At 46.5% G+C, this 143,125-nt stretch overlaps 3 protein-coding genes across 4 annotated transcripts in view; 2 read left to right on the forward strand and 1 right to left on the reverse strand.

Moving 5' to 3' along the window:
• The window catches only part of EXOC4 (exocyst complex component 4), a 323,699-nt gene extending 277,193 nt beyond the window's left edge, over positions 1-46,506 (forward strand). Inside the window, exons 14-18 of the mRNA XM_081331755.1 lie at positions 5,245-5,414; positions 16,735-16,873; positions 20,903-21,081; positions 23,634-23,793; positions 44,235-46,506. Coding sequence (XP_081187881.1) covers positions 5,245-5,414; positions 16,735-16,873; positions 20,903-21,081; positions 23,634-23,793; positions 44,235-44,472 — 886 coding nt within the window. The 3' untranslated portion in view covers positions 44,473-46,506. The remainder of the gene's footprint in view (positions 1-5,244; positions 5,415-16,734; positions 16,874-20,902; positions 21,082-23,633; positions 23,794-44,234) is intronic.
• A 6,168-nt stretch (positions 46,507-52,674) lies between these two features.
• On the forward strand, positions 52,675-94,311 carry LRGUK (leucine rich repeats and guanylate kinase domain containing). The gene is made up of 20 exons (XM_081331756.1): positions 52,675-52,714; positions 57,367-57,471; positions 59,377-59,458; positions 60,041-60,141; positions 62,148-62,229; positions 64,964-65,088; positions 66,076-66,219; positions 67,037-67,117; positions 71,209-71,295; positions 73,141-73,247; positions 75,909-76,028; positions 78,638-78,734; positions 79,929-80,042; positions 80,919-81,120; positions 81,834-81,950; positions 83,470-83,627; positions 86,726-86,814; positions 89,713-89,835; positions 90,336-90,478; positions 92,980-94,311. The coding sequence occupies exons 1-20, from the start codon at positions 52,706-52,708 to the stop codon at positions 93,168-93,170; spliced, it is 2,277 nt and encodes a 758-aa protein (XP_081187882.1). The 5' UTR covers positions 52,675-52,705; the 3' UTR covers positions 93,171-94,311.
• Positions 94,312-96,289: 1,978 nt separating this feature from the next.
• SLC35B4 (solute carrier family 35 member B4) lies at positions 96,290-116,766 on the reverse strand. Of its 2 annotated transcripts, XM_081331770.1 has the most exons (10): positions 116,631-116,766; positions 113,103-113,216; positions 111,004-111,106; positions 109,848-109,897; positions 107,570-107,651; positions 103,304-103,367; positions 102,043-102,152; positions 101,610-101,685; positions 100,941-101,016; positions 96,290-98,982 (listed from the first exon to the last, which is right to left on the reverse strand). In XM_081331770.1, the coding sequence occupies exons 1-10, from the start codon at positions 116,705-116,707 to the stop codon at positions 98,730-98,732; spliced, it is 1,005 nt and encodes a 334-aa protein (XP_081187896.1). In that variant the 5' UTR covers positions 116,708-116,766; the 3' UTR covers positions 96,290-98,729. The 2 variants fall into 2 exon arrangements, with proteins under 2 accessions (XP_081187896.1, XP_081187895.1); XM_081331769.1 differs by lacking the exons at positions 107,570-107,651; positions 109,848-109,897; positions 111,004-111,106; positions 113,103-113,216; positions 116,631-116,766 and having other exon boundaries at positions 103,304-104,527.
• Between the last annotated feature and the right edge of the window lie 26,359 nt (positions 116,767-143,125).

The raw sequence follows: 143,125 nt of genomic DNA on the forward strand, positions 1-143,125 counted from the left end.
CGATGTAGAGCTGGCCACGCCCACCCAGTAGGCCATACGCACTCTAGCCACGCCCACCCAGTAGGCCACGCCCACCCAGGCCATACCCACCCGGCCCCCTGAGGGCAACCGCAGCCATCAATGAAATTGAGTTTGACACCCCTGCTCTAGCTTATAGGAATAAAGGAGGGAATGAAGGGGTTTTACTCCCCTACTCGTTGCTGACCATAAGGGTGGCGCTCATCTCCGTTTCAAGGATGCAATCCCAACAAAAAAGCCAATCATCCCCTGCCCCGCTACTGGTAACAATCAAACCCACCTCTTGATGGGCTCTGTATCATTCTGGGGTCCCCAGGCCCACTGGCAGAAGCCGGTCTTCAGGATCTTTCGGATGAGTGTCAAAGTGGGGAACCAATCTTATCTCTGCAGGGATGATGTTCCTCAGAGAAAGAGCCACCACGGAGAAGGCCCTTCTTCTTGGTCCCACCAGATGGACCTCCTCAAGAGAGGGGACCCATGACATCCTCTGCCTCCTTGCTCCAGTGGGTTGGGTAGATCTACCTGGGAAATGACAGTCCTTAAAATAACAGGGAAGGAGCCACCACGGAGAAGGTCCTTCTTCTTGGTCCCACCAGATAGACCTCCTTAAGAGAGAGGATCCATAACACCTTATTTCCAATCTTATCTCTGCGGGGATGATGTTCCTCAGAGAAGGAGCCACCACGGAGAAGGACCTTCTTCTTGGTCCAACCAGATGGACCTCCTCAAGAGAGGGGACCCATGACATCCTCTGCCTCCTTGCTCTAATGGGTTGGGTAGATCAACCTGGGAAATGACAGTCCTTCAAATAACAGGGAAGGAGCCACCACGGAGAAGGTCCTTCCTTCTTCTCGGTCCCACCTGATGGACCTCCTTAAGAGAGGGGGAAACCTTAGCGTCCTCTCATACTGTATTGTGGTTTGGTATGCTGGTCTGACAGCCGCGGATAGGAAAGTATTATACAGTGTGGTGAGCACAGCACAAGACATCGTGGGCTGTCCCCTGACACCCCTGGATGACCTCGCCAGGGCCCGCTGCCTTGGAAGAGTGAGGAAAATTCTCAGGGAGGACTCACACCCTGGTTGGTACCTCTTTACTCTCCTACCATCGGGTAGTAGATACAGGAGTATAGCCAGCCGTACCAACAGGCTGAAGAACAGCTTTTATCCATGGGCTGTCAGGCTCTTGAACGGGAAATAATTTTATAATTTTAAGTATGACTGACTTGTGAGGCCGGTGCGTCATGCAATTAGCTCACATGGTGTAATAAGATGGAGGGTTTGTTGTCACTGTGAGTTGTGGTGGGGGGGCAACGAAGGGAGGCTCAGCCAATCTCAATGTATACCTGGTTGTACTTTGACAATAAAGGTTCATTCATTCACCCCATGTCTCCACACTCTGGTGGACCACACATAGATATGACTGGGAAAAGGTGGTCCTTCAAATAACCTGGACCCAGAGCAGGTAGGGCTTTGAAGGCGACAGCCAGCCCTTCGAATTGGGCCCAGAAACAAAAATCAGCAGCCAATGCAGCTCCTGCAGGAGAGGTGACCCATGCGCAAAACCGTGCGGTATGCTCGCTGCCCGGAAGCGGGGCTGACCTGTTTGTTGGAACATTCTCTTTGCGTGTTGGACGCTTGCTTAATCAGGGGCGTCACTTTAGCAGACGGCTCAATTTGGACCATCTGACCGCTTGATCAATTTTCTTCGCTTTCATGGTCCAGCTGCTGACCCCTTCCTCCCCTCGGGGTACCTGGAAGAGCTTCTTTGCGGCTACTACGAGCTGTTTTAGAAATCCTTGGTGATGGACGAGAAGCTGGTTATTACCGCTTACCGGAATCCATTAGGAAAATTACGTTAAGGGATTCCTACCCTGTCCGTATCATCTGGAGCCAACCTGGTGTGTGCGGTTGAAATTGATCAGACTTTCCTTTCTCTTCCCCCCCCCCCGGTAGAAGAACACATGGCTTGTTTTCAAAACACGACTATCCTAGGATCCAATCGGTCACCGGGGCCAAAGGTTTATTGATTCGTCCAAACTTTCGGGCTCGTCCTGAGAACTTCTCCCCCTCCAGAATGTGTGCACCCTGTATTTATATGGTGTGTGGTGGTATGTAGCTTTTTAAATTATTATTAATTAGGGTGTGGCTGGCTGGCTATTGAGTCGTTGATGGTTGTCTCCTTGTGCAACTGCACCCTTGGCTCCAGATGAGCAGGTGGTAAATCAGCATCCCAGCTGACTGACAAGGGGCCCATTTCCCAGGCTTTAATCATTTCGCTTGGCTATTTTTGGCCCTGCTCAGCCAACAATTGTAGTAGCTGGGAAATTGAATGCATCTCCTTGTTCATTCCAATGTGAGCTACCAATGAGTTCGGGTCTCTTTGTCTAACTGCTCGCTCACGTTCTCACAAGCTGCTGATTAGCTTCCTCCCTGTCTGCTCCAGCTATTGTAGTCCAAGGTTGGGTCACGTGACGAGAATTCAGACACTTGGCAACTGGCTCGTATTTATGACGCTCGCAGTGTCCCCAAGTGACGTGTTCCCCTTTTGCCACCTTCTGACAAGCAAAGTCAACGGGGCAAGCCAGGTTCACTTCACAACGGTGTTACTAACTTAACAACTGGGATAGAATAGAGCTGCAAGGGACCTTGGAGGTCTTCTAGTCCAGCCCCCTGGTCAAGCAGGAGAACCTATACCATCTCATACAGGTGAATGTCTAGTCTTTTCTTAAAAATCTCCAGTGATGGAGCGCCCATGATTTCTGGGGGTAAGCTGTTACACTGGTTGATTGTCCTCACTGTCAGGAAGTTTCTCCTTAGTTCCAGGTTGCTTCTCTCTTTGATCGGTTTCCATCCATTGTTTCTCATCCTTCCCTCTGGTGCTCTGGTGAACAACGTGACCCCCTTCTCTTTGGGGCAGCCCCTCAAATACTGGAAGACTGCTATCATGTCGCCCCTGTTTCTTCTTTTCTTTAGACTAGCCAAACCCAAGTCCCGCAGCCGTTCTTTGTAGGTTTTAGTCTCCAGGCCTTGGATCATCTTAGTTTTAGAATAGAATAAAGCTGGAAGGGACCTTGGAGGTCTTCTAGTCCAACCCCCTGCTCAGGCAGGAGACCCAATATCATCTCAGACTGTCTAGTCTCTTCTTAAAAACCTCCAGTGATGGAGTGCCCACCATTTCTGGTGGCAAGCTGTTCCACTGGTTAATTGTCCTCACTGTTAGGAAGTTTCTCCTTAATTCCAGGTTGCTTCTCTCTTTGGTCAGTTTCCAACCCTTGTTTCTCGTCCTGCTCTCTGGAGCTTTGGAGAATAACGTGAAACCCCCCCCCTTCCTTGTGGCAGCCCCTCAGATACTGGAACGCTGCTATCGCGTCTCCCTTATTTCTTCTTTTCTTTAGACTAGCCAACCCCAAGTCCCGCAGCCGTTCTTCGTCTGTTTTAGCACGGTGGCAAAGAAAGGTCGCAAAGCGGGGCAAAAACTCACTTAACCTGTGTCTCACCTAGCCACGGAAATTTGGGGCTCGTAAGTCGAGGTCTACCTGTGTAGGCCTGCCAAACACGGACTGACGGACTGGGGCGGCTAAACCCGGAGCCGACGGGAACGTCCCCACCATGTCAGGAAGGCTTCTGCTTATTTCCCCGGTGTAAAGACTCATATACGATTGGAAATCATTACGGGGGGAAGTCAGCTCAACTAACGCAATTGTGTGCCACTGAAGTCATTGGAAAGGAGACGTGATTGAGCGAATGGGTGATTGGGTTAGGCTTATTGTGGAAATGGTAGGTTTAACGATATAAGCCTTGGTGGAGCAGTGGGCTAATGCCTCCTTAAGTAACACCAGCTGCCTGCAATTAGTGCAGGTTCTCATCCCACCAGGCTCAAGGCTGACTCAGCCTTCCGTCCTTCCCAGGTAGGTAAAAGGAGGACCCAGATTGTTGGGGGCAATTAAGCTGACTTTGTAATAATGCCGCTTGGGGTGTGTGTGAAAGCCCTAACAAGCAGGCATATACATAGAATGAAGGCTACTGCTAAGCTTGTAAGCCGCCCTGAGTCTTCGGAGAAGGGCGGGATATAAATGGAATTAAAATAAATAAAATAAAATAAATAAAAATAATCTGCCAATCCCAGGACCGATGACCCGGGTGTAGTTGAGGGTGGGCTCCGACGGAGGCCCATCTGAACTCAGCTTCCAGCAAAGTTCAGCGAGAAAATTTCTTTGATTCTTCACGGCCTTTTTCTCGGCTTGGCTCTCCGCAAAACTCTGGGGAATCTAGCTTGCAAAGGCATCAGGCTAGAAAACAGGAGACGGTGAGTTCTAGTCTCGCCTTAGGCCTGAAAGCTGGCTGAGTGAGAATCGCCCGGAGATGGTGAGTTCTAGTCCCACCTGAGGCACAAAGCCGGCTACAAGACTTGGAGCCAGTCGCTAGGAAACGAGGAGTTCTAGTTCCATCTTAAGCGTGGAAACTGACGGGGTGACTTTGAGCCAGTCACCAGGAGATTGGGAGTTCTAGTCCTGCTTTAGGCGTGAAAGCCAGCTGGGTGACTTTGGACCAGTCACCAGGAGATTGGGATTCTAGTCCTGCCTTAGGTGTGAAATCCAGCTGGGTGACTTTGGACCAATCACCAGGGGACAGTGAGTTCTAGTTCCACCTTAGCCATTAAAGCTGGCTACTAACTCTGGGCCAAATCCCTGGGAGATGGTGAGTTCTAGTCCCATCTTAGGCATTAAAGCTGGCTGGTGACTCTAGGCCAAATCCCCAGGAGACGGTGAGTTCTAGTCCCATTTTAGGCATTAAAGCTGGCTGGTGACTCTAGGCCAAATCCCCAGGAGACGGTGAGTTCTAGTCCCATCTTAGGCATTAAAGCTGGCTGGTGACTCTAGGCCAAATCCCCAGGAGACAGCGAGTTCTAGTCCCACCTTAGGCATTAAAGCCGGCTGGCAACTCTGGGCCAAATTCCCGGGAGACGGTGAGTTCTAGTCCCACCTTAGGCATTAAAACCGACCGGATGACTTTGGGCCTGTCCTTCTCCCTCAGCCCAATCTACCTCACAGGGTTGTTGTTGTGCGGAAAGTAGGAGGAGGTCAAAGTATTAGGTATCTCCGCCACTTTGAGTTAGTTATAAAAAATAATTAGTGAGTGTGTCTCTGTGCGTGCGTGTGCATGAAATAAATAAATAATGCTACTCTCCATGGCCAACACAACCCTTGCTCTCTCTTCCTTCTAGGACTGCCTTTGGCAAGGAGTCCGAAGTCCTGATCGGGAACCTGGGCGATAAGCTGATTCCCCAGCAAGAGATCCTCCGGGACGTCAGCGACCTGAAGGCCTTGGCCAACATGCATGAGAGTCTGGAATGGCTGTCGGGACGAGTGAAGAACACCATCGCCAGCCTTCCAAGTAAGTGACACCCGGGAAGACGGAAACACGCCAGTGGAGATCTCAAGAACGCAGGTCGTCCTCGATGTAACGGCCACAATTGAGCCCCAGATTTCTGTTGCTAAGCGAGATGGTGGTAAAGGAACAGATGGAAACCAATCAGTGAGAGAAGCCACCTGGAATTAAGGAGAAACCTCCCGACAGTGAGGACAATTAACCAGCGGAACGGCTTGCCACCAGAAGTTGTGGGTGCTCCATCGCTGGAGGCTCTCAAGAAGAGGCAGGACAAACGTTTGTCTGGAATGGTAGAGGGTCTCCTGCTTGAGCAGGGGGTTCGACTAGAAGACCTCCAAGGTCCCTTCCGACTCGGTTATTCTGTTATCAAGTACAGGTTGTCCTCAACATACGACCACAAAGGAGCCCAAGATTTCTGTTGCTAAGCGAGACAGTTGTTAAGTGAATTTTCCCTCATTTTATGACCTTTCTGGCCGCAGTTGTTAAATGAATCACTGCAGTCGTTAAGTTGGTAACGTGGTTGTTAAGTGAATCTGGCTTCCCCACTGATTTCCCCAGGATTGTTCTTGTGGGGAAAATAGGAGGAGGAAGGTGGGATGGATGGTTAGAAAGAGAAAGAGATAAAGAGAGAGAGAGAGAGACAGAGACAGAGAGAGAGAGATAAATGTAGATAAATAGATAAATGATAGATAAATAGTCATAGAGATAGATAGATAGATAGATAGATAGATAGATAGATAGATAGATAGATAGACAGACAGACAGACAGACAGACAGACAGACAGACAGACAGACAGACAGACAGATGTATGTAGATAGATGTGGATACATAAATAAATAAATAGACAATAGGATAGATAGATAGATAGATAGATAGATAGACAGACAGACAGACAGACAGACAGACAGACAGACAGACAGACAGACAGACAGATGTATGTAGATAGATGTGGATAGATAAATAAATAAATAGACAATAGGATAGATAGATAGATAGATAGATAGATAGATAGATAGATAGATAGATAGATAGATAGATAGATAGATAGAGATAGATAGATAGATAGATAGATAGATAGATAGATAGATAGATGATAGATAGATAGATAGATAGATGATAGATAGATAGATAGATAGATAGATAGATAGATAGATAGATAGATAGATAGATAGATAGATAGATAGATAGATGACAGATGTATGTGGATAGATAGATAGATAGATAGATAGATAGATAGATAGATAGATAGATAGATAGATAGATGATAGATAGATAGATAGATAGATAGATAGATGATAGATAGATAGATAGATAGATAGATAGATAGATAGATAGATAGATGACAGATGTATGTGGATAGATAGATAGATAGATAGATAGATAGATAGATAGATAGATAGATAGATAGATGATAGATAGATAGATAGATAGATAGATAGATAGATAGATAGATAGATGATAGATAGATAGATAGATAGATAGATAGATAGATAGATAGATGACAGATGTATGTGGATAGATAGATAGATAGATAGATAGATAGATGATAGATAGATAGATAGATAGATAGATAGATAGATAGATAGATAGATAGATAGATAGATGATAGATAGATAGATAGATAGATAGATAGATAGATAGATGACAGATGTATGTGGATAGATAGATAGATAGATAGATAGATAGATAGATAGATAGATAGATAGATAGATAGATAGATAGATAGATAGATAGATAGATAACAGATGTATGTGGATGGATAGATAGATAGATAGATAGATAGATAGATAGATAGATAGATAGATAGATAGATAGATAGATAGATAGATAGATAGATAGATAGATAGATAGATGACAGATGTATGTGGATGGATAGATAGATAGATAGATGATAGATAGATAGATAGATAGATAGATAGATAGATAGATAGATAGATAGATAGATAGATAGATAGATGATAGATAGATAGATAGATAGATAGATAGATAGATAGATAGATAGATAGATAGATAGACAGACAGACAGACAGACAGAAAGACAGATGTATGTAGATAGATGTGGATACATAAATAAATAAATAGACAATAGGATTGATAGATAGATAGATAGATAGATAGATAGATAGATAGATAGATAGATAGATAGATAGATAGATAGATAGACAGATAGATAGACAGACAGACAGACAGACAGACAGACAGATGTATGTAGATAGATGTGGATAGATAAATAAATAAATAGACAATAGGAGAGATAGATAGATAGATAGATAGATAGATAGATAGATAGATAGATAGATAGATAGATGATAGATAGATAGATAGATAGATGATAGATAGAGATAGATAGATAGATAGATAGATAGATAGATAGATAGATAGATAGATGATAGATAGATAGATAGATAGATAGATAGATGACAGATGTATGTGGATAGATAGATAGATAGATAGATAGATAGATAGATAGATAGATAGATAGATAGATGATAGATAGATAGATAGATAGATAGATAGATAGATAGATGATAGATAGATAGATAGATGATAGATAGATAGATAGATAGATGACAGATGTATGTGGATAGATAGATAGATAGATAGATAGATAGATAGATAGATAGATGATAGATAGATAGATAGATAGATAGATAGATAGATAGATAGATAGATAGATAGATGATAGATAGATGACAGATGTATGTGGATAGATAGATAGATAGATAGATAGATAGATAGATAGATAGATAGATAGATAGATAGATAGATAGATAGATAGATAGATAGATAGATAGATAGATGACAGATGTATGTGGATGGATAGATAGATAGATAGATGATAGATAGATAGATAGATAGATAGATAGATAGATAGATAGATAGATAGATAGATAGATAGATAGATGATAGATGACAGATGTATGTGGATAGATAGATAGATAGATAGATAGATAGATAGATAGATAGATAGATGACAGATGTATGTGGATAGATAGATAGATAGATAGATGATAGATAGATAGATAGATAGATAGATAGATAGATAGATAGATAGATAGATAGATAGATAGATAGATAGATAGATGACAGATGTATGTGGATAGATAGATAGATAGATAGATAGATAGATAGATAGATGATAGATAGATAGATAGATAGATAGATAGATAGATAGATAGATAGATGACAGATGTATGTGGATGGATAGATAGATAGATAGATGATAGATAGATAGATAGATAGATAGATAGATAGATAGATAGATGATAGATAGATAGATAGATAGATAGATAGATAGATAGATAGATAGATAGATAGATAGATAGATGACAGATGTATGTGGATAGATAGATAGATAGATAGATAGATAGATAGATAGATAGATAGATAGATAGATAGATAGATAGATAGATAGATAGATAGATAGATAGATGACAGATGTATGTGGATGGATAGATAGATAGATAGATGATAGATAGATAGATAGATAGATAGATAGATAGATAGATAGATAGATAGATAGATAGATAGATAGATGATAGATAGATAGATAGATAGATAGATAGATAGATAGATAGATAGATAGATGACAGATGTATGTGGATAGATAGATAGATAGATAGATAGATAGATAGATAGATAGACAGACAGACAGACAGACAGAAAGACAGATGTATGTAGATAGATGTGGATACATAAATAAATAAATAGACAATAGGATAGATAGATAGATAGATAGACAGACAGACAGACAGACAGACAGACAGACAGACAGACAGACAGACAGACAGACAGATGTATGTAGATAGATGTGGATAGATAAATAAATAAATAGACAATAGGATAGATAGATAGATAGATAGATAGATAGATAGATAGATAGATAGATAGATAGATAGATGATAGATAGAGATAGATAGATAGATAGATAGATAGATAGATAGATGATAGATAGATAGATAGATAGATAGATAGATAGATAGATAGATAGATAGATAGATAGATAGATGATAGATAGATAGATAGATAGATAGATAGATGACAGATGTATGTGGATAGATAGATAGATAGATAGATAGATAGATAGATAGATAGATAGATAGATAGATGATAGATAGATAGATAGATAGATAGATAGATGATAGATAGATAGATGATAGATAGATAGATAGATAGATAGATAGATAGATAGATAGATGACAGATGTATGTGGATAGATAGATAGATAGATAGATAGATAGATAGATAGATGATAGATAGATAGATAGATAGATAGATAGATAGATAGATAGATAGATAGATAGATAGATAGATGATAGATAGATGACAGATGTATGTGGATAGATAGATAGATAGATAGATAGATAGATAGATAGATAGATAGATAGATAGATAGATAGATAGATGACAGATGTATGTGGATGGATAGATAGATAGATAGATGATAGATAGATAGATAGATAGATAGATAGATAGATAGATAGATAGATAGATGATAGATAGATAGATAGATAGATAGATAGATAGATAGATAGATAGATGACAGATGTATGTGGATAGATAGATAGATAGATAGATAGATAGATAGATAGATAGATAGATAGATAGATAGATAGATAGATAGATAGATAGATAGATGACAGATGTATGTGGATGGATGGATAGATAGATAGATAGATAGATAGATAGATAGATAGATAGATAGATAGATAGATAGATAGATAGATAGATAGATAGATAGATAGATGACAGATGTATGTGGATGGATAGATAGATAGATAGATAGATAGATAGATAGATAGATAGATAGATAGATAGATAGATAGATAGATAGATAGATAGATAGATAGATAGATAGATAGATAGATAGTTAGATAGATAGATAGATGACAGATGTATGTGGATAGATAGATAGATAGATAGATAGATAGATAGATAGATAGATAGATAGATAGATAGATAGATAGATAGATAGATAGATAGATAGATAGATAGATAGATAGATAGATGACAGATGTATGTGGATGGATAGATAGATAGATAGATAGATAGATAGATAGATAGATAGATAGATAGATAGATAGATAGATAGATAGATAGATAGATAGATAGATAGATGACAGATGTATGTGGATGGATAGATAGATAGATAGATAGATAGATAGATAGATAGATAGATAGATAGATAGATAGATAGATAGATAGATAGATAGATAGATAGATAGATAGATAGATAGATAGATGACAGATGTATGTGGATAGATAGATAGATAGATAGATAGATAGATAGATAGATAGATAGATAGATAGATAGATAGATAGATGACAGATGTATGTGGATGGATAGATAGATAGATAGATAGATAGATAGATAGATAGATAGATAGATAGATAGATAGATAGATAGATAGATAGATAGATAGATAGATAGATGACAGATGTATGTGGATGGATAGATAGATAGATGATAGATAGATAGATAGATAGATAGATAGATAGATAGATAGATAGATAGATAGATAGATAGATAGATGACAGATGTATGTGGATAGATAGATAGATAGATAGATAGATAGATAGATAGATAGATAGATAGATAGATAGATAGATAGATAGATAGATAGATAGATAGATAGAATAAACGGACAGACAGATGTTTCCCTAGGACCTCAGCGCTTTGAGACCCCAAGGACTGGCCTTGAATTATAGATGCAAGCTAACTTAGTTAGGATGAAGGCAGCGTCTGCAGAAACAAAGAACCCGGCTTCCTTTATCGGCCCCCAAGGTTTAAATCCTGAGTTTCCTTCTGCTGCCCTCCCTCGGCTGGCACCTGGCCTTCAGCTCTAAAATGCCCCTCGGAGGTCCCAGGAGGGCTAAAATGCGGCAGGTGTCAGTAAAGGTGAAGGCAGAGGACTCCGCAGCAGGAAGGCCGCCGCGGAAAGGTCCAGAAGGCGGAATGGAAAGGGGGAGGCTGGGACCTAATGTAACACCTGCTCAGAGCTTAATGACGGCCTCCGGGCCCCGTGGGAAGTCCACGGCTTAAGTGAGGGGCAGGCCTCTGCTTTTCTACCAAATATTCCAGCCTGTGATTATTTTAAGAGATCAGCAACAGCTTCATTTCTTTTACCCTTTTTTTTCCACAGCTTCTGAGAGAGTTTTCCGAGCATTGAAATAAAAAGTTTTGGATCCCGCAGGCCAGCAGTATTCAACGGTTTCAAATGTTACCCGGGGGGTGGGGGTGGGGGGTGGGGGGAGTAAATTTTGCACACATACAGGGAGTCCTTCTCTTAACAACAGTTCATTGAGTGACCGAAAGAAGTGACTTATGCAGCGATTCGCTTAACAACTGCGGAAGGACAGGGGAGGAAAGGCGGCAAAACTCACTTAACAACCGTCTTGCTTAGCGGCAGAAATTTTGAGCTGAATTGTGATGGTAAGTCAAGCATTATCTACAGTTAGCAACAGAATAGCAGAGTTGGAAAAGACTTTGGAGGTTATCTAGTCCAACCCCCTGCTCGGGCAGGAAACCCTATACCATTTCAGACAAATGGCTGTCCAGTCTCTTCTTAAAAACTTCCACTGTTGGAGCATTCACAGCTTCTGGAGGCAGGTTGTTCCACGGGTTAGTTGTTCTAACTGTCAGGAAGTTTCTCCTTAGTTCTAGGTTGCTTCTCTCCTTGATGAGTTTCCATCCGTTGCTTCTTGTCCTGCTTTCAGGTGCTTTGGAGAATAGCTTGACTGCCTCTTCTTTGGGGCAGCCCCTTAGAGGTGTGGATTTCTTCCCTTTTCAGAAGCAGAGATGCAAAAACTTTTCTCTTTTACCCCAGGTTGGTTAGAGACTATTGACATGCTTTGGAGAAGAGGTTGACACTCTGTCTGTCATCTATCTATCTATCTATCTATCTATCTATCTATCTATCTATCTATCTATCTATCTATCTATCTATCTATCTATCACTATCTTCTATCTCTCTCTTCTATCTACCTTCTATCTCTATCTCTCTCTCTTCTACCTTTCTTCTATCTATCTCTCTACCTTCTACCTTTCTTCTATCTATCTATCTATCTATCTATCTATCTATCTATCTGCCTATCTATCTATCTATCTATCTATCTATCTATCTATCTATCATCTGCCTATCTATCTGCCTATCTATCTGCCTATCTATCTATCTATCTATCTATCTATCTATCTATCATCTATCTATCTATCTATCTATCTATCTATCTATCTATCTATCTATCTATCTATCTATCTATCTATCTATCTATCTATCTATCTATCTATCTATCAGTCCATCTACCTACCTACCTACCAACTTCTCCCTCCCTCCCTCCATATATCCATCTGTTCATCCATCTTGAGAATTGGTTTCTAGTTAAGGTTATTATCTGCATGTAATTTTTTTTTGGGGGGGTGCTATTGAGATTTTTTTGATTCTAAAAAGGCACCCCTGATTTGACGGTATAGGGAGACCAAACGAAAACGATAGCTGGCTTGATTGAGCCAGCCAAAAATCTCTTGGTTGTGTTACATGTGAATGCACGCTGTTGCAGTGGAAGGTGAAGGGCATCTGATTTCCTGCTACAGTAAGTGGATGAGGCAGGTTCTGCCTTGGGGAGGTGGGGAGGGGAAGCCACAGCTGCTGTTTTATCAAGCAATTAAAGGTGACAATTGTTGGCACAGCTGGGAACTCCGAGGGAGCGCCAAGCAGTGTGGTGCGTGAAGGATTCTCGGTGATCAAAGAGTAGCCATCCTTCAGTCCATCATGTTTCTGGATTATTGCATCCAGTTTTGGTCACCAGAATACAAATAGCATCACCACCAGATGGATTCGTAGCTGGCTGAGAGGCCGTACTCAGCGTGTGGTCCTCAATGGAACCGCATCTACATGGAAGGAAGTGTGTAGTGGGGTGCCCCAGGGCTCTGTTCTGGGCCCAGTGCTCTTCAACATCTTCATTAATGATTTGGATGAGGGGATAGATGGGGAACTCATCAAATTTGCAGATGACACCAAGCTGGCAGGAATAGCCAATACTCCAGAAGACAGGCTTAAGATACAGGAGGATCTGGACAGACTCGAACACTGGGCGCTATCTAACAAAATGAAATTCAATGGTGAAAAAAGTAAGGTTCTACATTTAGGCAGGAAAAATCAAATGCACAGGTATAGTATAGGTGGTACCTTGCTCAATAGTAGTAACTGTGAGAGGGATCTCGGAGTCCTAGTGGACAATCACTTAAATATGAGCCAGCCGTGTGCTGCAGCTGCCAAAAAAGCCAACACAGTGCTAGGCTGCATCAACAGAGGGATAGAATCAAGATCACGTGAAGTACTAATACCACTTTACAATGCCTTGGTAAGGCCACACCTGGAATACTGCATCCAGTTTTGGTCACCACGATGCAAGAAAGATGTCGAGACTCTAGAAAGGGTACAGAGAAGAGCAACAAAGATGATTGGGGGACTGGAGGCTAAAACATATAGGGAACGGTTGCTGGAATTGGGTATGTGTAGTTTAACGAAGAGAAGGGTGAGGGGTGACATGACAGCAGTCTTCCAATATCTCAGGGGCTGCCCCAAAGAAGAGGGAGTCAAGCTATTCTCCAAAGCGCCTGAAAGCAGGACCTAGAACTAAGGAGAAACTTCCTGACAGTGAGAACAATTAACCAGTGGAACAACCTGCCTCCAGAAGTGGTGAATGCTCCAACACTGGAAGTTTTTAAGAAGAGACTGGACAGCCATTTGTCTGAAATGGTATAGGGTTTCCTGCCTTAGCAGCGGCTTGGACTAGATGACCTCCAAGGTCCCTTCCAACTTATTATTATTATTATTATTATTAAGATGCTGAGACTCTGGAAAGAGTGCAGAGAAGAGCAACCAAGATGATCAGGGGACTGTAGGATAAAACATACAAGGAATGGTTGCTGGAATTGGGCATGTCTAGTTTAATGGAGAGAAGGATGAGGGGGGACATGACACCAGTGTTGCAATATCTCAGGGGCTGCCCCAAAGCGCCTGAAGGCAGGACAAGAAGCAACAGATGGAAACTAATCAAGGAGAGATCCAATCTAGAATTAAGGAGAAATTTCCTAACTAGAACTCACCGTCTCCTGGTGATTGGCTCAGAGTCACCCAGGCAGCTTTCGGGGGCAAAGCGGGACTAGATCCCATCATCTCCTGGGGATTGGCCCAAAATTCCATGCTGGTTCATACCTAAGCCGAGACTAGAACTCACTGTCTCCTGGCGATTGGTCCAAAGTCACCCATCCAGCTTTCATGCCTAAAGCAGGACTAGAACTCACTGTCTCCTGGTGATTGGCCCAAAGTCGCTTTGATGTCTTTAAGGCAGGACTAGAACTCACCGTCTCCTGGTGATTGGTCCAGAGTCACCCAGCCAGCCTTCATGTCTAAAGCAGGACTAGAACTCACTGTCTCCTGGTGATTGGCCCAAAGTCACTTTGATCTCTAAGGTGGGACTAGAACTCACTGTCTCCTGGCGATTGGCCCAAAGTCACCCAGCCAGCTTTCATGCCTAAAGCAGGACTAGAACTCACTGTCTCCTGGTGATTGGCCCAAAGTTGCTTTGATGTCTAGCGCAGGACTAGAACTCACCGTCTCCTGGTGATTGGCCCAAAGTCACCCAGGCAGCTTTCATGTCTAAGGTGAGACTAGAACTCACCGTCTCCTGGTGATTGGCCCAAAGTCACCCAGGCAGGAGTGATAAGGAGCAAACACAGATAGCTTGTGCACCTGTGAATTAGGCCAGGCGCAATCCCCTTGAATTTCTCAGTTGACCTTGGGAACAGCAATGACAAAGTCATATTTAAAGCTTTGCTGGGCCTTCACTGATCTCGTTCTCCTTTATCTTAAATTTTAGGAGGCTGCCGTTCAGCTCAGCCTGTTAGGTTGGGTTAACAATGAAATAAAATCCATAAATTGAATGGCAAACACAGCTCAGCAGGTAGTTAAAAGCAGCGGAAGAAAGGCAGAGAGGACCAAACGTTGCAAAGAAAGAATGTCAATAGTTTCTAAACAGCCTGGGGTAAAAGAAAAAAAAAGAAGCTTTTGCATCGATGGTCCTGAAAAGGGAAGAAATCTGTGGGAAAACTTAATTGCGGTTACGGAGTGTTTGGGCGGACGTCAAAATGGATGCCACGCTGGGTTTGTGTGAACCCATGCAGAGAGGGTCAGGCCTTAGAGCCCACACCTCCAAGAGGCTGCCCCAAAGAAGGGGGGTGTCAAGAGAGGGCCTCCTTAGGGTGCCGTCGGTCAAAGAGTGTCGACTGGCGGCCCCCAGGGGTAGGGCGTTCTCTGTGGGCGCACCAGACCTTTGGAACCGTTTACCGGTGGAGCTCCGGACGGCTCCCGACCTTCGCTCCTTCCGACGTGACCTAAAAACATATTTATTTGAACAAGCTGGCCTGGTCTGATGGGTTTAGGGGTATTTTAACGCTTTGTATTAATTTATTGAATTGGGCTGTTGTATTTAATATTTCTTTTAATTTTTATATATTGTATCTTATTGTATTGCCCTGTACACTGCCCTGAGTCCTTCGGGAGAAGGGCAGTATAAAAATTAAATTAAATAAATTAAATAAATAAATAAACCCAATCTCCAAAGCACCGACCAAGGAGAGAAGCAACCTGGAACTAAGGAGAAACTTCCTGACTGTGAGAACCATTAACCTGCGGAACAACCTGCCTCCTGAGTGATCACTAAGCGAGTGGTTTAGTGGTTTGGTTCGAGGACCACCTGTAGTATAATCTATATATATATATCCCAGAATAGTCCACTATCTGTTTATTAAAAAAGGGCTTAGCTTCCTCCTTTAGCACCCTTTCAGTTTGCTTCAGATATTGTTTCTTGAAGTGGAGACCCAGAGAGTGGGAGACACCGATGATGTTCCCTAGTTGGGTCATGAAATGTCTGCAAGAAAACAAGCAGAAACCATCTGAGAGCAGCAAGGACCCCACAATCCTCCTCCTCTTCCTCCTCCTCCCCCCCAACCCCCCTCCCTTCTAGCACTGATGATGTTACCTAGCCAGGCAACGAAATGTCTGCAAGGAAACCACCAAGCTCAGAGAGCACCAAGGACCCCACAGTCCTCCTCCTCCTCCTCCTCCTCCTCCTCCCCCACAACCCCCCTCCCTTCTAGTGTTGATGATGTTACCTTGTTGGGTCATGAAACATCTGCAAGAAAGCAACCAAGCCCAGAGAGCACCAAGGACCCCACAGTGGAGGTCATCTGAAGTAGCCGAGAAATCTGGCAGGGTTGTAAACAGAAGCAGCCCACTGATTGCGCTTTCTCTTGGACCGCAGCTTCTCCTGCCACAGATGCTCACAGCAAGACCGATCTCCCACCAGTGTCGGAACAGATCCTGCAGACCCTCACAGATCTGGCTCGATCTTTCCAGGAGATGGCAGACTCCTGTTTGCTGGTTTTACACCTGGAGGTCAGGTAAGACATGCAATCTGTCAATCTGTCTATCGATGTATCTATATCTATCTATCCATCCATCTATATCTATCTATCTATCCATCCATCCATCTATATCTCTATCTATCCATCCATCCATCCATCCATCTATATCTATCTATCCATCCATCCATCCATCTATATCTATCTATCTATCTATCTATCCATCAATCTTTATCTATCTATCCATCTATCTATCTATCCATCCATCTATCTGTATCCATATCTATCTATCCATCCATATCTCTCTCTCTCCATCTATATCTGTCTGTCTGTCTGTCTATCTATCTATCTATCTATCTATCTATCTATCTATCTATCTATCTATCTATCTATCTATCTATCCCAACCCAAGTGGCAAACATACTTAATCCTCTTTCCTCAGAGCAACAACCCTATACGGTAAATTGGCCTGAGGGAGAGGGATTAGCCCAAAGTCACCCAGCTGGTTTTCAGGTCTAAGGTGGGACTAGAACTCACCATCTCCTGTTGATTGGCCCCAAATCATCCAGCTTTTATGCTTAAGGCTGGACTAGAACTCACCGTCTCCTGGTGATTGGCCCAAAGTCACCCAGCCCGCTTTCATGCCTAAGGCGGGCCTAGAACTCACTGCCTCCTGGTGATTGGCCCAAAGTCAGCCAGTCGGTTTTCATGCCTAAGGCGGGACTAGAACTCAGAGTCTCCAGGTTTCTTGCTTTGCGCTGGGTGGCTATCTCTGAATCTAGGCATTTCTGAACCACAACCCACCCCCCCCACACCAAGTTCTGCAGAATCCTGAAAGAAGAAAGAGCCTTGCAATTTATAAAGCAGCATATAGTGCAATTAGGCAGAAAATTAGCATGTAAAAACATTTCATATACATTATTTTTGTTCCCCCTGTCAGGTAAGGTCTGCGTAATTATCCCCCTAGTGCAGAGAGACTAGGGACGGGCTCTGAGAGTAAGAGCTAGAGATTTTCCAAGCAGAGAGATTGCAGATGTGTGAGGTTTTAATCACTCCTCATCTTGATTGAACATTGCAAATTGCAATTAAAAACGCAGACACCCGTTACGTTTGCCCAGAAGTCTTAAGTCTCAGGCTGAACGAAAGTCTTAGCCCGCTTTTCAACTTTGCGTCTTGCACGAAACCAGCTTTTTAGACAGCTGATGGGTCAGTCAGTATATTATATGAACCTAGAACAGGGGTCTTCAAACTTGGCAACTTTAAGCCTTGCGGACTTGAGCTCAGCCCTGGCTGGCTGGCTGAGGAATTCTGGGAGTTGGAAGCCCACGAGCCTTAAAGTGGCCACGTTTGAAGAGCCCTGTGTGGGTGCCGTGAATTTATTTATTTACACCGTTTAGCAGCTTCATGGACCCCAGACCAGTGTGGGCAACTCAACATGGGCAACTTTAAGATGTGAGGACCAAAGATTTCCCTACTACCCCAATATCCTAATGGCGAATTTGTCAAGGCCAATGGTGTTCAAGTCGTGCTCCAGTTGTTTAGGGATTGGAGCACCACAACAACAACAACAACAACAATAATAATAATAATAATAATAATAATAATAATAATAATAATTATTATTATTATTATTATTATTATTATTATTATTATTATTATTATTATTATTATTATTATTATTATTATTATTATTATTATGGCTTTTTTTGTCATAGAACGCTCAGAACAGAGTTCCAGCACCTTTTTTGGATGGAAACCTGTAGGGTAGGCAAGGCGGGTTGTATGACATGTGTGAGTTCTGGCACCTTTTTCTTTTACAAAAAAAGCACTGATAATAATAATAATAATAATAATAATAATAATAATAATAATAATAATAATAATAATAATAATAATAATAATAATAATAATAATAATAATAGTAATAGTAATAGTAGTAGTAGTAGTAGTAGTAGTAGTAGTTATTGTTGCTATTATTATTATCATCATCATCATCTTTGAGACTTCTGGACTTCAACTCCCAGAATGCCCCAGCCAGCAGGAGGAGCAGGAAGAGGAGGAGGACTATGGGATTCTTGGTGCTCTCTGAGCTTGGTTGTTTGCTTGTATAGACGTTTCATAACCTAACTAACTAGGGAATATCATTAGCATTAGAAGGGAGTGAAATTTGCTTTTTTTTAATATGCTGGTGGCTTGCCCTATCAACATTGGTGGGAGTGTTTGCGGTGGTCCCTTCATTAGGCTGTTGATTACTGTTAGTTAATTTGTGTTGGTAATTCCTTGATTGGGGTATTGTTTACTCTTTTTTTATTGTTGGTGCAGTGTTAATCTTGGTGTTAATCTCTTATCTGGGTGTTGATTGCTGGTGAGGAGGTGGTCTTTTTGTTACCTTTTGGGCTTTTTGATTGTCCCTTTTGAATGGTGTGTAGACCTTGTATGTCTCTGTGTGCCCGCTGATGGCTGATTGGTCCAAATGCCAGAATTGCAGGAATTTTCTGCCATTTTTGGACTTGGCCTGGTCTAGGATGCTCACCATTTGCCCATTGGGGTCTAGGACAACTCACCGCAGCCAACTCGCTACTATGGGATAACTCGCCGTGGATCCATTCCACACTGTATTAACCGTTTCGTTCAGTTACTTTTATTATTGGTGACCGTGATTTCGTCAAAGTGATTGTAACTCTGGTATTTCTGGATTGACTTTCTTTATTTTATTACAATTAGTCACGGTTCCATTGAAATTAACCTTTGTGCTTGTTGAATTGTCCTGCGGTAAGTTTTCCCACGGAGAGATGGCCGTGACAAGTTGGCCACGACGAGTTAGCCGTGGCTTATTCTATCCCAGTTGAGCCTCTGGTCCAAGCGTGGCGCTCTTTGCATGCCGTGCAAAGCTCCCTTAGCTTTGTGGTCCCGACGGTGCTTTTTCAGGAGGCAACTGGACTTTCTTGTTTTTCTTTGAAGACGTTTCGCTTCTCATCCAAGAAGCTTCTTCAGGTTCTGACTGAATGGTGGGGAATGGGAGGATTTATACTCCTTGCAGACAGCTGGTCATTTGCTTTCTTTTAGAGAGTCATTGAGGCCACTTGGAGATTTACCTGTGTCCTCAGGGTCACCCAAGCGGTGCAAATGGGGGCGGAGCCTTCTTGGCTGCTGGATTTTTTCTGCCCTGGGTCCCTTCCCTGTTGAAGACAGGCCCAGGCTGTTGGGGATGAGTCTGGTTGTCTGAAGCGCAAACAGTTCCTGGAATCTGCAACGTTTTCTGGAAGTCCGTTCACACTCCCGCAACTTTTTGAAGGGTGTTCACCCCAAAATGCATCGCTAAATTTCTACGGAGTTTCTCCGTCCTCCGGGTCATGGTTGTCCCAAAGGTGCTTTTTTTCAAGAGGCAACTGGACTTTTCTTGTTTTCCTTTCTTTTTTTTTTCTGGACAAGAAAGTCCAGTCGCCTCCTGAAAAATGCCCCTTTGGGAAAACAGTGACCCGGATGACGGAGAATCTCCCTAGATCAGGGGTAGGCAACCTGGGCTCTTTTATGACTGGTGGACTTCAACTCCCAGAATTCCTGAGCCAGCCTAGCTCAGCTTGGAAACCTCTCCCTTTCCCCTCAGCGTGGCTGATTCAGGAATTCTGGGAGTTGAAGTCCACCAGTCATAAAGCGGCCTTGGCCTAGACCAGGGATAGGCAACCTTGGCTCTTTTATGACTCGTGGACTTCAACTCCCAGAATTCCTGAGCCAGCATGGGGGAACTATGGCCCCCTCATGACTTGTGGACTTCAACTCCCAGAATTCCTGAGCCAGCTTGGCTGAGCATGGAAACCTCTCCCTTTCCCCTCAGCATGGCTGGCTCAGGAATTCTGGGAGTTGAAGTCCACCAGTCATCAAAGAGCCCAGGTTGCCTACCCCTGGCCTAGACACTCAGCTTTGTGGATTTCCCACCTCACTTTGGCCTGAAGGGGGTGGGGGTGGGGGAACCCAGGAAAGCTGAGTCCCCTCTTACTTAGCCTTGGAGCTCTTGTAATCCTGGCTTCCCTGGACAAGCCCAGTTTGACGAGCCTTCTCCCTCAACAGGGTCCATTGCTTCCACTACCTGATCCCTTTGGCTAAGCAAGGCAACTACGCCATTGTGGCCAATGTGGAGAGCATGGACTACGACCCCCTGGTGGTGCGGCTCAACAAGGACATCAGCGCCGTGGAAGAAGCCATGAATGCTAGCTTGCAGCAGCACAAGTTCCAGTACATCTTCGAAGGTGGGTGGCTTGCCGGGGAGCTGAGGTGGGCAAAGTCGCCAGCCTTGCTGGCTTTCTTTTCCTAGAAACCTCATTATATTCTATACACACACACACACACACACACACACACACACACTAAAGTTTTTATAGGGTTAGGGTTAAGGTTGGGGTTGGGGTTGGGTTTTTCCAAAGAACATTTTCACTATTTAGCAAACAGCATAGTGTCTGGGTACATGTTTTTAACTAACAATAATAGATAGTAGTTAATTATTATAAACAATATGTTAATTAATCACTCAATAGCCTTCTTCTTGCTAATATATATTCAGAATTACATATCACGTTCCTTTCTCTCCGACTCGCTTTTCTAGCCATTGCTGGAAATTATCCCATCTTCTAAAGTACACGGAGTCTTCTTTCTCTTTAATCTTCAAAGTCAGTCTATCCGTTTCTGCACACTCTAGAATTTTCTTAATCAATACTTACTCAGTTGGTAAGTTTTCATTTTGCCAATGTTGGGCAAATACAATTCTTGCTGCCTCACTATTAAACATTTACTCAGCTGCAAAACATTGGCTACAAATTGCTTATATTTGTTCTGAAAGAATTGAACCAGGGATGGAAGTTAAAGATTGGCCTATTTTTTTATTTGTGTGTGTGTGTGTGTGTGTGTGTGTGTGTGCGTGCCAGTGAAGAAAAATCAGATTCAGCAAGTCCCCGACTTAGGACTACAGTTGGCACCAGAATTTCCATTGCTAAGGGAGGCCGTGCCCTCGGATGAGCCCTGCCCCATTTTACGACCTCTTTCCCACAGTCATTAATCGAGTCGGTGTGCTTGATAAGTGAATCGCACGGATTTTAATGGAAGCTGGCTTCCTCAACTGCCTTCGCTCGTCGGAAGCCAATGGCGATCGCTTGAACCCGCAATCAATATAAATACCTCTGGTGGCCAAGGCCTCCAATACAGGAAGTCCTCGGCTTACAACGGTTCATTTAACGACCGTTCAAAATTACAACATGACTGGAGGGGGGAAATGACATCACTGTTTTTTACACTTACGACCGTCGCAGCAACCCCCAGGGTCACGTGATCAAAATTCGGACACTTGGGCCACCGACTCGTGTTTATGACGGTTGCGGTGTCCCCGGGGGTGGCGGTCATGTGATTCCCTTTTGCGACCTTCTGACAAGCAACGGGGAGGCGAGATTCCCTTCGCAACCAGGTGGCTAACTTCACGGCTGTAGTGATTCACTTAACAACCGTGGCGAGAAAGGTCGTAAGATGGGGCGAATCTCGCTTCGCAACAGAAATTTTGGGCAATTCTGGCTGTAAGTGGAGGACTCCCTGTGGGGATCATGTAACCTTGGGTATGCTGCGACGGTCACAAGTGCGAGGAGTGGGCCCTAAGTCCCTTTTCCCACTGGCAGCGGAGCTTCGAACGGTTGCTAACCACACGGTTGTAAGTAGAGATGGAAAAAAAACTTGGAAAAAAATGGCAAAAATACAGGGATGTTTTTCCCCTCTGTTTTTGTCCAAACGGCTTTGGAAGAAAACGGAAAAATAGCCCTGTTTTTTTTTCTCCCAATTTTTCTGGGTTTTTTTTTCTTCCTGGCCTTCCCATCTAGGGTACAGGGTGTCCTGCCTCAGCAAGGGTTTGGACTAGAAGACCTCCAAGGTCCCTTCCAACTCTATTAAATAATAATGATAACAATGATGACAATAATGATAATTTTAAAAACCCTGTTTTTTCTGCCAATTTTTCTGGTGTTTTTTTTTCCATCTAGGGTTGTTGTTGTTGGTTGCAAAGTCCTGTCCGACCCATCGCGACCCCATGGACAACGTTCCTCCAGGCCTTCCTGCCCTCTACCATCTTCCATCTAGGGTATAATAATAGTGATAGTAATAATAGGAATAAAGTGCGAATAGTCAAGGCTGTGGTCTTCCCAGTTGCAATGTATGGCTGTGAAAGTTTGGCCGAGCGCCAAAGAATGGAGGCCTTTGAACTCTGGTGCTGGAGAAGACTCCTGCGAGTCCCTCGGACTGCGAGGCGATCAAACCGGTCAGTCCTAGAGGAGATCCACCCTGACTGCCCTTTAGAAGGCCAGATCCTGAAGCAGAAACTCAAATCCTTTGGCCACCTAACAAGAAGGAAGGACTCGCTGGAGAAGAGCCTAATGCTGGGAAAGGTGGAGGGCAAGAGAAGACGACAGAATGAGGTGGCTGGATGGAGTCACCGAAGCAGGAGGTGTGAGCTTAAATGGATTCCAGAAGATGGTGGAGGACAGGAAGGCCTGGAGGAACGTTGTCCATGGGGTCACGATGGGTCGGACACGACTTCGCAACTAACAAGTACTACTACTACTACTACTAGTAGTAGTAGTAGTAGTAGTAGTAGTAGTAATAAATAAAAACATCATCATCATCTTTAGTTTCAAGTCAAGGACTACCTGTCTGATAATTTAGGAGTTTTGTAGAATTGTAAAATTTCTTCCTCCTGACCAGTCAACTACTTGTGACCCACAATTTCTCTCTCTCTCTTTCTCTCTCTCTCTCTCTCTCTCTCCTCCAGGTTTGGGCCATTTAATTTCCTGCATTCTCATCAATGGGGCTCAGTACTTCAAGCGGATCAGCGAGTCGGGCATTAAGAAGATGTGCCGAAACATCTTCATCCTTCAGCAGAACCTCACCAACATCACCATGTCCCGAGAGGCCGATCTGGACTTTGCAAGGTGGGAGGAAGGAGACCGTGTTTTTGGGGGGGAGGAGCCTCTGGGGCAGACATCTAGTCCTCGCGATCTCGATTGAATACCCCCCTCCCCGCAGAATTTCCATGCCTAAGCGAGGGGGTTGAGTTTCGCCCCCTTTGACGACCGTGCTGGCCGCAGTTGTTCAGCGAATCACAGCAGATGTTAGCTGAATCGTGTGGTCGTTCAGCAAATCTGGCTTCCCCCCATTGACTTTGCTTGTCGGGAACCGGCTGGGAAGCTTACAGGTGGTGATCACGTGACCCTGGGGCAGTAAAACTGTCGTAAATACATGCCAGTTGCCAAGTGCCCAGATTTCCCAGGGAGGATTAGAACTCACTGTCTCCTGGTGATTGGCCCATAGTCACCCAGCCAGCTTTAATGCCTAAAGGGGAACTAGAACTCACCTTCTCCTGGTGATTGGCCCAAAGTCACCCAGCCAGCTTTCATGGCTAAGGTGGAACTAGAATTCACCTCCTGGTGATTGGCCCAAAGTCACCCAGCTGGCTTTCATGCCTAAGGGGGAACTAGAACTTGCTTTCACCTGGTGATTGGCCCAACATCACTCAGCCAGCTTTCATGCCCAAAGTGAGACTAGAACTCAGTGTCTCCTGGTGATTGGCCCATAGTCACCCAGCCGGCTTTCATGCCTAAGGGGGAACTAGAACTCGCTTTCACCTGGTGATTGGCCCAAAGTCACCCAGCCGGCCTTCATGCGCAAGGCTGGACTAGAACTCACCTCCTCCTGGTTTTCAACCTGGTGCCTTAACCAGAGCCCAAACTACTTCTTAATCCTGATATCCCATCTCTGCTCCTGCTGTGACGCTTCTAGCCCTTTCACAACACCTTAGCCGTTTGCTCCATCTCCGCAGGCCCGGCAAGCGAAGCAACGGCTTGCATGCACCGGGGCGCTCTTTGCTCCCACCCATTCAGGTTGAGGGGACCTCCTCTTTCCCTAACCCGCAAACTGGGGGTTACTTAATGCTGCAAATCCTGCCTCCTGCGTTCCTGTGTGTTTTGTGCGTTTGTATGTGTGCGTGTGGGTCAAAACTCGGCTTAGGTGATTTATGCCGACCTAATTCCGGAATCCTTTGGCACAGGCCAAGGATTGGCTGCAGGGTTAATGGAAGCCAGCATTCGGATTTGCATCGATTCTGCAAACAGATACGCCATGGACCGGCTGATTGTCTCTTTAATCTTGACATTAGTTATTTCAGGCATGGACAGCTGAGAAAATGAAATATTCATAAGGATATCTGAAGAGGGGGTGTGCGGGTGGGGGTTGTCAGGGATCTGGACTTTGCAAAAAAAAAAAAAGCTGTGTTGTAACACACACACCCTGTGCACCGAGAAATGGATAGCCCCATAATCCCCCCCTCTCTCCCTTCTTCCTTCCCCCCCTCCCCAAATTACATGGGGGGGGGGAAACAACAGAGCCCACTCATAACTCCAATTATTGGGAGCCTCATACGGGGAACCATCTTGTCACGCTAACGCCGACAATGTGGGGAAATTGCACAGCCGCAAAACAGCCCAGGGACCTTCATTATGTCCTTGGGATAGAGCAGGGTTAGGCAACCTCGGCTCTTTTATGACTCGTGGACTTCAACTCCCAGAATTCCTGAGCCAGCGTGGGGGAACTATGGCCCCTTCATGACTTGTGGACTTCAACTCCCAGAATCCTGAGCTGGCATGGGGGAACTATGGCCCCTTCATGACTCGTGGACTTCAACTCCCAGAATTCCTCAGTCAGCATGGGGGAACTATGGCCCCCTCATGACTCGTGGACTTCAACTCCCAGAATCCTGAGCCGGCATGGGGGAAATATGGCCCCCTCATGACTCGTGGACTTCAACTCCCAGAATCCTGAGCCGGCATGGGGGAACTATGGCCCCCTCATGACTCGTGGACTTCAACACCCAGAATTCCTCAGTCAGCATGGGGGAACTATGGCCCCTTCATGACTTGTGGACTTCAACTCCCAGAATCCTGAGCCGGCATGGGGGAACTATGGCCCCCCCATGACTCGTGGACTTCAACTCCCAGATTTCCTCAGTCAGCATGGGGGAAGTATGGCCCCCTCATGACTCGTGGACTTCAACTCCCAGAATTCCTGAGCCAGCGTGGGGGAACAATGGCCCTCTCATGACTCGTGGACTTCAACTCCCAGAATTCCTGAGCCAGCATGGGGGAACTATGGCTCCCTCATGACTTGTGGACTTCAACTCCCAGAATTCCTGAGCCAGCATGGCTCAGCTTGGAAACCTCTCCCTTTCCCCTCAGCATGGCTGGCTCAGGAATTCTGGGAGTTGAAGTCCACAAGTCATAAAAGAGCCAAGGTGGCCTACCCCTGGGATAGAGCATCCTGAAATTCAATGTTTTCTTTTCAAAATGATTTCTCTCTCCCCCCGCCCCACTTCTTCTCTTCCTCCCCCCCTCCTTGGAATGTTAACTGAATTAGGCCAGGTTTTTTGGCAGGCAACCACAGGCTGGGCATGTGTGGTTGGCAACTGGCACGCCAATCACAGCTTGGAAACAGAAGGAGAGGTTGGCGTCGCTTGAAGCTCCAAGACCAAGTTTAGTCATTCACTTATTAAATTTATATGCCGCCCAATCTCTCCGATAAAGCGACCGCGGGCGGCTTACAGGTCATATAGAAAGAGAAATAGGAAAACGGTTAACGTTTGTAAACCGTGCCAATTTTTTTTTAAAAAAACCAAATTTAAAAGCCAAGTTGGGGCACCAGTTGCGCCCACTTTTAAGTTGGCATGTCCGCTTCCTAATAATCCTTGCCTTTTGAGATCTTCTGCAAAATCGTCCAAATGTGGGGTTTTTTTAAAAAAAATCTTTAAAAAAAACTAAACAATTGAAACTTTATTTTAATACAAAGTTTGCGGAGGGGGGGGGACGGGACCTCAAACCCTTTAAAAAAAAATACACCCACACAGATGACTACCAAAACAAATGCAAAGCAAAGTATAAAGAAAAGTTAAAAAAAATATTTTTTGGTTTTATTTTATTATTGCTTTATGTAAACTTCCAAATGTGGCCTTTAAATTCCCCCCCCCCTTTTTTTATTTTAAACTTTATTTTGGGGCGGGGAGACTTAAACTTTTTTTTAAAAAAAGCAAAGTGACAATGAAAAAAGATAGAAATGGATCCATGGACAGGCAGAGTTCTCTCTCTCTCTCTCTCTCTCTCTCTCTCTCTCTCTCTCTCTCTCTCTCTCTCTCTCTCTCTCTCTCTCTCACACACACACACACACACACACACACACACTTCCTCTTTTTTCTTTCTCTTTCTCCCTTTTGCTTTCTTTTTCTTTTTCTCTTTTTCTTTTCCTTTCTTTTCTTTCTTGTTCCTGTTTCTTTTGCCTTCTCTCCTTCTCGTTCTACTTTTTCTTCTCCTTTCTTCTCCTTTCTCTCTCTTTGTCTTTTCCCTTCTCTTTTTCCTCTCTCTCTCTGTCTCTGTCTGTCTCTGTCTGTCTGTCTGTCTGTCTGTCTCTCTCTCTCTCTCTCTCTCTCTCTCTCTCTCTGCAGTACCACAATACAACAGTGGCGGTTTGGCAATGCACGGCTGCCATCTAGTGGCCACCGCAGGCAAGTGCCAGGAACTTCTTAATTTCACTTTTTTCTCCACGGAACTGACGACAGTGAATGAAGTTGCATATTTCAGTTAGCTCAACGTGCACGGCTGTGTGCGCACACGCGTGCAGCTCAACTTGCGCATGTCGAGCTGCACGTGCACGGCTCCCCTGTCCCCCCCACCCCACCCTACCCATATTGGGTTGCAAAAGTTGAGGACCTCAATATTCAGACTAATTTAGGAAGGAAGGCACAACCGTTGAAATGTGCTAAGCCCATTGGAGGCTGAAGGCCCGACAAGCTTAAGCCTCGTTTTAATGAGGTCAGCTTGAATTCTGCTTTATGTTCCCGACGAAAAGAAAGAAAGAAAACTGGTATTATTTTTTGCCATTAAGAACATGGCTCCCTAAATATCCTCCTATGTAATTTCCCTTGTTTGTGGTCTTCCTTCCTGTTTCTATGGTGCTCTGATCTTAGCACAGTGTTAATTAGCATGAAGCCTACATGGGGATGGGGGGGACCCAAAGAGCTCCAATTGTGATGGATTAAGCCTGAACACACACACACCCCTCTTTGTTTTCCTGGACTCTTTCCTCACTGGGACTGTTCCCTTTGGGAGATCAAAGGCGGGGGCGGGGGGGGGAAGCTTCTGTCACTCGGTTTTAGGCAGTGGCAGAATTGTCAGATGGAATCCACGTATGATGGGTTGTCCAACAGACCTTGGTTAAGAGAGGAAGTAGTATTATCCCAGAAGAGATTCCTGAGTCCGGGAAAAGCTTGGGAAGGTGGGTCCTAAGAAGGAGACTCTTGTCTTAACTTCAGTAGGTATGAGTTGATCTAGATCATTGTTAACAGGCGTAAATTGATTCAAATAATTGACACTTGCTTAACTACGCTAGATATAGGTTGATCTCAGTAACTGATAATTGCTTAACTTGATCTACTTAATAGATAATTGCTTCACTATGCTAGATGTAAATTATGTTCTGTTCCAGCCTACGACCGGCCCTGTTTGAATGTCAGGGACAACCCCTTTTTATAGTCAACAGGCTGGAAACACCCAACCAAATTTATTTACAAAGAAATCAAAAGTTCAAACAAGAGTTAAACAGGAATAACAGACCAGGACTCTAGCAGAAGACCTTCAAATAGTTGCCTTCAGCAACCAGCACCTCCCACACCTTCCCCTTTTATCAGCAGTCCCAAGGCGTGGCTTCTCATTGCCTTCTCCTCCTCTCACCGAGTTGCCTCATTACCTTTCTCTGTTCTGCTCTGCTGGATTGCCTCCTGCTCCTAGCATCCCTGAATAGATCCAGCTGTGAATCATCTACGTCCAATACCTCGTGCTCACACGGCTGAGTCTGATGAGGAACATGATGGGAGGGGCCAGGCTGAGAGTCCTGCAGTGCATCAGAGCCTCCCTCTGACACCAAAGGCTCTCCAAACCCCTCCTCCTCCTCCTCTTCAGAATCATCAGACTCAGCTGCCGGTATCACAGGCTGACACTGAATCACAACAAATTGATCTAGATCAGCGTAGATCCCTTTTTGGCATCAGGGACCGGTTTCTTGGAAGACAATTTTCCCACTGACTGGGGGGCAGGGGGGAGAGAAGAAGCATGCAACCTAGACTCAGGGCGTACGCAGTTTTGCTTGCCTGCCATTCATTTTCAGCTGTGTGGCCCAGTTCCTAACAAGCCACGGACCATTACGAGTCCACAGCCAGGTGGTTGGGAACCCCTGATCTAGATGACTGATAATTGCTTAACTATGCTAGGTATAAGTTGATCTAGATCATAGATCATTGCTCAACCATGCCAGGTATAAGTTGATCTAGAGATCATTGATCATTGATCAACCACGCCAGGTATAAGTTGATCTAGATCGTAGATCATTGCTCAACCACGCCAGGTATAAGTTGATCTAGAGATCATTGATCATTGCTCAACCACGCCAGGTATAAGTTGATCTAGATTATAGATCATTGCTCAACTATGCCTGATATGTTGATCTAGATCATAGATCATTGCTCAACTATGCCAAGTATAAGTTGATCTAGATCACTGATAATTCCATAACTGCTAGATCTAAGTTGATCTAGATCATAGATAATTGCTCAATTATGCTAGGTATGTTGATCTAGATCACTGATAACTGCTTAACCACACTAGGTATAAGATGGATAATTCGTTTGGGAGAGTTTCAGGATTTCATTGCACTCCCTTACTAACAATACAGATGTTTCCAGAAGTCCAAGTGCTTCTTGTTGCCAGAGCTTGCCAGCTGTGCAGGCTTGATGCCAGAGAATCCAGTTCCATTCAAAAGCTGGGAAGAGAAGCTTTGGGACAAACCGCAGCATCTGTCCTCGTCAGTCAACATCTGGTTGTGTGACATGACTCGGGGTCTACTACACCTTCAGTTCTGGCCAGGGGGACAATTCTTCGGTGGAATAAACAATTCTACAGATTTTGAGTTTTGGTTCTTGGAGCTTAGGGAGATCCCTACCATAGTAGAAATTAAATCCTCGCCTCCTCCAGCATCCAGTCAAAACTGAAGAAGCTTCTTGGATGAGACGCGAAACGTCTTCAAGGAAAAACGAAGAAAGTCCAGTTGCCTCCTGAACAAGCACCTTTGGGACAACCATGACCTGGATGAAGGAGAATCTCCATAGTAACCTTAAAAAATCCTTAAAAACCTGAACGCAACACCATCCACAGCGCAGTCTGGTTTAGGGATTCCCGCTTGAGCAAAGGGGTTGGACTAGATGGCCTCCAAGGTCCCTCCCAACTCTGTTATTCTGTTATTCATCTTCAGCCATCGCTGTTTTGCTCAGCTTAGCTCTTTTTCTTTAAATTTCTTTTGTCGTTCCCCTTTGAGACCATCCAGTCAAGTACTACCTCTGTCCCCCAAATACATGTTCTAATAGAGGAGAATAGATTTAGGAGCATTAAAACCATCTTGCCTTTTATTTCACCCATCACTTCCGATCTGAAAGTTAACGCTTGATTATTGGATTTGTTCTGATTTGATTTATGGCCTGCCTTTCTTCTGAAAGCGAACAATGGCACTTCGCTGGGCTAAGCCAGGTCTAACGAGGTCTTCTCCGTGGCTGGAGGTGCTTCTCTCCATCCCATAATAACCCCTGCCTCGTATACGTGCCATGCCCACTTTGAACATTGCAAGGGAGAATTTCAACGGTTTCAAACGATTCAACAAAAGACACCATCAAAGCTGACAGCGGAGAGAGCGTGGAACAATTCAAAGAAATGATGTAAAATCAGAAGAGGTTGAGGGACCTGGTCCATAGAATCAGCAAGAGTCAAACATGACTGCATTTACGAGGGCAGTTCGGAAACAAACCCCCGTTTGATTATCAGTGACAGACACTCGCACAGAACTTTATCATACACATTAGAAAACTACAATACCACATTACTTTTTGACATAATGTTAATACCACTTTGCCACACTTGGAATGCGGCATCCAGTTTTGGTCACCGCGATGTAAAAAAAGACGCTGAGACTCTGGAAAGAGTGCAGAGAAGAGCAACAAATATGATCAGGGGACTGGAGGCTAAAACACACAAGGAACGGTTGCTGGAATTGGGCATGTCTAGTTTAATGGAGAGAAGGACCAGGGGTGACATGATAGCAGTCTTCCAGTATCTCAGAGGCTGCCCCAAAGAAGAGGGAGTCAAGCTGTTCTCCAAAGCTCCCGAAGGCAGGACAAGAAGCAACGGATGGAAACTAACCAAGGAGAGAAGCAACCTGGAACTAAGGAGAAACTTCCTGACAGTTAGAACAATTAACCAGTGGAACTACCTGCCTCCAGAAACGGTGAATGTTCCAACACTGGAAGTTTTTAAGAAGAGACTGGACAGCCCTTTGTCTGAAATGGTATAGGGTTTCCTGCCTGAGCAGGGGGTTGGACTAGATGACCCCCAAGGTACCTTCCAACATCATTATCATTATTATTGTTGTTGTTAATTGGTTAATTGTCCTCACTGTCAGGAAATTCCTCCTTAGTTCCAGGTTGCTTCTCTCCTTGATGAGTTTCCATCCGTTGCTTCTTGTCCTGCCTTCAGGTGCTCTGGAGACTAGCTTGACTCCCTCTTCTTTGGGGCAGCCCCTGAGATACTGGAAGACTGCTGTCATGTCCCCCCTCGTCCTTCTCTAGACATCCCCAATTCCAGCAACCGTTCCTTATATACTTTAGCCTCCAATCCGAATTTCCGAATTGCTCCAATTCATCATCGTCGTCATTACTACTGCCCAGCACAGAAGACAAAATTTTTGGACAGTGTGAGACCACTAACCATTTGTGGTGTGGAATCAACTCAAAACCCTGAACTAACGCCATCATTAGCTGGCAGTCAACGGCTCTTGGATGACCTTCCACAGGCAGTCCATGACTTAACGGCCACAATTGAATCTGGTTTCCCTTCCTGAATGCTGGCTTCTTTTGAGGGCCCTCCTTTCGTGAACATTTGCCTACCCTTATAGCTCTTGCAGACTTCATGGTGAGGGGTGAGGCAACCTCGTTTGGCAGCTGAGACAATGGCTTTCCCAAGGACTTCTAGGGCTGCTTAGAAGTCACTAATGAAGCAACCAGGGATTTGAAGTCAGCAACGCAGGCTTGTCCAAGAACCCATCCTAGCTTGTCACACACTCCCGGATTAGGTACTTCAGACCCTTGGCAAACGACAGACAGGCTGGCAAGTTGTGTTACGGCCAAGCCAAAAAACCGAAGGACGCTCGTGAAGAACGTGCCAACCAAATGGAAAAATATGGAAGAGGTTTTTGGACCCAGCCAGTTGAGTTTGAGCCAGAACTGGCACAAGCCTGTGTAGAACGAACAAAAATCTCTCTCATTAGCTTCGGCGAAATCTGAGCGTACAAAACACATCTTCTGGTGTGTCCCCTCTGCCAAATAGAGTTTATAAATTGGGCACCTTATCCTTCATTTCCATAAATCTTGGTCCGTGCACAGTTCCATGAAGCTTTCTGTTTGATGCTCCCAGTAGCAGGTGGTCATCCCTGGTTTTGGGTGGAGCAACAAATGTAATAATAATAATAATAATAATAATAATAATAATAATAATAATAATAATAATAATAATAATAATAATAATAATAATAATAATAATAATAAGAAGAAGAAGAAGAAGAAGAAGAAGAAGAAGAAGAAGAAGAAGAAGAAGAAGAAGAAGAAGAAGAAGAAGAAGAAGAAGAAGAAGAAGAAGAAGAAGAAGATGGAAGGTCATCTAGTCCAATCCCCTGCTCGGGCAGGAAACCTTATACCATTTCAGACAAACGGCTGTCCAGTCTCTTCTTAAAAACTTCCACTGTTGGAGCATTCACAGCTTCTGGAGGCAAGGAGTTCCACTGGTTAATTTAGTTCTCAATGTCTGGAAGTTTCTCCTTAGTTCCAGGTTGCTTCTCTCCTTGGTTAGTTTCCATCCGTTGCTTCTTCTCCTGCCTTCGGGCGCTTTGGAGAATAGCTTGACTCCCTCCTCTTTGGGGCAGCCCCTGAGATACTGGAAGGCGGCTATCATGTCCCCCCTCGTCCTTTTCATTAAACTAGACATGCCCAATTCCAGCAACCGTTCCTTATAGGTTTTAGCCTCCAGTCCCCCAATCCTCTTTGTTGCTCTTCTCTGTTGCTCTTCTTGTCCGGCTGGACCAAGAAGGAGAAGAAAGTCCTTGGGACTTTGGGTCGTAGCTCCTCCAACTGGAATTGAAATTGGAGCGCCACCATCTTAACAGACTAGAGATCACAAGTGAGAGAGTATATCTGTGCACGCACAAATCTGCTGTTGTGTGCAACTACACCCCCGTCTCCAGCTACACAGGTTTCCACATCCCGAACGTGGGTTAAACGAACGGTTGTAAGCCAAGGTGCAAGTGCTAAATCTTGACCCCGGGGGGAAAAATATCCTCCCTTCGAAACCTCCTGTTAGAAAAAGCAGCGTTGTTGTTTTTTTTTTAAAAATCATTTCCGGGTGCTGTGGAGGGCAGACTCTTTTCATTCGTGCCTCGGGATTAGCATATCTGCCAGATGGAGGCTGTGGAAGAAGCCTTGTGAGTGGCATCTGCGTGTGCTGCCTGATGGAAGCGCCCCGAAATTTCACACATTAGACGTGTGGTCTCAACGTGTGCACCCTCCCTTTCTCCTTTGCTCAGATGCTGCAAACCTGCAAACTAAGAATAGATAATGGCTGCTAACAGAGACGGTGCGTCTTGAGCGTTGGTACTGAGGGCAGGAAAAGTGCAGACAGAAAGAGAGAGAGAGAGAGAGAGACGGAGACGGTGGGTCGGTGGTGTTCTGTCCCAGCCTAGGTGAGTCCTTGTTCTGCTCAAAACGCGGAAACAGGCAGGAACCGCAAGAAAAAACCAACCCCGTTTATTCTCACAGACCCGAGTCAATGTGCCAAGGCAAACAAACACAGTCCTCAACACGAACGGTGGTCTGCGTCAACCAGCACCTCCCACACCTTCCCTTTTCTAATGCAGCCCAGGCGTGGCTTCCTAATGCCTTCTCCTTTGCCTTTGGAGCCGCCCCATTGCGTTCCTCTGTCCTGCTCGCTTCTCTTGCCGGTGCTTTCGTGCATCCTGGATATTTCCCAACTGTGCTTCGTCGCTGTCTGACTCGGGCTCCCAGCACAGCTGTGTCTCAGCCTGAGCGCGAGTAGAGGGGCCAGGCTCCTTGTCCGAGTGTGAGTCTTGGAGCTCCTCAGAGCCTTCCTCTGACTCTGATGTCACTCCGGGCCCCTCCTCTTCCTCCTCCTCTGATTCCTCAGACTCAGCTGCCGGATCCACAGGCTGGCGAGGAATCACAACAGGTGGGCTGTGCAGTGAGACCCTTCCACACAACAACCAGCACTAGATCTGCATCGTTCTGCCTTGGAGGTCCCTAACCCCTGGTGTGTGGACCGGCCACCAGGCCACACAAAGAAGCGAAACCCTGCCCCCTCCACGGAAAAACCTCTATCCAGTCCGTGGTGCCCAAAAAGCTGGCGGCCGCTGCTCCACCTGATAGACCGGGGTTTTTACACTGCGACAGCATGGGTTTAAATCTCATTACTTTGGAGTTTCCTGCAAATTGTGGCTAAGCTGGCGTTTGTCAAATAAAATCCATTTAGCTGGCTTGCCCCCTGTTTCGCATTTCAACCATCGACCCTCTTCCTCCCTTCCAATCCCGTCTACCGAGAATGGGATTAGCCATCAAACGGAGCCCGGGGGTCAGCTCTTGCAAGCACGTGGCAAGTCTTCGGGCTTCGAGCGGGACCTCAGATTTGGCTGCCTTTCTGCCGCTTTGAGGCTGTAGGTGTCAGGCTTCCCAGCTGGCACATCTTAGAAGTTGTAGTCCCTTCAGCGCTGAGTAGGGGATCATTCATCTCATGCGTCAGGAAGGCAGTCGCTACCATGTACGACACATAGGCAGAAGTATAGCTGAGCACATCCGTAAACACCAACTAGCAGTCAGAAGATGTGAATTGAAGAATACATGGACAAACCCAATCATGGTTTCAACTGGGAAATGGTGAGCATCCTAGACCAAGCCTAGGCCAAGCTCAAAAGACTAGAGAATTCCCGGGAACCTGGCACTCGAACACTTCAGCCATCAACAGGCACAAAGAGATCAACGACGTCTACATACCGTTCAAAGGAGACGATCAAAAAGCTAAGAAGGAAACAAAAAGACCCAAACAGCTGCTCACCAGCCATCAATACCAGGCTAGATTAGAGGTTGACGCTATTGATATTATTCCAATATTTGAAGGATAGTCACAGAGAAGGGAGTCAAGCAATTCTCCAAAGCGCCCGAAGGCAGGACAAGAAGCAACGGATGGAAACTCATCAAGGAGAGAAGCAACCTGGAACTAAGGAGAAACTTCCTGACAGTTAGAACAATTAACCAGTGGAACAACCTGCCTCCAGAAGCTGTGAATTCCCCAACACTGGAAGTTTTTAAGAAGAGTCTGGACAGCCATTTGTCTGGGATGGTATAGGGTTTCCTGCCTGAGCAGGGGGGTTGGACTAGATGACCTCCAAGGTCCCTTCCAATTCTGTTATTCTATTACTAGTCTGGCAACCAAGCCGTAATCACCAGTCCAATCAAGGACATATCAACTCAGACAAATGAACAGTAAACAACAAGAAACCAGCAAGAACACTCCCGCCAACAATGATAGGGCAAACCTCTGGTATATAAAGAGAGAACAAACCCCTTCTAACACTGATGATGTTACCTTGCTGGGTTATGAAACGTCTGCAAGAAAACCACCAAGCTCAGAAAGCACCAAGGATCCCACGGTCCTCCTCCTCTTCCTCCTCTTCCTCCTCCTCCTCCTCCTCCTCCTCTTCCTCCTCCTCCTCCTCCTCCTCCTTGTCCCTTCTAATACTAATGATGTTACCCAGTTGGGTCATGCAACATCTGCAAGAAAACCACCAAGCCCAAATAGCACCAAGGATCCCACGGTCCTTCTCTTTCTCCTCCTCCTCCTGCTCCTCCTGCTCCTCCCTTCTAATACTGATGATGTTACCCAATTGTGTCATGCAACGTTTGCAAGAAAACCACCAAGCTCAGAGAGCACCAAGGATCCCATGGTCCTTCTCTTTCTCTTTCTCTTTCTCCTCCTCCTCCTCTTCCTCCTCCTGCTCCTCCTCCCTTCTAATACTGATGATGTTACTCAATTAGGTCATGCAATGTCTGCAAGAAAACCACCAGAGAGCACCAAGGATCCCACAGTCCTCCTCCTCCTCCTCCTCCTCCTCCTCCTCCTCCTCCGCAGCTCCCCTTCCCTTCTAGCACTTTCACGACCCAGCCCAGAGAGCACCAAGGACCCCACAGTTCAACCCTAGGGCTACAAATATTCTCTTCTGGTCACAAAGAGAGTCTTGCACACAGTTAGTGACTGCAAGTGTTCTGTGCTTAACAGATTATTGCAGCTGTAGTCATTTCTCTCTCTTGTTTTTTTTTTGACGGCGGTGCCAGCATCAGGCCCTTGAGTGCAACTGCAAAACGATTCCCATTCTCTGCGGAGGCCTGAGTCGCTCCTTCCCAGCGGGAAGCTAAAATTGTGTTCTGTTTTCTGCTGACTGGCGGGCAAAAGTGCTGACTTCACCTTACGTTCTCCATCTCTTCCCCTCTTTCGCAGGGAGCGAAATCACTTAATATTCTTCGTAAGCCGGCGTCCGACTTTGACCATTTCTGCCTTTAAAAAGTACAAATTCCCTTCTCCCTCCCCCCCGCCACCCCCCCCGTTTCCCTCCCTCTGATTCCGGAGAAGTCTCGAGCGTTTAATAAGGGGGTGTTTAAATAGGGTGGATTAGCAGTTTTCCCCCCCCCCGATATGTCAACAAGATCGCCCCTCCCCTTCGCCTTCTCCCCCACCCCTTCCCCGCCACCCCCTGCAGCGATTTGCACATGCAAAATCAATTTTGAACCCAAAGCCCCAAATTGAATTTAGGTTTTTGTGTGGGGAAATTGCACTTATCGGCGTGAACCATTAAATTTGCTGTTTAATAATGTACTTTCCAGCACACTTGGTTAGGATTTCATTGCCCTTTTTATCTGTATAAATTTAATTAGGCCTGATACCATCGGTATATTATAGAACTAATTAAAGATTTAGATAAGTGCAGAAGGGGTTTGTTCCTTTAATGTCCTATAATAAAGCTCCACTCGGGGCGGTGTGTGTCTGTGTGTGTGTGTGAAATAAAGAGGTTTTCTTGCTGAATATTCTACGGAGGGAGCCGAAGGGGACCCCCGTTTTAAAAGTGCAGGAGACGCCACTGTCTTTTTTCTAATTAACCTGCGCCCGGCCTCATTAGCCAGTTGTGCTTTCGGTAGGCAAAATGGTAGATAATCTTAAGAGTTTCTTTTCCTAAGACAGACGGAGGAGGAGGAGGAACGCTCTCTCGGGATGCGACAATTTGCTGATAATAAAATTTCCTTCGTCATGCAGGCTCTCCAACTAAAGAGGAACTTGAATGCGCCAAGATTTTGTGGACTGTTGAGTTTGGCTTGGTTGTCATCAGTGGGACACAGGCAGACATAGACCCCTGGGGCTGAAGGGGACTTTGGAGATCTTCTAGTCCAGCCCCTAGCCAAAGCAGGAATCCTTATACCAGTATTAGTACCGCTTTATAAAGCCCTAGCGAGGCCACACCTGGAATACTGCAGCCAATTTGGGTCACCACATCACGAAAAAGATGTTGAGAGTTTGGGGGAAAAAATTCACAGAAGAGCAACTAAGATGATCCAAGGCCTGGAGACTAAAACATATGAAAAAAGGGTTGCAGGACTTGGGTTTGGCCAGTCTAAAGAAAAGAAATAGGGGAGATGCGATAGCAGTCTTCCAGTATCTGAGGGGCTGCCACAAAGAAGAGGAGGGGGTCACGTTATTCACCAAAGCACCAGAGGGAAGGTTGAGAAACAATGGTTGGAAACTGACCAAAGAGAGAAGCAACCTGGAATTAAGGAGAAACAGTGAGGACAATTAACCAGTGGAACAGCTTCCCTCCAGAAATCGTGGGCTTTCCATCACAGGAGGTTTTTCAGAAGAGGCTAGAACCATTTCAGACAAATGGTTGTCCAATCTCTTCTTGAAATCGTCCAGTGATGGAGCACCCACAACCTCTGGAGGCAGGTTGTTCCACTGATTAATTGTTTTCACTGTCAGGAAGTTCCTCCTTAGTTCTAGGTTGCTTCTCTCCTTGACTAGTTTCCATCCGTTGCTTCTTGTCCTGCCTTCAGCTCCTTTTGGAAAATAAGTCGACCGCCTCTTCTTTGTGGCAGCCCCTCAAATATTGGAATATGCTCTCAAGTCTTCCCCTAAGCCTTCTCTTCATTAGGCTAAACTTAACCTAGTTCCATAATTGTTTATTGTATGGTTTTCAATCTTTGCAAGTTTAAGAAGACTGGATTTCAATTCCCAGAATTAGCTGGGGAATTCTGGGAGTTGAGGTCCAGACGTCTTAAAGTTGCGAAGGTTGAGAAACGAGTCAAGTTCTTAGTTGAGTAGTATTCAAACTTCTCTAGAAGGCATCAAATCCAAGAAGAGATGGACCATATGAGGCCCTAAAAATGGGATTCTTGCTCTCTGACCTGGAAGTTAACTCTCTAGCCCTGCTCATGCTGGCTGGGGAATTCTGGGAGTTGAAGTCCAGGCTTCTTAAAGTGGCCAAGGTTGAGAAACGAGTCAAGTTCTAAGTCGCGTGGTATTCAAACTTCTCTAGAAGGCATCAAATCCAAAAAGAGATGGACCATATGAGGCCTTAAAAATGGGATTCTTGCTCTCTGACCTGAAAGTTCTCTCTAGCCCTGTCCTTGGAGAAGCTTTATGACAGGGTCTTCAAACCCGGCCCTTTGATGACTCGTGGACTTCAACTCCCAGAATTCCTCAGCCAGGGTGCCTGGCTGAGGAATTCTGGGAGTTGAAGTCCACGAGTCATCAAAGGGCCGGGTTTGAAGACCTCTGCTTTATGAGGTGACATCGCCACCTGAATGTTGAGTTTCCTCATTTTACACAACGCAGATCCAAAATCTTGAACTAGAACCTTATTTTGTTTAACGCAGACATGAGTGATTTTTTTTTTGTATTCCTCTCCCTTCTTCTCAGGAAAGGCTTTGTGGGGGAGAAGTGATCAGGCAGGGCCTCCCAGAAACCCCCCTGAGATATTAAAATAATAATAATAATCTCATTTGGCGAGGCGGTCGCAGTGAAACAATCTCCCTTGAGTGCCGTCAGGCCTTCTGTCCATTTAAATGCTAATTTTCACCTCTAACCCAAGACAAAACCAAGCCTGCCAAGGTGATTTTCTCGACTTAATCATGATCAGCCTTCTTCCCCGAGGAAGGGGGGAAAAATAGATTTGATAATTTACACAGTTTCTTAATCTCCAAACCGTACAGGATTCATCAATAATAAGTCATTCACCACCTCTGGCTTTGGTTTCTCTCGATTTATTACCTCAGTTTTTCTCTGTATCCGTCTCTCTGGTCTCCTCTTCCTGCAGTTAAATCTTGACTTCTGAGTTCGTTTTCGATTCTTTCTTTCTTTTCCTTTTTTTTAAAATAGAAAAACCACCCGTTTTCCAAGAAATCTAATTTAGCATTGAGAAAAAGAAAGAAAGAAAACCTTTTCAGTAAGATTGCAGTGTGTGTCTGACAGCCAGCCAGGAAATTATCCTACTTTTTTTTTAAAAAAAAGGGGAAAAAAAAGATTTGGAAGCGCTTAGCTGTGTTATCTTTGGCACGCGTTCCGTCTATGATTATTCCATTAAAATCTGCTGCTCAAATCGTACGTTTTCTCTACCCTGATCTTCCAAGATCCTCTCCTCAAAAAAAAACAAAACACAAAACAGTAATTGTGCTTTACTTTCGAGGCGGATTCAAGACGCCCGTGAGCATCACAACATAATTGTTCATTTGTTTTCTCTGAAAAATATAATTTCCTGGATTTCCTCTCGGCTGAATCGTTGCTGATTCTTTTAACTCCGGCACACGCTGCCGTATGGACAGGTTTCAGAGTTGTTAATTTCTTTAATAAGCTTATATAGCTACCCCATCTAGCAGAAGGAATTCTGGGGTGGTGAAGAAGAATCAAAACTATAAGGCTCCAGGGTAAGCGGATGTTGGAGTCTCAAGAATTTTTATGATCCAATGGATTGGTAACTGTGGGTCAGGCACCTGGGTGGGTTTTGGTTTTTGTCTTAAATGTTTGTGTGTTTGTAGCTCAGTGTTGAGGGTTGGGGTCCTCGGTGCTCTCTGCGCTTGGTGGCTTCCTTGCAGACATTTTATGACCCAACTAGGTAACATCATCAGTGCTAGAAGGGAGGGGGGGGTTGTGGAGAGGAGGAGAAGGAAGGGAGGGAAGGAGAACAATTACAACTGTGGGGTCCTTGGTGCTCTCTGAACTTGGTGGGTTTCTTGCAGACGTTTCGTGACCCAATTAGGTAACATCATCAGTGCTAGAAGGGTGTGTGTGGAGAGGAGGAGGAGAACAACTGTGGGATCCTTGGTGCTCTCTGAGCTGGGTGGTTTTCTTGCAGACGTTTTATTACCCAACTAGGTAACATCATCAGTGCTAAAAGGGGGTGTGTGGAGAGGAGGAGGAGGAGGGGAACTGTGGGGTCCTTGGTGCTCTCTGAGCCTGGTGGTTTTCTTGCAGACGTTTTATGACCCAACTAGGTAATGTCAGCAGTGCTAGAAGGGAGGGGGGGGGTTGTGGAGGAGGGGGTGGAGGAGAAAGAGGGAGGGAAGGAGAACAATTACAACTGTGCGGTCCTTGGTGCTCTCTGAACTTGGTGGGTTTCTTGCAGACGTTTCATGACCCAACTAGGTAACATCATCAGTGCTAAAAGGGGGTGTGTGGAGAGGAGGAGGAGGAGGAGAACAACTGTGGGGTCCTTGGTGCTCTCTGAGCTGGGTGGTTTTCTTGCAGACATTTCATGACCCAACTGGGTAACATCATCAGTGCTAGAAGGGAGGGGGGTTTGTGGAGAGGAGGAGGGGGAGGAGGAGAGGGAGGAAGGACAATTACAATTGTGGGGTCCTTGGTGTTCTCTGGGCTTGGTTGCTTTCTTGCAGACGTTTCATGACCCAACTAGGGAACATCATCAGTGCTAGAAGGAGGTGGTGTTCGCTCTGTCAGTCCTTGATGATCCCTTGATTAGTCTACTCTTTACAATTTGATTCTTTGTCTGAATCAATAGTTCCTTGATTAGGGTATTGTTTTACTTGACTGCTGCTCTGGTGTTAACCTTGCTGTTGATTTCTGCTCATCTGGGTGTTGGTTGCTGGTGAGGAGGTCTTTTGGTCTTTCTGTTTCCTGTTTGGCTTTTTGATTGTCTTGTTTTGAAGGCTGGGTAGATGTCATTTCTCTCTCTGTGCTTGTTGATGGCTGATGTGTCTGAGGCTTCCAGGAATTCTCTGGTGTTTTTGGACTCAGCTTCCCAGCTGAAACTACGATGAAGTCTGTCCATGTGTTGTGTCGTTAAGGAATTGTCATCAAGGCTTCTGACTGCTGCTTGGTGTTCAAGGCTGCGCTCCGCTACTCTTCCGCCTGTTCGTCCTACATGGCGGCTGTTTGTTGGTTTCCTGTTACAAGCTTCCCAAAGTTGGCACCTGCTACCCAGTTACGTGACCACCATTTGCCAACTTTTCCCCCAAAAGACCAGGGTTTACTTCCAGTTTACGGCCACAATCAGCCCATAGCAAACAATGGGTTCGCTAAACAGCAGCTGTTTTCGCTTTACAACTGCTGCATTCAGTTTACAACCACTGGGGGAGGGGAAAAAAAAGACATAAAATCGGGTCAGTCACGTGAGGGTGACCTGCTTTGCAGCTATCACAACATGCAGTCTTAATTGCGAGGCGCAATTTACAGTCGTAAGTCGAGGACTATATTGGGGCTCGTCTGAACCATAGCGCCCCCTGGTGGTCAGTACCAGTAGCTACTGTGACCCAGTCAGTTTCACTGAAGCACAAACAGCAGGAAAAGGGGCCCGGCTTGCTAAAACGTGTCCTCGGCATCGAATCAAGGTGGCATTTCCTACCAAAATGTTTTTGCTGTCCTCTTTCCCCAAAACTACGACGGAATATTTCTGACTGCCGGAGGGAGGCAAAACCTAGGAAAGACAGTGGGCTTACATGGAGGATTTCACTCCCTCCTCCACATTTCATTATTTGATAACATCAGGAGAAAGGGGCCGCATCGAATTGCTTAGGCAAAAGAAAACAGGAAGGCCTCTTGATCAATATTTATTAGTACATTTCCCCCGACAAGGGAGGCAAACACACCCAGCCGAGCACTTCATCCAACAAATAATTTCCCAAATGTTTGCCCCGCTGGCCAAAGGCAAGAACAGGCCAAGCTGTGGGAGTTTTCAATTGCAACCGGCTCAAAAGGAACGCTGCTTCCTCCCTTTGATAATGGTGGCGGTTTTATTTTAATTAAAAATAATCTGATCTTCCCAGGACTGACAGATACTGTAAGTCCGGAAGGGAGGGAGCTGGGTTTCTGGGCCAGCAACTTGACCCAGAGCGGGGATAGCCCATCTTTTTTGATCTCAGGGCTCTTTCAGCCAAGGACAATCTGTAGACTTCAGAAACTGGCTACAGGGAGTGAGCAGAAAAGGAGATGTTTTGGACAGAAGGCTGCTCTTTGTCCTTCCCATCCCATCCCAGTGTATCCCAACCCATCCCAACCCATTCCCTCTCATCCCAACCCAAACCATCCCATCCCAATGCATCCCATCCCAACCCAACTCATCCCATTGCATCCAATCCCAATCACTCATGCCAACCCATCCCAATGCATCCCAACCCAACTCATCCCAATGGATCCAATCCCAAACAAAGTCATCCCAACCCATCCCATCCCATCCCGATCCAACCCAACTCATCCCAACCCAGCCCAGTGCATCCAATCTCAAACAAACCCATCCCAACCCATACCAATGTATCCAATCCAACCCATTCCCTCTCATCCCAACCCAAACCATCCCATCCCAATGCATCCCATCCCAACCCAACTCATCCCAATGCATCCAATCCCAATCACTCATGCCAACCCATCCCAATGCATCCCAACCCAACTCATCCCAATGGATCCAATCCCAAACAAAGTCATCCCAACCCATCCCATCCCATCCCGATCCAACCCAACTCATCCCAACCCAGCCCAATGCATCCAATCTCAAACAAACCCATCCCAACCCATCCCAATGTATCCAATCCAACCCATTCTCTCTCATCCCAACCCAACCCATCTCATCCCAATGTATCCTATCCCAATCCAACCCAACTCATCCCAACTCATCCCAGTGCATCCAATCCCAACCCAACTCATCCCAACCCAACCCATCCCAATGCATCCCATCCGATTCCAGCCCAACTCGTCCCGAACCAACTAAACTCATCCCAACCCAACCCATCCCAATGCATTCCATCCCATTCCAACCCAACTCATCCCAATGCATCCAATCCCAACCAAACGCATCCCACCCAACCCAACTAAACTCATCCCAACCCAACCCATCCCAATGCATCCCATCCCATTCCAACCCAACTCATCCCAATGCATCCAATCCCAACCAAACGCATCCCACCCAACCCAACTAAACTCATCCCAACCCAACCCATCCCAATGCATCCCATCCCATTCTAACCCAACTCATCCCAATGCATCCAATCCCAACCAAACTCATCCCAACCCATCCCAATGCATCCCATCCCATCCCAATCCAACCCATCCCATCCCATCCCATCCCAATGCATCCAATCCTAACCAAACTCATCCCAACCCAACCCATCTAATCCCAATGAATCCCATCCCAACCCCACTCATCCCAATGCATCCAATCCCAACCCAACTAAACTCATCCCAACCCAATCCATCCCATGCCATCCCGTTCCAACCCAACTCATCCCAACCCAACCTATCCCATTCCGCATTCCATCCCATCCCATGCCAACCCACCCTAAACCGTCCCAACCCATCCCATCCCAACCAAATTCCTCCCATCCCATCTGAATGCATCCCAACCCATCCCATCCCATCGCATCCCAAACCCTTTCCTGTAGGAGACTTCCCTGTGGTTTTTTGCCCACCTTTCTTTTTTCCTCCTCTTCACAAACCAAGGCCTCCTCTTAAACCTTCTCGGCTGAAGACCTCCTGGTCAAGGCACGGGACACCCAAAGAGTCACCTCCTTTTGTCATATCGCCTCACGGAAAACCTGAAGGGGTGGGAAAAAGTAAAACAAAACCCCGAAAAGACCTTAGCAAGGATTAGTGAGGTGATGATGACGCAAATTCTGGGTTTTGTCTTTCAGGCAGTACTACGAGATGCTCTACAACACGGCGGACGAGCTGCTGAACCTGGTGGTGGACCAAGGCGTGAAGTACACGGAGCTGGAGTACATCCATGCCCTGAGCTTGCTCCACCGCAGCCAGACCGGCGTGGGGGACCAGACCACGCAAAACATGAGGTTGCAACGCCTCAAGGAGATCATCTGTGAGCAGGCCGCCATTAAACAAGCCACCAAGGACAAGAAGATCACCACCGTGTAGTTTTAGCTCGCTAGTAACCCGAAGCCACCATGATTCTTCACAGCCGATAGGAGCAGAGAAGGGAAATGTCTTTGTAGCAGGGGTCTTCCAACTTGGCCCTTTGATGACTTGTGGACTTCAACTCCCAGAATTCCTCAGCCAGCGGGCACGCTGGCTGAGGAATTCTGGGAGCTGAAGTCCACAAGTCATCAAAAGGCCAAGTTGGAAGACCCCTGATCTATGGGATAAAGTTCTGGGCTTTTCAGTTAACTTCTTTGCTGGGGTGGTGGGTGGGCACGGCGAATTGATTTTTTTCTCTCTCTCTTCCTCTCCCAGAGTTTGCATCCTTTCTGGCTAACTTTAGATCGTAGTTAGAACTTTTTAGTCGTATCCGTTTTGCTTTGGTTTTTTTGCATTACGCCCGTTGGAAGAGGCTGGGTTGGTTTGCGCATCTTCCCATCGGCGTGGTCTCAGGACCTGCCTCGCCAGGATGGATTACCAGTGGCAGCAGCAGAAGCCGAGACGATGGGCTGGCATCCTTTAAACCCGTGGCATATAAACTGGGTTGGGTTGCAGTCGATGGGGAATTATTTCTCTTGAGCTCTTAGGGGTGGGGAAGGGTGGGGAAGCTTGCGGGTTTGATCCAGAGGGATCTGAACTGGGGGAAAGCGGAGGAACCATTTCTAACTCCAGATTCAGGTCTCTAAAAAGGGGGAGAGGAACCAGCGTCATGCCAACAGACCGGCTTCTGGCTGGCCCAGCGCTCTTCCCAAACACAGCTACAGCGATGTTAAGATTGTTAAGCAGTTGACTTTTCTTTCAGTATTTATCGCAACGATCTTCAGGCGCGACTGGGCTCCAGTTAACCACGGGATGTCATTGAGGATTTTTTTCCCCCTCCATCCCTCCCAGATCTTGCGTCCCTTATGGCTAACTTTAGATCGTAGTTAGAACTTTAGTGGCATCGTTTGGCTTTCTTTTTGCATCGCACCCATTGGAAGAGGAAGAGGCTTGCCTTGCCTTGGGCATGTCTTCCCATCGGCGTGGTCTTGGGACCCGCCTTGGCAGGATTAGGGTTAGGGTGGATTGCCAGTGGCACTGGCGGAAGCCGAGATAATATTCTGGCATCCTTAAATCTGTGTCATCTCAACTGGGATTGCTTCTCTTGAGCTCGGAAGGGTGGGGAAGCTCGTCTGTTTGATCCAGAGGGATCCGAACTGGGGAAAAGCCACCACGGCGACCTCTGTCCAAAACCACGAGGTGGCCAATGACACTGGAAGGAATCTAGATCAGGGCTCTTCCAACCTGGTCCTTTGATGACTTGTGGACTTCAACTCCCAGAATTCCTCAGCCAGCGTGCACGCTGGCTGAGGAATTCTGGGAGCTGGAGTCCACAAGTCATCAAAAGGCCAGATTTGAGCGACCCCTTGACTTGTGGACTTCAACTCCCAGAATTCCTCAGCCAGGCACGCTGGCTGAGGAATTCTGGGAGCTGAAGTCCACAAGTCATCAAAAGGCCAGGTTTGAGCGACCCCTTGACTTGTGGACTTCAACTCCCAGAATTCCTCAGCCAGGCACGCTGGCTGAGGAATTCTGGGAGTTGAAGTCCACAAGTCATCAAAGGGCCAAGTTGGAAGACCTCCCCTAATCTAGATGGACGTCGGGGAGAAATTCCCGGGTTTTCATTTTGCTGGATCCCATCGCGGCTAGTTCAGATCTGATCACGGTCCTTTCTGCCTACTTGGGGGAGGGGGGGGCGGGAATTGGGATTAAGCAAGAAGAGCCTGATTTTGAGAATTCAGTGGGGTTTCCCCCCCCCCTTGCTTTATTATAAAGATTTTCGAGGATCTGAAGGGAGAGGCAACTTTTGATTGTGGGAGAGTCCACGTTCTTTGTCTGCCTCACGGCTCCCTCGAATGGACGAAGCCAAAAAACTCTTTCTCCGGTCCGATCTGATCCCAGGTCTTCCATCCTACCCCACCCCCACCCCCACCCCACCCCACGCCTCACTTTTCCTCTCGGCTCCACTGGAATATTAAAAAGATCATTCTGGAAATCTCCTCCGTGGCCTTGTGGGTTCCTTCGGCGCACCAAAGGACTGGGTACAGGGCGTCCCCCGACTTAACCGCCAGGGTCGAGGCCGAACGCTTGCGAGACGTCCGTCCAATCGGCTTTTGCCCCCTTTTACGACTTTCCTGGCCGCCGTCGTTAAGGGAGCCGCACGGTCGTTGAGCGGATCTGGCTTCCCCTCATTGCTCGTCAGAAGGTCGCCCAAGGGGGAAAATCACAGGACCTCTCGGGATGCTGCGACCGTCGTAAATAGGAGTCAGTGGCCAAGCGTCCGGATTGTGGTCATGTGACCCTGGGGATGCCGCAGTGTTAAGTGTGAAAAAACGGCCCTGGGTCACTTTTTTTCTGTGCTGTTTCATCTCTTTCCCTGCCTGCCTGCCTTCCTTCCTTTCTTTCTCCCTCCCTCCCTCTCTTCCGACTTTAATCCCTTCCTCCTTCCTTCCTTCCTTCCCTCCCTTGTTTCCTCTCTTTCCTTCCTCCCTCTCTTCCTCCCTTCCCTGTTTTATCTTTCTCTTTCCTTTCCTCCCTCCCTCCCTCCTCCTCTTCTGACTGTCCTCCCTCCCCTTTCATCTCTTTCTCTTTTCCTCCCTCCCTCCCCTTCCTTCCATCCTTTCTCCCCTCCCCTCCGTTTCATCTCTCTTTCCTTTCTTCCTTCTTCCCTCCCCTTTCTCCATTCCTCCCTTCCTCCCCTCCCCTCTTTCATCTCTTTCTCTCTTTCCTTCCTCCCTCCCCTTCCTTCCATCCTTTTTCCCTTCCCCTCCGTTTCATCTTTCCTTTCCTTCCTTCTTCCCTCCCCTTTCTCCATTCCTCCCTCCCTTCCTCCCCTCCCCTCTTTCATCTTTCCTTTCTCCCTCCCTCCCTCCCTCCCATTCCTTCCCTTCCCTTCGTTTCATCTTTCTCTCTTTCCTTTCCTTTCCTTTCCTTTCCTTTCCTTTCCTTTCCTTCCTTCCTTCTTCCCTCCCTCCCTCCCTTTCTTCCTCTGAATGTTCATTTCACGGCTATGGGGACGCTGCAATGGTAGTAACTATGAAAAACGATCGTGTCACTTTTTCCGGTGCCGTTGTAACTTCGAACGGACACTAAACCAAGCGTTGTCATTTGAGGACTTACCTGTGGAATCACGGAGTGGGGTTTGCCTGTTTATAAGCAGCCGGAATCAGAAAAAGACCCCTTTAAGCTCTCAAAAAGCAGAATCGGAAGCTCAGCCAAGGGATGATTTCCTGGGGGGTGGCTCCAGATGTGGCTCCAGATGTACCTGCTGTTCCCATTTCTTGTCATCTTCCCCCCCCCACTTTCCCAGGTAAACCCTGCCCATCCCACTTGCTCCACCTGAGAGAGGAAGCCCCCAGGAGAAGCAGCCATTCAGAGCGATAGGCATCAAAATACAGAAGATAAACCCCCTTTTAGAAGTTTATTTATTTATTTATTTATTAATGGGATTTATATCCCGCCCTATCTCCTGAAGGACTCAGGGCGGCTAACAACAAAACATATAATAAGTACAGAAATTAAGATAAAAATAAAATTAAAATCATCTGTGCAATAAATTAAAAATTAAAAATAAATTAAAAATTGTAAAAATATAATTAAAATGCCTGTCAGTCCAGGTCAGCCAGGTGGAAAAGGGAGTGTTTTCAAAACTTCCCAAAAACTGAGCGGGAAAAAAAAATACACCGGATGTGCTGCAGGGATAGAATCCAAATCACGTGAAGTATTAATACCACTTTACAAGGCCTTGGGAAGGCCACGCTTGGAATACGGCATCCATTTTTGTATTCTGTCTTTTTAACATGTATTGCCCTGAGTTCACCGCCCTGAGTCCTTCGGGAGGTATACAAATAAAATTAATATAATATAATATAATATAATATAATATAATATAATATAATATAATATAATATAATATAATATAATATAATAATATAATAGTTTTGGACGCCAGGATGTGAGGCGGGGGGGGGGGAAACAACTAGATTCATGTCAGCAAGTCACTAATTAGCCTTGTCTCAGTGTCCTGTAGAAATCCAGCTATTGTGGCTTCTAAATCCTGGTTTATAGCATAACAGGAATGTTAAGAAGCAAAGAACATAATCCAAAAACCCCAAACTGAAGGATTTCGCAAAGCTTCGTGGCTCGGTTGCGTTTGCAGCAGCAAACGTGTTAATTCGGACATCAGGGTTTGGGGGGTTTTTTTGTTGTTGTTTTTTTGCCTTTTCTTTTAAGCATTCGATTATCGAGGCAAGGTCAAATGGAAATTTTCTGTAGCCTGATTTGCACCAAAAAAAGAAAGGGAGGAAATATTGGTAGCTCGGGTTGAAATGACGAGTCCTTGGTACTCTCTGAGTTTGGTTGTTTCCTTGCAGACGTTTCATGACCCAGTTATTTATTTATTTGTTTGTTGTTTGTTTGTTTCGATTTATATACCGCCCTTTTCCCGAAGGACTCAGGGCGGTTTACAGGGCAAATTAAAACAGTGCAATGTACAAATTAGGGACGCGGTGGCTCAGTGGGTTAGGACGCTGAGCTTGTCGATCAGAAGGTCGGCAGTTTGGCGGGTCGAATCCCGAGTGCCGCGTAACAGAGTGAGCGCCTGTTACTCGTCCCAGCTTCTGCCAACCTAGCAGTTCGAAAGCACGTAAAAATGCAAGTAGAAAAATAGGGACCGCTACGGTGGGAAGGTAACAGCGTTCCGTGCGCCTCTGGCGTCCAGTCATGCCGGCCACGTGACCACGGAGACGTCCTCGGACAAGCGCCGGCTCTTCGGCTTTGAAACGGAGATGAGCACCGGCCCCTGGAGTCGGAAACGACTAGCACGCATGTGCGGGGGAACCTTTACCTTTACCTTTAATGTACAAATTAAAATAAAATTAAATTAATAGCCCCCAAACAGTTTAAAATTTAAAAACCATTAAAACCCCTCAGTCCAGGCCGGCTAAGTCAAATAGCCAAGTTTTTAGGTCCCGGCGAAACGAGCGAAGGGTCGGGGGCGATCCGGAGTTCCACAGGCAGCTGATTCCATAGGGCAGGCGCGCCCGCAGAGAACGCCCTCCCCCTGGGGATCGCCCACCGGCACGCCCTGACCGGTGGGACCCTGAGGAGGCCCTCCCTGTGGGAGCGCACAGGACGATGGGAAGTGGGTGCTGGCAGCAGGTGCTCCCTAAGATAATCCGGACCCATGCCATGTAGGGCTTTATAGGTCATCACCAGCACCTTAGGTAACATCATCAGTGTTAGAAGGGAGTGGAAAGGAGGAGGAGGAGAAGGAATGGGGAGGAAGGAAGGAAGGAGGGAAGAGGAGGAGAAGAAATGTGGGGTCCTTGGCGCTCTCTGAGCTTGGTCGTTTCCTTGCAGATGTTTCATGACCCAACTAGGTTACATCATCAGTGTTAGATGGGGGTTGAGTTTGTGGAGAGGAGGAGGAGGAGAAAGATGGCAATTTCCTTGGTGCTCTCTGATTATTTAGTTGCAGATGTTTCATGACCCAACTAGGGAACATTATCAGTGCTAGAAGGGAGGGGGGGTTTGTGGAGGAGGAGGAGGAGGGAGGACTATGGGGCCCTCGGAGCTCTCTCAGCTAGGTGGTTTCCTTGCAGACGTTTCGTGACCCAACTAGGTAACATCATCAGTGCCGGAAGGAAGGGGGGGGACTTTGCTCTCTGTTTTTTATATACAACCTTGTCTAGCAGTGATGACGTTACTTAGTTGGGTCATGAAAACGTCTGCAAGGAAACCATCAAGCCCAGACCCCTTACTCGCACCCCTAACAAAGTCTGCTCCATCTTCAGCACGGCATCTTGCAGAGCGATCCGAACGGTTAGCGAGACAGAGGTGCCCAACAGCCAGGATTTCTACTCTTGCCGCAGCTAAGCAGATGGAAGAACATTTTTTTTTCCTTTTCGTCCCACTCCTAAAGTTTTTAATAACCTCTTCTCTTGGCTGAACCTTTGCAAATCCCAATGGAAGAGCCGGGTGTTTTCCAGATGGTGGGAAATAAACTCTGGAGCACTTCAGGGCTTTGAACTCATTAACCTAAGCAGGCAGGCTGCCAGGTTTTCCTCCCCCCAAAATTCAAGGAAGCTCCTTGGGAGACCAAGCTCGCTCTTTCCCTTACAGATATCCATGAGGACAGCAGCTCAAGTTTTTGACGGATGTTTTGCCAGCCTAACTGTTAATTTGATTAGGGGTGGCCTTTCCCGGGCACAGAAGCCAGCGTATCCAGATGGAAAACTCAGCAGGATATTTTTTTAAAAAATGGGACAATTTAGGAAAGGCGTTTACTTCTGCAGCCAAGCTGAATAAGCAGGCCGGTTGGGGAGGCAAACGCAACCGAATCAATTTGATTTTAGAAGAATCTTGCGGGACAGCTACGCGGGCGTGGAGCAGCAAATAACTCCCCACATTTCTTTTTAAAAAAAAAGAATCGTAAATTAACAAACATTGTTAGGAGGAAAGATGCTTGTTTAGTATATTGTTCTCTTTTTACACCCAGTTACTTTAGCCCACCCTACCCCGATCCAGCATCAAGACGGACTGCAAATCCGTGGTTTCCGGAAATTTAACCAATTGCTCGAGCTTTCCTAATACTGAAGCTGTTACCTAGCTAGGTCATGAAACGTCTTCAGGAAAGCAATGAAACCCAGGGAGCAACAAGGACGTCCACAGTTCAACCCTGAGCTAGGAATATTCTGAAAGATGATACTTTTCCTCGACTTATGGTCACAATTTAGCCTCCAAGGTTGGGGACCCAGGTTGGGGACTCCCAGGTTGGGGACCCCTGATGTAAACCATCATAAATATATGCCAAGTGCCAGAGATGCTGGCTGAGGAATTCTGGGAGTTGAAGTCCACGAGTCATAAAAGGGCCAAGTTTGAAGACCCCCTGACCTATAGAATAGAATGGCAGAGCTGGAAGGGACCTTGGAGGTCTTAGTCCAACCCCCGCTTAGGCAGGAAACCCTGTGCCTTTTGAGACAAAGGGTTGTCCAAGGTTACCTATATTACAGCCTGAATCCATACCATGCATTCCTGCTATTTCTCAGGACGTCTCTTAATCTAACGTGGCCTACCTCCCAAGGTTGGCCACACAGAGCGCGATTGGTAAACAGCAGCCTTTACATGCGGGGCAGGGAAATCAATCAGAGTAGAGTTGGAAGGGACCTCAGAGGTCTTCTAGTCCAGCCCCCTGCTCAAGCAGGAGACCCTAGACCATTTCAGACAAGGCCGCCCAGAGATCTTCCATCAGGATGTCTCTGCTCCAGGTGATGGCTCATATCAGCGTACTTGTTTTTTCAACCGGGCCTTTTTAAGAGACGGGGACTTCAACTCCCAGAATTCCCCAGCAAGCACTTGGCTCAGTGTCCTGTAGAAAAGCTGGATGGGGAATTCTGGGAGTTGAAGTCCACCTCCCTCTTAAGGTGCCCCAGGTTGGGGGGGGGTGGGGGTGGAAAACCAGTACCAAATAGGGAAAACCGAAGCTGCCTAAAGCAAAGGTCTTCAAACTTGGCCCTTTGATGACTTGTGGACTTCAACTCCCAGAATTCCTCAGCCAGGCACGCTGGGAGTTGAAGTCTACAAGTCCTCAAAGGGCCAAACTTGAAGACCCCCCCCTGGTCATCGAGGAGTTGAAACGGGCAAGAAAAGCCATTTAAAAACAGCAGCAAAGGCTGCAGCCGGGCCGGACTACGCTTCCCGTCGCGCCCCGCGCGCGGCGACGTAACCTGCCTGCTTTGCGCGCGTTGGAGGAGGCGGCGGCCACGTCACGCCGCGCCGGCAGGCCCCGCCCATTGGCTCCCTCGGCGTCGCCGGGCAACGGGCCGTCAACAAGATGGCGGCGCTCCTCCCTTCAAGCGGCGCCTGAAGCGCAACGTTGCCCGCCCGAGGCGCGGAGATGCCGCGGACGCCTCGGTCGCCGCGCTCGCGGTCTCCGTCGCCGCTGTCGTCGCAGCCCAGCGTGCAGTCGCAGAGCAGCCAGTCGTGGCGCGACACCAGCCGCGCCTCCCTGGAGGACCGCATGGCGCTGACGCGGTCCTGGGTGGCGGCGCCCTCCGTCACCTTCTCGCTCGTCCGCGCCCAGCCGGACCGGCGTCTCCCGCGGGGGACGGAGGAGGAGCAGCCGCAGGAGGAGGAGGAGGAAGAGGAGGAGGAGGAGGAGGAGTCCAGCGAGTCGGAGCCCGAGCTGGAGCCCATGGAGGAGGTGCGGGCGCGGGGTCCCCCCTGGAGGGCGCTGCTATTAGGGGACTTACGGGAGGGGATGGTTTTGTGTGTGTGAGGGGGTGGTGGTGGTGGAAATAGGGGAAGCAGGGGGCTCTTGCTAAGGGATTTGTAGTGTATGGGGAGGGCTCCCCTATACGGAGCATTACGGTAGCGGGGAGGGGGCTCGCACGAGACTTAACGGAGGTGGGGCTGGGGGCTTTGGGGAAGGCGTGTCTACGCGGGGCATTACGGTACCCTGGGTGGGGCTCCTATTAGGCAACATACGGGAGGGCTGGTGGAGAAGGAGCCCGTGAGACCGGGCCTTAAGGAAATGGGAGGAGGGGGCTCTTGAGGAGGCTGGCGGGAGGGGCTTTGGGAAAGGCGCCCCTCCCTAAAGGCGGCATGGCGGGAATTGGGGAGGGGGCTCCCATTAGGAGATTTACGGGAGAGAGCTGGCTGAGAAGGAGCCCCTATACTGGAAATTGGGGAGGGGGGCCTCTTAGGAGATATACGGGAGGAGCTGCGGTGGGGAAGGGGGAAGGGACCATGGGAAAGGCGTGCCGGGCATTATGGGGAAGGGGGCTTATTAGGCGATTTACGGGAGGGGCTCGGAGGCTTAGGGGGAGGCGTGTCTGCACGAGGCATTACGGTGTCGGGGAGGGGGCTGCTATTAGGAGATTTACGAGAAGGAGACCCCCCTACACGGGTCATTACGGTAATTGGGAGGGGGCTCTTGAGGAGGCTTGCGGGGGGGGGAGCTTTTGGAAAGGTGCTTCTATCTACATGAAGCATTAAGAGAATTGGGGGGGCTCTTATTAGGAGATTTACGGGAGGGGCTTTTGGAAGGGCACCTCTATGCGGGACATTACGGGAGTTAGGGAGGGGGCTCCCATTAGGAGATTTACGGGAGAGAGCTGGTGGAAAAGGAGCCCCTATACTGGAAATTGGGGAGGGGGGCCTCTTAGGAGATATACGGGAGGAGCTGCGGTGGGGAAGGGGGAAAGGACCATGGGAAAGGCGTGCCGGGCATTATGGGGAAGGGGGCTTATTAGGCGATTTACGGGAGGGGCTCGGAGGCTTAGGGGGAGGCGTGTCTGCACGAGGCATTACGGTGTCGGGGAGGGGGCTGCTATTAGGAGATTTACGAGAAGGAGACCCCCCTACACGGGTCATTACGGTAATTGGGAGGGGGCTCTTGAGGAGGCTTGCGGGGGGGGGAGCTTTTGGAAAGGTGCTTCTATCTACATGAAGCATTAAGAGAATTGGGGGGGGCTCTTATTAGGAGATTTACGGGAGGGGCTTTTGGAAGGGCACCTCTATGCGGGACATTACGGGAGTTGGGGAGGGGGCTCCCATTAAGAGACTTACGGGAGAGAGCTGGTGGAAAAGGAGCCCCTATACTGGAAATTGGGGAGGGGGGCCTCTTAGGAGATATACGGGAGGAGCTGCGGTGGGGAAGGGGGAAAGGACCATGGGAAAGGCGTGCCGGGCATTATGGGGAAGGGGGCTTATTAGGCGATTTACGGGAGGGGCTCGGAGGCTTAGGGGGAGGCGTGTCTGCACGAGGCATTACGGTGTCAAGGAGGGGGCTGCTATTAGGAGATTTACGAGAAGGAGCCCCCCTACACAGGACATTACGGTAATTGGGAGGGGCTCTTGAGGAAGCTTGGGGGGGCTTTTGGAAAGGTGCTTCTTTCTACATGAAGCATTAAGAGAATTGGGGGGGCTCTTATTAGGAGATTTACGGGAGGGGCTTTTGGAAGGGCACCTCTATGCGGGACATTACGGGAGTTGGGGAGGGGGCTCCCATTAGGAGATTTACGGGAGAGAGCTGGTTGAGAAGGAGCCCCTATACTGGAAATTGGGGAGGGGGGGCTCTTAGGAGATATACGGGAGGAGCTGCGGTGGGGAAGGGGGAAGGGACCATGGGAAAGGCGTGCCGGGCATTATGGGGAAGGGGGCTTATTAGGCGATTTACGGGAGGGGCTCGGAGGCTTAGGGGGAGGCGTGTCTGCACGAGGCATTACAGTGTCGGGGAGGGGGCTGCTATTAGGAGATTTACGAGAAGGAGATCCCCCCTACACGCGGCATTACGGTAATTGGGAGGGGGCTCTTGAGGCTTGCGGGGGGGGGGAGAGCTTTTGGAAAGGTGCTTCTATCTACATGAAGCATTAAGAGAATTGGGGGTGCTCTTATTAGGAGATTTACGGGAGGGGCTTTTGGAAGGGCACCTCTATGCGGGACATTACGGGAGTTGGGGAGGGGGCTCCCATTAGGAGAGATCCAGGGGAGGCTGAGGGGGAATTGGGTGGGCTCGCCTAAACGGGGCCTTACGACATTGGGGAGGGGGCTCTTAGGAGATTTACGGAGACTATGGGAAAGAGGTGCCTGCAGCGGACATTACAGGAAAGCGGGTTTATTAGGAGATTTACGGGAGGGGCTCGGAGAGTTAGGGAAGGTGTGTCTGCACAAGGCATTACAGCAGGGGTCTTCAAACTTGGCCCTTTTATGAGTTGTGGACTTCAACTCCCAGAATTCCTCAGCCAGCATGCCTGGCTGAGGAATTCTGGGTGTTGAAGTCCACAACTCATAAAAGGGCCAAGTTTGAAGACCCCTACATTACAGTATCAGGTAGGGGGCTCCTATTAGGAGATTTACGGTAGGGCAGTCAAGAAGGGACCCTTACAAGAAGCATTATGGAAATTGGGGTGGGGGCTTTTATTAGGAGATTTATGGGAGGGCCTTGGCTTTGCAGAAGGCTCGCCTATAAGGGCATTACGGTATTGGGGAGGGGGTTATTAGACTTACCAGAGAGGCTGGGGGCGCCCATGGGGTCATGATGGTATTGGGGAGGGGGCTCCCACTAGGAGATTTACGGGAGGGCAGTCCAGAAGGGACCCTTACAAGAAGCATTGTGGAAATTGGGCATTTTTCAATGGCCTTGTAACTTTGAACAGTCACTAAATGAACTGCCGTTAGTCGAGGACTAGCTGTGTATCCTTGATATACCCAGGAAGAGTTAGTTCAAAAACATAACAAAATAATTTTTAAAAAACAGCCTTTCCTGTCAAATTGCAGTAGCCCTAGGCTAGAAAAAGTAAAGATTTCTTCCTTGCTCTGATCCTTACCACACACTTAAGCCAGCCTGCTCTAGCAAAGTCTAAATTTTTCAATTTTCCACCATCCTTAATAATAATAATAGGAAGAAGAAGAGGGGGAGGGGGAGGAGGAGGAGGAGGAGGAAGAAGAGGAGAAGAAGAAAGAAGAAGAAGAAGAAAAAAGTAGTAGTAGTAGTAATAGTGCCAGTGCCTTAGGTGCAATCCCACATCATGTCACTTTGGGTCTATGGGTGACGTGCACAGAGTCACATGACTGTGAGATGGGCAGCATATAAATTTAATTAATAATAGTAATAGTAATAGACGCCTTGGGTGCAATCCCAAAACAGCAGGAGCACCACTTGGACACCATTGGCATTGACAAATTCGCCATCAGTCAATTACAAAAGGCGGCCTTACTAGGAACTTGCTTCCATCCTGTGACGAGATCTGTAATACCATCCAACATCCACATCTGCCTATCCCAGATCCTTGGTAAGGATTCGATAGGTAGACAAAAATGCCAAAATAATAATAATAATAATAATAATAATAATAATAATAATAATAATAATAATAATAATAATAATAATAATAATAATAATAATAATAATATAATCTGTAATAGCATCAAACATCCACATCTGCCTATCCCAGATCCTTGGTAAGGACTCGATAGGTAGACAATGCCATAATAATAATAATAATAATAATAATAATAATAATAATAATAATAATAATAATAATAATAATAATAATAATAATAATAATAATAATAAAAATATCTGTAATAGAATCAAACATCCACATATGCCTACCCCAGGTCCTTGGTAAGGACTCGTTAGGTAGACAAAAATGCCAAATTCAGTCTGAACATCTGGCTGACTGTGTGATGATTAATAATAATAATAATAATAATAATAATAATAATAATAATAATAATAATAATAATAATAATAATACCCAAGAGAAAAGACTGCTGTCTACCGGGTATGCCTCACCAAGCTGCAATCTTGCATTTGAATTATTCCAGCTCTTTGTCAGGACCCACCTCAATCCCCATCTTAGGAAATAAGAACTCTTGGATGCAAGTTTAGTCCAAAAAGGAAAATGTTTACTAGGATGGAATCGATTGTGGCAATACAAGACTGGATCTAACAGAGTTACATTTCAATCCTATATAAAGCATTCCCATTTCAGCCCCCCCTCCCCTCATCCATTTGGTCAGGCTCCCATCATTTACTTAGGTGTCAGGCCCTTCCGTGGGAAAGGGAACTCTCCTTGTGTTTATTGTTATTGCTTCTTCCTTTTCAGTTGTAAATGGAGATGCGATCCAGATCTCTCTCTCCCCCTCTCTCCCCCAGATCAAACGCTTCCCTGGTGTTTGAAGATAGCCTGTTTCAATCTAAGTAACCATCCTCTCCCCCCCCCTCGGAGAGATGGCATAATCCCCAGAATAAGCACAATATTCTACCTATACATTTATGAAATGTGATATAAATGGATTCTGACACTCTTCCTCTGTTTCCCTTTGTCTCTCGCATGCGCGCAGGAGGTGTTTGACGGCGTGTTGAGGGAAAATGAAGTTGCCGAAGCCCTCCACACCTTGGGGCGGTCCGCCTCTGGCACAGAGCGCGTCTACCTTCACCTGTCGCTTTCGGTGAGTTTAGGAAGACTTTGTCCCCAACATTCCCACCTCTCCCAGTCCTGTGAAAAGAAGGATATCTGACAGTGCCCTTTGGATGGAGTTCTTCATCGTATGTTGGCTATTTAAGTCCCCAAGTGCCTCAACTCCAATCTTCTTGCACACCGTTAATCTTGGAGAACGTGGACTTCAACTCCCAGAATTCCCCAGCCAGCATGAACGGGGCTAGAGGGTTCACTTTCAGGTCAGAGAGCAAGACTCAGGTTTTAGGACTTCGTGGTCCAACTCTGGTTGGACTTGATGCCTTCTAGAGAAGTTTGAATATAACTCAACGTAGAACTTGACTCGTTTCTCAACCTTGGCAACATTAAGACGTCTGGACTTCAAGTCCCAGAATTCCCTAGCCAGACATGTTTAATTACTTTGAGATTCCAAGGACCCCTCAGTCCTCCTTCTCCTCCTCCTCCTCCTCCTCCTCCTCCCTCTGATGATGTTTCCTGCCTGGGTCATGAAATGTCTGTAAGAAAATAACCAACCTTAGAGAGCACCAAGGTTTCCACAGTCGTAGTCGTCGTCGTCGTCCTCCTCCTCCTCCTCCTCCTCCCTTCTAGCACTGATGATATTTCCTAAATATCTGCAAGAAAGCACCAAGCACTCCCCCACTTCAAATACTACAAATACTCTCTTCTGTGTGTATCCAATTTGTTGGTTGATTTGCTTCTGTATAATCTCAAATACAGCAACAAATCTGAACAAATTGAAATAATGGAGAACGTTAGGGGAGGCACCGGGTGCCACCCAGCCAGAACGTCCTACACTGCACCAGCGATGTTGCAGGAGACGGAGAGAACTTCTTTTTTAACCCTAATGGGTTCCAGCTTAAACCCTAGGCGGGGATCCTCAACCTTGGCGACTTTAAGATTCGTGGACTTCAACTTCCAGAATTCTTCAGCCAGCCAACTTTGCTGGCTGAGGAATTCTGGGAGTTGTAGTTCACGAGTCTTAAAGTCGCCAAGATTGAGGATCCCTGCCTTAGCGCGCTTAGAGGTGGGTCATTGAAACACTGAAGGAGCCGTCCGTTCATTCAGAGGTCTGTCCCCTGAAAGCAGGATCTTGAACTCGATGGGTGAGTCACCACGCACTCAGGCAGAAGTCCTCCAGGTCATCTTTAGAATGGAGAATAGAACTGGAAGGGACCTTGGAGGTCTTCTAGTCCAGCCCCCCGCTCAAGCAGGAGAACCTATACCGTCTCAGACAGGTGACTGTCTAGCCTTTTCTTTAAAACCTCCAGTGATGGAGCACCCCACGATTTCTGGTGGCAAGCTTTTTCCCCTGGTTAATTGTCCTCACTGTCAGGAAGTTTCTCCTTAATTCCAGGTCGCTTCTCTCCTTGATCAGTTTCCATCCATTGTTTTCTCGTCCTGCCCTCTGGTGCTTTGGATAACAACGTGACCCCCTCCTCTTTGTGGCAGCCCCTCAAATACTGGAACGCTGCTATCACGTCTCCCCTATTTCTTCTTTTCTTTAGACTGGCCAAACCCAAGTCCCGCAGCCGTTCTTCATACGTTTTAGCCTCCAGGCCTTGGATCCTCTTTGTTGCTCTTCTCTGCACTTTTTCCAAACTCTTGATCTCTTTTCTGTGATATGGGGACCAGAATTGGCTGCAGTATTCCAGGTGTGGCCACACTAGGGTTTTACAAAGCAGGTACTAATGCTTTGCGTGATCTTGATTCTGTGCCTCTGTTTATGCAGCCCAGGATTGTATTGGCTTTTTTGGCTGCTGCCGCACACAGCTGGCTCATAGTCAAGTGATCGTCCACTAGGACTCCGAGGCCCATCTCACAGTTGCTGCTTTTTAAGCCAGGTCTACTAGAAGGACCGTCTGACTCAACTCTCCCTTTTTTTTTTTCCTTCCCACAGAATCACCTTTTGACAGACATCAGAATTCTGGACAAATACATCCACCTGGAGAAGCTCGATCTTTCCTACAATAAAATCCACGGTACGTGAGAGCTCCACGGCGGTCAACCCTCTTAGGAGGTGGTCAACCCCTCAGCCTTACATGCAGTTCGTTCAGTCACCCGTTCGAAGTTACGACGGCGAAAAGGGACTTTGTGACCGTTTTTCAGACTTAACGACCGCTGTGGCATTTCTCCCCCCCCCAGGGTCACGTGATGAAAAATCCGGATGCTGGGCAATTGGTTTGTATTTATGACGGTTTTGCAGTAATCCCGGGTGTGTGTGTCAGGCTGTCCCCTTTTGCAACCTTCTGACGAGAAAAGCCAGTGGGGGGCACGCTGTATTCGCTTAACAACAACAACTTAACAACAAATGGCAGTGATTCAACTTAAGAGTTGCGGCGAGGAAGGTCGTAACCTGGGGCAAAACGCCCTTAGCGAATCTCTCGCTTTGGGGCTCCGTTGTGGGTTCAAATCTGGGGCCCCGGCGTGGCCGTAAGTCAAGGACTGCCTGTGCAGAATAGCTTAGCAACGTACACGCAGCATTCAAGGCCCTTCGCATCGAATGCTAGAATTCGAATTCTCCTTTTATGTCCCTCGTCTCAATTTTCCTTCTTTTTTTTTAGATCTCTCCTGCGTCAGTCACATGCCTTACCTGTTGGAACTGGATGTCTCCCATAATGCACTAACCACCTATTTTGACTTCAGACCACCCAGGAATCTCCAGGTGAGTTGCAAAGAGTAGCTCTGCCCATGAGGTCTGAATCCCACACACCCTTTTGCAATTAGCTGCCCGGCCGAACTGCCTCCTTCAAGCCATCTAAAAAGCAGGGGTCCTCCCGCTTGGCCGCTTGAAGACTGGCGGACTTCAACTCCCAGAATTCCCCAGCCACCCATGCATGGCTGGCTGGGGAATTCTGGAAGTTGAAGTCCACCAGTCTTAAAGTGGCCAGGTTGGAGGACCCCTGATCTTAAAAGGTAAAAAAAATGCAGCTTGGGGTCTCTTTCGTAGAGATCGAGTTGCATTTATATTTGCCGTGGCTGAGGGGGAATGTTCACATTTATTAGAGTTTCCACGCCCCATTTCGTAGCCTCTTTTTTTTGTAATAAAACACAACATTGACAGTTTCCTTATCTCGAGTACCTCCTCGGTTTTTGAGGCGTCTTTATAGAAATTTGTAGAATTCGTTCATTTGTGTGTGTTGTTTTTTCGTTCGTTCTTTTTTCCCCCAAATTATCCTGAATTGGGTGGAGGATGGTGGGTGGCTGGGCTTGGGTAGAAGATAGCAGTAAAATATTTGTAGCTCAGGGTTGAACTGGGAGTGGGGGGGGGTCCTTGGGGCTCTCTGAGCTTGGTGGTTTTCTGGCAGACGTTTCCTGACCCAATTGGGTCATGACAATGCTAGAAGGGAAAGGGAGTTGCAGAGAGGAGGAAGAGAAGCTGAAGGAGAAGGACTGTGGAGACCTTGGTGCTCTCTGAGCTTGGAGGAGGAGGAAAGACTGTGGGTCCTTGGTCCTCTCTGAACTTGATAGTTTTCTTGCAGACATTTCATGACCCAAGTAGGGAACATCATCAATGCTAGAAGAGACAAGGGTGTGCAGAGAGGAGAAGGAGGAAGAGGAGGAGGGCTGTGGGGTCCTTGGTGCTCTCTGAGCTTGGTGGTTTTCGTGCACACATTTCATGACCCAACTAGGTAACATCATCAGTGCTAGAAGTGGTGGGGGTTTATAGAGAAGAGGAGGAGGAGGAGGAGGAGGAGGAGGAGGAGGAGGAGGAGGAGGAGGAGGAGGAAAAAAGTACTGTGGGGTCCTTGGTGCTCTCTGAGTGTGGTGGTTTTCTTGCAGACATTTCGTGACCCAACTAGGTAACATCATCAGTGCTAGAAGAGAGTAGAGTTTGCTCCCAGTTTATGTACAAGTGGCTTGCCCTGTCATTGTTGGCGGGAGCAGTCTTGGTAACTCTTTGGTTGAGTTGTTTACTGTTAGCTTGTTTGGCAGTTCCTTGACTGGGGTACTGTTTACTTCTTAACTCTTGGTCTAGTGTTAATCCTGGTATTAAACTCTGCTTATCTCAGCGCTGATTGCTGGCCAGCTGGTGGAGGGGTGCTTTGGCCCTTTGGTTTCCTTTTTAGCATTTCGACTGTCTCTCTTGAACGGTAGGTAGACGTTGTTTAACTCGGTGTGCCTGCTGATGGCTGTTTTGTCTGAGGGCCAGGCTTCCATGAATTCTCTAGGGATTTCGGACTTGGCTGGGTCTAGGGCAGGAGTAGGCAACCTTGGCTCTTTTATGACTCGTGGACTTCAACTCCCAGAATTCCTCAGCCAGCATGGGGTAATTATGGCCCCTTCATGGCTTGTGGACTTCAACTCCCAGAATTCCTGAGCCAGCATGGGGGAACTATGGCCCCCTCATGACTCGTGGACTTCAACTCCCAGAATTCCTGAGCCACCGTGGCTCAGCCTGGAAACCTCTCCCTTTCCCCTCAGCATCAGCCAGGAATTCTGGGAGTTGAAGTCCACGAGTCACAAAAGAGCCAAGGTTGCCAACCCCTGGTCTAGGATGCTCACAGTTTCTGAACTGAAACTATGGCGAAGTCTGTCCGTGTGTTGCACAACTAGCGGAGTGTTCCTCATCTGTTCTGAGTGGTAGTTAGTGCTCACAGCTAGGCTGGGTGGCAGTCTAGGACATCTTCATGTATTCTCCGGGTTGTTGTTTTTTTGTTCTCTTTCCAGGTGGCTAATTTTTCCTACAACGATATTTCAGAAATGCAAGACCTTTCCAATTACCAGTGCCTCAAAAAGCTCATCCTGGACAGTATCCTTTGGTGTAGGGTTTGGGGTGTGTGTGTCAAATGGTGCATTTAGAACAGAGCAGAGAATTGCCCTTTGGGAATCCAGTAGGTTCCCCATCCCAACCACCTTTTTAAATAGAAGATCTTTTTATTAAAAATAAAATAAAATAAACGAATTCGGAAGGTTGTAAGGCAAAAACCACCCCGGGCTTTTTAATTGCAGCAATGAGCTTTGTAGTCATTCTGATAGGACGGAGGCTTAATTTGCCTTCCCGTCTGCCGGATATTTTGGGACCGGTCAAACCTACTATGACGGTCATTTTGTGAACAGCTCCTTCGTAGAATATAGAATAGAATTCTTTATTGGCCCAGTGTGGTTGGACACCCAAGGAATTTGTTTCCGCTGCATTAAGCTCTCAGCGTACAGATAAGTAATAGTGATCATCATGATCATGTACAACTTGAAAATACATTCATCATAAATCGTGAAATACAACTCATCATAAATCACAAGATGTAACACTTAGTGACGTTCATAGAGTACCAGCTAAGCAAACAGCATAAATCATACCAGGGTACAACCCCCCCCCCCAATATAAATTGTAAGATACAAGCAGCAAAGTTATAGTCATAAGAAGATAAGGATAGGTAATAGGAAAGATGAGTATCATAGTAAAACAGCTTTACTAGTATTTTGACAGTATTGTAGGAGTTGTTAAGCAGAGAGACAGGATGGGGAAAGAAACTCCTTATGTCTAGTCGTTCTGGTGTGCAATGCCCCATGTAGCAGGGGTCTTCAAACTTTGCCCTTTTATGACTCGTGGACTTCAACTCCCAGAATTCCTCAGCCACCTGGAGGTTTATCTGTGACCTCAGTGGTGCTTTTCCAACTGGACTTTCTTGGCTTTCCTTTGAAGACATTTCACTTCTCATTCCAGAAGCTTCTTCAGCTCTGACTGGGTGGTGGGGAATGGAAGGATATATACCTGTGTACCCTGTACACCGCCCTGAGTCCTTTGGGAGAAGGGAAGTATAGAAATTATTATTATTATTATTATTATTATTATTATTATTATTATTATTATTATTATTATTATTATTATTATTATTATTATTATTATTATTATTATTAACTCCTTGGACACAGCCGGTCATTTGCATTCTTCTAGAGGGTCGTTGAGGCCACTTGGAGGTTTATCTATGTCCTCAGGGTCACCTGAGTGGTGCAAATGGGTGTGGAGCTGCTGAAAGGGTTGGAACACCCATTTGCACCACTCGGGTGACCCTGAGGACACAGACAAACCTCCAAGTGGCCTCAACGGCCCTCTAAAAGAATGCAAATGACCAGCCATCTGCAAGGAGTATAAATCCTTCCATTCCCCCCAGCATCCAGTCAGAGCTGAAGAAGCTTCTTGGATGAGAAGCGAAACACCTTTATGGAAAAAAACAAAGTCTTGTTGCTCCTGAAAAAGCACCTGTGGGATGTCCTACCTCTTCCCTCAATAACAGCCCGCTTGTTGTGTATATTGCGTGCCAGGGGACGGCGAAGGATTGACGCAGATTTCCTCCCAATTGTCTTCAGACTGGGACCGATCCTTCGCTAACGGGTCCCTTGGAAACACGATTCTGCCTCCGGAGCAGAGAGCCCATATCTTGGGAGAAATTCTCCTGGCTTAAATAGGCTTTCTTCTTTCTTTCTTTCTTTCTTTCTTTCTTTCTTTCTTTCTTTCTTTCTTTCTTTCTTTCTTTCTTTCTTTCTTTCTTTCTTTCTTTCTCCGTATCTTGGGAGAAATTCTCCTGGCTTAAATAGGCTTTCAGATTTCTTTCTTCTTTCTTTCTTTCTTTCTTTCTTTCTTTCTTTCTTTCTTTCTTTCTTTCTTTCTTTCTTTCTTTCTTTCTTTCTTTCTTTCTTTCTTCCTTATTTATTTATTTATTTATTTATTCTTTCTTTTAACTGATTTCATTTGAGCGGCTTCCTTTTTTTCAAACAAAATAATAACATATGAGCACTTGAAGGGGGATAATTTATCATATCCCTCCCCCACACACACTCAAAAAAAAAAAGGCTTATGCACAGTGAAGTCAGTAAACAGAGATTTGGAAACTAACCCTGTTTTTAATTTCAAGATGTGGAATATTAAAAAATATTCTTCATCTGTGGCTTCCCCCGGGGATTCCTGAGTCAGTTGCTCAAGACTAATGGGATACCAGTAAGTTGCCAAAATACCTCAGCCTTGCTTGGCTACCATCAACATTAAGCCTCCTCTCCCACCCCACCCACCCCTTCCTCTAATTGACGAGATGAAAGCAATAAGGCACGTGGCTGCCAAGTTTTCACTCTTGACATTTGGAGGTGAAGAAGCATATTGAATGAGAAGCAAAATGTTTTAAGGGATAAACCAAAAACCAAGAAAGTCCCGTTGCCTTTTGGAAAAGCACCTTCGGGACAAATGGGGAAGTAGCCGGAGAAAATCTCCACGGTCACCTTCTGCTCCACACACATCACCCGTCTAGAAGAGCGGACAATTTCCAAGAACTTTCTCTTGGTTCTGCTTTTCCAGAGTTGTCTAGGCCTCTTTGATTTTGGACCACTTTTAAGGAAGGAGCCCTCACTAAGAAGAAGAAGCAGCTTTACGAGGAGGGGACCAGTTCCCAGTCGGTCCCTCAAGTCCGTGGAGCTTTTCTCCCCAGTCCTTCAGCTGGGCCTAGGATTTGGTCTCCTTCTAGGTTGCCCTTTCATCTCTTAATTCTGTGCAGATAACAACATCACGGAGATACAAGGTCTGGAGAAATGCCACAACCTGACCTACCTGAGCTTGGCAAATAACAAAATCAAAGCAATTACCGGCTTGAAAAAATTGCCCATCAAAACTCTCTGCCTGGTGAGCCTGTGTGTGTTTCCTGAGATGACGTCTTTCCCAACATAATATGTTGGTTTGTTGTAGAGAATGATTGGGGGGGAGACTTTGAAGCCCTACATCAGAGGTGGAGAACGATGGCCCTTTGATGGCTGGAGGGCCCCTTTATGACTTGTGGACTTCAACTCCCAGAATTCCTGAGCCAACATGGGGCCATTGATCTCCACCCCTTCCCTACATTTTAAGAATCTGGGTTTATTCTCAGTTAATTGAAAGACAACCATCACACCTGGACAATATGGGATGGGAGGTAATTCCACCCTCAGTTTTGCAGCGTAGGTAGTCCTCGACTTAATATTTACTTTACTGACCGTTCAAAGTTACAAGGACCCGGGAAAAGTGACTTAGCCATTTTTCACGCTTAACAACCATTGCAACATCCCCTATGGCTACATGATTAAAATTCAGACGCTTGGCAACTGTTTCGTATTTATGACGGTTGCAGTGTCTCCGGGGTCATGAGATTCCCTTTTGCGGCCTTCCGACCAGGGGAAGCCAGATTCACTTAACAACCGTGTGACCAACTGGAGTGATTCACTTAACAGTGGTGGCGAGGAAGTTCGTAAACGTTTGGAGCCGAACTCTCTGGACAAATTTCTCGCTGCAGCTGTTAAACGAGTCACAGGGTTCTTAAGTGAATCTGGCTTCCCCCATTGACTGCTGGTCGGGAGGTCGTTCAAAAGGGATTGCGTGACCCCGGGGACACGGCGACCATCATAAATAGGAATCAATTTGCTGAGTGTTTGGATTTTGATCAGGCGACTGTGATCGTCGTAACTTTGAGCCGCCCCTAAATGAACTCTTTGTCAGCCGAGGGCCACCTGCGTAGAAAAATTAAACGATGTGTAAGCCAGCAGGTGTGAAGCAAGCCGTCTGGCTCCCTCGATGATGCTCGGCGTTGCCCAAAGGCAACCATGTTTGGTTAGGGGACGCTTGTGGTTCTCTTGGTAGAAATCGAACCAGATCAAAAAGGCGGTGGGCCTGGAAGGCCTCAAGGCACTACAGGTCCTGGACTTGTCGAACAACGAGATCAGCAGCTTGGAGGGCCTGGAAGAGCACAACTTCCTGGAGGACATCAACCTGGAAAACAACCAGGTACGGTTGATACAGCGGAGGAGACCTAGTTGCCAGCTGCTTTGGGGCATTTCTCCGTTGAACAGCTGACGGAGGTCGGAAGAAACCACAGAACGAGGCCTTGTCTGTCCGTCTGTCTGTCTATCATGTCTGTTTATCTATGTCTCTGTTATCTCTATCTATCTATCTATCTATCTATCTATCTATCTATCTATCTATCTATCTATCTATCTCATGTCTGTTTATCATCTTTTTATCTATGTCTCTATTATCTATCTCATGTCTGTTTATCATCTTTTTACGTCTATCATCTATCTAGCATGTTTATCATCTTTATGTCTATCCGTCTATCATTTTTAATCTATGTATGTCATGTCTGTTTATCATGTCTTTTTATCTATGTCTCATGTCTATCAGATCTTTTTATTTATGTCTCTATCATCTACCTATCTATCATATCTGTCTTTTTATCTGTCTCTATCATCTGTCTCTATCTATCTATCTACATCAGTCAATCTATCTAAGTCTATCGTGTCTGTTTATCATGCCTGTTTATCATCTCTATCATGTCAGTCATGTATGTATACCTATTATGGCTATCATCTGTCTCTGTCATGTCTTTATCATGTCTGTCTATCTGTCATGTCTGTTTGTCATGTGTTTATCTGTCGTCTATCTCCATCTCTTTCATATCTGTTTTGTCTGCTTATCTATCATGTCTGCTTATCGTGTCTGTTTATCTAGCATGTCTGTTACCTCTCTTATCATGTCTCTTAATCTATCGTGTCTACTTACCTCTCTCTTTCCTTTAATCAGTACCATTCTTCTTGTCATCAAGGTGTCTGAACTGAGTGAGCTGGAATATATTGAATCTCTGCCTCTGCTCAGAGTGTTCAATCTGTTGAAGAATCCCGTTAAGGTAAGGAAGAAATCAAACCAGCTGTAAATTTTTTCTCGCGCCAATGTCGTTCGGTAGGGCAAATAAGTGGCAGATTTGAGACAGAGCCCACCAGGACAGGAGCATCACCCAGGGTTTCTTTGCGTAGTGAGAAAGAAATAGACTTATATTATTGTGTAGTGGGTCCGACGCAAGGAAGAGACGCCAGCCGGTGTGTGAGTTCAGCTCTTTATTGGAAGGGGGGTAGTGAACTGGGGAATGAGGGTTACCTGGCCTCCTTAAATACCCGGCCAGGTAAGTGGACAGCCAATGGGGTTGGCCCTAGGTTTCCCGCCAAAACTGGGTTCCCGCCGAAAACCCGTTCAGGCCGACGCCCCCTGGTGGCTGTTGCTATGTAGGTGCCTGCATACATAACCTATATACCGCTTTGCAGGGCTTTACGGCCCTGTCTGAGCAGTTTACAGAGTCAGCCTTTTGCCCCCAACAATCTGGGTCCTCATTTTACCCACCTCGGAAGGACGGAAAGACGAGTCAACCTTGAGCCGGTCAGGATCGAACTCCCGGCAGTCGGCAGAGTTTGCCTGCCTTCAAGTATCTGCATTCTGCGCCACGACGACTCCTGGGCGGCGTATAAATTGAACAAAGAAAGAAAAGAGATTGAACATATAAAGCAGGACAGTTGTCCTGCCAGAACGGAGAAGGTGTTGAGTTCGCTTGATTAAGGGCTAATTAATTTGGTATCTGCATGCCTTTTAATAACTTTTTTTTCCCCTGTAGTCCTTAAGTGCGATTTCTTTTTAGGCTTGGTTGCCTCCCAGGATGCCTTGCGGGAAGGGGAGCAGCCCTATGCATTTGCATAACGCCGGAGCCTTTTTTTTTTCTTTTTGGCCCGGGCCGTACGGTTTTTCTCCGAGTCCTGAGAAACTTCAGAGTCAGGAAACCTCCTGCTTGGGCAAGGGGCTGGACTAGATGACCTCCCAGGTCCCTTCCAACTCTGCTATCCGGTTGGCGTGTAACCGTGCAAGGAGCGAGCGGTCCAATACCAAGAATGTCAAGAAGCGAAGGATTCACACACACCCCAAAGGCTGAAAGAAATTAAGCCAAAGCAGCTGCTTCCTCTTTCCAAAAACATCTGCAGACGTTTGAAGACAAAAGTGGCTTTTGAGGGTTTTTTTTCCCCTTGAGAAGCTAGTCCTCGTTCCTGCGCGATGATGATGATGTTGATAATAATAATAATAATATAATTTAATTTAATATTTAATTAAATATGTGAGTGCCGCAAAATATGTGAGTGCAGCAAAATCGCGCAAACTGATTACAAAGCTAGACCATGACCGAGTTGCTAAACTTAATCCACTGGGCATTGTGTAAAAAATACGACTTGCCTGCGCCCGAAAAGTCGTGGGAACGTAGGGTGGAAAAAGTTGTGGAGAATGAGAGGGTGAAGATCTCGTGGGACTTCCGAATACAGACAGATCGCCGTTTGGAACGCAACAGGCCAGATATCGCCATCGTAGAGAACCGAAGCGTACGGCTGATTGATATCGCTGTACCAGCAGATGCCAGAGTCGAAGAAAAAGAACTGGGGAAAAATTCCGAAATACCGCAACCTGGCCATCGAAACTGCGCGATTATGGATGAAATGCGTAACAGGGATACCCATTGTCATCGGGGCACTGGGAACTATGTCCAAAAACTTTGCAAAATACATCAAGAAATTGCAGCTTCCTGCAAATAACTCCAGCAAAGCTACAAAAAAACTGCGCTACTCGGAACATCTTACATTTTAAGGAGATACCGGGTTGATACCTAGGATGCTGGCAGTCAATTTGAGTGTTCAGTTGACTGAGTTTCATGTTTTATGAATAAAAGTATAATAATAATAATAATAATAATAATAATAATAATAATAATAATAATAATAATAATAATATAATGATGATGTTGGAAGGGACCTTGGAGGTCATCTAGTCCAACCCCCTGCTCAGGCAGGAGACCTTATTATACCATTTCAGACAAGTGTCTGTCCAGTCTCTTCGCAAAAACCTCCAGCGATGGAGCAGCTTGTGAGTTGAAGGCTACCCGTACAGAATTACAGAATCACAGAGTTGGAAGGGACCTCGGGAGGCCTTCTAGTCCAACCCCCTGCTCGAGACAGGGAGCTGTCTAACCTCGATGGATGTGACGGTTTTTGTGTGATGAACGAGCCCCGGGATCTCCTCTGCCAGGGCAGCCACCTTTAAATCAGAGTAAAACCTCGCATCTCTGCCTGATCCAGCATCTCTTTAGGACTTTTTTTTTCTGAGCAGGGTGGAAGACGAAGCAGGTGCCTCTTGAGTTTCTGAGAGTCTTCGAAATGGGTCCGGGGGGGGGGTGGTCGGGGAAGAAATGTTACCCGTTTAATCAGCATTTTTCTACTTGGCAGAAGTTGCTGGGCACAAGCCACCAGGGATTTGTCTCTTGGAAGGAGGCACAGCTGTTTAATCCAAATTTCAAAGTCAGGGACCTCGGGAGGTCTTCTAGTCTGACCCCCTGCTCGAGCGGGAGGCCTTATTATGCGATTTCAGACAGGTGTCCGTCCAGTCTCTTCGCCAAAACCTCCAGTGGTGGAGCAGTTTGTAAGCTGAAGGCTTAGCTGCACAGAATTACAGAACCCAGACTTGGAAGGGACCACGGGAGGTCTTCTAGTCCAACCCCCCCCGCCCCCGCTCAAAGTAGGAGACATTTCAACCCTTTGGAACTTTTCTTTTCGGCCGTATTGCCCTTTGCTCTCCTTGACCTGGCTCACTTCCTTCTCCCACTTTGGTAGAGCTGTGAGGAAGAGGAGAATCCAACTCTGGATTCACAGGGAACGCAATTAGTCCTCGGCTTATGACCAAGTTTCGGTCGCTAAGCGAGACATTTGCCAAGGGAATTTTGCCCCCCCGGCCGCAGCTGTTAGGCGAATTGCTGCGGCTGTTTAAGTTAGTAACCCGGTCATTAAGAGAATCCGGCTCCCCCCCCCCCACTCTCCCAACTTGACTTTGCTTGTTAGAAGGTCGCAAAAGGAGAATCGCTGCAAACCGTCGTAAGGACACGCCAGTTGCCGAGCCTCTGAATTTTGATCATGTGACCCACGGAGATGCTGCAACGCTCTGAAGTGTGAAAAACGGTCCTTTTTTTTCCCCAGCGCCCTTGTAACTTTGAACGGTCACTAAATGACCTGTTGTAAGTCGAGGACTAACTCTGGCGGCTGATAAGAACCTGCCATCTGTGGTGGAGGTCACGAGTCACTGGCTAAGGGCCTGCATGTTGATCCCGTGACCGCGGGGATGCTGCCACGTCTGTGAGTCTGAGAAAGGGTCCTAAGTTCCTTTTTTTTTCAGGGCCGTTGTTACGTTGAACGGTCGCTAAATGAAACCGTTATTTCCTCTGAGCATCTCTCCCTTCCCTGCCTCCCGGGTCAGACTCCGAGAGGACAACCTAAAATAATAGGAAGTTTTGGAAGTTTTAAAGAAGACACTGGACAGCCATTTGTCTGAAATGGTAGAGGGATTCCTGCCTGAGCAGGGGGTTGGACTAGATGACCTCCAAGGTCCCTTCTGAGTCTGTTATTCTGTTATTCTTTTTCCTTCCTTTCTTCCTTCCTCCCTCCCTCCCTCTCTCCCTTCTCCAACACTGGAAGTTTTAAAGAAGACACTGGACAGCCATTTGTCTGAAATGGTAGAGGGATTCCTGCCTGAGCAGGGGGTTGGACTAGATGACCTCCAAGGTCCCTTCTGAGTCTGTTATTCTGTTATTCTTTTTCCTTCCTTCCTCCCTCCCTCCCTCTCTCCCTTCTCCAACACTGGAAGTTTTTAAGAAGAGACTGGACAGCCATTTGTCTGAAATGGTACTATAGGGATTCCTGCCTGAGCAGGGGGTTGGACTAGATGACCTCCAAGGTCCCTTCCAACATTATTATTATTATTATTATTATTATTATTATTATTATTATTATTATTATTATTATTCGTAATCGTAATCGTAATCGTAATCGTAATAATAAATAACTCTTCCTGCTATCAGCCTGAATGGCTTAACTGAAATTTCAGTTCAAACTGAGAACTCAACTCACCTGTGCGTTTTCTCAGGAACAAGAAGATTATTGGCTCCTGGTGATTTTTATGCTGCTCCGTCTGACCGAACTGGATCACCAGAAGATCTCCGTGGAGGAAAAGGTAAATGTCCCCGCCCTTCAGCCCCCCCCCCGCCCGTAAATCCTAACAGAACAGCCGGTCCTCGGCCTTACGACCGCGAGGGAGCCCACATTTCTATTGCTAAGCGGCACGTTGGTTAAGCCAGCGTTCTCCCGTTTGGCGACTTTCCTTGCCACGCTTGTTAAGGGAATCATTGCCGGTGTAAAGTTAGCAACGCGGCCATTAAACGAACCGGGCTTCGGTAGCGTAAGCTCTGAATCTCAGGCCTTCCTTGGCTTACGACCACCGTAGGGCTGAAAGTTTCCGTTGTTCAGCGATGCAGTGGCTGAGTTGGATTTTGGCGCCCCTTTTATGCCCTTCCTTGGTCAGAGTTGAATTAAACTGCTGCCGTGATTCATTGGGGAACAAGGTTGCTAAGCAGATCCGGGTTCTTCCCCCTTGATTTGGCCCGTCAGAAGGTCGCAAGAAGGGGACACTTCCACCGTCGTAAATATGAGTCGGTCGCCAAGCGTCCGAATTTGGACCACTGTAGGAGGGCGGGGGGAAATGCTGCAACGGTCGTAGGTGGGGAAAAAAAGTCCCTTTTTTCCAGGGCTGTCGTAACTGCGAACGGTCGCTAAATGAAGTGCCGTAAGACGAGGACTCCCTGTGTTTTGAATCAGACGAGACTACAGCATGGCAGGAATGAATACTCTTGGTGGTGCTGGGAAAATAACCCCTGGTGGGAATGTGGGGGGTTGACACTGGTGGTCTTTCTGGGGGGGAAGCCAAACCCCCAACGGTTGCCTGGAAAATTGGGGGCCAGGGAGAGGAGGGGTCCCACGTTGTTGGCTAATGGGGGAGGTTAGGGTCAGGAAAGATCAAGGTAAGATGGCAGCCATGACATGAATAACGAGCAACAGCCCTTAGACTTATATAACGCTTCACAGTGCTTTGCAGCCCTCTCTAAGTGGTTTACAGAGTCAATATAGTTTCCCCCCCCAACAATCTGGGTCCTCGTTTTATAGACCTCGGAAGGATGGAAGGCCAAGTCAACCTTGAGCCAGTCAGGATTGAACTTCCGGCAGTGGGCAGAGTTAGCCTGCAATACAGCATGCCAATCACCTTCCTTCCTTCCTTCTTTCCTTCCTTCCTTCCTTCCTTCCTTCCTTCCTTCCTTCCTTCCTTTCTTTTTTCCTCCCTCCCTCCCTCCCTTCCATTCCTTTCTTCTTTCCTTCCTCTCTTCCTTTTTTCCTCCCTCCCTCCCTCCCTCACTTCCTCCCTCCCTCCCTTCCTTTTTTCCTTTCTTTTTTCTTCCTCCCCTCCCCCCTCCTTTCCTCCCCTCCCTCCCTCTCTTCCTTCTTTCCTTCCTTTTTTCCTCCCTCCCTCCCTCTCTTCCTCCCTCCCTTCTTTCCTTCCTTTTTTCCTCTCTCCCTCTGTCCCCTCCTTCCTTCTTTCCTCCCCTCCTTTCCTCCCCTCCCTCCCTCCCTTCCTTCTTTCCTTCCTTTTTTCCTCCCTTCCTGCCTTCCTCCCTGCCTCCCTCTTCCTCCCTTCCTTTTTTTCCTCCCTCCCTCTCTTCCTCCTTTCTTTCACCTTCCTTCCTTCCATCCTTCTAACTTAGCAATCGCCCTTAGATTTATACACCGCTTCACAGTGCTTTACAACTCTCTCCGTGTGGTTTACAGAATCAGCCTGTTGTCCCCCCCCCGTCCTCCCCCCCCAACAATCTGGCTCCTGATTTTAACCACCTTGGAAGGATGGAAGGCGGGGTCCACGAAGTGCCAGCAGTGGTCAATCGACAGAATTAGCCTGCGGTGCTGCATTCTAACCTCTGCGCCCCCTTGTACTAACCTATATTTTCCCTTTTTTTTTTCTTACCGGGTGCAGGTGGCCGCCGTGAACAAGTACGACCCCCCTCAAGAAGTGAGGGCTGCCCAGGACCACATGACCCACATCATGTACAGCATGATGCAACCTCAGCACATCTTCAATAGGTGAGCTGGTCCTCCTCCTCCTCTTCCTCTCGTGAGGTGGCCTTCTTCGGCCTCTCCTCCGCTCTCCTCCTGCTTCCAATCTCAGCTGGGTCCCAGAAGACACCCAGGCGGTACGGGATGACGACCAAATGACGGGTTAGCCGAGCAGATGATCCGATCCTGTTAGTCCTCCCCTTGCCGTTCGAAAGCAATTCTTCCCACCTCTTCATTCCCTCTGCACCATCTGTCGGAGCAGATGGTCCCTCAGCCCCAAAATTGAGAGGTGCAAAGAACTCTTTTCACAGGACCCATGTGTTGTGATTCAGTGTCAGCCTGTGCTCCCAGCAGCTGAGTCTGAGGAATCTGAGGAGGAGGAGGGGTTTGGAGAGCCTTCGGAGGGAGGCTCTGATGCACTGCAGGACTCTCAGCCTGGCCCCTCCCGTCATGTTCCTCATCAGACTCAGCCGTGTGAGCACATAGATGATTCACAGCTGGATGTATTCAGGGACGCTGGGAGCAGGAGGCAATCCAGCAGAGCGGAACAGAGAAAGGCAATGAGGCAACTCGGTGAGAGGAGGAGAAGGCAGTGAGAAGCCACGCCGTGGGACTGATAATAAAAGGGGAAGGCGTGGGTGGGGTTGGTTGCTGAAGGCAACCATTCAGAGACATTCTAAGGGAATCCTGGTCTGTTCTTGCTACTTCTGTTTAACTCTTGTTTGTTGACTCTTGTTGGATATTTTGAATCCTTTAATGAAGGAAATATTCTGTTGCCTTTTTGTTTGAACTGTAAATAAATTTGGGTTGGGGTTTTCCAGCCTATTGACTGTAAAAAAGGAAAAAAGAGGTTGTCCCTGACACACAAACAGGGCCGGTTGTAGGCTGGAACAGAACACCATGGATCCTTCAAATCTCCCCCGGGAGTGATAAGAACGTGCAATTATGGTGGCTTCAAGCTGTCTTCAACTTTCGGAGTATTGAAAGGAGCAGCACCCACTCAAGTCTCTACGTCAGGGGTCTTCAAACGTGGCCCTTTGATGACTTGGAGACTTCAACTCCCAGAATTCCTCGGCCAGCGTGCCTTGAGTTAGCAGGTTGAAAGCCGGCAAGTGATTTTGTTCCTGTCTTCCTCTGTTGCTTGAAGCCAATAGGAAGGAAGATGTTCTTGAACGGTGCTTTTGATCACCTGCCGATAAACCCACATTGCATTAGCTAGCCAACTATCTAGAGTCTAGACCAAGGGTCTTCAAACCTGGCCCTTTGATGCCTTGTGGACTTCAACTCCCAGAATTCCTCAGCCAGGCACTTGTGCAGTCCACAAGGCATCAAAGGGCCAAGTTTGAAGACCCCTGCTCTACGTCAACGTTGCATTCTTAGAAAACCCTTTAGGCGTCTACGGAGACTCTCGGTCCTCCAGGTCAGAAATCCAGGTTAAAAACAAAGCAGCTTCACGATTTTTCAACAGTCAGATCTTTCCAAGACCTCCAGAAAAATCCTAAAAGGTTGTCCCAAAGGTGCTTTTTCAGGAGGCAACTGGATTTTCTTGGGGGTTTTTTGGAGGTGTTTCGCTTCTCACCCAAGAAGCTTCTTCAGCTCTGACTGGATGTTAGGGAAGGGAAAGATTTATATTCTTTGGAGACCGCTGGTCATTTGCATTTTTAAGGGAGTCGTTGAGGCCACTTGGAGTTTGGTCTGCGTCCTCGGGGTCACCCAAGTGGTGCAAATGGGTGTGGAGCCTTCTTGGCTGCAGGATGTTTTCTGCCCTGGGCACACCCACCCCTTTGCACCACTCAGGTGACCTTGAGGACACAGACAAACCTCCAAGTGGCCTCAACGACCCTCTAAAAGAGTGCAAATGACCAGCTGTCTGCCAGGAGTCTAAATCCTCCCATTCCCCCACCATCCAGTCAGAGCTGAAGAAGCTTCTGGAATGAGAAGTGAAATGTCTTCAAAGGAAAGCAAGTCAGTCCAGTTGAAAAAGCACCACTGAGGACACAGACAAACCTCCAGGTGGCCTCAATGACGCTCTAAAAGAGTGCAAACGACCAGCTGTCTGCAAGGAGTACAAATCCTCCCATTCCCCCAGCATCCAGTCGGAGCTGAAGAAGCTTCTGGAATGAGAAGTGAAATGTCTTCAAAGGAAAGCAAGTCAGTCCAGTTGAAAAAGCACCACTGAGGACACAGGTAAACCTCCAGGTGGCCTCAACAACCCTCTAGAAGAAGGCAAACGACCAGCTGTCTGCAAGCAGTACAAATCCTCCCATTCCCCCACCATCCAGTCTAGAGCTGAAGAAGCTTCTGGGATGAGAAGCGAAAGGCCTTCAACGAGAAACGAGCAAGTCCAGTTGCCTCCCAAAAAACACCCACCTTTGGGACAACCCTTTCGGGTTTTCTGGAATCTTGGAAGGGTTTGACCGTCGAAAATCGTAAAAGCTGCTTTTGTTTTTTAACCAAGGCTTAATTTTGAAGAAGAATTAATCCAGCCGGCCTTCCCCTTCCCGTCTTAGTTTAGTCGCGAAACGTCTTCAAGAAAAGCGCCCCAAACCACAGAGCAGCCAGGGACCTCACCGTTAAATCCTGAGCGACAGGTTCTCTCATCTGTCACATCTGTGAGGAAGCCCACGAATGTTCCTGCTGGCCCACACAGAGGGTCTTCACCGAGCTTTTTCTTCCCGTCCCCTACAGCACCCTGCCCAGCCTTGATGCTCCCTACCCCATGTTGGTGCTGACTGGGCCTTTGGCCTGTTGGAAGCGAGAACTGTGTCACAGGCTGTGTCGGAAGTTCAACAACTATTTCAGATACAGGTAGGAGCCCCTCCAGGTCGGGGAACCCTTTGGGGAGTCGGCGGGGGGGGGCAGATGTTCTCGAGGAAGGGAAAAAGAAGAGTAGACAGGTAGGTGGGCTAGGCTGCCGACTTTTCTGACTGAATCTAGTTCTCTGTCCTCCCCTTGCCCGTCGTATTGGATTAAAAGAGGAAATAGACGGGGTCCTCGGTGCTCTCCGAGCTGGGTGGTTCCCATGCAGACGTTTCATGACCCAACTAGGTAGCGTCATCAGTGTTGTGATTCAGGGTCAGCCTGTGGGTTCGGCAGTTGGGTCGGACGAGTCAGAGGAGGAGGAGGAGGGGGGTGTTGGAGAGCTTGCTCAGGGGGTTGGAGAGCTTGCTGATGAGAGCCCTAAGCCAAGCCCCTCCCACCTGGTCACGACGCAGACCCAGCTGTGTGAGCCTGACAGCGTGGATGAAGATGACCCACAGCTGGCCCTGTTCAAGGACGCCCGACGCAGGAGGCAGTCAATCAGGAGTAAACAGAGGAAGGCAATGGGGCACCTCGGAAGGAGGCAGAGAGAAGCCACGCCCTGAACTGTATAAAAGGGGAATGCGTGGGAGGGCTGGTTTGCTAAAGGCAACCGTTTGAATAGCTCCTGTTTCATGGTTCGTGTCTTGTTTTTGCTCTGTTTGCTTTTGTGTCCATAAATTTGGCAGGCTTAGTTCCAGCCTCTTGCCTTCTTGTAAAAGGGGTTGTCCCTGCCTTTTCTGCAGGGCCGGTAGTAGGCTGGTACAGAACAATCAGTGCTAGAAGGAAGTGGGGTTTGTGGAGAGGAGGAGGAGGAGGAAGACTGTGGGGTCCTTGGTGCTGTCTAAGCTTGGTTGTTTTCTTGGAGACGTTTCCTGACCCAACTAGGTTACATCATCAGTGCTAGAAGGGAGGAAGAGGAGGAGGACTGTGGGGTCCTTATTGCTCTCTGAGCTTGGTGGTTTTCTTGGAGACGTTTCCTGACCCAACTAGGTAACATCATCAGTGCTGGAAGGGAGTAGGGTTTGCAGAGAGGAAGTGGAGGAGGAGGAGGAGAAGAAGAAGAAGTAGAAGTGTAGGGTCCTTGTTGCCTTCTGAGCTTCATGACCCAACTAGGTAATGTCATCAGCGCAAGGAGAAAAATGTGAGGTTTAAACGCGCGAATTCCTATGCAGAATAGCCTTTCTGCAAAATAAAATGTTGTAGAGGCAAAACATGGAGGCAAACACAGCCTCCCAGACATAACACAGGAGTGGTTCAACATGTTTTTTTTCTGGTATATGTAGAGAGAGAGAGAGAGAGAGAGAGAGAGAGAGAGAGAGAGAGAGAGAGAGAGAGAGAGAGAGAGAGAGAGAGAGAGAGAGAGATTAGATATAGATATGGATATAGATAGATATATAGATATAAATATAGATAGATATAGATATAGATTAGATATAGAATATTTTATTATTATTATTATTATTATTATTATTATTATTATTATTATTATTATTATTATTATTATTATTATTATTATTACATTTATATCCCGCCCTTCTCCGAAGACTCAGGGCGGCTTACAAGCTTAGCAGTAGCCTTCATTCTATGTATATGCCTGCTTATTAGGGCTTTGACACACACACCCCAAGCGGCATTATTACAAAGTCAGCTTAATTGCCCCCAACAATCTGGGTCCTCATTTTACCTACCTGGGAAGGATGGAAGGCTGAGTCAACCTTGAGCTTGGTGGGACTCGAACCTGCACTAATTGCAGGCAGCTGGTGTTACTTAAGGGGGCATTAGCCCACTGCTCCACCAAGGCTCAATATAGAATATAGATATAGAATATAGATATAGATGTAGATAGATAGAGAGAGAGAGAGAGAGAGAGAGAGAGAGAGATTAGATATAGATATAGATAGATAGATATAGATATAAATATAGATAGATATAGATTAGATAGAGAAGGGCGGGATATAAATGTAATAATAATAATAATAATAGAATATAGATATAGATGGAGAGAGAGAGAGAGAGAGAGAGATTAGAGAGAGATTAGAGAGATACATAGATAGATAGATAGATAGATAGATAGATAGATAGATAGATAGATAGATAGATAGATAGATATAGGTATAGATAGATAGATATAGATTAGATATACTGTAGATAGATAGATAGATAGATAGTCTTCTCCAGTTCAATTTCCAGATGTGGAATTGCCTAGCAGTCTTCATCTGTCCCCACATCGTTCCTGAGAGCAGCTGCAGGCCCCTAGGTGCTGTCACCTACTGAAATCCAGAAAATAATTCTCGTGGAGTTCTTGGCCTTCTTGGTTGCCGGCTTGCGACTCGTCCTGATGAGGTTACCTAGTTTGGCAATGAAACGTCTCCAGGCCCACAAGTCAGAAACCGAGGACCCCCACAGTTCAACCCTGATCTGAACCCTGCCCCCCTCCCCACCACCCTCACCGAGGTTGCGACTTAGTAGGGTAGCGTAACCCGAACCCGTCACCAACTTCAGGAGAGAGCGCGCCAAGCAGCGCACAGCTCAAGTCTGAACAGGAGCCCGGCCTTCCTCCTCCCCCCCCTTTTTTTTTAACAGCTGCTCCATTTTCCGCTCCGCTTCCTTCTCAGCCCCTGCCACACCACGAGGAGCCCTTATTTCGGAGAGGAGAACCGATTAGATTACTATTACGTACCCCAGGAGGAATTTGACAAGATGGTGAACACGGTAAGAAGGGAGCCGGCCTTTCGGAGGGCGAGAAAGGAAGCCACCGGCGGGTCCGGCCCTGCTCCTCTTCAGGGTGGGCCAAAAGGAAGAGACCCCCAAAGGGGCTTCGGAGATTGAAGAAACCTGGGCGGTTTCTTGTGCGTGTCCTTCCACCTCCCTTTGGGGTCGTCGGTTGGCAGCGCCGGAGGATTCGAACAGGTGCTCTCTGAGCAGGGTGGGTTTCTTGCAGACGTTTCATGACCCAACTAGGGAACATCATCAGTTATAGAAGGGAAGGTGGTTTGTGGAGGAGGAGGAGGAGAGGACTGTGGGGTCCCTGGTGCTCTCTGAGCTGGGTGGTTTTCATGCAGACGTTTCATGACCCAACTAGGGAACATCATCAGTGCTGGAAAGGGGAAGGAAGGAAGGAAGGAAGGAAGGAAGGAAGGAAGGAAGGAAGGAAGGAAGGAAGGAAGGAAGGAAGGAAGGAAGGAAGGAAAGAAGGAAAGAAGGAAAGGGAAGGGAAGGGAAGGGAAGGAAAGGTCGGGTCCTTGGTGCTCTCTGAGCTTGGTTGTTTCCTTGCAGACGTTTCATGACCCAACTAGGTAACATCATCAGTGCTAAAAGGAGGAAGGAAGGAGGGAAGGAATGAAGGAAGGAGGGAAGGAAGGAAGGAAAGGAAGGAAGGAAGGAGGGAAGGAAGGAAGGAAGGAAGAGGAAAGAAGGAAAGGGAAGGGAAGGGAAGGAAAGGTCGGGTCCTTGGTGCTCTCTGAGCTGGGTGGTTTCCTTGCAGACGTTTCATGACCCAACTAGGGAACATCATCAGTGCTAGAAGGGAGGGGGGTTTGTGGAGGAGGAGGAGGAGGAGGAGGAGGAGGAGGAGGAGGACTGTGGGGTCCCTGGTGCTCTCTGAGCTGGGTGGTTTCCTTGCAGACGTTTCATGACCCGATTAGGCAACGTCATCAGTGCTGGAAGGGACTAAGCAAACCCTTCTCCCCTACTAGCCCTGATGACGTTCCCTCATTCGGTCCTGAAACGTCTGCAAGGAGACCGCCAAGCTCAGAGAGCACGCAGGACCCCGCAAGAGGACGATAGCTAGAAAATATGAAGACCCAGATGTGCTAGAATCCAGGTGAGGCTTGCTCCGAACGCTCGTCCTTTTGCTCTTGGCTTCACCTGGGCTTCCGTTGGGTTGTTTTTTTTTCCTCGTTTCAGGGGAAATTCATCGTCACTTTCAAATATAGCGGCTTCCACTACGGGCTGAGCCGAGAGGTCATCGAAAGCATTGCCAGGGAGGGCCTGGCCACCTGCGTGCATTTAGAAATAGAGGTAGGAAAAGCCCCTTGGCTGCACAAGCACTGTCAGGGCGGTGAGATTGGTGCCCTTGAGTTTAAGCTGTGGTCTGACTCTGCAGAAGAGAGCGGAGAACAGAGAGGCCGAAGGTAAGACTCCCGCGGGGCCGGGAGGGAAAGAATTGGGGGAGAAAAGCGGGCAGAGGGGCTAGAAGGCTCAGCAAACTGCCGTGAACCTCGTCTGAAGGCAAACTTTGAGATGGGGGGACTTCAGCGCCCAGAATCCCCCATCCAAAACGCTTTAAGATGGGTGGACTTCAGCTCCCAGAATCCCCCAGGCAGCATGCTTTAAAATGGGTGGACTTCAGCGCCCAGAATCCCCCAGGCAGCATGCTTTAAAATGGGTGGACTTCAACTCCCAGAATCCCCCAGGCAGCATGCTTTAAGATGGGTGGACTTCAGCGCCCAGAATCCCCCATCCAAAACGCTTTAAGATGGGTGGACTTCAGCTCCCAGAATTCCCCAGGAAGCATGCTTTAAGATGGGTGGACTTCAACTCCCAGAATCCCCCAGGCAGCCTGCTTTAAGAGGGGTGGACGTCAACGCCCAGAATCCCCCACCCAAAATGCTTTAAGATATGTCGACTTCAATTCCCAGAATGCTGTCCGGGGAATTCTGGGAGTCGAAGTGTTCAAGGTTGAAAAACGCCGCCTAAAGAAGACGGCTTCCCAAGATTGACGGGCTTTTTAACGTGGCTCAGCCACATGGTTTGGGGAACCCGAACAAAGCGCATATAACCCCCCCCCTTTTTTTTTTCTTCTTTTCGTCTTATGGCTTTCTGCATTGAGTCGGTCCTTGGAGTTATTTAGCGACCGAAGGGCCACTGACTCTAAAACAGCTCTCTCTCTCCTAGGGTGTCCGAAGTTTGAAGAATTCCTACTTCGAACCACGATACATCCTGCTGATCCCGGTGAACAAAGAGAAATACGGGGGTCACCTCCGAAGGATGGGCTTGTTTAGCAGACCTGAGATCGAGGAAGCCCTCCGCAGGGTGGACATGTACACCCAAGTGAACCAAGATTTCCCTGGCTTCTTCGATGCCACCATCAACGTCGGTCAGTCTCTTGCTTTATAAACTAAGGTTTACAATCCTGCGAATTAACAACTTGCAGTTAACTGCTGGGTGGATTTCCGTCTCTCGGGAGAGGCAGTCCTCGCCTTACAACGGTTCATTTAGTGTCCGTTCAGAGTTTTTAAAAAACGGCGCTGGAAAAATAGACTTACGACCATCTTTCACACTTAACGACCGCCGCAGCGTCCCCAGGGTCACCTGGTCAAAATTCGGATGCTTGGTGACTGGCTCCTATTTACGACGGTCGCAGCGTCCCTGGGGTCCTGTGATCCCCTTTTGCGACTGGGGAAGCCAGATTCACTTTACAACCGTGGGACTAACAACTGCAGTGATTCGCTTAGCAAATGTGGCGAGGAACGTCGTAAAAGGCAGGCAAAGCTCGCTTCACCAATGTTTCACTTAGCGACCTAAATTTTGGGCTCCGTTGGGGGTCATCAGTCGAGGACTCTCCTGCTTGAGCAGGGAGGGGGCTGGACTAGAAGACCTCCAAGGTCCCTTCCAGCTCTGTTCTGATTCTAAGACACCCCCCCCCTGAATGAGGGCTGGCTGTAAGTCACTTTTTCCAGCGCCCTTGTAACATCAGTCACTAAACGAGTGGTCGTAAGTTGAGGACTCCTGACATGCATGACGAGAACGTTCTGCAGCTTCTCCCACCCCTTTGCCAAAGCTCTTTTCTTCTCCTCCAAAATCCTCCAGATGACTATGATGAGGCCTTCTCCAAACTTAGCGGTCTCCTGGAAGAGTTCCTGGGACTGGTTTTGACTTCCGAATCCAAAGCCGCGGTTCCTGCAGTGGGCAGCAAAGACCTTTCAGGTATCGGACAATGCTGGATCCCACTACCCTTTAATTTCTTAAAGTCTCATTAGGAAAAGAAGCTGGGAGCAAGGAGCCCATCACCTAGCTCAGGGGTCTTCAAACTTGGCCCTTTGAGGACTTGTGGACTTCAACTCCCAGAGTTCCTCAGCCAGCATGGACCATAGAAGCCAGGGGTCTTCAAACTTGGCCCTTTGAGGACTTGTGGACTTCAACTCCCAGAATTCCTCAGCCAGCATGGATCATAGAAGCCAGGGGTCTTCAAACTTGGCCCTTTGAGGACTTGTGGACTTCAACTCCCAGAATTCCTCAGCCAGCATGGATCATAGAAGCCAGGGGTCTTCAAACTTGGCCCTTTGAGGACTTGTGGACTTCAACTCCCAGAATTCCTCAGCCAGCATGGACCATAGAAGCCAGGGGTCTTCAAACATGGCCCTTTGAGGACTTGTGGACTTCAACTCCCAGAATTCCTCAGCCAGCATGGATCATAGAAGCCAGGGGTCTTCAAACTTGGCCCTTTGAGGACTTGTGGACTTCAACTCCCAGAATTCCTCAGCCAGCATGGACCATAGAAGCCAGGGGTCTTCAAACGTGGCCCTTTTATGACTTGTGGACTTCAACTCCCAGAATTCCTCAGCCAGCATGGACCATAGAAGCCAGGGGTCTTCAAACTTGGCCCTTTGAGGACTTGTGGACTTGAACTCTGGCTGAGGAATTCTGGGAGTTGAAGTCCACAAGTCATCAAAGGGCCAAGTTTGAAGACCCCTGACCTAGCTACAGGGCAGACTTGAAAATCACCGGGCCGGAAGGGACCTTGGAGGCCTTCTAGTCCAACCCCCCCACCACCCAAGGAACGAATCCTTATACTGTTCCAAAGGATTGTCTGACCTCCAGCAATGGGTCAACCACAACTCTTCTCGTGGAAGAAGAGAGTCAGTTTGGTCTAATGGTTAGGCACCAGGAGACAGTGAGTTCTAGTTCTGCCTTGGGCGTGAAAGCCGGCTGGGTGACGTTTGGCCAATCACCAAGAGACCATGAGTTCTAGTCTCGCCTTGAGTCATGAAGACCGGCTGGGTGACTTTGGGCCAGTCCCTCCCTCTCCACCCAGCCCACCTTACAAGGTGGTTGTTATGGGAAAACAAGAGAAGAAAGGCGTGTGGGATATGCTTGCCGCTGGAGTTATTTGTGAAAATAATCAAGGTGAGATACAAATAAAAATAAAGTAAAATAAGCTCCAGGAGGCAAGCTGTTCCACTGACGAACGTTTTCACTGTCAAGTCAAAAGTCTTCCACTGAGGCCCTTGGTTGCCATCTAAGTCCAGAGTTATAACAGAATATCAGAATAACGGAAGGGACCGTGGAGGTCATCTAGTCCAACCCCCTGCTCAGGCAGGAAACCCTATGCCGTTTCAGACAAACGGCTGTCCAGGCTCTTCTTGAAAGCCTCCAGTGATGGAGCGCCCACCACCTCTGGAGGCGAGCCGTCCCACTGATTATCTGCTGCTTGTTTGGTTTTTAGCTGCCAAGGAGGAGTCACCTGCAGCTCTGAAAGTAACCAACATCAGAGGGACCGATGGTGTTGTACCGTCACCTACTCCCAATGAATTTATGGATTCTTCTGCCAAAAACTACTCGGCCAAAATATCAGCCCAACTTTTGGCGCAGAAGACCCCGGTGGTAAGTAAAGAGAAGCAAAACCACATTTGAGTTATTGGTGAAACACAACGTCATGTCAACAAAGAGCAACCAAGATGATTCAGGGGACCGGAGGCTAAAACACAGAAGGAACGGTTGCTGGAATTGGGCAGGTCTAGTTTAACGAAGAGAAGGACAAGGGGGGACGTGATAGCAGTGTTCCAGTATCTCAGGGGCTGCCCCAAAGAAGAGGGAGTCAAGCTATTCTCCAAAGCGCCTCAAGGCAGGAGAAGAAGCAACGGATGGAAACTAGTCAAGGAGAGAAGCAACCTAGAACTAAGGAGAAACTTCCTGACAGTGAGAACAATTAACCAGTGGAACAACCTGCCTCCAGAAGCTGTGAATGCTCCAACACTGGAAGTTTTCAAGAAGAGACTGGACAGCCATTTGTCTGAAATGGTACAGGGTCTCCTGCCTGAGCAGGGGGTTGGACTAGGTGACCTCCAAGGTCCCTTCCAACTTTTATTATTGTTGTTGTTGTTATTATTATTATTATTATTATTATTATTATTATTATTATTATTATTATTAAATTCTTCAACCAACCCTTAGGAAGAGCAAGAGGAGAAATCTCGCTTCAAAGCCAGATGGTGGTGGTAGTACTGGTGGAAGAACGTTCTAGAGTCATGGTGTCACAATGGGGCATTCCATCCCTGGAAGTCTGCAGAGAAGACACCCACCCACCCCCATATCCCCTTGCTAGGACGGTCTGAGGCCCAATGTCCCACGTCTGGAGTTGCCTCTGCAGATGGGCAAGAAGAGTCGCAGAGCAATCTGCTACCCGCCCTTCAGCAAAAGGCTTTCGTTTTGGCGAGAGGTAGGTGGTCCCCGAGGGGGAGGCATCCTGCCTTGGCTTCTTCCAGAGGATCCCGGCCTTCAAGAAGGTCTCTCCTAGATCAGCCGTGTCCAGGAGAAACTTCAGGGGCCTAATTCGCTTGGATAGGTTGGAGAAGAACGGAAGAGCCGAACAGGGAGTAACAGTAACACCACTTTACAAACCCTTGGTAAGGCCACCCTTGGAATCCTGGATCCAGCTTGGATCGCCACGATGTAAAAAAAAACAAAAAAAGACGCTGAGACTCTGGAAAGAGTGGAGAGAAGAGCAAAAAATGTGGTGACTGGAGGCTAAAACATACAAGGAACGGTTGTAGGAATTGGGTCTTTCCAGTTTAATGAAGAGAAGGACGAGGGGGGACATGACAGCAGTCTTACAGTATATCGGGCTGCCCCAAAGAAGAGGCAGTCAAGCTATTCTCCAAAGCGCCTGAAGGCGGGACAAGAAGCAAAGGATGGAAACTCATCAAGGAGAGAAGCAACCTGGAACTAAGGAGAAACTTCCTAACAATGAGAACAATTAACCAGTGGAACAACCTGCCTCCAGAAGCTGTGAATGCTCCAACACGGGAAGTTTTTAAGAAGAGACTGGACAACCATTTGTCTGAAATGGTGTAGGGTTTCCTGCCTGAGCAGGGGGTTGGGCTAGATGACCTCCAAGGTCCCTTCCAACTCTTGTTATTCTGTTTCCGAGAAGGAAATGCTGTTAGCCATTGCACCTAAGATGCCTTGAAATCTGCTAAGGTAGAGTAGGCAACCCCAGGCTCAAAACTAGTCCGCTGTTTTTATACTTTTCTTCTTATACCTTGTTGGGGTTTTGTTTGGGTAAAATTTGTGTGTGTGTGTGTGTGTGTGTGTGTGCGGGGGGGGGGATATATGTGGCCCAGACTTCCCTGAAGAAGGAGTAGTTTAATCCTGGATAATTGTTCACCATCCGGGAATCTTCAGCTCTTGCTTTTCTCAAGAGATTCACCTATAAATAGATGATGATGATGATGAAACTGCCATATTGCCAACTTTTTCAATCTTGGGAATTTTAAGATGGGTGGACGTCAACTCCCCAAATTCCTCCGTCAGCCTGGTTTGAGATGGGTGGACTTCAACTCCCAGAATCCCCCAGCCAGCCTGCTTTGAGACGGGTGGACTTCTACTCCCAGAATTCCCCAGCCAGCCTGCTTTGAAATGGGTGGACTTCAACTCCCAGAATCCCCCAGCCAGCCTGCTTTGAGACGGGTGGACTTCAACTCCCAGAATCCCCCAGCCAGCCTGCTTTGAGACGGGTGGACTTCTACTCCCAGAATCTCCCAGCCAGCCTGCTTTGAGACGGGTGGACTTCAACTCCCAGAATCCCCCAGCCAGCCTGCTTTGAGACGGGTGGACTTCAACTCCCAGAATCCCCCTGCAATTCTCAGAATTCTGAAAGTCCACCCATCTTAAATTTATCAAGCTGAGGAAACTGCCCTATTGGTCACAGAAACTGGGTCACCTCCAAGCTCCACGTTCATGTCCAACCCGTGAAGCTGGGGAGATACCTTCACACAAGGACTTTCAAGAGGTCCCATGAACTTTCCACCAAGCCCATGAAGCCAAGAAGTGGTCTTTTCTTCCATGGCGTCCCAACCCTCACCTGGATGGCTCATGGGTGCTCTAACTTCACAAAGGTTATAATCTTAATCATAATCATAAGAGCAAAGTTGGAAGGGACCTTGGAGGTCATCTAGTCCAACCCCCTGCTCAGGCAGGAAACCACATGCCATCTCGGACAAATGGCTGTCCAGTCTCTTCTTAAAAACTTCCAGTGTTGGAGCTTTCACAACTTCTGGAGGCAGGTGGTTCCACTGGTTAATTGCTCTGGCTGTCAGGAAATTTCTCCTTAGTTCTAGGTTGCTTCTTTCCTTGATTATTGTCTATCCATTGCTTCTCGTTCTGTCTTCAATTGCTTTGGAGAATATCTAATAATAATAATGATGATAATAAAGTTGGAAGGGACCTTGGAGGCCATCTAGTCCAACCCCGTGCTCGGGCAGGAAACTCCATGCCATCTCGGACAAATGGCTGTCCAGTCTCTTCTTAAACACTTCCATTGTTGGAGCATTCACAGCTTCTGGAGGCAGGTTGTTCCACTGGTTAATTGTTCTAACCAGGTTAACTGGTTGCAGAGCTTATGTTCTCCCCCCCCATAATGACCTGTGCCCGAACCTTGTGCTCACCCGTCACTAAGAGGGCTGATTGTGTTCCACCTGCAGGAAGAGGCATCGCTCCAGCGCAGACAACACCTGGCCAGGCAGGGCCTGATGGGCAAAGCCATCTCCTCCTACGCCCAGCTGTTCGAGAGGTAACAATCACACACACACACACACACACACACACACACCTCTTAAAAGATTGAGGAGAGCATGGTTTGCTCCAAAGAGGGGAGTGGGAGACATCAGGAAGCAAAACAGACGGGTTAAGGTGAATTATCACTGTGTGGAGAAACTTCCTGACCGGGAGGGCAATTAACCAGGGGAACAGCTTGCCACCAGAAGTTGTGGGTGCTCCATCCATCACTGGAGGTTTTTAAAGAAGAAATTGGACAGCCACTCACTCGTCTGGAATGGTCTAGGGCCGTGGCGGTGAACCTATGGCACGGGTGCCACAGCTGGCACGCAGAGCCCTCCCTGTGGGCACGCGCGCCGTCGTCCTAGGCCTTCCGCTGGGTTTTATAAAACCTTTTCCCTTTAGGCCTCCGCCGCCGTGTGCAAAAAAAGAGGTTCAATCAATCAATCAATTTCAACTTCTCGGGGGGGGGGGGGGGAAAGATCTTGCAAAGTTGGAATTGATTAATTGGATTTTTTAGTCCCACCCAGTCTGCCTTTACCACCACAGTCGCCCACATCCAATGGGCCACGCCCACCCAATGGGCCACGCCCACCCGGCACCTGACAATACATAAGTGGTTTTGGGTTGCAGTTTGGGCACTCGGTCTCTAAAAGGTTCGCCATCACTGGTATACAGTAGGTTCTCCTGCTTGAGCAGGGGGCTGGACTGGAAGACCTCCAAAGTCCCTATCAGCTCTGTTCTGATTGATTGATTGATTGAAATGGTCTAGGCGCAGGAGTAGGCCACTTTGGCTCTTTTATGACTCGTGGACTTCAACTCCCAGAATTCCTGAGCCAGCATGGCTCAGCTTGGAAACCTCTCCCTTTCCCCTCAGCGTGGCTGGCTCAGGAATTCTGGGAGTTGAAGTCCACCAGTCATAAAAGAGCCAAGGTGGCCTAGCCCTGGATAGGGTCTCCTGGCTGAGCAGGGGGTTGGTTTGGAAGACCTCCAAGGTCCCTTCCAGCTCTATTTCGATTGATTGATTGATTGATTGATTGATTGATTGATTGATTGATTGATTGATTGATTGATTGATTGAAATGGTCTAAGGGTCTCCTTTTCCTCTCCTGCCTGCTTGCCTCTCTCCCTATTTCCCTCCCTTTTTCTTTCTTTCTTTCTTTCTTTCTTTCTTTCTTTCTTTCTTTCTTTCTTTCTTTCTTTCTTTCTTTCTTTCTTCCTTCCTTCCTTCCTTCCTTCCTTCCTTCCTTCCTTCCTTCCTTCCTTCCTTCCTTCCTTTCTTTCTTTCTTTCTTTCTTTCTTTCTTTCTTTCTTTCTTTCTTTCTTTCTTTCTTTCTCTTTTCTTTCTTTCTCTTTCCTTCCTTCCTTCCTTCTCTCTCTCTCTTTCTCTCTCTCTCTCTCTCTCTCTCTCTTTCTTTCTTTCTTTCTTTCTTTCTCTTATTTATTTAATATCACACTTTTATTATTTTTATAAAGAAGGCGGTGAACATATCTAACCCTCCTCCCTCCTCCCATTTACATCACAACGACAACCCTACGAGGTGGTTTGGGCTAAGAGAGAGAGAATCTTAGCCACTTTAAGACTTGTGGACTACAACTTCCAGAACTCCCTAGCCAGCCTTGCTGGATGAGGAATTCTGGGAGTTGAAGTCCACACATTTTAAGATTTAGAAAGACAGTGACAAAACAACAAAACATGTTGTCCACACACAACCCTGTGAACTAAATCAGTTGCACTTAGCAGTGCCGTTCACACAACAGGCCACCTGCGTATGGTCTTCAACTTGGGTCCTTTGCGCTTGCTTGCACCTCCTAGCGTGCAACACACATCCTAAACGTGGCTTAAGACAACCCAGGTTAGGCAGTATGGCAAATGCAGTCTGGAATGGAGCCAGTCCACGCCATGCTGCCGCCATCAATTTTTGAAGCTTCATCCTCTGGATTTTTGCCATAGCAGAACTCACACCTGCGCCCTCCCAACCGCATCTGCCTGTCGCATTTGGGAACCGCAGACTTCCTCCAGGCGCGCCGGTTTCCCAGGTGTGAGTACAGGTGCGCTCGGCCTGCGCAAGCCTGTCACCGCTGTATTTTGAGCCTGTTGCAGCATTGCTTTTTTTAAAAAAAATCACCCAACAATGTCATAGATAGTATCTGTTTTCAGAGCACTGGATCTAATGGAGATATTTAGGGTGGGGGATGATTTCCTGGGAATTATGATCTTCTGTTCTAGTTTATTCCCTGTTCTGTTCTGTTCTGTCCTGTCCTGTCCTATCCTATCCTATCCTATCCTTTCCTTATTCTATTCCCTATATTCTATCCTATCCTATCCTATCCTATCCTATCCTATCCTATCCTATCCTATCCTATCCTATCCTATCCTATCCTATCCTATCCTATCCTATCCTTATTCCTTCCCCTATATTCTGTCCTGTCCTGTCCTGTCCTGTCCTGTCCTATCCTATCCTATCCTATCCTATCCTATCCTATCCTATCCTATCCTATCCTATCCTATCCTCTACTCTACTCTACTCTACTCTACTCTACTCTACTCTACTCTACTCTACTCTACTCTACTCTACTCTATTCTATTCTTCTCCCATCCATCCTATCCCAGATGGAGAATGAGAGAGAGAAGAGATGGATGGATGATATAGATGTTAGATATAGATGAGATAGATAGATAGATAGATAGATAGATAGATAGATAGATAGATAGATAGATAGATAGATGATAGATAGATATAGATATAATAGATATAAATATTGATAGAAAATACATAGAGAGGGAGATGGATAGATGGTGGCAGGCTCCATTGGAAGGAAAAACTGTTTAGAAATAGAATTTGCATGTCAATAAAGAAAATAGTGAGCTCCGAGCTGGGAGAATCAGAGGGCTTTTTCTGGTTTGTTCCAGGGATGCCCTCCGAGTTGCAGTCCCCAGCGTGCATGGCCAGTTCTTAGAGCCTCCATCTTTCACCTCCACGGGGTCCTTTAGATGTACCGTGAGCCCCGTCTCACCCACCACTCCTGACCAAAGGTGAGTAGAGATGTGACTCCTTGGGGGGGGGAACCTTCTGCAGATCTTCTAGAGGAAGTTCCAGCCTGTAGGGCTTCTGGACCACCAGAGATACCTCATACTACAAGACCCATGATCCCCAGGCAGGGAAAGTTCCCATCGCTCTGTCAGGGAGACAGCAAGCCCAGCCCAGGATAGTCTCACAAACAACTGTGCAACAGATCAGGGGGTGCCGATGACACCGTGGTCCAGATGTTGGGTGAGGCTGCAAAAGCTGGCACCGTCGGAATGGCAGAGTAGAAGATCTCCACAGCCCACAGCTGGTTAAATCTCCCCCAACCTGGAGGTACCTTGCACTATAAGACCCATGATTCCCAGGCAAGGAATGTGGCCCCATCAGTCTGAAGGCCTCGAAATGTGCAGAGAACATGGATGCTGGTAGATACCACATGATGTGGCTACTCTGGGTGAGTTGGAGCTGAAGAGTTCCTGGGCGTTGATCTCACCCATTCCTTCCTCAGGTACAGGGAATCGGTCCAACCAGCCAAAAAGTCCTTCGCTGATCCAGGATCACCCCTTTCTCCCAGCATATCTTCTACCCGCCCCTCCAGGACCGTCTCTGTGTCTGTGGCAGAAGTCGCCGATGAAAATAAGAGCCGACAAGGTGGGTGCCAATTCAAAAGCCTTGAATACGCTTCACATTATGAAAGGGCTCAAAGTCTTTGTCGCGACCCCCCATCTTGACTTTTTTTGACCTCCGCCGAACAGATGGCCCTGCTGTGGCTCAGGAGTGAGTTGGGGGAGAGGGGGACACCCCAGACTACAAATATTCTCTTATGTTTTGGCTAGGGCAGGGGTAGGCAACCTTGGCTCTTTTACGACTTGTGGACTTCAACTCCCAGAATTCCTGAGCCAGCCGTGCTGAGGGGAAAGGGAGAGGTTTCCATGCTGAGCCACGCTGGCTCAGGAATTCTGGGAGTTGAAGTCCACGAGCCATGAAGGGGCCATAGTTCTCCCATGCTGGCTCAGGAATTCTGGGAGTTGAAGTCCACGAGTCATAAAAGAGCCAAGGTGGCCTACTCCTGGTCTAGGCCTAGGCCGCTTTATGACTCGTGGACTTCAACTCCCAGAATTCCTGAGCCAGCCATGCTGAGGGGAAAGGGAGAGGTTTCCAAGCTGAGCCACGCTGGCTCAGGAATTCTGGGAGTTGAAGTCCACGAGTCATGAAGGGGCCATAGTTCTCCCTTGCTGGCTCAGGAATTCTGGGAGTTGAAGTCCACGAGTCATAAAAGAGCCAAGGTGGCCTACTCCTGGTCTAGGCCTAGGCCGCTTTATGACTCGTGGACTTCAACTCCCAGAATTCCTGAGCCAGCCATGCTGAGGGGAAAGGGAGAGGTTTCCATGCTGAGCCATGCTGGCTCAGGAATTCTGGGAGTTGAAGTCCACGAGTCATAAAAGAGCCAAGGTTGCCTACTCCTGGCCTAGGGATTCTTATCTGATCTGCAAATCTCCAGGTGGCCACTAGATGGCAGCAGATTAATAGTTCTCCTGTTCTCTCTGGTGCCATCTAGAGGTCATTTTTGATAACAGCCCCTAAAGGTAAGGAAATGCCAAGATGGATTCAGATACCTTTGCAGGCAACTGTAGCCCCTCCTTATAAAATTCCCAGCATTTAATCCGAGAGCCCAGAAATTCCAACTCCAGTCTAGGATGAGACGTAGTTTAACTAAGAGGCAAAAAGATTCTAAGGCATCATCAGTTAGGGCCGGGAGTGCCTTTTGAGTACAGGAAGTCCTCGACGTACAACCACACTTGAGCCCCAAATTTCTGTTGCTAAGCGAGGCATTTGCTAAATGAGTTTTTCCCTATTTTATGACCTTTCCTGCCACAGTTGTTAAGTGAATCACTGCAGTTATTCAATTAGGAAAACGGTTGTGAAGTGAAGCTGGCTTCCCCCCGTTGACTTTGTCAGAAGGTCGCAAAAGGGGATCACGTGACTCAAGACACCATGACCGTCATAAATATGACTCCGTTGCCAAGCATCCAAAATTTGATCACGTGACCCTGGGGGGAGGGTGCAAGGTTCACGTATTTGAAATTTGGTCATAAGTCCCTTTCTTCAGTGCTATTGTAACTTTGGACAGTCACTAAATGACTGGTTGTAAGTCAACGATTGCCTCTACTTTGTGCTCCTCTCCTCCCCACCTTTAACTGTACTTATTGTTATTGTTGTTATTTGTTTTGTTATTTTAATGTCTACCAGTTTTAAACTTGGTAAAATGCCCAGAAATTGGGGGAGGCACAGGAAGGAAGGAAGGAAGGGAGGGAGGAAGGAAGGAAGGAAGGAAGGAAAGATAAAAAAGAGGAAGGAAGGAGAAAGGAAGGAAGAAAGGAAAAGGAAAGGAAAAAAGGAAAGGAAGGAAGGAAGGAGAAAGGAGAGGAAAGGAAAAAAAGGGAAGGAAGGAAGGAGAAAGGAAAGGAAAAAAGGAAGGAAGGAAGGAAAGGAAAAAAGAAAGGAAGAAAGGAAAGATAAAAAAGGAAGGAAGGAAGGAAAAGGAAAGGAAAAAAGGAAAGGAAGGAAGGAGAAAGGAAAGGAAAAAAGGAAGGAAGGAAGGAAAGGAAAGGAAAAAAGGAAGGAAGGAGAAAGGAAAGATAAAAAAGGAAGGAAGGAAAAGGAAAGGAAAAAAGGAAAGAAAGGAGAAAGGAAAGGAAAAAAGGAAGGAAGGAAGGAAAGGAAAGGAAAAAAGGAAGGAAGGAGAAAGGAAAGATAAAAAAGGAAGGAAGGAAAAGGAAAGGAAAAAAGGAAAGAAAGGAAGGAAGGAGAAAGGAAAGGAAGGGAAAAAAGAAAGGGAAGGAAGGAGAAAGGAAAGGAAAAAAGGAAGGAAGGAGAAAAGAAGGAAGGAAGGGCAGTGGTCCTTGATTTACGACCACAACTGAGATCCAAATTTCCGTTGCTAAGCGAAACAGTTTTTAAGTGAGTTTTGCCCTATATTTACGACCTTTCTTGCTAGACGTATTAAGCGAATCACTGCTGGTAGAAAAGAAAAAAGAAGAGAAGGAAGGAAGGAAGGAAGGAAGGAAGGAAGGGCCGAAAGGAGCGAAGGAAAGAAAGTCAGTCCCTTTCTTCTCCAAGCTGACCTCCAATCCCGCTCTTCTCTGTTGCAGAGGCCGACCGTCTGGCGGATAGCAAGAAGACCCCCAAGCACAAAGCCCCTTCCCCACACCTCGTCCCCACCGTCACCGTCCGCCCAGGGTCCAACACCAAGCCGGTCCTTCCTCCCATCCCGTCCGGCCGGAAGAAGCCCAAAGCGGCCGCCGTAGACAGCTACGCCTCGGTCCTGTCGTTGAAGCCCTAGCCTTAGGAACCCCCCCCTCGCCCCCCCTCGGACACCTTTTACTCCCGAGCACCACTTAGGGGGGGGTCCCGACTCCCAGAGACTCTGCTTGAGCCAGCCCAAGGAAACGCCCATCATTGTTATTATTATTATTCTTATTATTATTATTTAAAAAACTCCTTTGGTGACGCACTGCGGATCCGCAACGATTTCTCGGTGCAAAAAAAAAAAAAAAAGTTTCCTTCCGGCTCCTAAACCACTCGACGGATTTTTTTTCCCCGGGTTAAAAAAAAAAAAAAGACAAGAGATTATTTAGTAGATTATAAGGATATTTAGAACGAGAATTGATATTTTCCCCTACCGTGTCAGGAACCCGTTGGTCCGTATAAAATGAGTGCCTGATGATTTCCAAACATTCCTCATACGTTTCTAGCGCCTTTTAAATCAAAGACGTCCAGGTGTGAAGTTGCGGGGTGGGTGGGTGGGTGGGGTTGTCGTCTGGCCAGTGGCCAGACATCTGAATTTTGATGACGTGACCCTGCGGGATGCTGGGATGGTTACGTGGAAAGCCACCCCTAACTCCCTTTTTCCTGGTGCCGTTGTAACTCTTGAAATGGTCACTAAACGAATGGTCGTAAGTCGAGGACTACCTGTACAATCTTTCTGACGTTCCCTGCACGTTCCTCGGCTCTCTGCCGACACCACGACAATGGTCTGCATAGGTAAGTGTGCGCACTCTAGAGGATACGGCTGTGTGTCTTAACACACAAGCCTCGTTGCAAGGCTTCAGGATGCTTTTATGCAGAAGTAGATCACGCAACAGCAAAACAACAAAGGGATTTTATTTCCGAAATCCACGGAGTGAGCAGCTCTCTCTTGAGTCACCTGGGCTCTTTTATGACTGGTGGACTTCAACTCCCAGAATTCCTGAGCCGGCATGGGGGAAACTATGGCCCCCTCGTGACTCGTGGACTTCAACTCCCAGAATTCCTGAGCCAGCATGAGGGAACTATGGCCCCTTCATGACTCGTGGACTTCAACTCCCAGAATTCCTGAGCCGGCATGGGGGAAACTATGGCCCCTTCATGACTCGTGGACTTCAACTCCCAGAAGTCCTGAGCCAGCATGGGGGAACTATGGCCCCCTCATGACTCGTGGACTTCAACTCCCAGAATTCCTGAGCCAACATGGGGGAACTATGGCCCCCTCATGACTCGTGGACTTCAACTCCCAGAAGTCCTGAGCCAGCATGGGGGAACTATGGCCCCCTCATGACTCGTGGACTTCAACTCCCAGAAGTCCTGAGCCAGCATGGGGGAACTATGGCCCCCTCATGACTCGTGGACTTCAACTCCCAGAAGTCCTGAGCCAGCATGGGGGAACTATGGCCCCCTCATGACTCGTGGACTTCAACTCCCGGAATTCCTGAGCCAGCATGGGGGAACTATGGCTCCTTCATGACTTGTGGACTTCAACTCCCAGAATTCCTCAGGCAGCATGGGGGAACTATGGCCCCCTCATGACTTGTGGACTTCAACTCCCAGAATTCCTGATCCAGCATGGGGGAACTATGGCCCCCTCATGACTTGTGGACTTCAACTCCCAGAATTCCTGAGCCAGCATGGCTCAGCTTGGAAACCTCTCCCTTTCCCCTCAGCATGGTTGGCTCAGGAATTCTGGGAGTTGAAGTCCACCAGTCATAAAAGAGCCAAGGTTGCCTATCCCTGTGTTAGGGTATGAATACAGAGTCCTGGACTTACAACAATTCATTTAGTGGCCATTCAGTTACAGCAGCATTGAAAGCGATTTATGACCCTGTTTCATACTTATGACCATTGCAGCATCCCTGGGGTCACCTGATCAAAATTCAGACACCTGGCAACTGAGTCGTATTTACAACGGTCGCAACATCCCGGGGTCAGGTGATTTTCCCCTTTTGCGACCTTCTGACAAGCAAAGTCAATGGCGGAAGCCAGATTTGCTTAACAACCACGTCACTAACTAAACAACTGCAGTGACTCACTTAACAACCGTGGCAAGGAAGGTCATAAAATGGGGCAAAAATTCGACCAATGTCTCAGCGGCAGAAATTTGGGGATTCAATGGCGGTGGTAAGTTGAGGACTCTTTATCAATGCATAGATGCACGCTAATATATTCATATGCACCCTGCTTCTGTTCCTCAGTTCTTATTGGCTCCCGTTTCAACCACAAAAGTTGTGTTGCGTGCGTTTGGAGCTCCACAATTACACAATGGCTGATAGTCAAATGAGCTTCAAAATAAAACTTGCATTCGCTCACCCATCGTTGCAGAGAATTAAAATTGGGTGCCAAAATTGTTCCGTCCACTGAATTTCATTAAAAATAAACCGAATGGAGGCAGGGACTACGGGAATTCTGGGAGTTGAAGTCCACAGATCTTAAAAGTTGCAGAGGGTAAGAGACGGGGGAGAAAAAAAACGGATCAGGAAATTGTGTTTCACAAATACTCTTTATTGAATAAATTCCATTTTCAGCCAGTATCCAGAGGTTGCTTTTTTTTAAATAGACATCCATACGATAACCTCTTTACGCCTTGCAAAAGTTTCTCTTTTCAAACCTAAGAGTTTCAAGGAATTAATTAAAATCCTCGTCTTCTTGCTTAAAACCTTGGGCATATCTCTACTCAAACGAAGTTTATGGGGAAAGGATCCAATTGAAGCGTTCCCAAAGGGTGTGAGGGTGAGGTATGGTGTTTGCAGAAAATATCAAGATTTACCATTAAATAGAAGAATGATTGTGTTGCTGAGACAAACCAGTTGATGCATCCGGCTCACAACTAAAGAAAGAGGCTGCTGTGTTTATTTTCCTGCAACAGACACATTACGTCCAGATCAGGGGTCTTCAAACGTGGCCCTTTTATGGCTTGTGGACTTCAACTCCCAGAATTCCTCAGCCAGCCTTGGCTGGCTGAGGAATTCTGGGAGCTGAAGTCCACAAGCCATAAAAGGGCCAGGTTTGAAGGCCTGGTCTAGATAATTGACTAACTAATGCAATGTGGGTTTATTGGTGGGTGACCAAAAGCACCGTTCAAGAACATCTTCCTGTTGGCTTCAAGCAACAAAGGAGGACAGGAACAAACACACTTGCCGGCTTTCAATCTGCTAAATCCGAGCCACTAACCTAGATAGAAAACCATCTTTGACCAACAAAGAGGAGTTTTGTTAAAAAAAAAAAAAGGACAACAGGCTTAACTCGGTTTATCGGAATAACTCGTGTTTCTGGTTTGGCACCAAGTGCTCAACTCAGAGGTTGGCTTCTCAGAAACCGCTGCACGCCAGTGGAAAGGGACAAGCCAGGTTTCAGGGGAACCTAGTTTAATCCTGCTGGGTGCTTGCTGCCATTCTACCTTTGAAGGGAGCTGTTTGAACCCCCAACCTTCCTAGCGTAAAGGGACCCACATCTGAACAAATTCCAAGGCACCACAATTTTAACACAACCCAATTCGGCTACGGTGAAGAGGGGGGGGGGGAAATTCCCCCCAAAAAAGGCTAGAACAAAAAATGGTGCTTTTTAAAATTCAAGCTTGCCTGATTCTTCGGCAACTCCTACCCAAAGCTTTTTTTTTTAAGTGATTGGCCATTGCCTCCTTTCCAGGGCTCAGGAAAAATGCGTGGCTCAGTTTTTTTTTTAAGGCTTTGTGCCGCCTAAAATGGGACTCGAACTCACTGTCTCCTGGTTTTCTGGGGCCTTCACCCCTTCACCGGTGTAACCAAAATTCAGGTGAGATGTCTTTAGAGAGGGAGGGAAAAAAGAACGAAAGAAAGAAAACACTTCCGCCGTTCTTTGTACCAGTGTCCCTCAACCTCGTCAACTTTAGAGGCCTGGATTTCCAACTCCCAGAATTCCCCACAGCCAGAGGAATTCTGGGAGTTGGTGTCCACCCATTTTAAAGCGGGCGAGGTCGAGGAACACTGCTTTATAGCACCAAGGAAAGCCACTCCACTTGCTTGTCAATGCAGATTACAAATATAAATATGCAACAATGCTGCCCCAAAAATATAAAAAATTAAATAAACCCTCAAAATCTACAGCTGCTTAAAGGGAGGCGGTCACAGAGTAAGACTACTCGTGGCCCTCCCGTCAGGAAAGGGGAGCAGATAAGAGAACATATATTTGTTCATAGGGAGACCTGGTTTTGGAGAAGACCTTTTCATAGACAAGGTTGACCAGGAAAACCTTGCAGCGTTTCCATTTTAAATCAATTCAGAAACCAGTTCCCCAGTTGGCTTCGGAATTGTTTAGCTTATTCTGTCATTCCTAGACAACAAATAGTCACTGAAGAACAGATCAGAGGAGAACATTGGCGCCACACCTCTACGTTGGCGTCTCTCAACCTTAACAACTTTTCAGAAGTTTGTGGACTTCAACTCCCAGAATTCCTCATGAGTTGAGGAGTCTACATGACTTCTCGAAGGCGTTGAGGTTGAGGAAGACTGCTCTGGATTGCCCTCAAAGGAACCGGACAGATAGCCACCCTGTTGGGCCAAGACTTTTGTCTATCAAGAAAGTTGGCTAGTCTTCCTTTGCCAATAGGCCAATTTGGATCTAGGGACACTTAAGATATTTTAAGACCAGGGGTGTCCAACCGTGCCCGCTTTCAAGACCTGTGGACTTCAACTCCCAGAATTTCCCCAGCCAACCATGGCTGGCTGGGGAATTCTGGAAAGTCCACAGGTCTTAAAAGTGGCCAAGGTTGGACACACCTTATTCTAGATGGAAGGTCAGGAGGTTTTTTTGTTTGTTTACGTGTACTGAGGAGAAAGATCTGGAGAGCTAGCCAACTTCCTATCCACAAATTAACAGACAACAGAAAGAGCTACCGCTTGGTCAGATTTCTGAGGAACCAACTTTGGATGATGCTTGCTGGGCCAAGATGGCAAACGGGTGGCCAACGCTCGGCTCCAACCTCAAAGCAACTTGACAGCTGTCCACATCTTCTTAAGCCTTGCCCAAGTTCTCATTGGCATGACTCTGCTGTCCCCGATGGGCCACAAACTTCTGGAGATGGTCTTCAACCACGGCCTCATGGAAGGGGAGAAATGGGCCGCTTCTTCACTGCAAGCCAGACTATCACAGAACGACTTCCGCATCTATTTCTTTTAAAGTCCGAGTTTGATCCCAATAATTTGATATCCATGAACCAAAAGCAGCCGATGCTGAATGTTTGGGGGGGGTTTGTTTGTTTGTTTGTTTGCAAACTCCGGTGGCAAAATTAGCCGATTAATGGAGTCACCGGAGGCACCAACCATGAATCAAGATTCCTCTTCAGTCAAAAGAAACCCCCTTATCGTTGTCACCCCCACAACCCAAAGACGAAAAACCGTTTCCCCCCTTCTCCTGGGGACGTGCGTCGGCTTGGCCCAGCCAAGATTTGCGACTTTTGTATTACAAAAAAATCAACCCTTCCGTCCGGACAACAGAGAATCTGACTCCGTTTTCTGTCCGTCGGCGCAAAACGCTCTAGTTAGTAGTAAAGGCACACACACCCCGGTCCAATGGAGATGATTTTCCCCCACCCCCCCCAAGGACATCTCCATCATCATTCCAGCTTCTTCTCCACCTTCTTGGGTCCACAAGGTCGGACAAAGCCCAGATTCTTCCACACTTCCGTGTACAACAGCATCCCCACGAACACCAAGAAGGTACCCAGCCAATGCCAGACGGTGAAGGGGTTCTGGAAGTAGAGGATGGAGAAGATCAGGCTGACGAACTTCCGCAGCGTCACGACCAGCGTGACGGTCAAGGAGGTGCACTCCGTGGTCAGGATGAAGACCCCCCGGATGCAGATGTATCTGGGAGAGGGGCGGAGTTAAGGAAAAAGGAGCCAAAAAAAAAGAGATTGGAGAAGACGTGAAGATGATGCCCTTCCACCTGCGATGCTGCGAGGTTCTACGTGGCTGGCGGTCACCTCTCTGAAGGAAAACTTCTTCTGGAGAGTTTCTGCAGGCCTGGAAGCTTCTTTGACCTGGGGCCAGCTGGAAATTCTGTTCTATATCTAAAACTTCTATATACCTGCCCATCTGACAAGTCAATGCTGGGTGGCTCCCGATCAAAAGTAAAAAGATAAAAACCACAATGAGATGATGAAAAATGCAATAAAACTGTTGTTGTTAGCTGCGAAGTCGTGTCCGACCCATCGCGACCCCGTGGACAACGTTCCTCCAGGCCTTCCTGTCCTCTACCATCTTCTGGATTCCATTTCAGCTCATGCCTCCTGCTTCAGTGACTCCATCCAGCCATCTCATTCTCTGTCATCCCCTTCTTCTCTTGCCCTCAACCTTTCCCAGCATGAGGCTCTTCTCCAGTGAGTCCTTCCTTCTCATTAGGTGGCCAACGGATTTGAGTTTCCACTTCAGGATCTGGCCTTCTAAAGAGCAGTCAGGGTGGATCTCCTCTAGGACTGACCGGTTTGATCGCTTTGCAGTCCGAGGGACTCGCAGGAGTCTTCTCCAGCACCAGAGTTCAAAGGCCTCAAAAAAACTAAGCACATTCAAAACATGAAAAGCAGCAAAAAGCTGGTGCCAACTGTATTGTCCCGGCTCTTGGGGAAAAACTTTATGGAAGGTTAAAAGGGTGGGGGTCTGCTGAAGGGGACAAGGCCTGTGCCCACCCTATCTTGAGGAGGAGGAGGAGGAGGAGGAGCAGAATCTGAGGGCGGAGTGAAAAGAGGAATCAGTCTAGAATCCCTACACAGCCACAAGCGAACTAAGTCTAATTCTCTTTTGAGTGCCATTCATCCTTATCCTCTAATTGTTGTGGGTGAAGAAGGAGAGTGCAAAAGTTGGGTTGAAACTTAACATTAAGAAAACCAAGATCATGGCATCCGGCCCTCTCAATTCCTGGCCAATAGATGGGGAAGAAATGGAGGTAGTGACAGATTTTATTTTCCTGGGCTCTAAGGTCACCGCAGACGGGGACTGCAGCCAAGAAATGAAAAGACGCTTGCTCCTGGGGAGGAAAGCCATGGCAAATCTAGACAGCACACTAAAAAGCAGAGACATCACCCTGTCAACAAAAGTGCGTATAGTCAAGGCTACGGTCTTCCCAGTTGCAATGTATGGCAGTGAAAGTTGGACTATAAGAAAGGCCGAGCGCCAAAGAATTGAGGCCTTTGAACTCTGGTGCTGGAGAAGACTCCTGCGAGTCCCTTGGACTGCAAGGCGATCAAACCGGTCAGTCCTAGAGGAGATCAACCCTGAAGGCCAGATCCTGAAGTTGAAACTCAAATACTTTGGCCACCTAATGAGAAGGAAGGACTCACTGGAGAAGAGCCTAATGCTGGGAAAGGTTGAGGGCGAGAGAAGACGACAGAGAATGAGGTGGCTGGATGGAGTCACTGAAGCAGGAGGCGTGAGCTTAAATGGACTCCAGGAGATGGTAGAGGACAGGAAGGCCTGGAGGAACGTAGTCCATGGGGTTTGCGAGGGGTCGGACACAACTTCGCAGCTAACAACAACAACATCCTTATCCAACGCTAACCAGCTGCTGACCTTAAATTGAGAAGATGCCTGTTCCCAGCCCAGCACTGTTGAGGTTACCTAGTTGGGTCAGGAAACATCGAAAGCAAGAAAGCAAGCAAGGTCAAAAACCCCGCAGAGAAAGGGGACATCGTTCAAAGGAAACCTGGACAAGACGCAAGACTCCGAGGAGTCACCCTCCAGCACAGGGAACCCAAGGACGTTGGCCGAGCCTCAACCTCACCGTTATCATCTGCTAGGCGTTGTCCAAAAGGAAAAAAACAAAAGGATACTGAGTTACGACGTTCATCATGAGATACAACCACATGACGGGTAGGCTGAGCCCAACCAACGGCACTTGGACGAGTGCTGTGGAGAAGAGAGGACGGTGAGGCGGGGCCCTTTCAAGAACACGCTTACGCTAAGCAGCTGGTCTTGAGTAACTCCACTCTGTCCTAAAGAGGACAACTCAACAGCTACCAGAAGTCACAGATGAAACTTTGGCAGCTACGTGCCTCTTACCAATAGAGTAAGGGGTGGTGGTGTGGGGGGGGGGAGGTGTTGCTTTAAAATGGCTTACATGGAGCAACAAAACCTCTATGATTCTGCTCAAGACTGTGAGAGCCTGAAACCTTTTCAAGAACACCAGAACAGGTGTGGATTTGAAGCAGACGGTTCCCATAACAAAGTGAAATTGTTTACATGGACTAGGGTGAGAGGATGGGGGTTTGGCCGGAGTAATTAATGTTTAATTCTATGAACTGGTGTCCGGGAACCCTCAGAATTAGGTGGAATACACATGCCGTGTAATCAATAAACAGTAAGATTTTTGGAAACCGAATGAACCTGGAGTTTGATTTGGATTCTTGAGCTGGATACTGACACCAGATTCCTTCTAATTTGAAGCGGCACCTGGCGTACTTCGGTTTCAAATTAAAAATGAGAACTCCAGATAAACTCACTGGATTGACTAAAGAGAAGTCCATGTCTGTAAATATCTGGAGCCAGAAAGAGAAATCCGGGAAGAGGAAGGCCGTGCTAGGAGGAAAAATAAAACAAGAGTTTTGGAACAGAACCGGCAAAATTGAATTTGCATCACCATCACACCTGCAAATCCTGGAGCATAGCTGAAGAGTGGAAGTATACCCATCATAAAGCCTACTGGCCAGGGAATTCTGGGAGCTGAAGTCCTCCCATCTTAAAGCATGCTGGTTGGGGAATTCTGGGAGGTGAAGTCCGCCCTTCTTAAAGCATGCTGGCTAGGGAATTCTGGGAGTGGAGGTCCACCCATTTTAAAGCAGGCTAGCTGGGGAATTCTACAGTAATCTGGTATTTGGGGAAAGCCACTTAACTCCTGCAAACTGAAACCAGATAAAATGGAGGGTGGACACTTACATTGTAGAATAAGGCTTCCCTGGAGTGTTTTCCAAACTTCTTGTAGATGGTTTCCTGGAAGATGCCCATCAGGGCTGACATGAGGAGGGCAAAGGTCAAGGCTGCAATTCCTAAAACATATAATGGTTGAGACCAATATTCTGGATTTGCCCTTCAGCAGAAGATCCTCCTCCTCCTCCTCGCTTCCTTTGCTTCACAACCCCCCTCCCTTCTAGCACTGGTGACGTTACCTAGTTGGGTCATGAAACGTCTGCATGGAAACCACCCAGCTCGGAGAGCACCGAGGACCCACAGTCCTCCTCCTCTTCCCTCTCCTTCATTCTTTCTCTTTCTTCCTCTCCCCTCCCCCCTCCTCTTCCCTCTTCTCCTTAAACCTTATTCCCTTCTAGCACTGATGATGTTACCTAGTTGGGTCATGAAACGTCTGCAAGAAAACATCCAAGCTCAGAGAGAACCAGGGACTCCACAATTCTTCTCCTTCTCTTCCTCCTCCTCCTCTTTCCCCTTCATTCTTTCTCTTTCTTCCTCTCCCCCTCTTCTTAAACCTCACTCCCTTCTAGCATTGATGAGGTTACCTAGTTGGGTCATGAAACGTCTGCAAGAAAACAACCCAGCTCAGACAGCACCAAGGAGGACCCCATGAAAACACATTCTTGGCCCTGTTTAAAAATATTCTCTCTGCACAGCCCCCAAAGGCCAGCATTCACACCGCCACCAGCCCACTCCCCTTATTTTGTGAGTGCTTTCTGTGGGTCTTTCAACGGAGCGAAGACACCTGAGGCTAATCAGGTGAGCTCAGCAAAGGTATGAGCGGGAAAGACCCAGGTGTGGCAATAGAAAAAGCCGCTTTCGGCCAGTGTGATTAATGAACCTGTGGAACTCTTGACTGTAGGTGGAGGGTGCAACCACACCACCACTTGAATCAGGCCTGGACAAAGTACAAAAAAACAGCTGGCAACAGAATAAAGAGAGGGGGAAGGCCGGCCGCAAATTGCATCCGATTTAGTACAAAGTTTACATGAATTGGATGCAATGCAATTCAAATTACATAAAGTATGGTGATGGTGGTTATTTTGGAATCGCCCTCCTCCTCCTTCTGCCGCACTAAAAATTAGAAAAAGATGCGGTTGTTGGGTTTTGGAGAGCCTTCGATCCATCCAAGCGTCCGTTAAGTCCAATTTATACAGTTTGGATTCTGTTTTGTGTCCCCCTCCACAACTGCACCTGCTCAGAACATGGTTGGGGGGGGGCGGTTACAGACCTAGGAGCCACCAGAGGAAGGCAGAGATGCTCTCAGCGTCTTCATTCGCACCCGACACGGAGCTCTGGGAAGGAAGGAAGGAAGGAAGGAAGGAAGGAAGGAAGGAAGGAAGGAAGGAAGGAAGGAAGGAAGGAAGGAAGGAAGGAAGGAAGGAGAAAAACAAAGGGAGGCAGGGAGGCAGGGAAGAAGGAAGAAAGGGAGGAAGGAAGGAAAACAAAGGGAGGGAGGGAGGCAGGGAAGGAAGAAAAATGAAGGGAAGGAGGGAGGGCAGGAAGGAAGAAAGGAGAATGACGGGTGGATGGATCGAAGGAGGGAATAAAGGGAGTGAGAAAAGAAAGAAAAAAAGGAGAAAGTAAGCAAGAAGAAAGAAAAAAGAAAAGAAGTAAGCAAGTAAAGAAATAAAAGAGAAAGAGAAGAAGAAAGTAAGCAAGCAAGTAAAGAAATAAAAGAGAAAGAGAAAGAAAGAAAGAAAGAAAGAAAGAAAGAAAGAAAGAAAGAAAGAAAGAAAGAAAGAAGAAAGTAAGCAAGGAAAGAAAGAAAAAAAAGAAAAAAGAGAAAGAAAAGAAGAAAGTATGCAAGTAAAGAAAGAAAAGAAAAGAAAGAAAAAGAAAGAAAGAAAGAAAGAAAGAAAGAAAGAAAGAAAGAAAGAAAGAAAGAAAGAGAGAGAAAGAAAGAAAATATCAGCTTCTGCAACTGATCTGCTCTTACAAGATTTATCAACAGGCATCAAATTAGGATGAAAGACTATAAATGAGTGCAACTGGTAGATTACTGCAAAGGCCACCCATAAAATTCAGCATTGGATGGAAGGTTTTCCCTAAGTCCCATTTTGCGAGGGGATTTTCCCCTCTGGCCAGCCCTGACCCCGAGACCTTCGCGGACATATTTCTCCAGCGAAAACTCCTGCGCTGAGATTCCTCCTCCTGGACCGAATCCTCACGATCTCCACCAAAGATGGCAGTTTTTTATCGGCAGCCGCAGGCTGTCCTTGACTTGTAACAGCTCATTTAGTGACCGTTCAAGGTTACTATGGGCGCTGAAAGAAAAGGGACCAAGGACCGTTTTTCACGCTTATGACCGTTGCAGCCTCCCCCGTGGTCACGGGATCAAAACTCAAGAGGCTGGCATGTACATGCGACAGTTGCAGCGTCCCGGGGTGTGTGTCACGTGATTCCCCTTTGGCGACCTTCCGACAAGCAAAGCCAATGGGGAAGCCGGATTCACTTAATAACCCTATTCCTCACTTAACAACTGCAGTTTATTCGCTTCACAACTGTGGCAAAAAGAAGGTCGCAAAATGGGGCAAAACTCACATAACACATCTCGCTTAACAACAGAAATCTGGGCCTCCCCTGTGGTCGTTAAGTCGAGGACCGGCTGTGTTGGAACGCTGCAAGGTCGAGGCCCTTTGGTTCCTTGATTTCAAGTTTATTCTTTCATTTCATGTCAGCCTCTGTGGGCAGTTCAAGGCTTTTATTGCTTTTATTGTATTTGCGTTAGTTGTTGTATTTAATGTTTTGGTGTGTGGTTTGTTTTTTTCTTTCCTTGCCGCTGTTGCACTCTACCTTGCAACGACTTTGCTGACGGCGGACCATAAATCAAACAAAGCCAGAAAATTTGAATAGGAAAAATGACACACCCACACACACTCCTTTTTTTTTCTTTTTTAACGACTTCCCTGGCTTTTTCTGCACGCAGCGGCAACTTTCCAACTTTACAATCCAATGACCAAGTCACGAAAATATTCCCCCCCCTTCCAAAAAAGAAAAAGACAAAGGTGGTGGGGGGGGTCTACCTAACCGGCACAAGCTAGTCTGGGCTGGGCCACCTGGCCAGGTAAAAGATGAAACCACGTGGAGGGGCAAGTTCCAGCTTGCCGCCAACGTCATCCTGTTGCCGTACGGACAGGCAAATTTGCTGCAGCCCGTTAAAAGAAGCCACTTCCTTTATTTAAAACATTTATATAGCCGCCCGTCTTCCAATTGACCTTGGGCGGTTGCCAATCAAAATTTAAAACGTTAAAAAAATAAAATAAACGTCATAAAAACTAAGTACACTCAATATCAGAAAGGCAACAAAATCCTGGGGCCAAATCGTATCGTCTCTTATCCCAGTTCTTGGAGGAAAGCCAGGTCTTCAAAGCTTTACGGAAGGCGAAATGGATTATGGGGGGAGAGGGGGGGAACTGTTGAATATCGGGGGGCAGGGGTGTTGGATAAAGGAGGGGCTCCCAAGCTGCCTTTGGGTAGCAAAATTTAGGGGAAGGGGCGAGGACCAGGCCCACCGTATCTTTAGGAGGAGCAGAATCTGGGGTTGGAGTGAAAAAAGGCATCAGCGTTAGAATCCCTACATGGCCACCAGCGAACTAAACTTCAGCCAGACTTAAGGGAAGAAACGAGTCCACGGAGATTCTCTGTCAATCCGAGTCACCGTCGTCCCAAAGGTGATTTTTTTCAGGAGGCAACTGGACTTCCTTTTTTTTTTCTTTGAAGACATTTCACTCCTCATCCTTTTTTTTTTCTTTGAAGACATTTCGCTCCTCATCCAAGAAGCTTCTTCAGCTCTGACTGGAGGGTGGGAAATGGGAGGATTTATACTCCTTGCAGACAGCTGGTCATTTGCCTTCTCTTAAGAGGGTCGTTGAGGCCACCTGGAGGTTTTATCTGTGCCCTTAAGGATACCTGGAGTAGTGCAAATGGGTGGGGAGCCTCCTAGGAACTGTTGAAAGGAGTGTGTTGTAGACTGGAGATGCATCACACCACTCAGGTGACTCCCGAGGACACAGATAAACCTCCAAGTGGCCTCAACGACTCTCTAAAGCCGTGTTCCCTTTGTCTATGGAGTTTCTCCGTCATCCGGGTCACGGTTGATCCAAAGGTGCTTTTTTCCCACGAGGCAACTGGACTTCCTTGTTTTAATCTGAAGATGTCAGGGAAATTAATACTTCCCTATCAGAGGGCAGTGGACTGTGGTTAAAAATAAACCTAACCGAGGCATATTCTACTGTATATAAAACTTTAATCAGGAAATGTGTAGTTTAATGAAGAGAAGGGTGAGGGGTGACATGATAGCAGTGTTCCAATCTCTCAGGGGCTGCCCCAAAGAAGAGGGAGTCAAGCTATCCTCCAAAGCACCTGAAAGGAGGACAAGAAGCAACGGATGGAAACTCGTCAAGGAGAGAAGCAACCTAGAACTAAGGAGAAACTTCCTGACAGTGAGAACAATTAACCAGTGGAAAAACTTGCCTCCAGAAGCTGTGAATGCTCCAACACTGGAAGTTTTTAAGAAGAAACGGGACAGCCATTTGTCTGAAATGGTATAGGGGTTTCCTGCCTGAGCAGGGGGTTGGACTAGATGACCTTCAAGGTCCCTTCCAACTTTATATTATTATAAAGCAAAAGAAAAGCTCCTAGCTGACTACATCCTTCACCAGACAGAAAACAAAGTAAAAGTGAGAAAACATTTTCTAGACATGCGCCCTTAGTGGGACAAAACAAGAGTAAAACCATAACATGGCTGAACATGTGACATTCACTATGGTTAGATGATAAGATAGTAACACAGGTGCAGAGAGCAGGGGGAAATGTACAGAAATGGACAAAGCTGGCAAAACTAAAAAAAACAACGCAGTGACAGAACAGGTTTCGCTTCTCATCCCAGAAGCTTCTTCAGCTCTGACTGGATGGCGGGGAACGGAAGGATTGACAGTATATTCCTTGCAGGCAGCTGGTCATTTGCCTTCTTTTAGAAGGTGGCTGAGGCCACTCGGAGGGTTCATCTGTGTCGTGAGGATACCTGGAGTAGTGCAAATGGGTGTGGAGACTTCTTGGCTGCAGGCCGTTGTCTGCCCTTCATTCTCTCTAAAAGCATGCAAATGACCAGCTGTCTGCAAGGAGTATAAATCCTTCCATTCCCCACCATTCCAGTCAAGAGCTGAAGAAGCTTCTGGGATGAGGAGCGAAATGTCTTCAAAGAAAAACAAGGCAGTCCAGTTGCCGCGTGAAAAAGCACCTTTGGGGACAACCACGACCTGGATGATGGAGAACCTCCATAAACAGATCTGGTAGGACAGGTAGACATTCTGAGGGAAACGTGGCTTCCCCCATCTCTAAATCCACCTTTCTGAGGCAGGGCACGCTCATTTGGGCAGTGGTTTGTGCCCGGGAAGGGTGTGGGGCAGGCTGGGGTGTCTGTGTGTGTGTTTGTGTGTGTGTGTGTGTGTAATCTTGAAGACAGGCATTTAACAGGGAGGATCAGGATGCTTACCAGTTCTTTGGCTGACATGAGAGTACAGGTGAAAATGCCCAGAGAGACCAACGCTATAGAGATGTATTTGGAGAGAGTGTACCTGTGCAAGAGAAGGATGGGAGAGCTTCAACACAAGGGACAACGCAGCCCGAGACCCCCCCTCAGCTTTGCCTGGGGAAACCCCCTCCAAGCTTTTGAGGTTTGAGAATCTCAGCTTTTCAGCAAGAAAGAAAGAGCCAGTTTGGCCCAGTGGCGAAGGCACCTAGCTAGAAGCCAGGAGGAAGTGAGTTCTAGTCCCGCCTTAGGCTTGAAAGGCACCTGGGTGTCTACGGGCCACCGTCTCCTGGTGATTGGCCCAAAGTCACCCGGTCGGCTTTCCTGCCTAAGGCGGGACTAGAACTCACCGTCTCCTGGTGATTGGCCCAAAGTCACCCGGTCGGCTTTCCTGCCTAAGGCGGGACTAGAACTCACCGTCTCCTGGTGATTGGCCCAAAGTCCCCCAGCTGGCTTTCATGCCTAAGGCGGGACTAGAACTCACCGTTTCCTGGTGATTGGCCCAAAGTCACCCAGCTGGTTTTCATGCCTAACACAGGACTAGAACTCACCATCACCTGGTGATTGACCCAAAGTCACCCAGCTGGCTTTCATGCCTAACGCAGGACTGTAACTCACCGTCTCCTGGTGATTGGCCCAAAATCACCCAGCTGGTTTTCATGCCTAAGGTGGGACTAGAACTCACTATCTCCTGGTGACTGGCCCAAAGTCAGCCAACCGGCTTTCGTGCCTGAGGCAGAACTTGAACTCTCTGTCTCCCGGTTTCTCGCCTGGTGATTTCACCACTAGACAGTACTGGCTCTCTCTTGGTCCCTAAAGAATGGTGCCTTCTTCCATAGCAACAACAGACAGACACCCCCCCCCACACACACACACATACAAACCATTTAAATCCCACACCCCCTTCAGGAATAACAGCAAGAAAGCCATATCTCAGCAATATTTAATTTGAGGAGGGGGTTTCTTTGAGGACAATGAGAACATGTCATCCCCAAGCTTACTTCCCCTCCCATACACCGGTTTGGCTCTGCCCCTTCCAGGGGATACCCCCCCAACCCAGCATTACTCAATCTCCCTTCCTTCCTCCCCCCCCCATTCTTCAGAAAACCAGGAAGTTGCGTTGATGTCGCCGACTCTCAAATTTCAGGCATCCAGTTGTGAAAAGGACTCATAAAAATCTTGTTGAAAAACAGGTCAAAAGCGGAGAGGGAGGGAGGGAGGGGGAGGGAGGGAGGGAGAGAGAAAGTGGGGGGGGGGCTCTTGAAAAATCTTCCTAACACCCTGTGAAACCTACGTACCGGCAGTCCTCGGCTTACAACCCAATGGAGCCCCAAATTTTCTGTCACTAAGCAAGACATTTCTGGAGTGAGGTTTGCCCCATTTTCATCACCCTTCTTACAACGGTTGCTAAATGAACCACTGCAGTGAAGTGCGGAAACTAATCAAGGAGAGAAGCAACCCAGAACTAAGAAGAAATTTCCCAACAGTGAGGACAATTAACCGGTGGAACAGCTTGCCACCAGACGTTGTGGGGGCTTCAACACTGGAAGTTTTCAAGAAGAGACTGGAGAGCCACTTGTCTGGAATCGTATAGGGCACAGGTCTGCAACCCGCGGCTCCGGAGCCACATGTGGCTCTTTCAGCCGTCTCCTGCGGCTCCCAGTCCTCTGCTATGTGCAGTTCAAAAAAAAAAAAGTGGGACTAAAAAAGTTCAACCAATCAATTCAAATATGCAGGGTAGGTGCATATCTCGCCTTGGCTCCACTCTTCAGTCAAACCCTGTTCTGCGCATGCATGCATGTATGCGCATGTGCACACATTTTTTTGCGGCTCCCAGTTTTTCCTTTTGTGAGGGAACCGGTTCCGAGTGGCTCTTTCACTGTTTCAGGTTGCTGATCCCTGGTTTAGGGTTTCCTGCTTGAGCAGGGGGTTGGACTAGATGATCTAAAAGGTCTATTCTATTCTATTCTATTCTATTCTATTCTAGTGTCTGAAATAGTATAAGGTTTCCTGCCTGAGCAGGGGGTTGGACTAGATGACCTCCAAGGTCCCTTCCAACTCTGTCATTCTATTCCATTCCATTCCATTCCATTCCATTCCATTCCATTCTATTCTATGGAATAGGGTTTCCTGCCTGAGGAGGGGGTTGGACTAGATGACCTCCAAGGTCCCTTCCAACTCTGTGATTCTTTTCTATTCTACCGAATGGAAGACTCATGGCTACCGGAAGAAGCCATCTTACCTTTTCTTCAGGATGATGATTCCCAGTGCCATGCTGGCTATCAGAGAGCCCTACAAGGAAAGAAATGGAAAAGAAGGGAGGGGGGAAAAGACAGGTTAACAGTCGTCGGGATAGTAGAGGCTGAACGGGCAGGTGGTCCTCGACTTATGACCGTAATTGAGCCCCAACATTTCTGTGGCTAAGAGAGACAGTTTTACAGTGACTTTCGCCCCATTGTACAGCCTTTCTTGCCCTGGTTGTTAAGTGAATCACTGCAGCAGTTAAAATAGCAGGACAGTTGTTAAGTGAATCTGGCCAGCTGGGTGACTTTGGGCCAATCACCAGGCGATGGTGAGTTCTAGTCCCGCCTTAGGCATCAAAGCCGGCTTGGTGACTTTGGGCCAATCACCAGGGGACGGTGAGTTCTAGTCTTGCCTTAGGCATGAAAGCCAGCTGGGTGACTTTGGGCCAATCACCAGGAGACGGTGAGTTCTAGTCCCGCCTTAGGCATGAAAGCCAGCTGGGTGACTTTGGGCCAATCACCAGGAGACGGTGAGTTCTAGTCCCGCCTTAGGCATGAAAGCCAGCTGGGTGACTTTGGGCCAATCACAAGGAGATGGTGAGTTCTAGTCCCGCCTTAGGCATGAAAGCCAACTGGGTGACTTTGGGCCAATCACCAGGAGATGGTGAGTTCTAGTCCCGCCTTAGGCATGAAAGCCGGTTGGGTGACTTTGGGCCAATCACCAGGAGATGGTGAGTTCTAGTCCCGCCTTAGGCATGAAAGCCAGCTGGGTGACTTTGGGCCAATCACAAGGAGATGGTGAGTTCTAGTCCCGCCTTAGGCATGAAAGCCAACTGGGTGACTTTGGGCCAATCACCAGGAGATGGTGAGTTCTAGTCCCGCCTTAGGCATGAAAGCCGGTTGGGTGACTTTGGGCCAATCACCAGGAGACGGTGAGTTCTAGTTCCACCTTAGGAATGAAAGCCGGTTGGGTGACTTTGGGCCAATCCCTCCCTCCCTCCCTCTCTCTGCGCAGCCTACCTCACAGGGCTGTTGTTGAGGGAAAGGAGGAAGTAGTAGACATGTTCATCTCCTTGAGTTATGAATAAAAATATTAAAGGTGGGGTATAAATAAATAAATGAACAAAAATACTGAAAACTGAGATCGAATCTCACCGATCTAAATATCATGTGCAGGGGCATCGCAATGTTCAGGTTGAGAGCATAGTTGTTCACCACACTCACTGTGAAGAACATGCCCACCATAACGAGGTAGAACCTAGAAAGAAGAGAAGCACGTTATGTGGGAGGTGAAGTTCCTCGAACACAGACCTCCCGCTTGTTACCCAAGCAGAAAGAAGGATCACAAATCAAAATACATATAGTCCTCAAGTTTGTTAGTAACACGATCTAAGGTGAATCTGGCTTCCTTGTTGACTTTGATTGTCAGAAGGTCGCCAAAGGGGATCACGCGATCCTGGGAGGCTGCAACCGTCGTTAAGTACATGCCAGTTGCCGAGCCTCTGGATTTTGATCACGTGACCCTGGGGAAGCTTGGAACGGTTCATAAGTGTGAAAAACGGTCCTAAGTCCCTTTTTTCAGTTTTGTTGTAACTACGAACGGTCACTAAACGAACCGTTGTAAGACAAGGACTCCCTGTATTTTGTTGTTACAGAAATGTAATTTTATTTTGAACTTTTATGGCACTGAAAAAAGCTGGAAATCCCTGGTTTTATTCTTTTTTTTCCCTACACTTCTTTCATCTTTCCTTTTCCTTCCCCATTTCCCCGTCATCTTTATTTTCAGTTGTGGTTTTATATTGTGATAAAACTTCAACGGAAATTATATTTAAAAGAGATCAGCCATACTTACCTGACAGGAATTGTGGCCTGTTTTCCTTCTCTTTCCCCATTATCTTTATTTATTTTTTTCAGTTGCATTTTATATTTTGATAAACTCAAATAAAAATTAGAGAGTCCGGACAGTCACTTATCTGAAAGGATACAGGTTCTCCTTCTTGAGCAGGGGGCTGGACTAGATGACCTCCAAGGTCCCTTCCAGTTCTTTTGTATTCAGTTGTAGTTTATATTGTGATAAACTCAAATAAAAACTATATTTCAAAATAAAAGAGATCAGCCATATCTGACAAGAATTGTGGATTCTTTTCCTTCCTACTTTATATTATGATAAAACTCAAAAACTATATTTCAAAATAAAGGAGATCGGCCATAACTGACAGGAATTGTGGCTCTTTTCCCTCCTACTTTATATTATGATCAACTCGAATAAAAACTATATTTCAAAATAAAAGAGATCAGCCATATCTGACAAGAATTGTGGATTCTTTTCCTTCCTACTTTATATTATGATAAAACTCAAATAAAAACTATATTTTAAAATAAAGGAGATCAGCCATAACTGACAGGAATTGTGGCTCTTTTCCTTCCTACTTTATATTATGATAAAACTCGAATAAAAACTATATTTCAAAATAAAACAGATTGGCCATATGCGACAGGAATTGTGGCTCTTTTCCTTCCTACTTTATATTATGATAAAACTCAAATAAAAACTATATTTCAAAATAAAGGAGATCGGCCATAACTGACAGGAATTGTGGCTCTTTTCCTTCCTACTTTATATTATGATAAAACTCGAATAAAAACTATATTTCAAAATAAAGATTGGCCATAACTGACAGGAATTGTGGCTCTTTTCCTTCCTACTTTATATTATGATAAAACTCGAATAAAAACTATATTTCAAAATAAAGGAGATCGGCCATAACTGACATGAATTGTGGCTCTTTTCCTTCCTACTTTATATTATGATAAAACTCGAATAAAAACTATATTTCAAAATAAAGGAGATCGGCCATAACTGACAGGAATTGTGGCTCTTTTCCTTCCTACTTTATATTATGATAAAACTCGAATAAAAACTATATTTCAAAATAAAAGAGATCAGCCACATCCGACAAGAATTGTGGGTTCTTTTCCTTCCTACTTTATATTATGATAAAACTCGAATAAAAACTATATTTCAAAATAAAGGAGATCAGCCATAACTGACAGGAATTGTGGCTCTTTTCCTTCCTACTTTATATTATGATAAAACTCGAATAAAAACTATATTTCAAAATAAAGGAGATTGGCCATATCTGACAGGAATTGTGGCTCTTTTCCTTCCCTATTATCTTTATTTTCAGTTGTGGTTTACACTTTGATCAACTCGAATAAAAATTATATTTCAAAATAAAAGAGACCGGCCATACCTGATAGGAATCCTGGGCTGTTTCCTTCCGAACTTGGCTTCAAAAATAAAACCCTCCAAAGCTATAAAGAAGAACTGGGAAAATGTGATCAAATTCCCGCTTCCTGGAAATTCCCTGGAGAGGAGAGAAAAGAAAATATCACAATTTGTCTGCCGCTTTGGCGACATCTTGAGGAAACAGAATACGGGCAATCCTCGACTTACAACTTCGATTGTGCGAAGCGACAACGGCTCCGAAAACGATGACTTACAACGGTCCTCACACTTATGACCATCACAGCTGGTCACGTGATCAAAATGGGACACTAGCATGTGTTTACGACAGTCGTTGTGTCCCAGGGGGTTACGTGACTAGCCAGATTTGCTTAACGACTGCCTGATTCACTTAACAAACTCAGCGATTTGTTTAACAACCGTGGCAAAAAAAAAAAGGTCACAAGATCAAGCAGGGCTCATTTTAACTGCTTTGTTTAGCGACGGAAACTCTCTTTGTAACTGGGGTTGTAAGTCAAGGATTGCGGTGTGCAATTACGTAACTGCTGTATGTTGGAAGTGAGAAAAACAGGTTTTTCTCAGCTTTTGAAGGCTTTGTGCAAGCTGATCCTTAATCAATGCACTCAATTCAACGGCACAATCTTGATTCGCTGAATGCATTAAGACAAATTTTGATTTAAGCGGCTGCACAAACAAAAGCTCTACGTGGCTTAAGAACCCCACCTTTTAAAAATTTATTTATTTTTAATACATTTTATTCATTTTTTTTAACCTAATCAGCTTAATATTGGGTAAACAGCATGTTCTCTGGGTTTCTATTTGCAAACAATCAATAACAATTAGTTTCTATAATTCTGTAAGCCACACAGTAGCTTTTCTTGGCTTTCTCTTCTTCTAATCATATTCTCATTTATCAGCCTTAAATTAGTACATTTCTTAGTAATTTTAGTAGATGACAATTGAATAGAGACATTTTTCTGGTATTTCTACAAGGAACAATGTGAAGCTTCTTTTCCAGTTAATCATCTTAATCACCTTGTCACAGATCCTGTTTTAAAAGTTCTTATTTAAGTCTATTTTCTCCACAATGTTCGAAAACACATTTTTTTTTTAAAAAAAATGTTGCTTGGAGAGTACTCTTTTTCTCTTTAATTTACATGTTAGAAGATTTAATCACTTCTTGCGAGTAACTGTCCGCTTCAGAGGCCATTCATAGTTTATTCAAGCTAATACATTTTATGAAAAAGTGTAAAGCTGAACATGTCAAATTCCTCCTGATTTATTTTTGCAAACGGGAACATTAGAGACGAATCAAGGATAAAACCAGTTGTTGGTCAAAAAAGAAATCACTATTAAAGATGAACCTGGTTCTTCTCCCACCAACTTGGAGATAAAAATAAGAAAAATAACCAAGCAAGGAAAAGCCAAAAGCGTTTTAAATGCCACACATTTCTTTGCAAATGGAGGCGATCAAGACTCAGAAAAATCCAGACACTCAGGAATATGGAAAACATTAATAGTTGACTGGAGAGAACTTTTATAGCTAAGGGCTGAACTGTGGGGTCCTCAGCACTCTCTGAGCTGGATGGTTTTCTTGCAGATGTTTCGTGACCCAACTAGGGAACATCATCAGTGCGAATGGACCATGAAGCATTTGCTAGCCAAGAATGAAGCTCAGAGAACACCAAGGACCCCACAGAATTTAAATTGATACATTCCTGACCCAGGGTGAGGAGGAGGAGGAGAGGACTGTGGAGTCCTTGGCGCTTTCTGAGCTGGGTGATTTTCCTGCAGATGTTTCATGACCCAACTAGGTGGCATCATCAGTGCTAGAAGGGAGGGAGGTTTGTGGAGAGGAGGAGGAAGAAAAGGGGAAGGAGGGGAAGAAGGAATAATAATAACAATAATGATAATGATGATGATGATAATAATAATAATAATAATGGTGAAGGTGAAGATCTTGTGAGACTTCCGAATACAGACAGATCGCCATTTGGAACACAACACGCCAGATATCGCCGTCGTAGAGAACCGAAGCATACAGTTGATTGATATCACTGTACCAGGAGATGCCAGAGTCGAAGGAAAAGAACTGGAAAAAATTACGAAATACCGCGACCTGGCCATTGAAACTGTGCGATTATGGATGAAACGCGTAACAGTGATACCCATTGTCACCGGGGCACTGGGAACTATGTCCAAAAACTTTGCAAAATACATTGCAGCTTCCTGCAATAACTCCAGCAAAGCTACCAAAAACCTGTGCTACTCAGAACATCTAACATTTTAAGGAGATACCTGGTTGATACCTAGGATGCTGGCAGCAACCCGTGTCAGCCATTAGTGCCAGTCCATTTGAGTGTTCAGTTGACTGAGTTTCATGTTTAATGAATAAAAGTTTAATCATCATCATCATCATCATCCTGTCTCTGGGTTTATGAAATCGGAGGAGGAGGAGGAGGAGGAGAAGGAGAAGGAGAAGGAGAAGGAGAAGGGGAAGAAGAAGAAGAAGAAGAAGGAGGAGGAGGAGGAGGAGGAGGAGGAGGAGGAGGAGAAGAAGAAGAAGAAGAAGAAGAAGAAGAAGAAGAAGAAGAAGAAGAAGAAGAAGAAGAAGAAGAAGAAGAAGAAGAAGAAGAAGAAGAAGAACTGTGGGGTCCTTGGTGATCTTTGAGCTTTGTGGTTTTTCCAGATGTTTATGAGTCTATTCGAGACTCTAGAAAGAGTACAGAGAAGAGCAACAAAGATGATTGGGGGACTGGAGGCTAAAACATATAGGGAACAGTTGCTGGAATTGGGTATGTGTAGTTTAACGAAGAGAAGGGTGAGGGGTGACATGATAGCAGTGTTCCAATATCTCAGGGGCTGCCCCAAAGAAGAGGGAGTCAAGCTATTCTCCAAAGCACCTGAAAGCAGGACAAGAAGCAACGGATGGAAACTAGTCAAGGAGAGAAGCAACCTGGAATTAAGGAGAAACTTCCTGACAGTTAGAACAATTAACCAGTGGAACAACCTGCCTCCAGAAGCAGTGAATGCTCCAACACTGGAAGTTTTCAAGAAGAGAATGGACAGCCATTTGCCTGAAAGGGTTTCCTGATAGGGTTTCCTGCCTGAGCAGGGGGTTGGACTAGATGACCTCCAAGGTCCCTTCCAACTTATTATTATTATTGTTGTTGTTGTTATTATTATTATTATTATTATAGAAGAAGAAGAAGAAGAAGAAGAAGAAGAAGAAGAAGAAGAAGAAGAAGAAGAAGAAGAAGAAGAAGAAGAAGAAGAAGAAGAAGAAGAAGAAGAAGAAGAAGAAGAAGAAGAAGAAGAAGACTGTGCGTGGGAGGGTCCTTGATGCTCCCAGAGGTTGGTGCTTTTCCTGCAGACGTCTCCTGACCCAACTGGGTAACATCACCCGCACATGCATCCACACAGCTCATGGCAAACCGCCCTCCAGCCCAAGCTACCCGACGCAGGGAAAGCCATTCCCACGTTGCGGGGCAGAGCCCCCCCTCCCCCCTCCCCTGGCCTTTGCACCGACACTCACCGGATCAGGAGCTCCAGGAAGACCACGTTGCTGCAGCAGCCCCCGAAGACCAGCCCCACCGCCAGGGCCGCGTGCATCGTGCCGGCGAAGAGCACCGGCGCTGCCGCAAGCGCGGAGCCGGCACCCTGCGCGGCGCCCCCGCTTCCTGCCCGAGCCGGCCTCGCCCTGCCCGCCGCTGTAGTTCTTCAGACGGCTCTCTCCCGGGCAACCTGACGGCGCTCCTGAGCGGGGCGGACTACGTCTCCCAGGGAGCCCCGCGCGCCCCGCCCTCTGTACGCGTGGCCGTATCGCTTTCTCTCTCTCTCTCTCTCTCCCCCCCGCCCGCTCCCTTCCCAGACGCCTTCTGGGAATTGAAGTCCGTCTTGCCCAGCTGGAGGAAGCGGGGGGGGGAGGGTGGTGGAGAGGGAGAAGACTTTTCGTGGCAGGAAGCTTTTTTAAAAACAAACAAATAAATAAATAAATTTAAAAAAATTAAATGGTTTTAATTAAAAGATTGCGCAGAGTTAATAAGGAAACATATAGAGTGAAGTGAACGTGGAAAGGAAAAAGGAAAGAAAAGGCAAAGAGAAAATAGAAAAAAAAGCAATAGAAAGCATGAATATTGTATTATACTGTTATAATATGCTATATTATATTATATTATATTATATTATATTATATTATATTATATTATATTATATTATATTATATTATATTATATTATATTATATTATATTATATTATATTATATTATATTTATTATATTATATTATTATATTATATTATATTATATTATATTATAATATTATATTATATTATTATATTATATTATATTATATTATATTATATTATATTATATTATATTATATTATATTATATTATATTATATTATATTATATTATATTATATTATATTATATTATATTATATTATATTATATTATATTATATTATATTATATTATCATATGCTGATTGGTAGAGGACAGAAAGGCCTGGAGGAACGTTGTCCATGGGGTCGCGATGGGTCGACACGACTTCGCAACTAACAACAACAACATGCTGATATTGTATTGAACTGTATTGTATTCTATATTCTATTCTCTATTCTTCTATATTTCTGCATTCTATTCTATTCTATTTTCTATTCTATTTCTGTATTCTATTCTATTTTCTATTCTATTTCTGTATTCTATTCTATTTTCTTTTCTATTCTATTCCATTCCATTCCATTCCATTTTATTCTATTTTCTATTCGATTCCATTCCATTCCATTCCACATTTTCTATTCTATTCTATTCTATTCTATTCTATTCTATTCTATTCTATTCTATTCTATTCTATTCTATTCTATTCTATTCTATTCTATTCTATTCTATTCTATTCTATTCTATTCCATTCCATTCCATTCCATTCCATATTTTCTATTCTATTCTATTCTATTCTATTCTATTCTATTCTATTCTATTCTATTCTATTCTATTCTATTCTATTCTATTCTATTCTATTCTATTCTATTCTATTCTATTCTATTCCCCTTCCATTCCATATTCTATTCTATTCTATTCTATTCTATTCTATTCTATTCTATTCTATTCTATTCTATTCTATTCTATTCTATTCTATTCTATTCTATTCTATTCTATTCTATTCTATTCTATTCTATCATCATATACCATATTACAATATATCATATCACATTTTACATCAGATTACTGTGTTGTATTGCACTGCATTGTACAGACAGTCTTCGACCTATGACCGTTTTTCACACTTACGACCGTCGCAACATTCCCCAGGGTCACATGATCAAAATTCAGACGCTGGAAAACTGGCTCGTATTTATGGCAGTCGCAGGGTCTCTCGTGGCCATGTGGTCCCCTTTTGCGATCTTCCTGACAAGCAGAGCCAATGGGAAAGCGAGATTCTCTTAGCAACGGTGTTACTCACTTAACAACGGCAGTGATTCGCTTAACAACAGTGGCAAGCAAGTTCATAAAATGGGGCAAAACTCATTTAACAAATGTCTCGCTTAGCAACAGAAATTTTGAGCTCAACTGTGGTCCCAAGTCGAGGACTACTAGTATTGCATTCCATTATAATAATAAAATACAGTGGAACCCAACAGTCCCCCTCTTCCTCTTCCTCCTCTCCACAACCCCCCCACCCTTCTAGCACTGATGATGTTGCCTAGTTGGGTCATGAAACGTCCGCAAGGCAACCGCCAAGCTCAGAGAGCACCAAGGACCCCACAATCGTCTTCCTCCCTCCTCCTCCTCCTCCTCCTCCTCCTCCTCCTCCCTTCTAGCACTGACAATGTTACCTAGTTGGGTCACAAAACCTCCGCAAGGAACCCGCCACGCTCAGAGTGCAGCAAGGAAATGATGGATCTCTCCCTTCGGTTCAGGTTTACTAACCCCAAAGAGCTTCTTCTCCTCCAGGCACCAAAGGGGCGCCCAGATTAATATATGGGGGGGCCCTTGGCCTGCTATGGGCAGAGAGCCACCAAGATCATTGCTGGCGTGTTTTCCCCCTAAAAGCAACGGTCAGAAAGGAGAGCCTTTTTTAAAAAATAAAGTCCTGAACGACACCGGCATTTGCCCGACTCAGCGGAAAGAATTTGCTGCTCAAAGCAAGAGCTGTCTTGAGAAGCAATGGTTCAGGAAAACTCGTGTGGGCTTTGATATCTTCGATCTTTTTGGATCAGCCTAAACGTGAGAAAGGCATGGATTCTGCCAAGTGGAGATCAACTCCCAGAAATATACAGTGTTTGTGGTTTTACAGTACATAGACATTTGTGGGCTCCTCGGTGCTCTCAGAGCTGGGGGTTTTTCTTGCGGACGGTTCGTGACCCAACTAGGGAACATCATCAGTGCTAGAAGGGAATAAGGAGAGGAGGAGGACTGTGGGGGTCCTTGGTGCTCTCTGAGCTTGGTTGGTTCTTGCAGACGTTTCATGACCCAACTAGGCAACATCATCAGTGCTAGAAGGGAGTGAGGTTTGCAGAGAGGAGGAGGAGGAGGATTGGAGGGTCTTGGTTCTCTGAGCTTGGTGGTTTTCTTGCAAATGGTTCATGACCCAACTAGGGAACATCATCAGTTCTAGAAGGGAGGGGGGGTTTCTGGTGAGGAAGGAGGAGGAGGAGGAGGACTGTGGGGTCCTTGGTGCCTTCTGAGCTTGGCTGTTTTCTTGCAGACATTTCATGACCCAACTAGGGAACATCATCAGTGCTAGAAGGGAGGGGGGTCTTTGGGAGTAGCAGGGGAGAAGGAGAAGGAAGACTTTGGAAAACAGATTGGCCTATTTGGATGGAAATATTTGGAAAATAGATGGATCCCTTTGGATCCACCACCATTAGACCATCAAAACCAGGAACTCCACGAGAATTACATTTAGGCCAAATACAGCCATATTGACTCTCCCACAGTGATGCTGTGTTGCGGTTCCAATGAAGAGCAGAAAGCACACAGCAGCTGTTTTATTACTACCGTATTGTATACTTAATAGTCACCCAGGAAAATGCATTTCCATGCATTTGACGTAACAAATATCTATTTGTTTGGAAAAGACAATCAAGAGACCTCCGGGTGCTTTAAAGTGTTTGTTGTGTTCGTGCGCCGTGTATCTGTGTGTGCCTCTATGTGTGTATCTTTGTGTGTGTGTGTGTGTGTGTGTGTGTGTGTTTTGCAGCCCAACATGTTTCAAATTGAATTCTTTCCCGGAGGCACCCTTTGACAGCCAGTTCAAGCCCCAGAGTCTTTATGAGCTGAATTCCGTTGCATCTGCATGGAGTAAATTCCACATCCTGTCTATTTTTCAATTTCCTTTCTCCTTTTCTGATCATTTAATTCTGTTGGGTTTAGCAGAAAAATGGGCTGGGGAGGGAGAGGATGACAAGTCTATATATCTGTCTATGTCTGTCTGTCTGTCTGTCTATCTATCTATCTATCTATCTATCTATCTATCTATCTATCTATCTATCTATCTATCTATCATGTCTATATCTATTATCTATCTATTCATCTCTATCTATCTATCTATCTATCTGTCTGTCTATCTATCTATCTATCTATCTATCTATCTATCTATCTATCTATCATCTGTCTATATCTATCTATTATATATCTCTATCCTCTATTCATCTCTCTCTCTCTCTCTCTCTCATCTGTCTATATCTAATCTCTCTCTCTCCTCCATCTCTCTGTCTGTCTGTCCATCTGTCTATCTATCTATCTATCTATCTATCTATCTATCTATCTATCTATCTATCTATCTATCTATCAATCATCTGTCTATATCTATCTAATCTATGTCTATCCTCTGTTCATCACTCTATCTATCTGTCTCTCTATCTATTTATCTATCTATCATCTGTCTATATCTATCTATTAAATATCTCTATCCTTATTCATGTCTCTCTCTCTCTCATCTATCATCTATCTTTATCTATTCATCTATCTTTCCTCTATCTATCCATCCTCCATCCATCCATCCATCCTCTTTCTGATATTGCAACCCGTGTAAAATATCCCCATGTGATGGTTTGACATTTCCCAGATTGGCTGGTCCAGAAAAAGCCATTCCAGCTGGGGCAGAGTTTCTCCACCTCCTCCCCTTTCAGATATGTGGACTTTAATTCCCAGGATTCCTTGCTGGCTGGGGAATTCTGGGAGATGAAGTCTCCACGTCTGAAAGTTGTCATGGCTGAGAAACCCTGGACCAGCACTAGCCACCTGGAAGAAATCGCCAGATATCACTGTTGTTGTTTTTTTTGCAGAAAAGAGATCTTGCATGGTCCTCAAGGATTAGTTGATCTTCTGGATCTGAAAGTCTTTCTCTGGGCCTCTTTGCCTCAGGGAATCTCTGGCAGATTTACCACTTACTTGTTTTACAATCACTTGAATACTAGGTGTGGGATTACTTGGCAGGCATACACCAGCCCAGGCAAATTCATGTTTCCCCCCAAGCCCTTCTCTTGAAAACACACAACTATGCTAGGAATCTGCTCCTGTCAGTTTTCTGTACGGTGGGGAAGGGGCCTGAGAGAAGGTCACGGGGTGAATTTTCAATCCCCTGATCTAGATTGGGAAGCTGGGATGTGGGTACGACAGTATCGTAGAAAGCTTCTAATTCCAATAGAATCTTTGTAGTCTGGGGTTGAATTGTGGCAGCCTTGGGGCTCTCTGAGCTAGGAGGAGGAGGAGGAGGAGGAGGAGGAGGAGGAGGAGGAGGAGGAGGAGGAGGAGGAGGAGGAGGAGGAGGAGGAGGAGAAAGATGATGACTCTGGGGTCCTTGGTTTTTGATCTTGGTGGTTTCTTGCAGATGTTTATGACCCAACTAGGGAACATCTTCAGTGCCAGTAGGGAGTGGGGTATGAAGAAGAAGAAGAAGAAGAAGAAGAAGAAGAAGAAGAAGAAGAAGAAGAAGAAGAAGAAGAAGAAGAAGAAGAAGAAGAAGAAGAAGAAGAAGAAGAAGAAGAAGAAACAAGTGTGAGAGGTCCTTGGTGATCTTTGAGCTTTGTGGTTTTTCCAGATATTTATGACCCAACTAGGGAACAACCTCAGTGCCAGTAGGGAGTGAGGTATGCAGAGAGGGGGAAGAGTTGGAGGAGGAGGAGGAGGAGGAAGAGGAGCTGTGGAGTCCTTGGTGGTCTCTGAGATTGGTGGTTTTCTTACAGATATTTCATGGCCCAGGGAACATCATCAATGCTAGAAAGGAGTGGGGTTTGCTTTCCATTTATATACAAGCGGCTTGCATAGATGAAGATTAAAACACACCAACCAAAGAACCAACAATTCAAAGGAGCAATCAAACCATAAACCACACAATGGTACGGTCTGGGGAACTATCAACTGCAGAAGTGAGAGGGCCATATATCTTCCCTCTTTGAAGCTCTCCCTGGCACCACCGTGCCCTTGATTACCAAAAATGGCTGGCCTTCAGCCCACCATCTGTCTAAGCTCTCCTTTCCTTCCACCCATAACCATTGCCTGCTTTATAATTATAATAATAAAGTTGGAAGGGACCTTGGAGGTCATCTAGTCCAGCCCCCTGCTCAGGCAGGAAACCCTGTACCATTTCAGACAAACGGCTGTCTTCTTAAAAACATCCAATGTTGGAGCATTCACCACTTCTGGAGGCAAAGCTGTTCCACTGGTTAATTGTCCTCGCTTTTAGGAAGTTTCTCTTTAATTCCAAGTTGCTTCTCTCCTTGGTTAGTTTCCATCCGTTGCTTCTTGTCCTGCCTTCAGGAGCTTTGGAGAATAGCTTGACTGCCTCTTCTTTGGGGCAGCCCCTTAGACATTGAAACACTGCTATCATGTCCCCCCATTGTCCGTCTCTTCGTTAAACTACACATATCCAATTCCAGCAACCGTTCCTTATATGTTTTAGCCTCCGGTCCCTTGATCATCTTTGTTGCTCTTCTCTGCGCTCTTTCTAGAGCCTCAACATCTTTTTTTTTTACATCCTGATGACCAAAACTGGATGCAGTATCTTCCAAGGGTGGCCTTACCAAGGCCTTGTAAAGTGGTATTAGCACTTCACGTGATCTTCATTCTATCCCTCTCTTAATGCAGCCTAGCACTGTCTTGGCCTTTTGGGGGGGGGGGCAGCTGCAGCCCAGGGCTTTAATTTTCGCCCTTCGGGGAAGTGAACTTGAACTGTTCCTCCCAAGGTCCTCGCAGGCCAACCCAACTCCATCTCTTCCGCCGTGAGCGGGGCTGCTGCTTTGGTTCAGTTGGGGGTGGTGGTCTCCATCCAAGCCTTTGAAGGGCAAGGGACAAGGCTGCGAGCGTCTGCTGGTTGGCTGGCTTCAGGGTGCCCAGCGAAGGATTTACAGGATTTACGAGGGGCTGGTCTGGCTCCAGTGGTTAAAAACAATGCCGGGGAGGGGGAGTCACTGAAAGGCGTTGAGCTCGTGAACTGACTGCTGTTTCTTGGGAGGGAGTATACGCTGTCGTCCCCCCCCCCCCCCGTAGCCTCCGGTGTGTCAAGGTTTAACAAGGGAGCCTCAAGAAGGATGGGAGAAAGGCAGAAGCCATAATGCTGCACGAGCCCCAGTGAATTCAGGGGAGGGGGCGTCTTTTCTTTGGCCGCGTAGAGGAGGGGACTGCACGTGTCTCGGGCAAGACGAAGCCTGTTCGCTCAGCCTGTGCGACTCGCACAGTTTTTGCTTTTTTGCTTAGAATTTGAGATTGCCTGGAGTGAGTGATGAAGTCAGGTAAATCAGCCATGCAGGCCGGAGATTGTTTTGGCCAGCTGCCCTCGATCTGGTTTGCAGTCTGGGTCTTTCCTTCTTTCCTTCTTTCCTTCTTTCCTTCTTTCCTTCCTTCCTTCCTTCCTTCCTTCCTTCCTTCCTTCCTTCCTTCCTTCCTTCCTTCCTCCTTTCCTTTCCTTTCCTTTCCTTTCCTTCCTTCTTTCATCCCTCCCTTCTTTCCCCCTCCCCCCTCCTTCCTTCCCTTCCTTCCTTCCCTCCTTCCTTCCTTTCCTTCTTTCATCCCTCCCTCCCTCCCTTCTATCCTTCCTTCCTTCTTTCCTCCTTCCCTTTGTTCTTTTCTCCTTTCCCTTCCTTCCCTTCCTTTCTTTCCTATCATCCCTTTATCCCTCCTTCCCTTCCTTCATCCCTTTATCCCTCCTTCCCTTCCTTCTTTTCTCCCTGCCTCCCTCCTTCCCTTCCTTTCTTTCCTTTCCTTCCTTTCCTTCTTTCATCCCTTCATCCCTCCCTCCCTTCTATCCTTCCTTCCTTCTTTACTCTCTCCCTTCCTTCCTTCTTTCCTCCCTCCCTCCCTCCTTCCCTCCCTCCCTTTCTTCCTCCCCTCCTCCTCCTCCTCCTTCACCAGTAGCCAATTGATGTTCACTGCTTCCTGAGTTAATCCATCTTACGGATTCCCCCAACTGCACATAGAATTATCCTGCTTTCTGAATGTGCACTTCTGTTGGCCTTCCACTCTGGACCACTTTAAGAGGATTTATGGTTTGGAAAGGTTGACCACCCAGCTGTCCTCCATGAACTTCCCAGCCAGGACTGCAGATTCAACCTTCTCCTGGCTGACTCCCTCTGTGTCTCTCTCAAGACAGAGGGCTTGTTAATTGTTAGGTATATGTCTGTGGCCTAACTGCTTGGGTTGGCAATATATATGAACTACGATTGTATCATTGTTATAGAACTGTAATGTATCACTTTAACTATGTAATGCATTGCATCATAACTTCTAATGCTTGGCCAGCGTTGTTTCCTACGGCCATAAGAGGGAGCTAGAGACATAGCTTCTCTCTCTCTGTTATGTTCACTCTCGCTTGCTGTTACTTGCTGTTTATCGTGGTTTGTGGGTTTGTTACTGTTTTGCTAAACCTGTAGAACTGTGTTTGACTTACGGACTGGTAAGAAGATTATCTGTATCGGATAATCCTTGGACTGTTGTTATCTGCTATCTTTTTCATTACTCGTGTATGACCTGGACTGTTTTTACCTTGGACTGTGCTATTGTCTTATCCCACAAGTAAAGCTTTTGTACACACCTCAGTGTATCTGCGTGGTTGCTGTGTAAACCTAACTACTCTCGGTATCCTTTTTTGTGTGCAAGCTCTCTTTCGCTCAAGAGTTGCTCTGCTCATCCTTGTCATTGGTTATGGGCCCAGGACAATACTGAGAGTTAGTGTGCACAGTACCATATTCAGAAAGCTGGGTTTGTGTTATCTGTTCAACTGACAAAATGGCACAAGAACAGTCAACCGGTATCTCCGTGACAACCCGGTTAGACGGAACAAGCTATGTTTCCTGGTCTACGAAATGTTGCTTACTTCTGCGAAAAGAAGGGCTATGGGCTGTAGTTCACGATCCACTGGATGTGACCTTCTTGGGATCCAGCCGATGATGAAGACGCAAAGAAGATAGCACAATTTACCCGGGATAACGGGTTAGTTATTTGGGATGGCCCCTTGTCTCCGAGAAGGAAGGAAGGAAGGTGAACCTCTTCTCCAAAGCACCAGAAGGCAGGAGAAGAAGCAACGGATGGAAACTCGTCAAGGAGAGAAGCAACCTAGAACTAAGGAGAAACTTCCTGACATTGAGAACAATTAACCAGTGCTTCCAGAATTTGTGGGTGCTCCATCCCTGGAATTTTTTAAGAGATTGGAGAGCCATCTCTCCGGAGTAGCATAGGGTCTCCTGACTCAGCAAGGAGTTGGACTTGATAGAAGACCTTCCCAAGGTCCCTTTCAACTCTGTTGTTCTGCTATTCTAGGCTTCTCTCCATCCTTTAGGTCTCACCCGGGACAGCCGCTTCCCTCCAGGGTGGTTTAACCTGAAGAGGCATTCCTGAGACTGAGGTGGGCTTTGCCCAAGAGGTATCCCCCTCCCCATTTCTCTTTCTCTCTCTCTCTCTTTCTTTTCTTCCCTCCCTCCCTCCTCCTCTGCATTCCTTCCCTGGGGGTGGGTGGGAAACAGGAACCCCTCAAAAGCCAGGCTGACAGCCTTCATTTGTCTAGGGGATAAGAGTCCTTGCCAAACAGCTCCTCCTCCTCCTCCTCCTCCTCCTCATCCCCGCACTCCACTTGCATTCGTTTTGACTCTGTTTTGCCTCCTTCCACCCTGTTGAAAAGGCTGCAAGGAGAGCAGTAGACCCCTGGCCAGCCTATCCTCTTCGCTGGAGGCTTTGGATATTTCTGAAAGTTCTTAGGACACCAACCCAGAGCGAGGGACTCTCCGCGTGGGCAAGTCCAAAAACCGTGAGTAGGCTTGGTCTCTCCTTCCTTCACCTCTGTCTGGCTCTCCCACTGGAGGGAAGCCTGGTGTGGCCCCCCCACCAGGGCGCCCGATGGGAACCGAAGGCCAGCCTTTCCCTTCCTGCCTGACCCCACCGGAGGAGGGGTGTGCATGGGTTAACTTCACCCCTCGCCATGGAGGGGACTCGAATCCGTGCCCCAAGCAGGCGTGGGGTGCACGGCGCAGCAGTTAAACTGAAGTTCTTGGCGTCGCATTTTCATTTCAATTCACTTCTGATTACTGTGGACTTTTTGTATTTTTAAAGGCTTCTTTTTATGTGGGTATTGTTTTGTTTTTTTGGGACTGATTATTGTACAGTGCTGAGAAAAAGCGAGAGGGAGAGAGAGATGATATTGATAGCTAGGTAGGTAGGTGAGTAGATAGATGATGGATAGATAGATAGATAGATAGATAGATAGATAGATAGATAGATAGATAGATAGATAGATAGATAGATACATGATGAAAGAAAGAAAGAAAGAAAGAAAGAAAGAAAGAAAGAAAGAAAGAAAGAAAGAAAGATGGATGATAGATAAAGATGAATGGATGATAGATGATAGATAGATAGATGATAGAAAGAAAGAGAAAGAAAGAAAGATGGATGGATTAGGGATAGATAGATAGATGATGGATAGATAGATAGATACATGATGAAAGAAAGAAAGAAAGAAAGAAAGAAAGAAAGAAAGAAAGAAAGAAAGAAAGAAAGAAAAAGAAAGAAAGATGGATGGATGATAGATAAAGATGAATGGATGATAGATAGATGATAGATAGATAGATGATAGAAAGAAAGAGAAAGAAAGAAAGATGGATAATAGATAGATAGATAGATAGATAGATAGATAGATAGATAGATAGATAGATAGATAGATAAATGGATGATAGATGATAAATAGATGGATGAGTGGATGGATGGATGGACGACAGATAGATAGATAGATAGATAGATAGATAGATAGATAGATAGATAGACAGACAGACAGACAGACAGACAGACAGACAGACAGACAGACAGACGAATGAGAGGGACCGACAGATAGACATTCATCTGGCTTTCATGGCTGAGGCAGGATGGGATGGGTGTCCTTGGGCCAGTTACTCTCTCAGCCTAACCACCCCACAGGGTTGTTGTTATTGTGGGAGACATAGGAGGAGGAAGGTATATCATACATGCTACGGTTGCTGATGCACTTAAAATTTCCTTTTCTGTTGCAGAACTTTGCACCTCCAAACTTTTCAATGATGCTGCTTCCTCTTGTGGGACGTCTGCTGTAGAAAAATGAAAGCCTCATGTCTCAAGATTGTCCTTACTCTGCTGATCCACCTGGACGGAGCCCTAAAGTTGGCTGCCCCAGAGGGTAAGTAGCCCTTGGTAAGGCCACACTTGGAATACGGCATCCAATTTTGGTCGCCATGATGTAAAAAAGATGTTGAGACTCTGGAAAGAGTGCAGAGAAGAGCAACAAAGATGATTAGTGGACTCGAGGCTAAAACATATAGGGAACGGTTGCTGGAATTGGGTATGTGTAGTTTAATGAAGAGAAGGACGAGGGGGGACATGATAGCAGTCTTTCAATATCTCAGGGGCTGCCCCAAAGAAGAGGGAGTCAAGCTATTCTCCAAAGCACCCGAACGCAGGACAAGAAGCAACGGATGGAAACCAACCAAGGAGAGAAGCAATCTAGAACTAAGGAGAAACTTCCTGACAGTTAGAACAATTAACCGGTGGAACAACCTGCCCCCAGAAGTTGTGCGTGCTCCAACGCTGGGGGTCTTCAAGAAGAGATTGGAAAAACCATTTGTCTGAAATGGTATAGGGACTTCTGGTCGAGCAGGGGGTTGGTCTAGAAGACCTGCGGGGTCCCTTCCAACTCTGTCATTCTGTGTTCAGTGGAATTGCTTGCCTCCAGAAGTTGTGGGTGCTCCATCACTGGAGGCCTTCAAGAAGAGACTGCACAGCCACTTGTCTGAAATGGTAGGCAACCGTGGCTCTTTTGTGACTCGTGGACTTCAACTCCCAGAATTCCTGAGCCAGCCATGCTGAGAGGAAAGGGAGAGGTTTCCAGGCTGAGCCAGGCTGGCTCAGGAATTCTGGGAGTTGAAGTCCACAAGTAATGAGGCGGGCATAGTTCCCCCATGCTGGCTCAGGAATTCTGGGAGTTGAAGTCCACAAGTCATGAGGGGGGCATAGTTCCCCCATGCTGGCTCAGGAATTCTGGGAGTTGAAGTCCACGAGTCATGAAGGGGCCATAGTTCCCTCATGCTGGCTCAGGAATTCTGGGAGTTGAAGTCCATGAGTCATAAAAGAGCCAAGGTTGCCTACCCTGTGGACCTAGACTTACCACAGTTCATTTAGTGACTGTTCGAAGTTACGACAGCACTGGAAAAAGCGACTTATGACTGTTTTTCACACCGTTGCAGCCTCCCCATGGTCATGTGATCAAAATTCAGATGTTTGGCAAGTGGCAACCGGTTGATTGCCGTGTCCTAAGGTCACGCCATCCCCTTTTGCAAACCTCTGACAAGCAAAGTCAACGGGGAAGCCTGATTCACTTAACAACTGCATTCGGCGGCAAGAAAGGTTGTAAAATGAGGCAAAACTCACTTAACAGGTGTCTCACTTAACGACAGAAATTTGGGGCTCAATTGTGATCGAGGATAGGCTGTATGTTAGATTAGGACAGGGGTAGGCCATCTTGGCTCTTTTATGACTGGTGGACTTCAACTCCCAGAATGCCTGAGCCAGCCATCCTGAGGGGATAGGGAGACGTTTCCAAGCTGAGCCAGGCTGGCTGAGGAATTCTGGGAGTTGAAGTCCACGAATCATAAAAGAGCCAAGGTGGCCTACCCCTGGTATAGGGTCACCTGCCTGAGCAAGGGGTTGGGCTAGAAGACCTCTGAGGTCCCTTCCCAACTCTGACATTCTGTGTTCTGTATTTTCATGTTATTCTTCTTTTGCCGGCTTAAGTGGGTCTTCTCAGAATTTCACATTCTTGCTTGTTACTTCAAAGAAACTAGAAACATTAATCAAAGTCACTCCTTGCTACAAACACACACACACACACACACACACAGAGAGAGTTTTCAAAGTATTCTGTGTACGGATGCACTCAAGTATAAGAGCAATTTTTAGATCTATGCTCTGGAACAGGGGTCCCCAACCCCTCCGGTCCGTGGACCGGTACCAGGGCCGCAACACGCCAGCAACCAGTCCACACAAACAAGCAAAGCCCCATCCGTGGGATGCAGGCAGCACACAAAACCACACACACACACCGGTCCGCGGAAAAACCTCGCTCCACGGAACCGGTTCCTGGTGCCCAAAAGGTTGGGGCCTCTGCTCTGGAATAATAAAGATGAAACGAGTCAGGAACATATACGCCGGTAGTAAAAACATTTCTGTTGCTAAGGAAGTAGTTGTTAAATGGAGAGTTTTGCTCCATTTTACGACCTTTCTTACCATTGTGGTTAAGCGAGTCACTGCAGTTGTCCATTTAACAACATGGTTATTAAGTAAATCGGGCTTCCCCCATTAACATGGCCTGTCAGAAGGTCGCAAAAGAGGATCACATGACCCCAGGACGCTGCAGCCGTCATAAGTATGAGTCAGTGGCCAAACATTTGATTTTTTAAGTTTTTTTTTAAAGAAAATTGTAATGATTTTCTAGTTTTACATTTAAACATTTAAAAAGCAACATGGCGGCTGAGTTAATCGATAATTCAATAACTTGCAGGTATATTTAGTACAGATCTCACGCTATTACATTAAATATTTCCTCTCTTTTCCCCTTAGTATTTATTGTCTTGTATTTAAACTAATAATAGGGACACTGTGGCTCAGTGGGTTAGGACGCTGAGCTTGTCGATCAGAAGATCGGCAGTTTGGCGGGTTGAATCCCGAGTACCGCGTAGCAGAGTGAACGCCTGTTACTCGTCCCAGCTTCTGCCAACCTAGCAGTTCGAAAGCACATAAAATGCAAGTAGAAAAATAGGGACCACTCCGGTGGGAAGGTAACAGCGTTCCATGCGCCTTTGGCGTCTAGTCATGCCGGCCACGTGACCACGGAGACGTCCTCGGACAAGCGCTGGATCTTCGGCTTTGAAGAGTCGGAAACGACTAGCACGCATGTGCGGGGGAACCTTTACCTTTTATTTAAACTAATGCAATTCTTATTATATCAGTTAAATAAAAATCACTTTCTTACATTTATCTTTAGTCTGTACATATCCTAGTTGTTTTAACGTTCAGTCTTGATAGACAATCGATGTCCTAATTAGTTTTTCCCAATTTTTAGTTTCCCATTAATATTTAAATTGGACACTTAAGTTTTATCATTTCCAGGTTTTAAATAACATCTGAATTTTGATCATGCAACCAGGGGGATGCTGCAACGGTCATAAGTGTGAAAAATGGTCATAAGTTGCTTTTTCTAGTGCCGTGGCAACTTTGAACAGTCACTAAGCGAACTCTTGTAAGTTGAGGACTACCTATTCAAGCCGGCTACCAAGCACCGAAAAATGCAATCTGACTGCCTCTGTCTGCATGCGTGTACATGTGCAGCCGTCAGAACTTTTAAACCAGACTCTAAGTAGTCCTGGGGAAGTCCGTCGTAACTCTGAATGTTGCTAAGAAAACAGGAGAGGAAAGCTGCCATCTTTCTTTTTATGAGGACAGGTTTCCAAAATACAACCTGTCCATCAAAAATCCAGAATGCATTTATTCCAGGGCTTTCCAACCTTGGCAACTTGTGGGTTTCAACTCCCATAATCCCCCAGCTAGCATCCTTTAAGATGGGTGGATTCTGGGAGTTTGAAGTCTCCATATCTTCAAGGTTGAGGAGCACTGGTCTACTAGACTAGGGCTATCCAACCTTGGCCACTTTAAGACTTGTGGACTTCAACTCCCAGAATTCCCCAGCCAGCATCCTTTAAGATGGGTGGATTCTGGGCGTTTGAAATCTCCATATCTTCAAGGCTGAGGAGCAGTGGTCTAGAGACTAGGGGCGTCCAACCTTGGCCACTTTAAGACTTGTGGACTTCAACTCCCAGAATTCTCCAGCCAGCCATGCTGGCTGCCAAGCTGCCAAGTTTGGAGACCCCTGATTTATTCTACCCATGGTGGGGGGGAAAATTGACCTCTCTCACAAAAGTTCTTCTTGTTTTTTGGTTCATAGTTGGAACACACAGGAACGTCTCTGGTGTACTTCCAACGGGAACATCTGGAACATCACTTCCAACAAAACTTCGACCTACAAGAACAAACCTGTCCATCTTTCCAACTGTTGCCTCTTTTAAGACGAGCTTCAGTGTTGCAGGCACAGCCCAAAGTCCTAATTTGCTGGGTGCCTCGGTTCCCACCCCTTCAACCGCCACGGCTGGTCCACGTAAGCTCCACAAGACTTGCAGCCTTCTGAGAAGTATCTAGTGGTACTTCGTGAGAATGAATATAATACAGTGAGAAGAGAATTTAGCATTGTAGAATCACAGAATCCCACAATGCTAGGGCTGGGAGAGACCTTGGAGGTCTTCTAGTCCAACCCCCTTCCTGGGACAGGAGACCAAATGCACAGTATAGAAAAAAAAAGCCAAATGCACAGGTATAGTATAGGACAGGTGGTAGTAACTAGCTCTATAGTAGCAACTGTAAGAGGGATCTCGGAGTCCTAGTGGACAATCCCTTAAATAGGAGCCAGCCGTGTGCTGCAGCTGCCAAAAAAGCCAACACAGTGCTGGGCTGCATTAACAGACGGATAGAATCAAGATCACGTGAAGTGTTAATACCACTTTACAAGGCCTTGGTAAGGCCACACGTGGAATCCGGTATCCAGTTTTGGTCACCACAATGTAAAAAAAAGTTGTTGAGACTCTAGAAAGAGTGCAGAGAAGAGCAACAAAGATGATCAGGGGACCGGAGACTCAAACATACGACGAATGGTTGCTGGAACTGGATATGTCTAGTTTAATGAAGAGAAGGACCAGGGGTGACATGATATTTGAGGGGCTGCCCCAAAGAAGAGGGGGTCATCCTGTTCTCCAAAGCAGCTGAAGGCAGAACAAGAAGCAAAGGATGGAAACTAATCGAGGAGAGACGCAACCTGGAACTAAGGAGGAGTTTCCTAACAGTGAGGACAATTAACCAGTGGAACTACCTGCCTCCAGAAGTTGTGGGTGCTCCATCCCTGGAGGCTTTTAAGAAGAGATTGGATAACCATTTGTTTGAAATGGTATAGGGTCTCCTGCTTGAACAGCGGGGGTGGACTAGCGGACCTCCAAGGTCCCTTCCAACGCTGCTATTCTGTTATTTGGACAAATGACTGTTCGGTCTCTTCTTGAAAATCTCCAGTGATGGAGCAAAGAGAAATCCGAGAGGGAAGCTGTTCCATTGCCGAATCCCTTCTCACCGTCAGGAAATTCCTCCTTATTTCCAAGTGTTCAAATAAATAAATAATACGTAGGTCTGAGCACAAATCTCTTATCCAAGGAAGGCTAATCGTGGTTTAAGTGGGAGAGTAGGTTGCAATGACAGGCAGTTCCCGACATGCGAGCACAAAATGGGATCGGGGCTTCCGTCCCTAAGTGAAGCGGTTGTTGAATCACGCCTAATTTGGTGACCTTTTCTTGCAAGGGGTCATGAAGCAAATCCGGCTTTTCTCATTGACTGCTTCTCAGAAGACCCTGGGAGGCTAGCAGAGGGTGATCAGCTGATAAATGTTTTCAATCAATCAATCAATCAATCAATCAATCAATCAATCAATCAATCCTTCTCCTCCCCCTCCTAGCCTGTAGCAAAATCAAAGCCGACGTCGCTTTCCTGGTGGACGAGTCCTCAAGCATCGGTGCAAACAACTTTATCAAAATGAAGGATTTCCTCATCCACCTGGTCTCTAATTTCCCTCACATTGGGCCTGAAGGTACCCAGGTAAGTCCTTCTCTCACAGAAATTTCTTTGGGGTGGGGGGAGTGTCCTTGCTGCTCTCTGAGCTAGGTGGTTTCCTTCCAGACGTTTCCTGACCCAACTAGGGAACATTATCAGGGCTAGAAGGGAGAGGAGTTTGCAAAGAGGAGGAGGAGGAGGAGGAGGGAGGACTGTGGGGTGCTTGGTGCTCTCTGAGCTTGGTGGTTTTCATGCAGATGTTTCATGACCCAACTTGGTAACATCATCGTGCGTTATGATGTTACCTAGTTTGCTAATGAAACATCTACAAGAAAACCACTAAGCTCAGATAGCACCAAATACCATCTCCTCCTCCTCCTCCTCCTCCTCCTCCTCCTCCTCCTCCTCCTCCTCTTCCTCCCTTCTAGCACTGATGACGTTACCTAGTTTGGTGATGAAACATCTACTAGAAAGCCACCCAGCTCAGAGAGCACCAAGGAACCCACAATTCAACTCTGAGTTACAATATATTTTTTTTCTATTGATGTTTGACTCCCTGTACTTTTTCAGCTGATGTGCAAGAAGAGACTAGACAGCCATTTGTCTGAAATGGTACAGAGTTTCCTGCCTGAGCAGGGGGTTGGACTAGATGACCTCCAGGGTCCCTTCCAACTTATTACTACTACTACTACTACTACTACTACTACTACTACTACTACTATTATTATTATTATTATTATTATTATTATTATTATTATTATTATTATTACTCTCACTATATTTTTAAACAAAATTGTCTGTTACTTGCCAGATTTCTGTAGTTCAGTACAGTGAAAAACCGAGGACCGAGTTCCAGTTGAACACCTTTACGGACCGGATCCGAGTTCTAAACGCTCTCAAGAGCCTTGTCTATAGTGGCGGGAACACAAAGACAGGTACGTGTTGTATTAAAGAAGGACGCTTTTCATTCATCTGTTTTGTGTCAATTCATCCATTTGGGTTGGGTGGCTGTAGGAGAATAAATTCTAAGATGAATTAATGCAGGCAGGCCTCGACTTATGACCGTTTGTTTAGCAAGCCGTTGGAGGTTGCAAAGCCACCGAAGCAAATAATCTATGACTGGCCCTTGCACTAAGGAAGGCTGCGACATCCCCAGAGTTGTGCGATCAAAATTTGGGTGCCTTGCAACAGAGCACGTATTTACGACGGTTGCAATGTCCCAGGGTCATGTCATCACCTTTTTTGACTTTCCCAGCCACCTTCCCGCAAACAAAGGGGACAGGGAGAGAAAGATTCACTTAATGACTGCACGATTCATTTAACAATCACAATAATTGGCTTGACAACGATGGCCAAAATCGGGTGTGATTCATTGGATAACAACCTTCCTTAGGCAAGGGAAATTCTGATCCTTTCCAGTTCTGTTTTTCCAGTAAAAATAATAATAATAATAATAATAATAATAATAATAATAATAATAATAATAATAATAATAATAATAATAATAATAATAATAATAATATATTTGAAAGGGACCTTGGAGGTCATCTAGTCCAACCCCCCTGCACAGACAGGAAACCCTATACCATTTCAGACAAATGGCTGTCCAGTCTCTTCTTAAAAACTACCAGTGTTGGAGCATTCACAGCTTCTGGAGGCAGGTTGTTCCACTGGTTAATTTAGTTCTCACTGTCAGGAAGTTTCTCCTTAGTTCCAGGTTGCTTCTCTCCTTGATTAGTTTCCATCCGTTGCTTCTTGTCCTGCCTTCAGGCGCTTTGAAGAATAGCTTGACTCCCTCTTCTTTGGGGCAGCCCCTGAGATATTGGAAGACTGCTATCATGTCACCCCTAGTCCTTCTCTGAGCACCTGGGATAGGCAGATCTGGATATTTGATGGGGTTACGGATAATTGCCTGCAGGATTTAAGCTGTTCTGAGTAAAGCTGCCTTTTGCAATTGACCGATGGGGATTTTGTCAATGCCGAGGATGCTCAAGTGGTGCTCCATTTGTCTACGGAGATTCTCAGTCCTCCAGGTCATGGTTGTCCCAAAGGTGCTTTTTTCAAGAGGCAAGTGGACTTTCTTTTTTTTCTTTGAAGACGTTTCGCTTCTCATCCAAGAAGCTTCTTCAGCTCCGACTGGATGGTGGGGGAATGGGAGGATTTATACTCCTTTGCAGAAAGCTGATCATTTGCATCCTTTTAGAGAGTCGTTGAGGCCACCTGGAGGTTTATCTGTGTCCTCAGAGTCGCTTGGGTGGTGGAAATGGGTGTGGAGCCTTCTTGAAACTGCAGAAAGGACTGTCTTATAGATTGGAGATGGATGGTGTCGTTTATATTTATATTCCTTGCAGACAGCTGGTCATCTGCCTTCTTTTAGAGAGTCATTGAGGCCACTTGGAGGTTTGTCTGTGTCCTCAGGGTCACCTGCATGGTGCAGATGGGTGTGGAGTCTTCTTGGAACTGCTGAAAGGGTTGGAGCACCCATTTGCACCACTCAGGTGACCCTGAGGACACAGACAAACCTCCAAGTGGTCTCAACGACCCTCTAAAATAGACATGTCAGACACAAGGCCCGGGGGCCGGATCCGGCCCGCGAAGTGGTTTCATGCGGCCCGCGAAGCCATCCTGGAAACAGTGAGGGAACGGCCCCCTCTGCCTTGGGCCTGGCCTAGAGACCCTCCTTCTGCCAGAGACCCTCAGATCTGTCCCACTCCTGCCCAAGCCCCCATAGACACCCTTGATGCGAATGATGTAGAGCTGGCCACGCCCACCCAGTAGGCCATATGCACTCTAGCCACGCCCACCCAGTAGGCCACGCCCACCCTGGCCACGCCCACCCACCCCCCTGAGGGCAACCACAATGCCGATGTGGCCCTCAATGAAATTGAGTTTGACACCCCTGTCTAAAAAAATGCAAATGACCAGCTGTCTGCAAGGAGTATAAATCCTTCCATTCCCCCACCATCCAGTCAGAACCTGAAGAAGCTTCTGGGATGAGGAGCGAAACGTCTTCAAAGACAAACAAGAAAGTCCAGTTGCCTCTTGAAAAAAGCACCTTTTGGTGCTCCAGTTGTTTTGGGATTATTATTATTATCATTATCATCATCATCATCATCATTATTATTATTATTATTATTATTATTATTATTATTATTATTATTATTATTATTATTATTATTATTATCATCATCATCATTATTATTTACTCTTCTGCTTCTCTAAGCTTCTGTGTTCTCTCCCAGGCAGAGGGATCGCTTACGTGCTGAAAGAAATATTTCAAGTCTCCAAGGGAATGAGGCCTGCCGTCCCACACATCCTGATCTTGCTGACAGACGGCCCCTCCCTGGATGAGGTGCTCCCCCCATCTAGACTGGCTCACATTCTAGGTAGTTACGGTTTCGACCTCATAGATATGATGCTTCTGACCTTAAGAAAGTTTGGATGTAAAAGGCAGTACCAGGTGTTCTGGGTTTCTATGTTCGGCTTACCTTATTGATGCCAAAGGAAGATAGTCATGATGAATTTAAGACTCCCTCCCCTCTGTGCAAAAGGAAGGAAATAGATTTAAAGATAGCAGAGAGGTCTACCTCCATCTCTAGCATCATCTCCATCTCTCTGTTTCTCCATCACTGTCATCTCCATCTTTATTTCTGCTTCTACCTCCGCCTCTATCTAACTCTGTGTCTCTCCACCTTCCCCTCCACCTCCATCTCCACCTCTATCTCTCCACGTCCACCTCCACGTCCACCTCCACCTTGACCTCCATCTGTACCTCCATCTCTACTTTCATTTCCACCTCCATCTCTCTGTGTCTCCACCTCCACCTCCACTTGCACCTCCACCTCTACTTCCAGTCCACTTCCACTTCCACTTCCACTCCACCTCCACCTCCATTTCCACCTCCATCTCCACCTCCACTTGCACCTCCACCTCTACTTCCAGTCCACTTCCACTCCACCTCCACCTCCATTTCCACCTCCATCTCCACCTCCACCTCCACCTCCATCTCTACCTCCACTTGCACCTCCAACTCTACTTCCAGTCCACTTCCACTTCCACTCCACCTCCACCTCCATCTCCACCTCCATCTCCCTGTCTTTCCACCTTCACTTTCACCTCCACCTGTCTCTGTCTCTCCACCATCTCCACCTCCACCTCCATTTCCACCTTTTCTTTCTTTTTCTTTCTTTCTTTCTTTCTTTCCTTCTTTCTTTCTTTCTTTCTTTCTTTCTTTCTTTCTTTCTTTCTTTCTTTCTTTCTTTCTTTCTTCCTTCCTTCCTTCCTTCCTTCCTTCCTTCCTTCCTTCCTTCCTCTCTCTCTCTTCCTTCCTCCCTCCCTCTTCCTTCCTTCCTTCCTTCCTTCCTTCCTTCCTTCCTTCCTTCCTTCCTCTCTCTCTTCCTCCCTCCTTCCCTCCCTCTTTCTTTCTTTCTTTCTTTCTTCCTTCCTTCCTTCCTTCCTTCCTTCCTTCCTTCCTTCCTTCCTTCCTTGCTCTCTCTCTTCCTTCCTTCCTCCCTCTTCCTCCCCCTTCCTTCCTTCCTTCCTTCCTTCCTTCCTTCCTTCCTTCCTCTCTCTCTTCCTCCCTCCCTCCCTCTTTCTTTCTTTCTTTCTTTCTTTCTTTCTTTCTTTCTTTCTTTCTTTCTTTCTTCCTTCCTTCCTTCCTTCCTTCCTTCCTTCCTTCCTTCCTTCCTTCCTTCCTCTCTCTCTCTCTTCCTTCCTTCCTCCCTCTTCCTTCCTTCCTTCCTTCCTTCCTTCCTTCCTTCCTTCCTTCCTTCCTCTCTCTTCTTTCCTCCCTCCCTCCCTCCCTCCTCCTTCTTCTTTCTTTCTTTCTTTCTTTCTTTCTTTCTTTCTTTCTTTCTTTCTTTCTTTCTTTCTTTCTTTCTTTCTTTCTTTCTTTCTTTCTTTCTTTCTTTCTTTCCCCTTGCATTCTGCCTGTCAACCTTTTCAGATAGACCAGACACGAAACACAATTAGGTGAGTTAATTCTGCTTTATTGTAAGGCTACCTTAACAGAATCTTGCAAGTCTGAAACGTACAGTCTCCCGCTGTCTCTTTTAGAGACTGAGAAATTAGACAGGTCCCTTCCTGTGTTTGTTCCTCTGCCCATTACGCAATTGTGGGCTACGTCTTCTCTTATCTAATCATTCCTTAGGCTGCGTTTCTTCCCAAGATTTTTCCTCCGCTGCCCCCATTGCAGATTTGGGCATTCTACACATAGTCCTCAATTTACAGCCATTAATTTAGGGACCCTTCAAAGCCATCATGGCCCTGGAAAAAAGGGACTTAGGACCGTTTTTCACACTTACAACCATTGCAGCATCCCCCTGGTCACGTGATCCAAATTCAGACGCTTGGAAACTGGCATGTACTTATGACTGTTGCAGCGTCTTTGGGTCACGTGATCCCCCTCTGCGACCTTCCGACATGCAAAGTCAATGGGGAAGCCGGATTCACTTAACAACCGGGTTACTAACTGAACAACTGCAGTGTTTCGCTTAACGACCGTGGCAAGAAAGGTGGTAAAATGGGGCGAAACTCGCTTAACAACTGTCTCGCTTAGCCACAGAACGTTTTGGTCCTAAAGTTGAGGACTGCCTAAACGTCAGAGCAAGACACAGGCGTGCGTGCGCACACACACACACACACACACACATCTTCTGCCTATTGCGCGCTGCAACTCAACCCTTCTTCCCATCTGCAGTTTTGATCTTCTCTTTTCCTGTCCTGCAGGAATCCAGATAATCGCGGTGGGCATCTCAGGAGCTCACCTGGAGGAACTGAAACAGGTCGTCCTGCATCAGAACTTAGACCTTCTCTTCCACGTTGACACTTTTGATGATTTGACCCAACTCACCAAGGAACTGGTGGAAATAATTTGCTTGGGTTCTCGGCCAGGGAACGGAGATGTCCCAGAACATTTGAAGGTAACTCAGGTTTTTTTTTTGCATCCTTCTTTAGGCCTCAGGGCCTAGGGTTATTATTCTGCTACGGACTATTCCATAATCCTACATATATTGAAAAGATTATGGCTGTCTTGAGTCCTGGCAAGCCATGCCCGTTATCAAGCCTAGTGCAAGAATGACATAAAACAATCCAGCCAAGGAGAGAGGGGGGGGAGGGAAGGAGGGAGGGAGGGAGGGAGGGAGGGAGGGAGAGAGAGAGAGAGCGAGAGAGAGAGAGAGGGAGAGAGAGAGAGAGAGAGAGAGAGAGATTGGCCTAAAGTCACCCAACTAGCTAAGATGGGACTAGAACTCACCGACTCCTGGTGTTTGGGCCAAAGTAACTGTGCTGGCATTCATGCATAAGGCAGGACTAGAATTCGCCATCTCCTGGTGATTGTCCAAAGTCACACAGCCGGCTTTCATGCCTAAGGTAGAACTAGAACTCACAATCTCCTGGTGATTGGCCCAGAGTCACCCTGCTGGCTTTCATGCCTAAGGCAGGACTAGAACTCACGTCTCCCAATTTCTAACCTAATTTCCATTCCTAAAACATAAATGACTTAATAATTGGTAAACAGTGTGTTGTCTGGGTTACACTTGTAAAACAATCATTAGCAATTAATTTCTAAAATCCATATTCCACATAATAACTTTAGTTGATTTCCTCTTTCCCCCAAATATCCTCTTTTGCAAACATTGAGACAATAACAATCCTTACTGTTTTGATAAATAACAATTGACTGTATAATTTCCCCCCCCCAACATTCCTAAAAATAATAATCATATCAGTATAATATTTCTTTTCTGTTCAGTCATTCTGGTTGCCTTATCATAGACTAAAATCCTTATTTTACTTCATTTCTCCCACCAAATTCTAGATATTCTTACCGGTGAAGATTTTCTCAAAAATTAATTACATTTACAAAGCTAACTCTATTTTTCCCGTATAAGCCATCTCACGCTTTTACGTTTCTTAAGAAATAGATAAAAGAAAAGAAAGGAGAGCAAGAATAAAGAAGGACAAGAAATAAGAAGCTACTTAAAATACATAACCCTCCTAGGCTAATATAATATTGATTTCCTCAATTTCCTATCCTTTTTGAACCATAATGAAGAATGTATTTTAATCTTTAAACATTCAGAGTGGACTGACCTTATGTCCTTTATTCTAAGTTTGCCAGCAAAGCATTGGGGCCACCAGAACAGCTGTTTGATGACCCAATGAGGCCGGCCGCTAGCAGTTCCCCTCCTACACACCTGGCCGCCTTCGCCACACAAGGACCTTGTGACCCCACATGCTTGGAGGTAAGGCAGGTGTGGATGGCCTTTGAACCTGGGGGCTCGCATTGGTGGTTCAGTTTTGGGTTACTATTGAGAAAATGAGGATTCAAGTCTAATCTGAGCTACGGAGGCCACCTGGGGGATTTTGGGCCACGTGCACCTGTGCAAACGGGCCGCGGACGCCCGTGTGATGCTGGTGGCGGTGCTAGCGTCCCCACGCATGGGCAAATGGGGCTGCCAGCGCCCGTGCGGCAGTGCTACCCTGAGTGGGGTGGGGCTCACCAGCTACTCTCGGGGCCCGGTGGCCAAGAAGCCACGGCCCAGTACCGGGCCGCAGACCATAGCTTGGCGACCCCTGTTGTAGGAGAAGAATAGGCAGAGCTTGGCGGTGGAGTCGAGAGAGGAACCAGCCTGGAATCGTTAGGTAGTCACAAAGGCTCTGAGTCGAATCCCCCTTGAGTTGCATTGACTCTTATCTAGCACCAATTTAATGCTGACCGTTACTTGCCCAGATTCTTGTGTACAAGTAGTCCTCAACTTACAATAGTTCGTTTAGTGGGCATTCAAAGTTACAGCAGCACTGGAAAAAATGTTATTTATGACTGTTTTTCACACTTAACGGCCGTTGCGGCATCCCCCCTGGTCACGTGATCAGAATTCAGACACTTGGCAACCGGTTCCTATTTATGATGGTTGCAGTGACCCGGGGGTCACGGGGGTCATCTTTTGTGACCTTCCGACGAGCAAAGCTGGTGGGAAAGGTGGATTCGCTTAACGACCGTTGCTAACTTAAAGACTGACGTGATTCGCTTAACGAATCCGTGTGGAGTAGCCGTGATAGAGTTGGAGAAGGACCATAATTGAGCCCAGAATGCTGGCTTGGGAATTCTGGGAGTTGAAGTCCACAAGTCTTAAAAGCTGCCAAGTTTGGAGACCCCCGTTCTCTACTGGAGAAGACAAGCATTTTGGGAGGGATTAATTGGGGCCCCCAACTTCTGGAATGATACTTGACTGCTTCTACAGAGCTTTGTGAGAGGAAGTTTACACAGAGGAGGAAGCTACAACCCATTTGCCTTCGCCACCAAGGGGGAGAAAGGAGAACGGGTGAGTGGATTTCCAGTATGGGAATTTGGATCAAATAGATCAGGAGTTCTCAACTGTTTCTTGACCATGGACCCCTTTTGAATACCTTTTGTGGCCATGGATCCCTAAGGCTTAACTCAAGATTTAAATCATAACATTTGTTCAAGCCTTCGTGGACACACACACACACACACACACACACACACCATGACAACATCACAGCCCCTCCAGGGGTCTGCGGGCCACAGCCTGAGAACCATTGAAATAGATCCATTCAGACTTTCACTGGGGTCTGTTTGGCCTTCAACAGGGGGGAAACCATATGTCATGGATGAAACTTTGGCAGCTACAAGCCTCTGTGTTTCAACCTGCCTTTAGAGTAAGGGTTGGGAGGTGTTACTTTCGAGTGGGTTAGATGGAGAAACGAAACCTCCATGATTCCGCTGAAGTCTTTGAGAACCTGAAACCTTTTCAAGGACACCAGAACAGGTGTGGATTTGAAGCAGACGGTTCCCATATCAAAGTGAACTTGTTTATATGGACTACGTAAGACGTTGGGAGTTTGGCCAGGAAAATTATTGCTTAAGTCTATGAATTTGGTGTTGGAACCTCAGAGTTAGTTTTGCTTCAACATAAGCGTGCAGCATATTCAATCAACAGTAAGATTTTCGGAGACGGAATGAACCTGGAGTTTTATTTGGATTCTCAAGCTGGATGTTGACACCATATTTCTTACACACATCTTCTGCTCTTTTCTGCTTTATTTAGGGATTTCCGGGAAAAGACGGGATCCCAGGATTACCTGGCAGAACTGGACGAGCAGGCCCACCAGGGTCTCCTGGATTAAGAGTAGATATTTTATGCTGTTAAGGTCACAACTGCTTTATAAAAGTTACCCAGAGGCCTCATTTTTCATAAATCATGCTTTTTTCTCTCTCTCTTAATGGTCAGGGACTCCCAGGCATGCAAGGAGATCAAGTAAGTTGCATATAGATAGAGACAGTTTGTGCTAGGGGTTAAGGCGCCAGGCTAGAAGACGGGAGACGGTGAGTTCTAGTCCAGCTTTGGCCATGAAAGCAAGCAGGATTTCTTGGCTAAGGTGAGACTAGAACTCACCGCCTCCTAGTGATTGGTCCAACATCATCCTAGCCAGCTTTCACGTCTAAGATGGGACTAGAACTCACGGTCTCCTGGTGATTGGTCCAAAGTCACCCAGCCACCTTTCACGTCTAAGATGGGACTAGAACTCACCGTCTCCTGGTGATTGGCCCAAAGTCACCCAGCCGGCTTTCATGCCTAAGGCAGGACTAGAACTCACAGTCTCCTGGTGATTGGCCCAAAGTCTCCCAGCTGGCTTTCATGCCTAAAGTGGGACTAGAACTCACAGTCTCCTGATAATTGGCCCAAAGTCATTCAATTGGCTTTCATGCCTAAGGTGGAACTAGAACTCACCATCTCCTGGTGATTGGCCCAAAGTCACCCAGCCGGCTTTCATGCCTAAACTGGGACTAGAACTCACTGTCTCCTAGTGATTGGCCCAAAGCCTAAAGTGGGACTAGAACTCCCCATCTCCTGG

The sequence above is a fragment of the Vipera berus genome, assembly GCF_964194415.1.
Source record: "Vipera berus genome assembly, chromosome: 6".
NCBI lineage: Eukaryota > Metazoa > Chordata > Lepidosauria > Squamata > Viperidae > Vipera > Vipera berus.

Excerpts from the sequence above, each read along its gene's own strand:
- SLC35B4 (XM_081331769.1), bottom strand. The coding sequence starts at position 104,030 with ATGCCTGTTGATAAATCTTGTAAGAGCAGATCAGTTGCAGAAGCTGAT. Across the intron at positions 102,153-103,303 it reads CTTCCTCTGGTGGCTCCTAG|GAATTGCAGCCTTGACCTTT; the intron begins GTCTGTAACCGC and ends TATATGTTTTAG. Across the intron at positions 101,017-101,609 it reads ACTTCTCTTTAGTCAATCCA|CACTCGTCCAAGTGCCGTTG; the intron begins GTGAGTTTATCT and ends TCTTCTCCACAG.
- LRGUK (XM_081331756.1), top strand. Across the intron at positions 62,230-64,963 it reads CAAAAAGCTCATCCTGGACA|ATAACAACATCACGGAGATA; the intron begins GTATCCTTTGGT and ends AATTCTGTGCAG. Across the intron at positions 71,296-73,140 it reads AGATCTCCGTGGAGGAAAAG|GTGGCCGCCGTGAACAAGTA; the intron begins GTAAATGTCCCC and ends TACCGGGTGCAG.